This window comes from Ctenopharyngodon idella, chromosome 20 (genome assembly GCF_019924925.1).
Source record: "Ctenopharyngodon idella isolate HZGC_01 chromosome 20, HZGC01, whole genome shotgun sequence".
NCBI lineage: Eukaryota > Metazoa > Chordata > Actinopteri > Cypriniformes > Xenocyprididae > Ctenopharyngodon > Ctenopharyngodon idella.
The window spans coordinates 22,853,398-22,997,576 of NC_067239.1; the positions used below are offsets into that span (position 1 = coordinate 22,853,398).

At 37.1% G+C, this 144,179-nt stretch overlaps 9 protein-coding genes across 12 annotated transcripts in view; 6 read left to right on the plus strand and 3 right to left on the minus strand.

Annotated features, from left to right (window-relative positions):
* The first annotated feature begins 321 nt into the window (after window positions 1-321).
* On the plus strand, window positions 322-9,019 carry pnocb (prepronociceptin b). 2 transcript variants are annotated; one of them, XM_051875301.1, is made up of 3 exons: window positions 322-453; window positions 5,763-5,947; window positions 8,082-9,019. In XM_051875301.1, the coding sequence occupies exons 2-3, from the start codon at window positions 5,825-5,827 to the stop codon at window positions 8,688-8,690; spliced, it is 732 nt and encodes a 243-aa protein (XP_051731261.1). In that variant the 5' UTR covers window positions 322-453; window positions 5,763-5,824; the 3' UTR covers window positions 8,691-9,019. The 2 variants fall into 2 exon arrangements, with proteins under 2 accessions (XP_051731261.1, XP_051731260.1); XM_051875300.1 differs by having other exon boundaries at window positions 342-463.
* A 1,727-nt stretch (window positions 9,020-10,746) lies between these two features.
* Window positions 10,747-19,047, minus strand: znf395b (zinc finger protein 395b). Of its 2 annotated transcripts, none has more exons than XM_051875298.1 (10): window positions 18,908-19,047; window positions 17,483-17,593; window positions 17,242-17,387; window positions 16,947-17,053; window positions 14,596-14,795; window positions 14,381-14,481; window positions 12,831-13,071; window positions 12,595-12,684; window positions 12,381-12,499; window positions 10,747-12,098 (listed from the first exon to the last, which is right to left on the minus strand). In XM_051875298.1, exons 2-10 carry the CDS (start codon window positions 17,549-17,551, stop codon window positions 11,987-11,989), a joined length of 1,185 nt encoding a protein of 394 aa, XP_051731258.1. In that variant the 5' UTR covers window positions 17,552-17,593; window positions 18,908-19,047; the 3' UTR covers window positions 10,747-11,986. The 2 variants fall into 2 exon arrangements, with proteins under 2 accessions (XP_051731258.1, XP_051731257.1); XM_051875297.1 differs by lacking the exon at window positions 18,908-19,047 and adding an exon at window positions 17,868-18,029.
* A 581-nt stretch (window positions 19,048-19,628) lies between these two features.
* On the minus strand, window positions 19,629-31,586 carry paqr8 (progestin and adipoQ receptor family member VIII). The gene is made up of 5 exons (XM_051875299.1): window positions 29,166-31,586; window positions 24,358-28,356; window positions 23,736-23,883; window positions 23,240-23,315; window positions 19,629-20,747 (listed from the first exon to the last, which is right to left on the minus strand). The coding sequence occupies exon 2, from the start codon at window positions 28,323-28,325 to the stop codon at window positions 27,255-27,257; it is 1,071 nt and encodes a 356-aa protein (XP_051731259.1). The 5' UTR covers window positions 28,326-28,356; window positions 29,166-31,586; the 3' UTR covers window positions 19,629-20,747; window positions 23,240-23,315; window positions 23,736-23,883; window positions 24,358-27,254.
* Window positions 31,587-31,731: 145 nt separating this feature from the next.
* On the plus strand, window positions 31,732-41,934 carry mcm3 (minichromosome maintenance complex component 3). Its single transcript, XM_051875295.1, has 17 exons — window positions 31,732-31,910; window positions 32,095-32,207; window positions 32,421-32,629; window positions 32,723-32,853; window positions 33,279-33,517; window positions 33,615-33,723; window positions 34,657-34,810; window positions 36,270-36,401; window positions 36,517-36,725; window positions 38,047-38,221; window positions 38,472-38,598; window positions 39,251-39,401; window positions 39,523-39,663; window positions 39,903-40,015; window positions 40,402-40,487; window positions 40,811-40,895; window positions 41,066-41,934. The coding sequence occupies exons 1-17, from the start codon at window positions 31,836-31,838 to the stop codon at window positions 41,262-41,264; spliced, it is 2,448 nt and encodes an 815-aa protein (XP_051731255.1). The 5' UTR covers window positions 31,732-31,835; the 3' UTR covers window positions 41,265-41,934.
* Window positions 41,935-43,297: 1,363 nt separating this feature from the next.
* On the plus strand, window positions 43,298-45,789 carry il17a/f3 (interleukin 17a/f3). The gene is made up of 3 exons (XM_051876292.1): window positions 43,298-44,723; window positions 45,029-45,243; window positions 45,411-45,789. The coding sequence occupies exons 1-3, from the start codon at window positions 44,709-44,711 to the stop codon at window positions 45,652-45,654; spliced, it is 474 nt and encodes a 157-aa protein (XP_051732252.1). The 5' UTR covers window positions 43,298-44,708; the 3' UTR covers window positions 45,655-45,789.
* Window positions 45,790-45,884: 95 nt separating this feature from the next.
* On the minus strand, window positions 45,885-51,489 carry stmn4 (stathmin-like 4). The gene is made up of 6 exons (XM_051876291.1): window positions 51,328-51,489; window positions 49,998-50,051; window positions 48,888-48,983; window positions 48,542-48,747; window positions 48,274-48,465; window positions 45,885-47,094 (listed from the first exon to the last, which is right to left on the minus strand). The coding sequence occupies exons 2-6, from the start codon at window positions 50,008-50,010 to the stop codon at window positions 47,035-47,037; spliced, it is 567 nt and encodes a 188-aa protein (XP_051732251.1). The 5' UTR covers window positions 50,011-50,051; window positions 51,328-51,489; the 3' UTR covers window positions 45,885-47,034.
* A 30,490-nt stretch (window positions 51,490-81,979) lies between these two features.
* On the plus strand, window positions 81,980-95,436 carry emilin1a (elastin microfibril interfacer 1a). Its single transcript, XM_051875288.1, has 8 exons — window positions 81,980-82,538; window positions 87,917-88,036; window positions 89,537-89,688; window positions 89,868-91,922; window positions 92,918-93,034; window positions 93,150-93,167; window positions 93,286-93,420; window positions 93,503-95,436. The coding sequence occupies exons 1-8, from the start codon at window positions 82,378-82,380 to the stop codon at window positions 93,829-93,831; spliced, it is 3,087 nt and encodes a 1,028-aa protein (XP_051731248.1). The 5' UTR covers window positions 81,980-82,377; the 3' UTR covers window positions 93,832-95,436.
* A 1,402-nt stretch (window positions 95,437-96,838) lies between these two features.
* On the plus strand, window positions 96,839-116,865 carry ankef1a (ankyrin repeat and EF-hand domain containing 1a). Its single transcript, XM_051875290.1, has 11 exons — window positions 96,839-96,917; window positions 98,290-98,648; window positions 99,362-99,561; window positions 99,774-99,923; window positions 100,065-100,188; window positions 101,073-101,901; window positions 102,279-102,505; window positions 102,760-102,929; window positions 103,971-104,111; window positions 104,742-104,897; window positions 114,933-116,865. Exons 2-10 carry the CDS (start codon window positions 98,297-98,299, stop codon window positions 104,892-104,894), a joined length of 2,346 nt encoding a protein of 781 aa, XP_051731250.1. The 5' UTR covers window positions 96,839-96,917; window positions 98,290-98,296; the 3' UTR covers window positions 104,895-104,897; window positions 114,933-116,865.
* Window positions 116,866-121,590: 4,725 nt separating this feature from the next.
* Window positions 121,591-144,179, plus strand: part of snap25a (synaptosome associated protein 25a) — a 25,326-nt gene continuing 2,737 nt past the window's right edge. The window contains exons 1-7 of one of the 2 annotated variants that reach the window (XM_051875621.1): window positions 121,591-121,758; window positions 133,229-133,372; window positions 135,436-135,477; window positions 138,201-138,249; window positions 140,356-140,473; window positions 143,737-143,856; window positions 144,050-144,179. The exon at window positions 144,050-144,179 is cut by the window's right edge and continues 15 nt beyond it. In XM_051875621.1, coding sequence (XP_051731581.1) covers window positions 133,301-133,372; window positions 135,436-135,477; window positions 138,201-138,249; window positions 140,356-140,473; window positions 143,737-143,856; window positions 144,050-144,179 — 531 coding nt within the window. In that variant the 5' untranslated portion in view covers window positions 121,591-121,758; window positions 133,229-133,300. Of the gene's footprint in view, window positions 121,759-133,228; window positions 133,373-135,435; window positions 135,478-138,200; window positions 138,250-140,355; window positions 140,474-140,690; window positions 140,809-143,736; window positions 143,857-144,049 lie in introns of both variants that reach the window. The other variant, XM_051875619.1, reaches the window with a different exon arrangement.

The window sequence follows — 144,179 nt, forward strand, 5'->3', positions numbered from 1 at the left end:
CTTAGCTTGTTAAAGGCACGTTATCTAAGTTTCTTATCATCAGTTAATTGATGAGAACTATGTTTGGACACATACAGTCAATGGATAAAACCAATTAATATTTGGTCCATGACTAGGATAGATATACAATTTGAATGCTGAATATTTTTAGCCCAGGTCATATCTTCTGGGGTGGGGAAAGAGGTGACGTTGGTAATGCCTTGTACGTCAGCCTTGACTAAGGGTTGTATGGCTGTCCAGGTTGTGCGTAATACCCTGCCTTGGTGTAGCCCCATCCACTGACACTGGCGGGGGGCTGAACCAGTGGAAGGGGTGTGCCGTTATAAGAGGGGAGAGAAAGGGAGCAGGCAAGCAGTTGAACAAACCAAGAAGCTGAAGATTGGACATAACCGCCACACCTCAAGACTGAAAGTGAGAGAGAGACTGAGAACAAGCCCTTATCGCAGACGGCAGGTAAAACAAGGTATCATGTTGATACTTCTTTTGTATTTTTGTATTGATTCCAATTCCACAGTGAAAGAATGCAGATTATACCTGTTTTATTGGGTCATTTGGCTGTTTTTTTGCCTGATGTGACAAGTATTTTGTGATTACTCACTTTTTTTAGATTGCTAGTCTTTTAATATTAACATTTGTTGAAGCAATAATGACTGCATTTGCCATCACAGTCAATGTTTTTCTTATGGGGGTGCAAATGGGCTAATATTAATGTGTTCTGATCCCTGGGTGACGTTTTAATGATTAGTGCCGCTCTTTAAATAATCTTTTTTTCCATTACTCATTGCTTTTCCCCATTAATCATCTTCATGGTTACCAAATAACCGACATTAACCTATGTGGCAGAATTTTTTTTCTGTTGCTTGTAAACTTTTTAAGTTTTTCATTTGCAGACATCTGTCTTTCTTTTTATTTATTATTTAAATAATTTTTTGGTTAATAAGCAACTTTTCCAAAGGATGTATTTATTGTAAAAATAGAATAGAAAAATTCTGGATTATGTTTGTTCTGGTGTAGCATTAGGCTCTCTCACAAATTTTAAATCCACTTACGATTGATTGAAATTGCATATAACACTAGATAACAGTACTTAACAAATGAATTCCATTCAAAGCTATGATCACAGACACTTGAGTGTCTGCACTGGGTTTGCCAGTGAAGAGGAAAAAGCAGCAATTCTAATATATTTACTTACAATATTTTTTACAGCTGTAATTGAACTAAACTTAATACAACGTGCCCACTAAGACTCCCTTTAATCAACTAGTAGAGCATTTTGTGCTCATTTTTCATTCCAATTTTTAATGTAATTTCAGCCTGCGAGAATAGCAACAAGTGCGCTATTCATTTAATATTTTCTGCTTCTAGGACAACATTTAATCTATACTAGTAATTAACATGATCAATAACAAAAAAGACTGGATTTGTTAAATTGTTAAATGTAAAAATGTTTGCATGGGGTCATATATATATATATATATATATATAATGCAATCTGAATAAGTATTCTTTGTGATTATTTTTAATTATGTTTTTATATATTATGTGTTTTATAAACAATACATCACATGTAACAATACAAAAAGAATGATCATATTGAAATGATGTAAATTAAGAAAAGCTAGATACAGCTGAATTTCAGATAATTTTTTTAAATGTATTTGAAAAGTATAACAATATGTATTTATTATAATTATATATAAACATATATTTTAATTTAATTTTTTAAACTTTATACTTTATTATTATTATTATATTAATTATTTGCAAATTCTCTGTAAGAAGCACTTCATACTCTCTCTCTCTCTGTAGGAAGCAACCAAATGTCTCTTTTAAGGCCTGCAAAATATCTTCATACATTCATGAATGCCATGGAAATTTACACATATATTTTAATCCAATTTATGAAAAGTCTAAATAGGTCTTTTATATTGCTTGCATCTGTAGACTAAGGCAAATTCAATACATTCACCACATCTAAGTAAATCTTCCAAATTGCACAGATTATGCATCCCATAATAAATTCATGCAACAATCCTCTATGAATTGAAACATGAAAGCTGCTTGTCTAATTTCATGTAATTATTTTAAAACTTTGCACTGCACTTTCCTCAGATTAATTACCTGAACCATGTTAAATTGATTTATACCCTAAAATCCATTAGAGCAGAAGTGATGCATGCATAATTACGTACATCTATCAATTAGAGTTATACTCTCTTACACGGGAAAGAGTAAATCTATTAAATCAATTAATGCCCCCAATGGATTTCCAGAAGATGTCAACATTTAAGCTTGAGCAACATTAATTGCAATAAAAATTGTGAGCTGCACAGAATCGAGGGATCACTCAGATAGAACCAGTATAAGCTCGAAGCTGCCATATCTGATGTTCACTTTTCCTATCTTTTGTAATTATGCATTATTGATATTTTATCCCATTCTCAGCTGCTCCTGAACTTGGACTATATATATATATATATATACATATATACTTTCATTTACTTTTAAAGTCATTTACTTTCACCTTTGTTTTTGATTTAAAAGGCTGCGACAGTGGCATTTATTTCATTTTCTCTTCGCAATTGAAATATCATGCCAATAGTTCTTCAAAAATAAATAAAGAAAGAAACTTTTCACTCCCTCCCCCTTCTCTTTATGCTCATTGTCATGGCCACGGGGAGGATAATGCAATGATTGCTGCTGTTCTGCCAGTGAAGAGGCAGTGTGTGTGGAGGGGAACCATGATCATCTACAACGGGACTGCAGACTCCGAGCCCTCTGGCAATCGTTGTGCTCTCAATTAAAGTAACCATGCGAATCCCCCCATTCCTCAACGGAAATGGTAATGACAAAGAGAAGAGCCTAGATTATTTTGATACGATGCTATTGCGAAGGACAAAAAAATTGCTAGATGTAGCAAACAGGTGAGCTATCATTTACTGTGTATTCCGAGATGAAGTGCATTCAGCGGATGATATTAATGCAGATGAGAAAAAGGGTCATGTTCCTCCTTCCATCTGCTGTGGAACAAACAAACAAAAGTAATTGTTATTTGCCGATTCTTGATATGTCATGACACAGCTGACCGACAAAAATGGAAACGGGAAAAACAGAAGAAAAGCAGCAGACTTGAATCTAGTGGTGACTCAATTCAAGCATTTGTGTTTCAGCCAAGGCGCGGGGACAGAATGAGAATGGGTTTTGGTGTTTACCGTGGAGGTGATACGATCAGGTGGCTGTAGGAGAGAGCGAGCAGACTGGTCAAATCAGATTAGTCGCATTCCCTTAGATTAGTCAAAGACTGTAGACAGAGCATCTTGTCTATGAGGAAATGCAGCATTAGACCTAGTTCACCCCACAATGAAAATTCTGTCATTATTTACTCACCTTCATATCATTCCAAACCTTTTTTGTCAGTATAATGATAATCGGGGGGGTCCAAAACAACACTGGACCCCTCTAACATTCACTGTATGGACAAAAAACCTTATATTATCTTCTTTTGTGTTCCACAGAAGAAAGAAAGTCATACAGGTTTGGAACGACATAAATCTTTACTTTTCTATGAAACTGGGGTCAATAAGTACCTTAGGTCAAACAGGATTTCTATTTCTTAGCAAAATAATACAGGCACAGAATTAGCATTGCAGATGACACTTGCTAAGGTTGATGCTTTTGCACTTTCCCTCCAGCTGTTTTCATGATTCCATTATCTCTAACAAACACTTTTAATAAGAGATTATAGCAGGGGATGATCGTAAAAAAGTTCCATCAAATCACTCTCCAAATTGAACTGTATTAATGATGCAATGGATTTAATTGGTTGGAAAACTTTTGTGTGTAGTGTTTTTTGATAGTCCTTCCCTCGGAGTGCTTTGGATACCCATGTCCACATGAGGGGCTGTAATTATACATACTCTTTGCTCACTGAGCAGAGACATCTCAAGATGCTTTTATTGCCAACTTTTCATCACTGCTTCGCCGAAAGTTGGCTTTCATCAAAGAAAGCTTTTAGAGGTGCGCGCGCATGTGTGCGTTTCTCTCCTAATGCGGTCGTGACTAATGTGTTCTGGCGCAGTGCGTGAGTCAGAGTTTGATGGGAACTACATTCCCGCTCTTTCTCTCCCGCACTCATTTCCTTCTCATTATGCCACACATGCTAATTCAGACATTAATTAGGGCCTATGATGAGTTTCCTTAATGAACTTCAGTATGTGTGGGGAAAAAAACAGATGGTGGCTTGCAAATTTTGACATGTTTCATTGGTGACAGTAGTGGTAGTGATCCACCATTATGTTATACTTTCATGTGTGACTTTTGCAAATAGGTTTGATTCACTTTGAGACTTCGGGCTTCATTGTGATTGTCATGATTTGATCTTATCTCCAGATGGATATGTGTTTGGCTTTAGGGAAAACTGGACCCAGTTTATCTTTAAAGTGCCATATTATCAGTTCTAATATCTGGGATTAGCGGAATTCGTTTAGCTGATTGACAAGGGTGAAAAAAGTGTTTCCAGAGCTGATTAGCTACAGGTCAAATTGGCTTTGGATGTGCACATCCAAACATGTGAACGTCCTTGTCAAATGTACTAGACCTTTCAATCTTTACATACCCCAGAAACTAAAGTACAAAAAAAAATTATTGGTAGCCTAACACTTCATAATTGCGTTCATTAAGAATATTACCCCATTAAATCACAAATATTTTGCAAATGATCATTCATATAGTTAGAAAATTTGTGATAATGCAAGAAAGTTTAGGGTCATAAAAAAGAAAGAAGTATACTCTTATGCTCACCAAGGCTGCATTTATTTGATCAAAAATACAGTAAAACTGTAATATTAAGAAATATTCTAATTTTAAAAATGACTGTTTTCTATTTTAATATATTTTAAAATATAATAATAGATTAATAAGACCAAAGATGGGTAATCTTTGGTCTTATTAATCTATTATTATATTTTGGGTATACTGATATATCCAAAATTAATTATACCTCATGTTTAAACACTATCTACATAAGAGCCAGCGGCAAATTCCCAAAGGATTTGCCGAGATGAAGCTGTTCTCTGCGGGTACATGAGCGCTGAACGGCTGCTGATGGCCTGGAGCTCACATCTCCGAAAGCGTCTAAACAAATTTTCAAATAGGCACTATGTTTACATATAAATCGCATATCTGAGGTCTAAACAACTATATTCTCGCCTAAAAAACTCTTAAAACTACATTCTGTTACAAAATAACAGTAGTATCTATAAAAAACGGTGAAACGGTTCCCCTGGCGATAGTGGTAGAATATCGCATGGCTGGAAAGACCTCTTAGCCAATCAGATTCGAGAACCAGAAAGAACTGTTGTATATAAATGTTATAAAAAAACAACAATCATCTCCAAGGAGTCCCTGGAATATGTTCCACAGACCTCTGGTTTAAAAAAAACAAAAACTGGAAGAACTAGCACCATAAAATGAGTGTAAGAACTAAGCAAGATGAAGCCAAGGGGCAAATATGACTAAATTACAATCCCTGAGCCAAATTGCTTAGCATATTCCATTTTAAGAGTTTTTATGAATATATTTTGGAACCACTTCAAATTTTCTCAGTTACTTTATGAAACTACACTGTCTTAGTTTCACTATAAAGTGCTTAGAGTATCTGTAGAAGACTTTACAGCAAAAAGTTGTAAACTGCATCTGTTTTATTTAGAAAATGGTTACCAGTCAAACATCTTACCCTTCTGCTGTTCTCTTTTCTTTATTAGAGCTCCCAGTGTCTACGCTTACTCTAAGTTCCTGCTTCACTTGTGTGTTCTGTGAAGAAGTCATGAAGACCCCATTTTGGACCCTGCTGCTCTTATGCTTGTGCTCCTCGGGTCACAGCGACTGCCAAGGGGACTGTTTAACCTGTGGACTCATCCTACCTGAACATCAAGCTTTTAATACATTGGTAAGTGCCTCGTCTATTAATATAAAAGTACAAACTCCCAATTAATGTTCATGGTTTTGAAATGAAATGCTCAGCAAGCACATATGTGTGTGGCGTTTGTCATAAAACAACTAATAAATCAAATATGTTTATAAGTTATCTTAAAGCAGGAGTGGATGAGAAAACTGTAATACAAATCAACTTTGTTAAAAGTTGGTCGCTGTCACAATAGTGGCTGTAATGAAGTTTTTAATGACTACGCAGACCAAACAGCTGTGACTGGGGTGATTGGGGTAATGTCTGCCTGTAATTGGCTGCTGTGGTGCCGTCAGCTGCTGATGTTGTGGGTAGGAGTGATTGACACTTGGTGGGGGTGCTCTTGCTATGACCAGATGGGTCCCTTTGGGCATGGTTTTCCTCTGTGACACCACAATGGTGTCAGACTTTAACATTTCATCAACAGATAAAGACAGTTCATTCACACTCACATACAGTTAACATGCAAATCTGTTTTTTCTTAACTATCCCCATATATTGTCTACTATGTTCTATCTGTTTTTCAGATGCTTATGACATTTAATTCGCAATGGCCAATTACTTTCCACGCATGCAACTTCTAGTTTCACTCCACCGCTATAAGCCGCTACACCATTTATGATCTATTTTCCCCCTATAAATGGGAGATAATAAAAAACAGGCTCACCTGCTATATAATCGTCCTTATAGAGGGCATCACATGAACATTTTGCGGAAAGAACCTGCATTTGTCAAGAGCTGAGCACTGCTGATCACATACATTATAAAGATTTTTATCCCATTCTAGTCACTCAATTATCATATCATTTCTTGCACCAATGCCACATATCATTTCACATCTCATTGCACTGGTAAGACCGTTTGCATGCAGCATTGTGCCACTAGGAATGCTTTATACTTAGATTTTTTATTAGAAAGAGCAAATTCAAATAACATCATAAATCTCCAAAGGATAAAACATATTTCCATTTTCAATGGGAAATGTTTTCTTCTATCCAGATTTTTAATGAAAAAAAAAAAAAAAAAACATATACAAGAAAAAAACTAATAAAAATATAAATAAATCATACCAAACAGGAATAAGAAGATTTTATATAGGCCTAATGTTACAAATGATTTCTATTTCAAATAAATGCTTTGCTTTTGAACTTTATATTCATCAAAGAATCCTGAGAAAAATCATGTTTTTAATATTAAAGGTGCAATGTGTACATTTTAGGAGGATATAAATGCAATATTGACATAAATGCAATATTGACATAAATGCAATAAAATATACATAATATGTGGTGTATAAAGACCTTACATAATGAACCATTATGTTTTTATTACCTTAGAATGAGCCATTTCTATCTCCATACACCGCGGGTCTCCTTGCATGTTAAAGGGTTAGTTCACCCAAAAATGAAAATTCATTAATTACTCACCCTCATGCCGTTCCACACCCGTAAGTCCTTCATTCATCTTCGGAACACAAATTAAGATATTTTTGTTGAAATCCGATGGCTCAGTGAGGCCTGCATAGCCAGCAATGACATTTCCTCTCTCAAGATCCATTAATGTACTAAAAACATATTTAAATCAGTTCATGTGAGTACAGTGGTTCAATATTAATATTATAAAGCGACGAGAATATTTTTGGTGCGCCAAAAAAACAAAATAACGACTTAGTGATGGCCGATTTCAAAACACTGCTTCATGAAGCTTCGGAGCGTTATGAATCAGCATGTCGAATCATGATTCGGATCACGTGTCAAACCGGCAAACTGCTGAAAGTCACGTGACTTTGGCGCTGATTCATAATGCTCCGAAGCTTCATGAAGCAGTGTTTTGAAATCAGCCTATTAGAATGATTTCTGAAGGATCATGTGACACTGAAGACTGAAGTAATGATGCTAAGAATTCAGCTTTGCGTCACATGAATAAATTACATTTTAAAATATTTTCAAATACAGTTTAAATTGTAATATTATTTCACAATATTCCTGTTTTTATCATTTAAATCATTTCAACATTTAAATTAATAACATGTTCAGTCCACACTGATAAGTATTTGTCCATTTTATTGAGAAACAAAAATATTTTTCATGTAATGTCAATAATATCTGCTATTTTGTAGGTGTGTATCCTGGAGTGTGAGGCACAGGCATCTCCTGCATTGACCTGGGATTTGTGTTCCCAAGCAGCGGGTCTGAACCAGCTTCCACTACCGTTACAGGAGGAGGAAACTTCAAAGCGCTCTGATGATGAAGCGGAGCCTCTGGCCACAGTGAGCATAGAGAATGACAATGGTGTCGAGTACACTGAGGCTTTGGAGCGGTTTCGACATGCCGCGCAAGCACTCCGCAGCCAAAAGCCTTCAGAGGAGGAGGAGGAGAAACTCGGAATTTCATATGACCCGGACCTTGACCCGGGGACAGAGGAGGACCAGGATGGTGTAGGAAAAGAGAAGAGCGGTGAGGCAGCCGTGAGCGTTTCCAAGCGATTTGGAGGTTTTATGAAAGGTCGTCACGGTTTCCGGAAATTGGTGAGCTCCGGAAGGCCTTTGCAGAAACGCTACGGTGGCTTCATAGGGATAAGGAAATCTGCCCGCAAGTGGAACAACCAGAAGCGCGTGAGTCAGCTACTGAGGCAGTACCTGAGCTTGACGGGCCGCTCGGGGCGTTCAGGGCGTTCAGGTCACATCAGTAACCTCTCCGCCAGAATCCGAAGACAGAATGAAGTTTAGATGGCTTTAGCGCAGGCCCTGGTCTTTTCACTTACCTCAACTCAACTGCTCATCAGCCATCAGTAACTGTGAACATCTGTCATGCACCACAGCCCAGAACTAGATTAATCTGTGTTTAATCAAAGAAGAGGAATATTTTGTATAGCGTTGGTTTTTATCATTGACATTTCCATGGTGCCGTTCCCGACATCAGAAACATCTCAATCAAGTCGTTAGGACAAATGTTGCTGATGAGAACTGATTGTTTATTTGAGAATCAAAACTCCTAGAATTAACCTTGAAGCATTGTGGAAAAAAATAAAATAAAAGGCAAAGCAGTGAAACTTGAATTGAGCACGTGAATCAGTTACAAATGAGAGCAGTGGGTTGTAGTGGAGTATCGGGTTTTCTTGTTCTGTTCTGAGAGAAAAGCACTTTATATTTTTAACCTTGCACACTGTATTGTGCTAAGATTGGTTGTTTTGCACACATCCGTGTTGTATGGAACAATCTCAGAAGCAATTTGAAAAAGCAAAATTAGAAGCAATCTAGGAGCAATTAGACTGGTTTTCAAAATCTTAGTCAATGGGTGATTATTTTAGGCAATATAGCGATATTCTACAGGGACTGTTTGATGGTTTGTGAGCCAATGCTGCCCCCTAGAGCTTACACTCGAAATTATTGTCAGTATTTTGTGGAATACCACACATAAAAATCCTGACAGATATCACTGAAAATGGCTGCGTTCACGCCATGTCGTAATTAACGTAAATAAATCTCCGTATGGTTTCGAATCGCTATCGCGGTATAGTTTGATGTCATACACCGATCGGTCTGCGCAACGCTGCTTCAAGTCAAACCTGAACACACCTTAAAGGGTAAGTTCACCCAAAAATGAAAATTCTGTCACTAATTAGGCCTACTCACCCTTATGTCATGTCGTAAGTCATTCGTTCATCTTCGGAACTCAAATAAAGATCTTTTTAATTAAATAAAATCCCTCCATTGACAGCCTACGCAACTACCACTTTCAAGCCCCAGAAAGGTAGTAAAGACATAAAGTAATCCATGTGACTCTAGTGGTTTAACCTCAATTTTATGAAGCGATGCAAGTCATTTGTGCAAAATATGCATCAACGCAACATGCATGCGTCAACACAGCGTCGTGGTGCTCTAGTCAACGCGTTGGAGATTAATATTTTGTAAATATATCCCCGGTTTCACAGACGAGGCTTAAGCTAGTCCTAGACTAAAATGCATGTTTGAGCTGTTTTAACGGAAAGAAACTTGTACTGATATATCTTAAAATGTCACATTGTTTTGTCTCAAGATGTACACCAGTAATGTTGTTTCTAGTGTACATTTATAAAAGCTACTTAAATATCCTAATTGAACTAAGGCCTAATCCTGGTTTAGGCTAAGCCCTGTCTGTGAAACCGGGTCATAGTGGTAAATTATATTTTTTGCACAAACAAAGCACTCACGTTGCTTCATAAAATTGAGGTTAAACCACTGGAGTCACATGGATTACTATAATGATATCTGTACTAACTTTCTGGGGCTTGAAAGTGGTAGTTGCATAGGCTGTCAATGGAGAGACAGAAAGCTCACAGATTTCATTAAAAAGATCTTCATTTGTGTTCCAAAGATGACTGAAACATTTGGAATGACATGAGGGTGAGTAAATAATGACAGAAGTTTCATTTTTGGGTGAACTAACCCTTTAAATCTGCAGTGGTCAGGTGGTTCAGCGGCCATATGGTACTAGTCGTGGACCTCAGAAAATTATGAGTTTACACGTTGTATTTAAGTTCTACAAGCACGTGAAGGCTTTTTACAGTTCATAATCGTTACGGTAATTGCCACATGGCGTGAACGCACCTAATATGACAAAGTGGAATCTGATCGCCGCCCGTGCGCGTTAGCCAATCAGAAAACGCGGGGCGGCTCTCTTCTGTGTCTTTGGAAACTTGTTTGAAACAATTTATAGTCATTATTTGTGCAATTTGGTTTGGTTCCACAGAAATAGCACCTTTAATTGTTTGGTTCCTCCTGCTGAGAATGAATTTAGCATGTGTTCCAGCTTTCTGCATTTATTTGTGCATGAACATACAAATGAGATCATCTTAGTGCTTGACAGATTCACCCTCATCGGATGTCACGGAAAAGGTTTTGAAAACTGACACCCCCTACATGTAAAGAAAGAACTAGCAGATAGTCTTTCAGCATACTTTACAGTATTCTGTAAATAATGCTTTTGTCTGTGTAGACATTTTGGCTTTGTGAATAATTTTCATTTCAAACACATTCTGCAAGCATTTTTGGAAAGTAAGTTTTTTCTTTTAATCCTTTCCACTTGTACATGAAATGCACACAAAAGGCCAATAAAATAATTTTACAATTGTTCTTGTTATTTGTCATGCACAAATGACAAGCTTATGAAATTTGCATATTTTATCTTGTGTCTTTTTAATTACACATATCTTTTTTCAGTGTGATGTTATGCTTTCAAATCCTTTTAGATGTTCCCAAGGGGATGATCCAGTATTGTACAAGACCTTAACACATTTTGGAAGGATGTCAAAAAACTTACAAAAGGAAATGAGCCCGATCTATTGTCCAGGCAGTATTCAGTCAAGCTCCCTTTAACTCTTTGCAATAGCACTTTGGTATTCAATCGAAAGGTTATAGCTGCACTTTTATCTCCATCAGACAACATACTGTGACCACCAACGTGGCCAATATCATTTACATCTCCCACTCAACACCACTGTAGCTTTATATCTGGCAGTTTAGATTGATTAGGAAGCGCTATGGCAAACGATAGTCAAACCTTGCGAAACTCAAAAGTTGTGACTTAATTTCTGAGTAAATACGTAGAAAAAAAGACAATACGTGACATTACACTGTTACACCTTTCAGGCTAACAAAACGGCAATAGAAAAAACATCATGAAAATGCTCAAAGCAATACATTGTCCACAGTATACAAAAATCAACAATCACTTAAATATCTCGGGTATGGATTGAAGTGCAGGACTGGGGTAGAAAAACACCTTGTTCAGATACAGGGTTACACTTTAGTCTTGTGAGAGGGCAGAGTTGACCTTTAAGGGGTTGGGATCCTACTACTCCACAGTCTCGACAGCTAGTACCAGCGTTCACTTTGTGGGAAATCATAACAAAAACACTTTTAACTCTAATAGGAAAACAAAAAAAAGGTAGAAAAGTGAAAAGAGGGATCCTCTACAGTGCAGGAAATTGTTGGAGGAAAGAAAGAAAACGGAGATTCTTCCTTGTCTCCTAAAGTCTTTCGGTTTAGTCTGGGAACCGCTGACAGGCTTTCTTCCAGCGGCAGGCAGTGCACCATTGGTCCCTGCGCTCCACGCCGTACACTTTCCGGCACTTTTTGGCCTCGCCGCGGCCCTTCCTAAAGAAAAGATGAAAAAGTTAAAAAAAAATTATATTAAATATTTATTTCTGCTTGATTTAAATTTTAAATATGACTTTTGTTGTGTAATGTTAAATTAAATTATTATAAATTAAAACATGTATTTACATTTTTAAGTCATAAAACATTTTACAATACATCTGAAAGGAATATATATAAATATAACACTATATTAATATACTATTTATATGCTATTTGCACTAATAAGAGTTGAGACCTTTTTCTCAACTACAGAGGGCAGCATTTAACTAAGCCGTTCACCTGAATGAACAGTGCCCTCTGGAGGGAGATGCACTCATGGTCTGTGATCTGGTGGGGGTGCTGTTCCGCTGTAGCCACTGCTCTCCAACACTCACTGACCGGCTGCGAGATGTTGGAATCTACAGATCAACATAGTAATAAAAGGGCAGATGGCATAAAGTGTGTTAAAATGCATCACTTATGATGTTAAGTGCTTTTGGAGAGGCAGACCAACCTGAGGTTTCTGCTGGACATCACCGGGCGGGGTCCAGCTACAAAAGGTGGGAGAGCCTGGAGAAACTGTCACCTGAATGGGTGCGCAGGCCTGCAGTAAAACAACACAGTGACAAAAAAAACACACACACAATTAACTCACAAAAACACACTAACATCACAAAGATTTTTAGACAAGATTTCTATGCTTAATTTCTAAACAATCAGTTTCAGCCAGTTATCTCAGCTGATCTGTACCTGATAGAGATGTTCAGTGTGGATCTGCCACACGCTGCTTGGAGCTGATTGGCTGAGTGGGCTTGACTGGAATGGAACATCTTGGTTTCCTGGGGTGGATTGGCTTTGGGTGGAGCTGCAGGATGTCCAGGCCCCACTTGAGAAGGAAGGAGCAGGAGATGGAGGTGCAGTTTCCTCATCTTCAGAGGAGACCTCTGTGTAGTAGAAGTCTTCCTCCCTATGCGACTGCTCTGAACCCCCACTGTTTGAGAGAAAATAAAATAATGGAAGAATAAGAAACATTATTTGTCACTTATTTGCAGGCCTAGTAAATTATATAAACTTATATATTAGTTATACATGGTTTTTCAAACCAATAAAACATCTAATTCTCACTATTAACTATGACTTTTGCCTCAGTGAACTCCTAAATACTGCTTATTAAAAGATTAGTTCATTTTAAAATGAAAATTACCCAAAGCTTTACTCACCCTCAAGACATCCTAGGTGTATATGAATTTCTTCTTTCAGATGAACACAATCGGAGTTATATTAATAAATATCCTGACGCATCTATGCTTTATACTGGCAGTGAACAGGACTAATGAGTTCGAAGCTCAAGAAAGTACATCCATCAGCCATAAACGTACTCCACACGGCACCGGGGGGTTAATAAAGGCCTTCTGAAGCGAAGCAACGCGTTTGTGTAAGAAAAATATCCATATTTAACGAGTTATAAAGTAAAATATCTAGCTTCCGCCAGACCGCCTTCTGTATTCAACTTACGAAGAAAGCGTAACTGACGCTCTGTCAGCTTTTTTTCATAAGTTGAATACGGAAGGCATAGGACGTAGTGTAAGCATTTTGAACTGCGAGAGGCATTACACTTTCTTCGTAAGTTGAATACGGAAGGCGGCCTGGCGGAAACTAGATATTTTACTTGTTAAATATGGATATTTTACTTACACAAACACATCGCTTCGCTTCAGAAGGCCGTGTGGAGTACGTTTTTGGCTGATGGATGTACTTTCTTGAGCTTTATACTCGTTGGTTCCGTTTACTGCCATTATAAAGCTCGGATGCGTCAGGTCATTTATTAATATAACTTCGACTGTGTTCATCTGAAGAAGAGATTCATATACACCTAGGATGGCTTGAGGGTGAGTAAAGCTTGAGGTAATTTTCACTTTATAGTGAACTAATCCTTTAATAGTTAGTAAGGTAGTTGTTAAGTTTAGGTATTGATATAGGATTAAGGGATGTAGAATATGGTCATGCAGAATAAGACATTGATATGTGCTTTATAAGTACTAATAAACAGCCAATATCCTAGTAATATGCATGCTAATAAGCAACTAGTTAATAGTGAATTGGACCCTAAACTAAAGTGTTACTAAAAAATCTTTTTTTTAGACAAAAAGTTTGCATATGTTTTTTTGTTGAGTACCATATTTGATACACCAGATATCAAATATAATACAGTAGGCTTTGTAAGGCTAAAGATGCATCATAACGTTCCTGTGCCTCAATCTCAATTGTACCATGTTTTTGTTATGCGCGGACATACTCACCCCAGGTGAAGAATGCGAATGTGCCGTTTCATTCCAACCCGTGAAGTCAGCACTTTCCCGCAGCCAGGCCACAGACACCTGTATGCTCCCCTGCTCAAGCTCTGAGAGTGAGAAAGAAAAACAAAGAGTGACTCACATGTATTTTTAAAACATCAGCTTAAAATGCTGTCTATTCACCCTCAGGTTCAGCAATCTGACAGTCTTCTCTTTCTCACCTTGCACCTCCTGGCCTCCGGCTCCTCACATGCGGCTTGGTCCAGCTCCATGTGCAGTCCTTCATCTGTCAGTTGGCCTGAGCTCCTGTCCATCTCAGTGACCGATGGAGAAGGGGCTGGGCTTACACTGCCATGGTCCCAACTCCAGTAACCGCTGCTGCCACTGTCAGACAGCTCACCTCCGCAACACTCCATGTCAGCTATAGTCACAGACAAAAGAGAGAACAAGTGTAAATAACAAAGGCATAACTACAGAATTGCTAAATTCATTGTTGGGTTGTGTTATGCTGTACAATTTGTGTTGTCACGATACTGAAATTTCCAACTTCAATACGATACCTTGAAAAATATAGATATTCGATACCATTTTCGATAACGGGGAAAACTGACATACACTAGATTGCCAAAAGTATTGGGACACCCCTCCAAATCATTGAATTCAGGTGTTCCAATCACTTCCATGGCCACAGGTGTATAAATAAAATCAAGCACCTAGGCATGTAGACTGCTTCTACAAACATTTGTGAAAGAACGGGTTGCTCTCAGGATCTCAGTGAATTCAAGCGTGGTACCGTGATAGGTTACCACCTGTGCAATAAGTCCATTTGTGAAATTTCCTCACTACTAAATATTCCACGGTCAACTGTTAGTGGTATCATAAAGTGGAAGCAATTGGGAACAACAGCAACTCAGCCACAAAGTGGTAGGCCTCGTAAAATCACAGAGCGGGGTCAGCGCATGCTGAGGCGCACAGTGTGCAGAAGTCACCAACTTTCTGCAGAGTCAATAGCTACAGACCTCCAAACTTCATGTGGCCTTCAGATTAGCTCAAGAACAGTGTGTAGAGAGCTTCATGGAGTGGGTTTCCATGGCCGAGCAGCTGCATCCAAGCCTTACATCACCAAGTGCAATGCAAAGCGTCGGATGCAGTGGACTCTAGAGCAGTGGAGACGTGTTCTCTGGAGTGACGAATCACGCTTCTCTGTCTGGCAATCCGATGGACGAGACTTTTGGCGGTTGCCAGGAGAACGGTACTTGCCTGACTGCATTGTGCCAAGTGTAAAGTTTGGTGGAGGGGGGATTATGGTGTGGGGTTGTTTTTCAGGGGTTGGGCTTGGCCCCTTAGTTCCAGTGAAAGGAACTCTTAATGCTTCAGCATACCAAGACATTTTGGACAATTTCATGCTCCCAGTTTTGTGGGAACAGTTTGGGGATGGCCCCTTCCTGTTCCAACATGACTGCGCACCAGTGCACAAAGCAAGGTCCATAAAGACATGAATGAGAGAGTTTGGTGTGGAGGAACTTGACTGGCCTGCACAGAGTCCTGACCTCAACCCGATAGAACACCTTTGGGATGAATTACAGCGGAGACGGCGAGCCAGGCCTTCTCGCCAACATCACTGCCTGACCTCACAAATGCGCTTCTAGAAGAATGGTCAAAAATTCCCATAAACACACTCCTAAACCTTGTGGAAAGCCTTCCCAGAAGAGATGAAGCTGTTATAGCTGCAAAGGGTGGGCCAACTCCATATTAAACCCTACAGATTAAGAATGGGATGTCATTAAAGTTCATGTGGACGTAAAGGCAGGCGTCCCAAAACTTTTGTCAGTATAGTGTATATACCACCATACAGATAATTTGTTATTATCTCTTTTTTTTTTTTTGATAATTTGGGTAATTTTGTTGCAATAGCTTACACACAGCACAGGGAGGCTTTATTTGAATTGTTGACCTAAATTTACACACACAAAAAAAATAGACAAATAAACAGTCAGTAATAAAATAAGATAATATTGCAAACAATAGCACAAATAAATACAACAGAATAAAGAGACAAATGAAATAAACATGGCTTTAAGTTTTTCAGGTGGGTCTAACAGTAGTATTCAGGTAAGAAATACTACAGAAATTAAAGTAATCAAATGTAAAATAGCACTGGATAGTCTTCATTGTAAAAAAAAATTAAATAAAGATGAATGCTTGCAATTCAAATTTCAAAAGTTTTTCTGTCAAGAGCATCGAGTGAGAGAGAAGAGGCAGGTGTGTCAATTCACCGTCCGAAAGAAGAAAGCAAGAACTGGTATCGGTGTATCGATACTTTAGAAAAGGAATATTGTAACAGTTTCAGATATTTCAGTATCGATACATATCAAAATATCAATATTTTTGACAACACTGTGTACAATAACAATATGTATTTAAATAAGTGTATATTAAAAAGTGAAAACATTAAAAAAAAAATTCAAAGGGCGAAAATAAAAACAAAAAGTCTGCTAAATTCTAAAAAGACTACACTAACTTCTATCTAAAATCTGATGAGATTTTGTTTAAAATAAACTTAAAAGTTCACCTGGTAGGAGGTCCCTCTGCGGGGGGCTTTGGACCACTGGACTGCAGGACAGACTGGTGAGCACCATTGCAGCCATGATCTCATCCATCTCCACCGACTCAGGACTTCTGAATTATGGTAGAGAGTAATAAAACTGTTCACACCACATTACACTGCACTATAGATCTATGAAGTAAGAACATGATGTGCACAATAACATTACACCTTACACAGTATAGCTCTAAGAGAGTTAGGATTAGTCTAGAGTGATAATAAGACAACAAACTAGAGAGATGAAACGGATCTATAGGTTAACCTGTAAGGTAAGTCCACACCGGAAGACCGTGAGAATGACAGGTTTGTTTGCTGTGCGCTGACATTAGCAGACCACTCTATCCCAGGTCCTGCATTCAGCTTCTTCTGCACGCTCACCCCTTCCTGCCCACAACACTGCATGTAGCTCTGAAGGATTGGAAACAATCAATTATATACAGACTATCCACACTTTACTCCTATTTGTAAGTTACAGAGGCTATACCAGTTATTGTGATACATACCATTCCCTCCTGCCCTTCTGTGCTCATCTGTATTGTGTCCAGTCCTGCTCTGGATCTCACTGCTGCCATGCTCTCAGCCCAACAGTCGGCTTTGGCTCTCCGCACAAAAAGCTAAAAAGCAGGGAAAAGCATGTTATAACACCGTTCGTTTAATATCGCATGTTTTAATCTGAGCGCCAAGCAGGCTAATAATAACACCCAAGCTCTGCGACAACGCCACGAGGCCATGCAAACGTGCAAAAAATATTAAATAAATAAATAAATGTACAAATATCACTCTCTGTTAAAAACTAAATCACTTATACGCGACTTTCTTCGGAAACTTAAATAATCAGATATGGGATTTACATGAAAAATGCTAAATTGTAATAAAATACAAAAATACCTTTATGGAAGATTTTCGCATATAGACAAGCAACGCAGTAGGATATTGCTCGGTGCCTTTACTTTTTTTAGGGCAACACACCCCCTGACTGTGAGCCTCTCAGATACTGTAACTCCGGATTTAAGGAGTGAAATCATGGCGAGATGCAAATCCCGCAACGGAATTAGGATTCATCTCAGTGAATCGAATGTTTTGAATCCATTCGCTCAAAATATTCGTTCAGAGGTCCTTTCTGAAAGTTAAATTATTATGTCCATAGGTATCTATCTATCAACCAAGTCAACTGAACTATGATTTTTCATCTATTTTGTCAGCTTTTCTTTCTTGTATCTATTTGTATTGCGGTTGGTCTTTTAGCGTATTTACCAGTTCATATCCGCCTTTAGACTTATGTGTTGATTCTTGTTTCTATCACAGATGACAGAAAATAAGATGCTTGCTGACAGCGTTTCATTTACACAAAACCAAAGCCGACAACATAGCCTTGCCTAAAAATTTAACATTTCCTCCAGTAAATGCAGATTTAGTCTTAACATTTGAAACAGTTAAACTGTGCCATTTGTTTAATCCAGATCCACACTTTAGCTGGGACGCTCTTAATGGGCGTTTACATCCAGCAAAAAACAACCTTCCCACTGGGGGCGGAAGCTGTGCTCTGATTGGCTGACTCGGTTCCCCTGAAGGACACACCTTCACCCAACAACGTGTGCGTACACGAGTTTCTGCTCAACCCCCGTTAATATACACAACCTAATAGGCAAAACAACAGACAGTTGCAATACAATAAATCACATTTGTGCAAATTATTCTCAAAAATGCACACTTAAAATCATTTAAAACACATGCATTAAACAGCCACACCATTTTAAACACCGTATTCTCTCGAAACGACCACAGTAGGATTAAAAAAAATCAGAACAGTTCACATAAACACCGGCTACATGATTATAGCGGGAAAAGTCTGTAAACATGCAGTGACATAAAATATCCTCAATATTTCCCATACTGACAATGAAAAACCGGCGTGTTAATGATGTTACCTAGAATGTTTTCGTAGGGAGAGATGCCGCTGCCTGCTGCTCACCCGCGCTCCTCTGCCGTCAGTCAGTGAGGGGGGGCTGTACGTCGCGCTCGCGTAGGCTTACGTGCCCTCATATTGCTCAGCTATGCCGAATGACTGCAACATCTCACAACATGATTGTTTATATAGCTTAACACGGTGCTACACAAGGATAATTCGTGTTATTCTATATCACTATCCGTAGTAGGCTATTATTACACTATTTTTTAACTGTGCGAGGTTTATTTATTGTATTTTTAATAGTATATATTGAAGTGCTCAACACTATTAATTATTTTTTTTATTTATTTTATACATATGTAGACTGTGTCTGTGTGTGTTCTTGTATATATGGTTTATGAGGACACAAATGTGTATGACATGGGTATTAAAAAGCATACTAAACTGTTTATTAACATCCTAAAAATGCCACAAGTTTTCTGTGATAGGTAGTTTTAGGGGTAGGGTTAGTGTAAAGGGAAAGAATACACAGTTTGTACAGTATAAAAACCATTAAGTCTATGGAGAGTCCCCAGAAGGATAGTAAACCAGATGTGTATGTTTGTGTGTGGATAAAAATAAGCTATTTTGACTAAAACCTGCTCCTATAATATTGGTCTGTTCTATCATGTGTCTCTTAAACAAGTAGGAACATAAAACTTTCTGATTTTCTACTATCTTATAATAATCACTTTTAATAATCAGCTTTTATATAGCTTTTATTTTCAATTTACATGATAAAAGTACTCCATGCTATATATATATATATGCACTACACACACACAGTCCCATGAAAGTAATATATAACAAATATCAACATTTATCTTATGTCCATATTTAAAATAGGTAAAAATATATCCCCAGGATAAGTCATTTTAAGTTAAATGTTAGACAGCAGTTTCCAAAGCAGTCCCTTGATGTGCGTCACCTTTCACCTACATCATTCGGTCTATTTCCTAAATATTCAGCATTGTGTATTTGCAAACAGACATTTGGAAGAATACGTTCATCATGTAAATGATGTCTGGGGATTATAAGCTTTCTTCTGTCGGCGGCCGTGGCCGACGGACTTCATCCTCCAAAGGGGATTTTAGGTCTGGACAGCACAAGCATGTTGGGTTTCAGTCTCTGAATCCAGTCTGGGTATTGGCTCGAGGCATTGTATCATGTGACTCATGCTGACCTACAATAACCCAGACATGGTTGGCTTCCTTTAAACAGTTTTATGTGAAGTTGCAGTGATGTTAAAACAGACATTTTTTTTATTTATTAATCTAAATATTTTTGAAAAGCAATAAATAAAAATATATATATTTGTCGTGAACATTATTTTTGTATTGCAAGTTTGTTTTTAAGACTTGCAAAATGAGAATAAATACAAACATTGCCTTTTCATCATACTAGAAATGTTTGTCTGGAATGGGAGGGACATCAGGGATATTGAAATCAATATCACTGATTTCAACCACAGTATCTGTAGGATTTGTGTTCCTGTGACTTTTGTTTTTCCAGCACACTGCAGCATAAACAACTGTTTCGGTCAAATGTAGATCATTCTGGGTGTGAGGTGAAGTGAGAGGCTGTTTGTTTACTGGTTTGTTGAGGGCAGAGACAGAGTGAGTATCATCAGGCTTTGTCATTGCTGTGGAAGGGCTCTCATTCTCCCCTTCAGCTTTGTCAGATCGAGGTTGTAATGAAAGCTCACTAATGCACTCATAAGGATTTTCCTCATTCACTTCAGCCTCCAGGAGGGAGTATATATGATCAGATAGATCCTTGGCACCTGGCGTATATTCATCACTTTGGGACTCAGGTAGTTTCTGCAACAAGGACATGAGAGAATAATCATCTATTATTATTTACTTTTTTTACATTTCACGTCACATGCTATATTATGCCAGTCCTTTATGATTAAAAAAAGTTTTTTAATAATTCGTAGCTTTTTCCTATGTGCTCTCCATTACAGTGTCATTTCCTTTAGAAGATTAATCCAATAACTCTTTGAAATTACTTATCCTCTCTTGCCGATTCGCTGCAATTTACCACTTAATGATTTTAATTGACCATAATAGGATGGATATGGTTCAACAGTGTATTGCAATTGGTCTCAAAGCAGGAAAAAGTTTCTTCCTCTTAAAGCAAATTGTCAACAGTGGTCATGCACTACTCAACAAAAGCTTTTTGTATTGTACAGTATTTGCTAATAGTCATTTATAGTACACTGTGAAAGTAGATATGTGCATAAGGAATTATTTCAGTATGATCTAACTCTTACAATGATTTTTGTTGGTGTAAATTAAAGAAGTGAGGTTGATTTGGTCAAATTAAAAAATATTTTTACTTTAATAAAATCAGGTCATTTAGATATTGTCAAGTGAAGCATATTTTTAAAGAAAGCTGGCAAATCATTTTTACAGTTTACTTCAGGATCGAACAATATTCAATTTTAAACTCTAAAAAATGCAGGGTTGTTTCAACCCATGTTTGGGTCAAAAATGAACAAACCCAATCATTGGTAAAAATTTTCAATTAAATTTTAAACCCAACTGTTTGGGTTTGTCCATTTGACCCAAACACGCACTCAAAAAAATGATATGTTGGATTAACTTAACTTTTTTATTTCAACAGGTTCCACATAACTGTTGCATTTAATTAATATTATTTATTTCATTAAACTTAGGTTTATTTCATAAGGTTAATTCAATGCCATTTAGTTGAGTCAGGTTAACATTCTTAATTTTGTCCAAAACTATTAAGTTCAATTATCCTAAAAATAAAATCAGACAACATTTAAAACAAGTAATCCAGTTTAATTGATTAGTTTATTTAGTGAATGCATTCAAGAACAATTTTCACAAATCTTTACTCTGTAAATGCTCTTATTGTTAAGTGCTAACCTGCAGATGGTTTTGTTACATCCATGGATTGCCCACAATAGTTGTTGTTTTTTTTTATTATTAAAACAACTTTAATTGTTGTTAGCAGGTCCTCAACTCAAGCACTACGCTTCACTACAATGGTAACCGCCAAAAACACTAACATACTAGAAACTCTTTTAAATGTAAACATAAAAGAACATTAAGCATTAACAAGTCTCCCAATTTTATCATCTTGATAAAATAAAATAACATTTTATTTCAACATTTACTCTCCCTATCAAGCCCTGTGCAAAGCATGATGGGAAGGGGAAATCCTGTTCCTAGTTTTAGCATTTATGTAGTCTAAACTCAAATGGATTAAATAAAGTGGTTGAAAAGTCATTAATTACTCACCCTCATGTCGTTCCACACCTGTAAGACCTTCATTCACCTTTAGAACACAAATTAAGATATTTTTGATAAAATCCAATGATTAACACTTTCAGATGCCCAGAAAGCTACTAAAGACATATTTAAAACAGTTCATGTGACTACAGTGGTTCAACCTTAATGTTATGAAGTGATGAGAATATATTTTGTGTAGAAAAAAAAAAAAAAGAAGACTTTATTTAACAATATCTAGTGATGGGCGATTTCAAAACACTGCTTCACGAAGCTTTGAAGCTTTACTAATCTTTTGTTTCAAATCAGTGGTTTGGAGCGCGTATCAAGTCACGCCCCCAGTGGTGAACCATTGAAATTTCGAAACACTTATGAGGCGACAAAGCCTCGTTTACTGAAATCAAGTGACTTTGGCAGTTTGATACACACGCCAAACCACTTCGAAGCTTCATGAAGCAGTGTTTTGATATCGCCCATCACTAGATATTGTTGAATAAAATCGTTATTTTATTCTTTTGGCACATAAAAAGTATTCTCGTCGCTTCATAACATTAAGGTTGAACCACTGTAGTCACATGAACTGTTTTAAATATGTCTTTAGTAGCTTTCTGGGCCTTGAAAGTGTCTGTCAACGGAGGCCTCACTAAGCCATCGGATTTCATTTAAAATATCCTAATTTGTGTTCTGAAGATGAACGAAGGTCTTACGGGTGTGGAATGACATGAGGGTGAGTAATTAATGACAGAATTTTCATTTTTGGGTGAACTAACCCTTTAATTAAAACATGTTCTTTCAAAATGACAATATTGAGTTGAGCCAAAATGCAACTGTTTCAAGTCAATTTAACACAATGCAATTTTTTGTATGAGAAACCTAATACAATGGTGTTAAATGAAAATAATTTTTTTAAATAAACTGAACAGTACTGTAAAATCATTTTTTTGAGTGTGAGTTAAAACAACCCTGCATTTTTTAGAGTGTAGCAACAGCCAAGAGTAATACTAATTTATGGACTGTTTTCTGAGTATGAGTGGTGTCTGTCGGTCTCTTACGTTTTGTGGAGATGCCGATGGAATATTTGTTTTCCTTTGTCTGTGTAAATGGCTGGATGATACACTGTCAGACATACTGGAGACATAAAAAGAAAAGTCACTATTCCAAATGTTACAGATATAGCACACACCACAGTGCATCCTGTTTGTTTTCGTAATATTTTTTGCATGGTCTTTGCATGCAAACATGAAAGGCTATTATCAGTTGTCCATCTTCATGGTTTACATATGTGGTTGACAAACAGGTCTCTACTTTTCTTACAGTAACACAAACATTAACATTATTCACGCTGTGTGACTTGGGCACTTGGTGACTTGTGCGTCTGAACCTGTCATTGCACATTCCACTGAGATCACCCGTTTACTCACAGCATTCTGTTACAATCACTCCCTTCTCTTGGGTGTGTTTTGAATCAGCACAAGATGTGACAATGAATGAAAAATTCCTAAATATGCATTGAAATATACAGTGAAAGACAAAAAATATGAGACTTACCTGAAACAGCTTGTACAAAGGCTGTAAAGCGTGACATAAATGATGATGAAGAGGGCTGACACAATGCCAATCTGAAGAGAGGAAGAACAACCTGATATCCAGGTGATCAGACCCTCCTCAACAGGAGCCATCACTCTTCATTCAGTTTCTGTAATGACTGAAAGGTAAGAATCGAAGGAAACTAAAGTCAATAATCTGCCACAAAACAAGTTGATGGGCCAATGAGTAAAAGTAATGAAAGCGAATATAATGTAAGCTGTTATTGCTGTTCTCTCAAATATGATTACACACAGGTGAGTACATGTACAAGTCACACCTCTCTTTCATGTTAACACAAACAGACTGCAATTGTTACTGCAGTGTTTAGTGTATTATATTTAAAATGCAATGAAACACAGCGGTCGATAAAAAGTAATACCAAAAAGTGATACTAAAACAGTTTAAAATGTACATTAAAATACACATCTTTAAACTGAATGTTAATGAAAATTATTTTATTGCTTGGAGCCACCAGCACTGATATTGTACATCACCCGAGTGAGATTTTTTAGAAACTATCTATAAACAGCTTTCTTCTATCAGTCTGCCTAAAAGAATAATAATTAAAAAAAACTCACTTTACCTTTTTTCCTCAGTTACACGATCCTAGATCACCTGTCATCATCCCGTCTTTACTGGCAGCAACACACTGATCCCACAGGGATTTGACAGTCACGCTTCCTCATTCTGAATTCCAGCCACTCCAGTGCCTAAATCCATATCTCCCTATATCCCTCAAAAGAATTCACGTCACCTGCATTTTACTTGTTCATGTAATTAGCTTAGTTTGTTTAAGTACAAGCCATATCATTCTTTTTTTTTTTTTTTTTATAAGATATCATAGATATAGGGTTAGTTCTGTTTTGAATGACATTTAAATAATTAAAACATTTTTAACTTTTTTCAGTTTTTAAATGGAACACTGCTGCCTCCTAATGGACAAAGGAGGTATAATAAACTGTATTTTAATTACGTGTATTAAACTACTGTATTAAAACTACTGTTCTGATACACTAAAATAATTGCTAAATGAAATAGCATGGTTAAAATTTTAATTATAAATAAAAAGTCTCATTCAACTTCTTTACTAAAATCAAAACTCACCAAAGGTTTATTAGAATACTTGGATAAATGTAAACATTTATTATAATACAAAGCACAATCAAAAGTACAAAGCAGTATCTAAGGCACATTTTCGTTTAAACAACAGGGTTAAACTGAATTTCTGTCCCGCTGAGGTAGAAATGATTTGATATGCGAAAAATAAATACACATCATACATGACGAGGAAGAAAGTACAGTAAATACATACCAGAACTTTATTTGTGCGGTCTAAACAAAACGTTACTGATAATACTACAGAATATATAACATTACACCCTGATTTAAAGGGTTAGTTCACCCAAAAATGAAATTTCTGCCATTAATTATTCACCCTCATGTCGTTCGAAACCCGTAAAGACCTTCGTTCATCTTCGGAACACAGATTAAGATATTTTTGATGAAATCCGAAAACCACACATTGGCAGCAACATCATTGCACCTTTCAAGGCCCAGAAAGGTAGTTAAAGACATTGTTAAAATAGTCCATGTGACTACAATGGTTCAACCTTAATGTTATGAAGCAACAAGAATACTTTTTGGATTTCATCAAAAATATCTTAATTTGTGTTCCAAGATGAACTAAGGTCTTACAAGTTTGAAATGACATGAGGGTGAGTAATTAATGACAGAAATTTCATTTTTGGGTGAACTAACTCTTTAAGCAGGACATTTTTGTTTTGGCCTGTAGATGGCATTTCTATTATATTAAGAGAGTATGTATGTTCTGTATCAATGTACTTGTGAGCAAACAAGAGTTGATCCATTCCTCCACAACAACATTGCCTGACTATGCTGAGTGCAAAATAAAAGTAGCCTCTTTGTTCCCCTTATCCCCCACTCCCCTCCAACTCCAATTCTAATTTGGACCAAATCCAGCTTTACTCCTTAATTTGAATGTTTTTGCTTTCGAAAAACTCCTGTCCCAGACTCCAGTTTTAAAGTAAATAGGCCAGTTGTGTAAAAGCCATCCAGCACTGGATCTCAGAGGAATGCCGGCTAAGTGGTAGATTATCCTAAGCAGTGAATTAATTTGTGGGAAAAACCCTACTTAGTATTTATGTTTGATATGATTTGTAAAAGTATTTGATAGTTAAAAAGTAAAATGCCTCCCTGAGGCTGATATCTGCAATTTCAGATAAAACAAAAGCTGTCGCTGGAGCGGTACCCTTTAAAAAGTTACACCTCTGTACCTTATTTACCCCAAAAAGGGTGCATATGTACTTTAAAGGGATAGTTCACCCAAAAATGAAAATTATCCCATGATTTACTCACCCTTATGCCATCCTAGGTGTATATGACTATCTTCTTTCAGACAAACACAATCGGTGATATATTTAAAAATATCCTTATCCTCCAAGGTTTATAATGGTTGAGAATGGGGGGCAACGTTAAAAAAAAAAAAAAAAAAAATGCATCCATCCATAATCAAAGTAATCCATACGACTCAAGGCCTTTTGAAGCGAAGGGATGCGTTTGTGTAAGAAAAATATCCATATTTAAAACTTTATAAATTCAAATAACTAGCACACAGCGGACGACCGTACACATAATGCGCAAGTCGACTTGCGCCAAATGAGCAGCCCACTGATGCGATGTATGACGCAGGATGTAGGAGTAGCGTAACCTCTTGCTTTTTAAACAAATAGGGCTTGGACAACAAACTCAAGCTCCTGTTCTCTTATATCGAAATCCTCCGACATTTCTCTTTAAAATTTGTCATTTTAAACTTCTAATTTGTGACCGGACCGGTGTTTTGTTTTGCTCTCTTCTCTGCGCCTCCGCGTTCGTCATTGCGTTGGGTCAAAGGTTGCTCTTATAAACCTTGGAGGACTAAGGATATTTTTTAAATATATCTCCGATTGTGTTCATCTGAAAAAAAAAGAAAGACAAAAAAAAAGAAGACAGTCATATACACCTAGTATGGCTTAAGTACGGAGCCCTGGACATGACATGCAGGAAAAAAATAGTAGGTTAAATCATGCGCACGATTTAGTAAATTGAGGGAATGAATTAGTAAGTCGTGCGCACGATTTAATTTTTTTTCTTGCATGTCATGTGCGGGGCTCCATACTTAAGGGTGAGTAAATCATGGGATAATTTTCATTTTTCGGTGAACTATCCCTTTAAAGATACATATTTGTGCCTACAGTGTACAAACAGTGACAGCTTTCTTACCGTTTTTTTCTGAGATTGTGGGATTTCAATATGTGATTATGGGACTTTTGAAATAAAATAAAAAGAAAAAAAGAAAAGTGACATCCCATCACAATTCTCATAATAAATGCACTAAAATAAAATTAATTTCATTTTGACATTTATATTAATAATTACCTTGTGGTACTGTGTAACTAAGCAAATCTGTTTTGTAAAATCTTTTCAAATTTGTTTGCAGTCTTTCCTCTTTAGCTGTCTTTGCACCGCTTCTCTCATTAGAACTGCAGTCAGAACGCTGCACAACACCAATAAGAAGAACGATCCTCCAGCCAGTAGAATGAAGTGCTCTCCATGCACACCTACTACAGACTGCTGATGCACCAGATAGTCTCTAAACATTGCCTCCAGCTGGCACATAGTACACATGGCCAGGAAGATGTGGAAGATCTGATGTCCGTGACCCAAAATGTCACATCTCCCTGGAAAGAAGCGCTCAGGAACTGGGCAAGAGAAAAACAGAGCCGACAACACAAAAAACACCACCTGCAGGGCATGAAACACCAACACTGGCTCGTCCCAAGATCTGGTGACCAGGCGGTGCGCTACAGGGCTTATGTCGAGCAAGTACGCCAGGCTGGTGGGAATGATCTGGCAGATCTTGCGGCGGAGAGGGTATGGACGGCGGTAACGGAATTTGGCGTAGCAGCAACTGGCGCAGGACAACCAGGCTAGCACCGCGGCACCGGGTAGAAACACAGCACCCACTAGGCTTTGTCTCCATACTGGCTCAGAACAGTAAAAATAGTGGCCAAGTGCACAGCCATATTGGTAAACAGCTACGCCAACATAGTCTACGAAGAAGAGAGAGTAATGGGCCAGCTCAGACTTTGACTGCAGCAGGTGGGCGGCCACGCTGAAACTGAGGTAGGTAAGTGACGACAACACGTACAAAAACAGAGGCAAAGACGCCACATTGAGCGTCAGCCCCCATGTGACTGTGAATAAAGAAAAGTGGAGTAGAACAGCAGGGATCGCCAGCAGGTGTGTCCACACATTGAGCGACTCATTGTGACATTGAAAGAGACTACAGAAGTAGCTCAGCCATTCCTGATGGACCGGACGATAGCCCGACAAGATGTAGGGCTCACGAAACAGGCTCGGCACATCAGAGGCGAGTACGGTGGCTTTAGGCAAAGGTAGACGGGGCAACCAGTTCGACAAGTGTGGTAACTGACCCAGCTGCTGTATACTCAATGTCAGTGTACTAAGACGGCCCAAAACTCCGCTTGCCATGGTGAAACTCTGGATGAATGACAAAAATCAGCTGCAATGAGAAGCAGAAAACAGCACGAGGATAAATTATATTGACAAATCAGAATGCCATGATTCATACCTCTGCCAGACAAAGAGCCAGTTCTTGCTGAACTAAACCTCTTACACTTGATAAGTTAATATCTGGCCTGGTTGAATTGATCATTGTGTTTGCCAAGTACTCCCATTGTGCTCTGCCGTATATTGCTCCAAACCAACATTTGTCAATTTTGAAGCACTAGCTGTGTCTTGAAACCTAGTATGTTGCCTACCTAGAAAGCACTGTTGTGGGTTATAGATGATTTCTGTATAGATAGGTTGCAGATATGTATGATGCCTAAAAATGCTGTCTAGATAGGGAGTTTAATAGGTTTGGAGATTGTATACTTTAGTATACAATCTCCAATATATACTCCAATTGTATACTTCAGTATACTTTAGTTTTTACTACAGTAAACTGTAGTGTATATTGTAGTATAATATACCCATACAGTTGTAGAAAACTTAGTACAGTATTGGGTAAAGTAATTTGTTTATATTACTATAGCTGTTATGTTACAACAGCAACTATAGAATTACCACAACAAATTAATTCAAGTACTTTACTATAGTATGGTTCAAAAACACTATAGTATTTACTATAAATTACTATAAACGTGCTACTTTTAAATGTGCCTTATTAAGCTAAGAAAGAGTAAGAATATGCTATGCGACACTTTTATACAACCTTCTGCAAAAAAGCATGCTATCAAAACGCCAGAAACGTTCTTCTTTAAATAATAAAGAGTTTATATTATCGTTTATATATTAGTAGCTCCTCACCTTTGCGGCACTGGTTGAAAGTCGCTCTTCACTCTTCCCAGACTTCACCTCTCACTTTTTAGAAGATATATGGGGTTTCATATCAACCTAAAGATTAAATCCGGTCTTCAGACATTATAACCTTGGCAACTGCGCTCTCCCTGTCAACTCAACTGAGAGACCTGTTGGGTCGGCTCCTTGTGAATTTGGGCGGGGCTACAAATCACTCATGCTTGAAGGGACTCTGACTCAGTTCAGATTCAAAAGGATTCGGTTCACTGTTCGAAAAAGCAAACATGAAAAAAGAGATATAACTTCAAATCACGGTAAAAAAAAAAAAAAAAAAAAAAAACAGAAAAAACATGATTATAAAATTCACACACATTTTGATGGGCGAAGACTAATTTTCTGAAAATAAAATTAATTATAAACAAAAATCTGTCAACTCAGGTTCACGAGACTTCAGTATACAGTGAAAGTGAATGGTGACTGAAGCTGTGGTTCTGCATAACAAATTCTGTTTTGCTTATTATAGGCTTTGAAAGTAACTATTCATTATTATACTATTTATGACGGCAACTACAAGACATGAAGACCTATATTTAAAGTGTAAAATAGCCTAAACAGAACAATGGTGTAATATTATATACAGGTGCTGGTCATATAATTAGAATATCATCAAAAAGTTCATTTTTTTATTATAAATTATTTTTAAAAATGAAACTTTCATATATTCTAGATTCCCTACATGTAAAGTAAAACATTTCAAAAGTTTTTTTTTTTTAAATTTTGATGATTAGAGCGTACAGCTCATGAAAGTCCAAAATCCAGTATTTCAAAATATTAGAATATTTCCTAAAATCAATCAAAAAATGGATTTGCAAAACAGAAAAGTTAAAGTTCTTTAAAGTATGTTCTTTTGTGCACTCAATACTTGATCGGCAGGACATATTACAGCAAATGACTTGCTCCTAGCACAAATTACTGCATCAGTGAAGTGTGGCATGGAAGTGATCAGCCTGTGGCACTGCTGAGGCACTATTGAGCCTTCAGATCATCTGTATATTGTTGGATCAACTGTTTCTCATCTTTCTCTTGAAAATATCCCATAGATTCAGGTCAGGCATATTGGCTGGCCAATAAAGCACAGTAATATCATGGTCAGCAAACCACTTGGAAGTGGTTTTTGCACTGTGGGCAGGTGCTAAAGTCCTGCTGGAAAAGGAAATCAGCATCTCCATAAAGCTTGTCAGCAGATGGAAGCATAAAGTGCTTCAAAATCTCCTGGAAGATGGCTGCATTGACTTTGCACTTGATAAAACACAATGGACCAACACCAGCAGACGTCACGCCCCCCCCCCAAATCATTATTGACTTCAGAAACTTCACACTAGACTTCAAGCAGTTTGGATTCTGTGCCTCTCCAGTCTTCCTTCAGACTCTGGGACCATGATTTCAACATGAAATGCAAAATTTACATTTATCTGAAAAGAGGACTTTCGACCACTGATCACTGTCCAGTTCTTTTTCTCCTTAGCCCAGGTAAGATGCTTCTGACATTGTCTCTGGTTCAGAAGTGGCTTGGTAGTCCTTTTCCTGAAGATGTCTGAGTGTGGTGACTCTTGATGCGCTGACTCCGGCTTCATTCTACTCATTGTGAAGCTCTCCCAAGTGTTTGAATCGGCTTTACTTGACAGTATTGTCAAGCTTGCGGTCATCCCTGTTGCTTGTGCACCTTTGCCTACCCAATTTCTTCCTTCCAGTCAACTTTGCATTTAATATGCTTTGATATTTCACTCTGTAAACAGCCACCCCATTCAGTAATGACCTTCTGTGACTTACTCTCTTTGTGGAGGGTGTCAATGATTGTCTCCTGGACCATTGCCAAGTCAGCAGTCTTCCCCATTAGTGTGGTTTCAAAAAACAAAAGATACCCGGATTTTATACTGTAGGGATGGTCATTTAATGAAACTCAAATGTAAATGTTCTAATATTTTGAGATACTGGATTTTTCACGATATTCTAATTATATGACCAGCACCTGTACAGTCGGGCAAAAAAAAAAAAGATGCGTAAAAGACAACATGAGAATCTGATCAAGTATGGAAACCAATATTAAGAAAAGTGATGTTCATTTATAAAACGGATATGTATTTTACACTGTGTACTTTGTACTACTACAGTGTATAATTTATAATTTTGTGACTTTTCTTTTCATCACCTTTGTATATCATATCTGCATAGGGAAGTAAAATGCTTTCATATGACGTTGAATAAACATTACATTTGATTTACAGACTGTCTGAGTTGCAACAGTGACGTTAAATGTGCACAAGAGAAAGGAGCAAATAACATAGACTCGCGTTTGTTGTCTGCAACAACCATTATTTGCCAAAACATCTAGTCCGCATATGCTGCATCTGTAGTTTTGAGCGCATGCGCAGCACCGGTACTCTTTTCGCGCGAAACACTAAAGAGGGCCGGCCGAATCATCATTCTATGGATTTGATTGGACGCCGCAACCCAAGAGACAGAATATGGTAATGAGTCACTGGTGTGTTGGCCAATCAGCGGTCGGATTCCACAGCGGGAGAAGCCTGGTGGCGCGAAAAGACACACAACAGTCCTGCGATCGACACGAGGTGTTCTGCACTGAGTATTTCTTAAAACTTTTAGACGCTTTATACAAAAATGGCTGCTGAAGTTGTGGACGACCAGGAACTGAGGGAGGCGCAGAGGGATTACCTGGATTTTCTTGACGACGATGTAGGCATAACGCATTTATTATATACTTATTAACTGTTAAACTATTGACGTTAATGTGTCTTATTGGAACAAAGGCCCACTCTCATAAACCATAATGTAACTTACTTTAATCTTTTTTTCGTGGGTATTTTTGTTTACGTTTTGTTTGTTGACAACTTTTTATGGGGTTTTTACCTTTTTTCAGCAAGACCAGGGCATCTATCAGAGCAAAGTACGACAGATGATCAGCGAAAACAAATCCAGGCTCATTGTGAACCTCAACGACCTGCGCCGCCGCAACGAAAAGCGAGCTGCCAAGTATGTTCAACTTTTTTTTTTAAAAAAAACTTTTTTTTTCTACTTACACTTTACAGTATACACTTTAGGCCTACATTATAGCATATAAATGTATTTCCATGCATAGTGCTATTATAACTATATGTGTTTTATATCATATACTGAAAATACAGTTTAACATTATAATGTAAAGTGTGACTGTTTTAATTGAAATGAACAATCTCTGGTCTTCAGGTTGCTGAGTAATGCTTTTGAAGAGCTTGTTGCATTCCAGCGTGCCCTGAAAGATCTGGTGGCTTCAATAGATGCCACTTATGCCAAGCAGCACGAAGAGTTCTTCATTGGTCTGGAGGGCAGCTTCGGCAACAAACACGTCTCCCCTCGAACCTTGACCTCTCGTCTGCTGGGTAGCATGGTGTGTTTGGAGGGCATTGTCACAAAATGTAGGTCCAAGCATATTTATGTGCATTTGAAAGATTTGATATTTTGCATGTCATAGACAGTGAATTGATCAGGTTTTCTCTTTGTATTCACAGGCTCTTTGGTGCGTCCCAAAGTAGTACGCAGTGTGCACTACTGCCCAGCCACTAAGAAGACTATGGAGCGCAAATACACAGATCTGACCTCTCTGGAAGCCTTCCCTTCGAGTGCCATTTACCCCACCAAGGTACTATAATTTGTCCCACTTCACAACTTGGAATCGTGCAAAAATATTGTGGTCGGGGGTTCCAGGGGCTTTCAAACTCATTGATGTCCCAAAAATGATGATCACCTTGCGAAGGGACCCTCTTCATAAAATATATAGGCAGCTGTATATTACTATAAGACCCGTTAATACTCTGAGAGAAAAAGTATGATATTATAAAGGCAACAATGTCAAATTATTTAAGTAAAAATAATAATAATTATTGTTATTACTACATAATAATAGTAATAACTATAATAATTATTAATATTATTATTAATACTAAAATAATTTAAAATTGTTGTCTTTATAATACCACACATATTATGTATTTCATCATCAGATTATTTTAATAACAACAACAAAAATTATTATTAATCCTCTGTGTCTATATTTGATCCATTCAGGATGAGGAGAACAATCCACTGGAGACTGAGTTCGGTCTGTCCGTCTATAAGGACCATCAGACCATCACAGTGCAGGAGATGCCAGAGAAAGCCCCTGCCGGTCAGCTGCCCCGCTCTGTGGACATCATCCTGGACAACGACCTGGTGGACGCTATAAAACCAGGGGACCGTGCGCAGGTGATCGGCACCTACCGCTGCCTGCCTGGCAAAAAGGGCGGCTTCACCTCGGGCACCTTCAGGTAGAGCTGCACCAACTGCGGTTACATTTTTTGAAATATTATTATATTACTATTATTGTATAAATAATAATATTAATAATAATACACGTGTGTTTAGGACCATCATGATTGCCTGTCACGTCAAACAGATGAGCAAAGAAGTCGCTCACTACTTCTCTGCAGATGATGTAGCCAAGATCAAGAGCTTCTGCAGATCTCGCTCAAAGGTAAGAGAATGGAAATCGACATAATGAACTTTAAAGGGTTAGTTCACCCAAAAATGAAAATTATGTCATTTATTACTCACCTTCATGTCGTTCCACACCCGTAAGACCTTCTTTCATCTTCGGAACACAAATTAAGATATTTTTGATAAAATCCGATGGCTCAGTGAGGCCTGCATCGCCAGCAATAACTCTTCCTTTTTCAATGTCCGGAAAGCTAATAAAAACATATTTAAAACAGTTCATGTGACTACAGTGGTTCAACTTTAATGTTATAAAAATAACAAAATAGTGACTTTATTTCACAATATCTAGTGATGGGCGATTTCAGAACACTGCTTCATGAAGCTTCGAAGCTTACGAATCATTTGTTTCGAATCAGTGGTTCGGAGTGCCAAAATTGCATGATTTCAGTAAACGAGGCTTCGTTACGTCGTAAGTGTTTTGAAACTTCAATAGTTCACGTGACTTTGGCAGTTTGATACACGCTCCGAACCACCGATTCAAAACAAAAGATTTGTTAAGCTTCGAAGCTTCATGAAGCAGTGTTTTGAAATCGCACATAACTAGATATTGTGGAATAAAGTCGCTATTTTGTTATTTTTGGCACACAAAAAGTATTCTCGTTGCTTTATAATATTAAAGTTGAACCACTGTAGTCACATGAACTGTTTTAAATATGTTTTTAGTAGCTTTCTGGGCGTTGAAAAAGGGAGTGTTATTGCTGGCGATGCAGGCCTCACTGAGCCATCGGATTTTATCAAAAAAATCTTAATTTGTGTTCCGAAGATGAACGAAGGTCTTACAGGTGTGGAACGACATGAGGATGAGTAATTAATGACAGAATTTTCATTTTTGGGTAAACTAATCCTTTAGATTATTGTATGTCTATGTTCTCCTAATATGAATGCCTTATTTGTCTTTGTACTCCTTTAGAATTTGTTTGATCAGTTGGCTCGCTCACTGGCCCCCAGTATTCATGGTCATGAGTACATAAAGAAGGCCATCCTATGTATGCTTCTAGGAGGGGTGGAAAAGGTTTTGGAGAATGGCTCACGCATTAGAGGAGACATCAACGTACTTCTCATAGGTATTTGCCTGCTTAGATTTGCACAGATAATGAGCGACATTTAGGGTAAAATGAATGGTTCATATTTACAAATCACTCACTGTGCTGGACGTGAGATTGAGAACTCCACAATAACTTTTTGTAACTGAATCGTAAGTAGACACAGATGAAATCTGCTTTTTTTTGCCATTTTCTGTAGAGATCTGTCTAACTTTACAAGTAACATTACATATGATATGTAATAATTTTAAGTTGCAAACATATTGAGGATCTAGACCAGGGGTGGGCAGACTTGGTCCTGGAGGGCCACTGTCCTGCAGAGTTTAGCTCCAACCCTAATCAAACACATCTGAACAAGCTAATCAGTTCATTCAGGATTTCTAGAAGGCTAGAGATAGGTGAGTTCTATCAGGGTTGGAGCTAAACTCTGCAGGACAGTGGCCCTCCAGGACCGAGTTTGCCCACCCCTGATCTAGACCAAGCGTTTTCAAACTTTTTGATGCCCTAACCTTGTGAGTGCTCCCTTCCTAAAATATAAAGGCAGCTATATATTACTGTAAGACGTATTCATATTCTGAGAGAAATAGTAGGCATGATATAAGACAATGTCAAATGATTTGTTTAGTAATAATAATAATGTTTTTATAGAATTATAACAACATTTATTATATGTATGTGTGTACATATATGTACTGTATATATATGACATGTAATAGGTTCAGGTTACAAAGCAACTTTGCATAAATATAAAGGTTGATGTTAAATTAAAAGGTTTAGATTTATAAAACTGTATGAAGCCCACTAGTTCACTGAATAATCATATATTTTTAAAATGCCAGTAGAAATGCCTTGTTTTGACCCGTTTTCTGTTGTACATGCTGTACTTTAATGCTATTTTTGGGTGCTTTTCTTTACAGACCCACCAGATGCCGCCATTTATCAGTTTACTGGATATTAAAAAATGATAAATGATTAAAGGGATAGTTCACCTAAAAATGAAACTTGTCATCATTTACTCACCCTCAAGTTGTTCCAAACCTATATAATTATCTCGCCCCCCCATTGACTGCTATAGTATTTTTTCCCCTACTATGGTAGTCAATGGGGGGCGAGATCTGCTTGGTTACAAACATTCTTCCAAATATCTTCATTTGTGTACTGCAGAACAAGGACATTTTATAATATCAAGAGATATTTATATAGGTTTGGAACAGCTTGAGGGTGAGTAAATGATGACAAAATGTTCATTTTTGGGTGAACTATCCCTTGAAGTCAAGCAGAAAAAAATCTTCTTAATAATATCTGAACTGATTTTGAGGAAAAACCTGCAGAATGGATTTAAAAAAATGTATTAGCTGAAAAAAAATTATCGAGAGTATTATACTCTTATTGGTATCCTCAAACATAATCAATTTAGACAAAATGGTAAATAAATGCATAAGATGTGTTTCAATTCTGCGTAAATCTCTCTATTTCTTAGGTGACCCATCAGTGGCCAAGTCTCAGCTGCTCCGGTACGTTCTGCACACCGCACCTCGTGCCATTCCCACCACAGGCCGAGGTTCATCAGGTGTAGGTCTGACTGCAGCCGTCACCACTGACCAAGAGACAGGTACTGCGTTTCACACACGCCATCAAGCCAAGAAACCATAGGTTAATTTATAACAAGTCTGGCTATTTCAGAGTTTTGTTTGTTCTTTTAATATGAAGTTGTGTCTGTCTCTCAGGTGAGCGTCGTCTTGAGGCTGGTGCCATGGTTTTGGGGGATCGAGGGGTGGTCTGCATTGATGAGTTTGACAAAATGTCAGATATTGATCGCACTGCTATCCATGAGGTCATGGAACAGGGCCGCGTCACCATCGCCAAGGCCGGCATCCACGCTCGGCTCAATGCCCGCTGCAGCGTCCTGGCAGCTGCCAACCCCGTTTATGGCCGAGTAAGTGCTTCATTTGGTGTTCGTAAAACCTGAATCTGTGAGTAATCTGAATCTGTATCTGTGCATCATTAGGTTGGCTTGAGAAAGCTAATTTACGGATCTACTATTTAAGATTATCATTATTTTTTTGAGGCAAATTTTAAACAGTATCTCCTCTTAGAGCTTTTAAGCTACAAACAGTGTTGCCAAGTCCGTGGTTTTCCCACTAATCGGGCTGCTTTTACACTGTTCCCGTGGGTTGTTTTACATGTCAGTGGGTTGAAGCGACCCAAATAACATGATATTTACCCCCCGGGACATGAGTTTTACCGTGGGACCCCCCCTGAAACGCGATTGGGCTAGTTTTGGGCTAGTTTTGAGTAGCAATTGGGTGGGTTTTGTTGTGAAAACCTGGCAACCCTGGGGTCAGACCTTCAGACTGTTGTGACTCGGGTTGCTATATCTTTTCAAAGTGATCCAATTTAACGATTTTCGTTAAACGGACAATCAAAACTACAAAAGGTCCCATGCGCTTTCATGGTGGTCAAAACTTTTATACAATAACTAGCAAAGCCTAGCTACTAGCTTAGGATATGCTAGCAGCGTGCTAAATCATGCAAGTGACATGCTAATTTATGTTAGCAATATGCTAAAACATGTTAATAACATGCTGCAACATGCTAGCAGAATGCTAAAACATGTTAGCAACATACTTAGTCATGTTAGCCACATGGTAAATCATAACAGCAACATGCTAAATCATGCTAGCAGCATGTTAATTCATGCTAGCAATGTTTTAAAACATGCTAACAACATGCTAATTCAGGCTAACAAAACATGCTAATTTGTGCTAGCAACATGTTAAAAAATGCTAGCAACGTGTTAAAACATGCTAGCAACATGCTAATTCGTGCTAGAAACTTATTAAAAAATGTTAGAAGAATGCAAAATCATCTGTCTGTTTTTCGTGCTAGCAACGTATTAAAACATGCTAGCAACATACTAAATCATCTATCTGTTTTTTTGTTTTACGTGCTAGCAACATATTATAACATGCTAAATCAACTATTTATCTGTCTATTTTTCCGATAGACTTTATTGTCTTCAAAACATTCAAACTTTAAACTTCAAACTACTTCAAACGTAAAATCTTCAAACTTCAAGCTTTTAAAACCTTTTCAAACATTCTGGTCTGGCTTTCTCAAGCCAACTTCAAAATTTTTTATCAAACTTATCTAGTTTCATAATGTTACTCTTACGCTGGATAAATATCCAGTGTATTTCAAGAAATCAGACTTGAAAGAACAACAATGTTTATGAATTTGTCTCTCTTCGTCTGCAGTATAATCAGTATAAGACCCCCATGGAGAACATTGGCCTGCAGGACTCGCTGCTGTCTCGTTTTGATTTGCTCTTCATCATGCTGGATCAGATGGACCCAGAGCAGGACCGCGAGGTATCCGATCACGTCTTGCGCATTCACCGCTACAGGGATCCCCATGAGCAGGAAGGAGCAGGTACAAACTGATAGAGCATTTTATACTACATATTTTGTGTTAGGTGTGTCATTATTGTGCCGTTAGTGTCAGCAAAAAGAGTTACATAAAGATGGAATAGGAGAAAGTATTTTAACATCAAAAACTGCACACTTCAGATTTATGTCTGTGAAATAAATTGTGATATATTCTGTATTAAAAGGAATTTATCATCTTGCAAATATTGTGTGCTGTAGTGTTTATTGGACTCACATGCGTTTGTGTGTTTCAGCTCTATCTTTTGGTGGTGCAATCGATGCATTGGCCACTGAAGACCCTAATGTAATTCAAGAGGAAGAAGAGGAGCTACAAGTGTATGAGAAACACAATCCTCTTCTCCATGGCAGCAAAAAACTCAAGTATGGAGAAGTGCCCACTAGTTTTTTGTTACTTTCCCTTCTGTGCTTTCTTCTCTAATGCAAAACACAAAGGCTAATTCAGCACAGATTATGTCTGGTTTATGGTACTACCACGTGGCTTCATGAATGATTTGATATTTTAATAGGGTTGCCTTGTTTCACTTTTCTAAGATACTTTTTCAAGAAAATGCACTACTGTATAAAATTTTAGGGTCTGTAAGATTTTTTAAATGTTTTTGAAAGAAGTCTCTTATGCTCACCTAGGTGGCATTTATTTGATCATCAATACAGTAAATACAGTAATGTTGTGAAATATTATTACAATTTAAAATAATTGTTTTTTATTTAAATATATTATAAAATATAATTTCTTTCTGTGATGGCAAAGCTGAATTTTCAGCATCATTACTCCTGTCTACAGTGTCACATGATCCTGCAGAAATCATTCTAATATTCTGATTTGCTGTTAAAGAAAATTATTATTATCACTGTTGTGCTGCTTAATATTTTTGTGGAAACCGTGATACTTTTTTAAAAATACTTTTTGGATAAATAGAAAGTTCAAAAGAATCTTTTCTTACACATTCTTAGCTGTCAAATATAAACACCCCATTATTATACAGCTAAATTATTTTTGTGTATGTTTTTTTAGGGACAGAGTAGTGAGTAAAGCGTTCATGAGGAAGTACATCCACGTTGCCAAGGCTCTTTCTCCTGTTCTGACTCAAGAAGCAGCCAATCACATTGCAGAGGAGTACTCAAGACTGCGCAGTCAGGAGCAGCTCGGCTCTGACATTGCACGGGTAAATACAGACACATTTACAAACTACTCTGAGTTGCTTTGCTGGTCAGGTATTAGCAAATAAATTTCTTATGCTGTCAGATAACTAATATGAAGAATCTGTGCTGTGTTTTGTCCTTCAGACGTCACCGGTCACTGCTAGAACCCTGGAGACTTTGATCCGTCTTTCTACGGCCCACGCCAAAGCTCGCATGAGCAAAGCTGTGGAACTGTTGGACACAGAAGTTGCTGTGGAGCTTGTGCAGTTTGCCTATTTCAAGAAGGTTTGTTTGTTTATATAGCTAATAGCTCATTAGTCACAAATGTTTACTCTACAATGGATGGATTTTAATTCCCTAATATCTGATTGCATTTAGGCTTTGCATTGGTGTTTTAAGATACGAGTTTTAAGATACAAGCTTTTACTTTTTAATACAGTACTTCTGTTAGTGGCTGATTTAAATCCACAAAAATTTCGCATGAATTAAATGAATATCTTTTACCTTCATTTCCTATTCCTCAGGTTTTGGAGAAGGAACGTAAACGCTCTAGAAATGGGGGGCAGGACACGGCCTCAGAGGATGAGGAGGAGGAGGAAGATGAAGCACAAGAAACACCTCGACCACAGAGAAAAAGGTCTAGTGTTATTCCACAATAGCATGACAAAGTCAATGTTTATGAATTTTCCAAGCTATAAAGAATTTGGGGTTGTTAAGATTTTTTTTACATTTTACATTATTTTTTAATGTTACATTAATGTCTTTATTGTCACTTTATTCCTTTTAAAGAAATTGTACTGAACAGTGGTGAATTTATTGGTGTATTCATTATTAAAATCATCAGGTGTGATGATTTCTTTATAGAATTGTTAGTTTACAGTGTTTTATAACAATTTTAATGTGTTTAAGTAATGATTATGATACTTAACTGTGGTACATAGTAATTTATGAGCGCTCAATGTCCCCTGGTGGTCACCTGAGTGAACAGAGCTGACCAATGAAAGTATTTTCTCTGTCCTGTAGGAGGCGCCAATCTGAGCGCAGACCATCTCAGGGCAGTGAGTCATATGACCCCTATGACTTTGATACTGAGACTGACATACCACAAAGTAAGAAAAACCAACAATAGACATTTTATATATTTTATATTAAATATAACTTTTTTTTAAATAAATATATTTGAAATATTTTCAAAAAAAAAAATGTATTAAAATAGAAGTTAAATTAATTCTGAATCATTTTTAAAAAATATACCATTTCATTTTTTCTTTAAAATATAAACAAGCTTTATATTTTTAAGTTAAATGTAAAAAAAATATTTAAATAATAAAATATTTTAATCATAATTAAAAGATCACTTTTTTATCATAATGCATATAATTATGAATACACAAATTAATGCACAAATTATTAATATTTTATTTCTTCTCAGTTCAGTCCCCAGCTCCTGCAAGGCAGGGTGAGGAGCCAGTGGACACACCTGATCAGAATGGTCACACGGAGTTGTCTGATGACAGGTAGGCGTTCAGGATTTGTCTGCTGAGATTTCCTGTATCACACTCGGTGTTCCACATTCTTTTGAAGTATTGTTTCTGATTAAGTTCTAAACAGAAACCGCATCGCTGGCAGGTCCGCTGATAGTTTCGGATGCTGAATGTCTGATGCACAATGTGTGTTTTTGCTGTAGGTTGAAGGAGTTCAAAACCGCACTGCTGGAGGTCTTCCGCTCTGCTCATGCTCAGTCAGTGGGTATGATCGCTCTAATGGAGAGCATCAACAAGAGCTGCCCGTCACCGTTTAACGAAACTGAGGTCCGTGCCGCTCTCGCCCGCATGCAGGACGACAACCAGGTTATGGTGGCTGATGACATCATCTTCCTTATATAAAGGTGTTTTCTGGAGAATAACAGAAATTGTAAAGTTCAAGTGTGGATCTGTTTCAGAAGATTTGCAATGTGTGTGCAATGTTCATTGTCATATTCTTGTATATGCACACATGCATACATTTGATTCATTTGAACACATTGTCAGTAGGTTTTTCGTAATGCACATTTTTCTCATTCTCGTACATATGCATTTAAAAAAAATAACCAAATTTTATACTTGCAGACATTTATATTCTTTTTAACATGCATTTGTTTTATGTTTATCACCGTTCTTAGACTTGGTTAACGTTCTACAGAAATTAGTTTTCTCTGTTGGTTTTAATTTTTTCTTGAGAATAGCTTGGACCAGTTTTTTTTCTATGACAACTTGTAAATAATGATTTATTGTAAAAAAAAAAGAAAAAAAAAAAAAGTTTGACACCACTGAAAATGTAAAAACAAACAAACAAAAAAAAAGGTGTCAGAATAAGGACAAATGCAAAAGCAGGAGATTTCAATCCAATCTGTGCCATATCTCAAACCCTTTTCCCCTTCCCCATCCCAGTATTTTTGTCTCCCATCTATTGCCTCCGTCAATAAAGAGCAAAACCAAAAAAGAATATCTCACTTTTTTCTCATTGACTGTATTTTTCTACAATATACTTAATGTACAAATAAACTAATGATCCATATCTACCATTTTATGAATCTCTGCTCTTTTGCGTAACACCAGAAAGCCACATAACCTCAAACAATTCATGCTTCAGACACTCTAAGTCATAATAGCTACTGTTTGCCCACATTGCCCTTTCAGTGTCTGTCTGTCCCATTATGACTGTGTTGTCACACAGATATAGAACAAATGATGATTTAAATGCAAAGTGCAGCTCCTCATTCTACTTGAGCAGGCAGATGCTTCGAGATGCATCTTATTGCTGTCCAGCTTCCCGGTTCTTCATAACTGGTGATCGTAACCCTTGTTTGCGTGGGAGCTGGAGAAACCCTAGCAATGGTTGCAATAAGATACGTAATGTTCATTCTCATTACGGTATTTCAGGAAATCATAATTCTCAGTATACAATGTAAAGGCATAGACCACTCAAAAATGACAATTCAGTCATCATTTACTCTCCCTCATGTTGTTTCAAACCTGTTTGACTTCTCCTTTGGAACGCAAATAAAATATTTTGAAGAACATTGGAAACCAAACAAAATTGGACCCCATTGACTTCCATTATATGGACAAAAAGATGACATGAATGTTTGAAATGACATGATGGTAAGTAAATGACAGAATTTATTTTTGGGTGAATTATCCCTTTATGCAGTTCTTGATCTCATCTGCTTGTGATGTCAGTTCTTAGAATGACTCAGGAGATGTTATCATATGCTTGTGGTCGGGCTAATGTTGGCTGCTGGAATGTACTGTTTCAAGAACTAAGTCAGCACTTCCGTGACCTAAATTGAAATTAGTTGTAGAGTGCAAAAGCATTGAGTGCAAAAGCATTGACAGTTTTTACTACAGTAAAAACAGTATTATTGTGAAATATTGTTAGAAATTAAAATAACTATTTTAATGTATTTTAAAATGTAATTTACTCCTGTGATGGCAAAGCTGTATCAGCATCATTACTCCAGTCACAGTGTCACATGATCCTTCAGAAATCATTCTAATATTCTGAATTGGAGCTCAAAAAACATTTCTTATTATCAATTTTGAAAACAGTTGTGCGGCTTAATATTTTTGTGGAAACTGACATTTTTTCGGGATTATTTGATGAACAGAAAGTTAAAAAACAGCATTTATTTAAAATCAATTTTTTTTTTGTCACTTTTGATCAATTTAATGTGGCCTTGCTGAATAAAAGTATTCATTTCTTTAAAAAAAATAGTTTCAAACCTGTATGAATTTCTTTCTTCTGCTGAAAAGAAAGATATACGGAAGAATAGTGGTAACGAAACAGTTGATGGACCCCATTGACTTCCATAGTATTGAAGAAAAAAAATACTACTCAAGTCAATGGGGTCCATCAGCTGTTTTTAGATACTGACATTCTTCAAAATATCTTCTTTTGTGTTCAGCAGAAGAAAGAAACTCATACAGGTTTAGAACAACTTGAGGGTGAGTAAATGATGACAGTTTTAATTTTTAGGTGAACTATCCCTTTAACAAATTGAACATTATTCTAAGGCATTAATGTATTAAGTTGAATTTGTTACTGCTCTAAAACTCGGTCAATGTGATTTTGCCAAGTAAGACATGTTCCTGGATCAACATTCCTGTCTGAAAATTTAGTCCTAACCCTATCCTATCTCTATCCCAAAACCTAACCCTACCCATAACTAATTCCTAAAACCACAGGGAAATGATAAGTGAATAACACAGATGTAGAAGCACCTAACCCTTGTAAGCCTAAACTTTACAAACTGTAAACTTGACCCTCAAATCTGATTGGTAGATTGGAATGATGTTCCAGGATCAACAAAGATGTCGATCCAGGAACATGTCGTACTTGGTGAAATCAGGTTCACCCTAAAACACAGTAAAGTTCTTGTCAGGTTTTATATGAAAGAGGTTATGTTGTGCAGCAAAATACAAGACTAATTTCATTTGATTCAGATGATAATTTTTTTTTGTGTTGGGAAGTTATCGCTACATTGTTCAGAAATGCTAACAGTTCAAGGCAAATATTGAAGGCAACAAAACAAAGATCTCAATAGGCAGCTATGCACTTTGCATAGACTTAGCTTGGGTTTTGCTATAGTTTTTTTTTATGTGCATGGCCACAATCAACATGCATTTGCAGTGCATTAGTTCACATGTATATGGGTCACTTTGTCTCACATATTATCAAAAAACAGTCTTTCAGAACATAATCAACATATCCTGTCAAAGCTGTTGACCCATATAAAGTGCATCTTACTGCTGGTGTACAAATTTGTCAGTGAGAAGTCTGCTGATGTGTATGTGGGTGAGACATGAGAACGTGGGAGAGCTCAGAGAGCTGTGTCCGTGTTAAACATACAGTGAAACAAGAATAGCCAGTGCCGGGCAGATTACTTGCAAATTGTATTCTGTTACTGATTACAAATTACATGAAAAATTTTAGTTAGTAACGTAATCTAGATTACTAATTTTTCGTAATGTATTCTGACTACTTTTAGATTACTTTTGATCTAACTCGTTTATCACTCAGATTCTTCTAGCCCACCTTTGAGTTTACATGTGCAAAAAACAAAAACAAATGACATGCATTGCAGGTTGTCGGGGAGTTCAGTGGTCTGAAGATGACTGTCTACTTCACATCTGTCTCTTTATCTACGTCAAGATCAGGAAGTTCTCATTTTCAGATTTTCTCACTAGCCTATATAAACAGAAGCAGATTAGATGTAGGGCTCAAACACTTGCTGTCCTGTGTGGACCAGTCTGAAGAGCCATCAAGGAACTTGCATTTTTATTCTGAAGATGCAGCTCTCATTGGTGAGATTAATTAATTTAACTCTAATTATGCTTTCTTTCTTTCTTTTTTATTTAGACATGACAAGATCAATTTAAGGTTATTTTTCATTTTGGATGAGTATAATTTACTTGATATTGTACTTGAAATTTGATCTGCAGGACATTTTGTTGGGAGAAAAATTACTTAGATTCTTTTTTTGAGTTCTTAGGATTTGCACCACTTCATTAATGTAAATAGAGATGCTTAACTGATATTCAAAATGAACAATATTAAAATGGAAAGTTCAAGAAACACGCTGCAGTACTGTTTGTCTCTATCTCCTCAGGTTTTCAGAGCTGTGCTACTGCTTTTTCTGCTTGCCCTTATATTAGGTGTAGAATGTAATTCCTCTCAGAAAAAGTCTAAAAGAAAAGGAAAATCAAAACGTTTAGGTATTAGAGGTAAAAAGGACAAGCCGTGGTTCATCATGGACTCAACTCTGAACATCTCAATGACTGCCTCCCCATCTCCAAGCAGATCTTTGTCACCATGGACAATTGAGTGAGTCGTTGATCTGATAAAACATTACTGTTGTTTATTTTATTCTCAATTATGTGTATCGTACCAATGATTTGGAGTAGTTCTGGGTAATTTCACTTAAAGGTAGATTGTGATTCACTGATTACAAAAGGCTGTTCTGTAAATTTTTGTTTCTTCTTTTAATTCAGAACTTCCTTTGACAATTCACGAATCCCAGTGCAAATCTCTGAGGCAAAATGTGAAAAAAGAAGGTGTATAACTAAAGATGGTAAGGAAGACTGGGGACTGGAGTCTAAACCCATCTACTACGAGATCAATGTTCTGAGGAGAGTGATGGGCAAAAACGCGACACAATACGCCCTTAAACTGGAGACTAAAATAGTTAGTCTAGGCTGTACATGTGTTTTACCCATTGTTGTGCCTCAGAATTAGGTCTATACTGTACTTCTAATTGTGTACTGCTATATTTTTGTATTAATCTGCCTATAGGTACAGAAAACTTCTGTTGCAATCTTTTCATCAGCTTTGTATTTATTGTAATCTCGATTAATAAAATATTCTAACATTTACTGATTTTCTTGATAGTTTCATTTTGTAATAGTTTGTTTCAGTGCAATAACTGTATGAATCAGACATGTTAAAATGCATAAAACAAACCTTCGTTTTAGTTAAGAGAAGCATTTATTTGACTTTGTTAAGAGAATTTAGTCATCTGGAAATTACAAACACAGGGAACATTTACGACGCTCCATTTTCTCACAAAATCAGGTCGATTTACATCACTTCTCATCATTGCACATACACGGCTCTTTATTGACGCTGCACACCAACATCAAACTCCTTTGTCTTTGTAAAGAACGAGTAAAATGAACAGACTACAGTAAAGCTCAGTGACATGCCAAAGCAAAGTGCACCATTCACCTGAAACTTTCAAACTATTTCCCAAATCCAAACAGGATCTTTTTCTCACACCTGAGTGCTTTCATTCTTCATTTTCTGAGATGCCACTATGTGTTTTCCTACCGATAAGCGTCAAAATACAAATATAATGAATGAAAAAGCTAAATGTGCTTCTGAGTTGTGCTTAAAGTGTCATTGTGCTCCACAATATGAGCTTTCAGATTTATAGGCATCAAGAATGTTCTAATCTAATATTACTTTGATCATATTTTCAGTATCAACACAGCAGGAAATGTGATAGATATTGTACCTCTAGCCATCTGATCGCTGATGCTTAATAATACATATTGTATAAGCATGCCTGAGGTTCTATGATGAAACCCTATTGATTATTAAATATCAATATTGAACGATAATTAAAAAAGAGCCAAAGCCTCAGTAGATGGCACATGTTTTGAAAAAAGATGCTTTTGTGACTGTAAAGAGATATTTCCATTAGTGAAGGATGACTTTAGGATGTAGTTTATGTTAACACATTCATCTGTACTGGCTATGGAGGTTATAAAAAGCATCTCTTCATTGATTTCACTTCCTGTCCTTCTCTCCAAGTAATTTCAGTTATATTCATTCTTCTGCTCTGAAGCAACCTCCTGTCCTCCACCAAGCAACATACCCTTAGTGCACCTTGCATTGCCATCTAGACAATATTTTTTCTGTTTTTAATAATATTAAGTAGCTGTGATGTTGTTAATCCCCACAAAAGCTTGGTGTTTTGCAAATTGTCATTATCGATGTCCAATATGTCCCCTTTTTGAGATGTATTGGCTACCATTTGTTTTATTTTCTCTTCACCAGTTTCATCTCTGTTTCCCTTGACTATAGCCACAGCAGTCCTGCGCAGCAGGCGCTCCTCTACCGGCAGGCCTCCTCTTTCAGTTCTTTGTTCTTCCTCACCTCCTCTGCGTGTTTGTCCTAAATAGACACACACAAAAAAAAAACTTACTCAATCTGTGTTCATGCATGTATTAGTGTGCCTGAGTGAAGCTAAATACAGCGACATAAACAAAGTGGGGAAACTTTCCACCCCATCCTAATGCAATATTCATACGGATTCTATAGTTAGACTGGGAAGGGACTCGGATGCACAAAGGCTAGGAACACACTGTAATCATCCAAAAAATAAAAAAATAAATAAAATAAATAAATTAAATTAAATTAATCAAACATACTTTCATACTTTCTATTCATCAAAGTATCCTGAAAAAAAAATGTATCATGGTTTCCACAAAAATATAAAGGAACTGAACTGTTTTTAATATTGATAATAATAAGAAATGTTTCTTAAGGACAGAATCAGCATATTAGAATGATTTCTGAAGGATCATGTGACACTGAAGACTGAAGTAATGATGTTTATATTCAGGAATAAATTACATTTTAAAATATATTAAAATAGAAAACAACAGAAAATAATATTTCAAAAATATATATATTTTTTATTATTATTATTTTTTTAATCAAATAAATGCAGCCTTGGTGAGAATAAGATACTTTAAACATAAAAAAAAAATCTTATCAACCCCAAACTTTTAAACGGGATTGTTAAGTTAAAGCTGCAGTTTTGGCGCTCTGGCGGTTAATAAACAGAATTGCATGCGTCTTGCGGAGGAACATTGTAGCCGGAGCTACTTCTATCAGTTTTTGTCTATGACGAGTCACGCAGGTACTGTGCTACTCCGCAGCGGTGCCGACCAGACCGGAATATAAACACTTATTATAAGTGTACCATAATGATTCAGGATAAGACAAAAACACGGTTTGAAAAATGGATTCATGTTGTACATTCTCATTATATAATTTTTGTAAATTTTGAACACACAAAAAAGTTATGGATATGATGGTAAAACAATGAAGTTTTTTATAAGTAAAAAAAAGTTCTTAGTTTTAGCTTTTTAGCTACAGTGTAATGAAATAAATGTTCGAACATCAGAACAAATCTTTAAAGTCACGCCATAAAGTCTGGTTGAATATCCTGTTTCACTATGAAATATGTCTCATTATGAAAGTAAAATGGGTTGTAAACAGCAATTCACATATAGTGAAGTGCTTTAATGAAGTACTCAAGTACTTTACATCCTTGTCAGTTTGTACCTTTTCCTGTAGTCTCTCCAGCATGGCGGCAAGCAAAGCCTCACGGTTCTCTTTGATGGCTTCCATCTTCTGCTCCAGCTTTTCTTTAGCATTCTTAATAAAATTGTTATTCTCCTCAAAGGCCTTCTGGATGACCTCTCTCTCATGCTCCCTCTTCTCAGCAAGATGCTTTAACATCTCGGCCTCCTGAAACTGGAGAGAATACAGTTTCAGTATCAAAATCAGATGAAGAGATTGATGGTTTGGGTATGTGAGTGTAAATTCCAACCTTCCGCCTCTCCTCAGCTGCTTCCAGTTTCTTCTGGATCTCCTCCAGTGAGGGGTCCTTACGCTGGGGCATGGATGTGTTAAGCTCAGGCACACCGTCAAAAGAGGGGGGTTTCAGGATCACCTCAAATGCCTGGCCCGAGGCCCGCTTGTTCAGCTCAATGACCTCCATATCTTTAATCACACACCAGTTGAGATCCACTGCATCTTTAAGAATGATCACACATAGAGTACTTACTGTGAGCATAGTGTATCAAGTCTTTATTATATTCATGCTTATTGCATTTTAGTGGTAGAGATGTGTCTAATATGTCATAAATACTGTTGAGTAATGTTTTGTTGTTTACCCTCAGCCTTGTATGTGGGATTTTCTGCAGGGTTTGAGTTGATGCAGGAGCACAGAAGTGACACTAGAGGGAGCTCCTTCACCTTGTCTCGATATGCTGTGTGGAGAAACGTCAGGTAAATATAAAATTCCTCGCAAATATGAACAAAAGTCTGCATTCTCTTAAATATCTTGACTGGTGAAGAAAAGTACACATTTCAAAACAAAATAAACTCATTAAAAATGTCTAAAATGTCTAGGCTACCTGAGAGTTTTTGCATGAACTGCTAAAATGTATATTCAATGTACCGTAAGTCGCTTTGGATAAAAGCGTCTGTGAAATGCATAAGTTTAAATATGAACACAACAATAAAATCTCGTTTCTATCGGCTTTTTCAAACATCCGCGCGGTGGAAAATCTGAAGGCGGGTCTTTGATAAACCCAACCAATGGCGTGATTTTGGGGCGGGAACTAGGTGTTTGTCTCGACCAATGAGAGTCTGGGGGAGTGTTCGGGGAAAACCTGTTTGGAGACAGGTTTATTTCAAATAAATTATGCTTATTTTAAATATATCATTTAACATTTTTACATAATTTAGAAATAATATAGAATATGAATTTCAACAAATAAAATTCTAAAACTGATACAAATATGTTAAAACAAAAAATTAAACTTTACCCACTGAGCTCTCGGTTTTTTGCAGTGTACAACTTTTGCAAACTAAATTTACATTTTAATGATTAACAAATCTAAAATATTTCTATTGGCAATTTAAAAAAAAACTGATACTCTGATTAAGTAAATAATGATATAATTGTAATGTAGTACAATAAGTTTCTCCGAGATTCTCCATAGTTTCTAAAAAAGATTGAAACCAAGCGCCTGTGTTAACATCAGCTCAAGTACAAGAATAGAAATCATAGCCTGTAGAATGTACAGTATGTACAGTATAAAAACCATTACGTCTATGGAATGTCCTCACTTTGATAGCAAAACAAACCTGTGTGTGTGTGTGTGTGTGTGTGTGTTTGTGTGTGTGTATGTGTGTGAATTGTCAAATTCAGTTCAAACATTTATTTTGACAATGGGGGCTTTTGAGTTTGAGAATCAGGGCTGACTATTGTAGCTTACCTGCCAAGGTCATGTTTATGCAGTATTGTGTTGCTTACAACCCTTCGCTCTGTCCTGTTTAGAGAGAGAGAGAGAGAGAGAGAGAGAGAGAGAGAATTAGGAAAGAGTGTGTGTTTTTAGTTTACTGGCCACAAGGACAGATCACTCTGGCCTTAAGTAAATGTTCTGAAAAATCAGAATTATTAACAAATCATACAAATAAATCCCTTTTAAATTGATCCACTAATGTCTCGTATACTTTCAGAAAGAATATGAGAAATGCAGATCCATTGTGTTTGAGATGTGTCTAAAAGGCGCTTGTTGTGTTGTGATGTGGCGGGACACTTGGTGAGAGAGGAGCATGAATTCAGATGAGGGGCAGCAGGGAGTGTCACGCACAATCTCTGTATTGTTACTCCGCCTGAAAGCTGCCACTTCTCAGTATACAAGACAATTTTAGAAAGCATTACAAACATTAAACATTACATAAATCCTAAAACTAAAATACCAGATATGATCTTAAATGCCCAAACTGATGCCAGCCCAGATGACATTTCATAGCAGGTATAAGAGGAAGGACACAGTGATGCTTTGTTCAAGTTGGGGAGCACTAAAACCTAAAGAGGTGGTGGTGTATGCCTGTCTCAATCTATAATCATGATCAAAACTGATATGGACCCCTATGGAGAGATACCACTGAGAAAGAAGCATTGCCCTGCCCAGTTCATACAACTACATTTGTCTATACAAACACTCATTAGCATTTGGATTAATAGCCCCTTACTGCATGTATAGTTGTTTATTTACAGCTTGTTAGTTGTTACAGAAGCAGATACCTGTTAATACTTTCAATATTATTCTCACAACACTGTAACAAAACAAATTTACATGACTCCTTTACATAATTGTTATCTGTTGCCCCAAATGGCATATATGCATAATGTCGGGCTAAACATTTCACAAATGACTATATTAATACAAAACACAATAATAAGTAACAAAATGAACCCTAAATGCTGCAGTCAGTGTGTATGTGTGTGAAAGGTTGTTTACTGACTCTTGCCTTTGAATGACATAATCTAGTGCATTCTTGAACTATGTCTTATCTTTAACACATTGGTGCATATCTATACACACAGATACAGATACATTCATTTTCATGCATATAAAAGTTGCTTGGCATACATTATTGATGGCATGTTGTAAGAACACCGAGTTCCCACTAGGCGTCTGATGCGGCACATTTAATTTCTGAATCAAAGATAACCTTTTTCTTTTTAGTAATCAATGTTCAAATCACAAAAACATCAGAGCACAGTCTTTGTTTGATTTTGTGCATGCACACCCTTACCTTTTCTCCTTGATGAGGTGTTGTCCTTATCTCCCCCCTCTCTCTCTCTTTCTGTCTCTTTCCCTGGTATCCTCTTGCTCACCTCCCTCTCTTTTGCTCTGTGCCTGCTGCTCCTCGGATACAAGAGCTCAGCAGCATCAGCAGCAGCACCCCTCCTATCGCATGACATCATCTTCCAGTGCTGCTATTGGTCGAGGTGAGTGGCAGAGGCACAGTGGGCCAGCATTTCTCCATCACAGAGAAGGACGGGCGGTGTTAACTCTTTGTGCCTTACTGCAGGTGTCCATGCAAAATAGAAGATGAGTGTTTTCTAACATGTACTGTAGATGACAAGAGACAGAAGACAAAGATTAGAGTTTACAGTATTACTTTGATATAAAAAAAAATGATTGTACATTAACATTTAGAACTATTATTATTAATAATACAACCAAAGCAATAACAAGATAAATGTTTTATTTTTCACCGAATTATATTATATTAAATTGTATTATATTATAATATTATACTATATTATATTGTTATATTATATATTGTTATATTATATTATATTATATATTGTTATATTATATTATATTATATTAGGCTATATTATTATTATAAGTATAAAAATATAATAACATATTTTACATATATAATAAAATATTTTGAAATTTATTTAGATCAGATGCTCTATTGTACTATTTTCTTAATGCATAAACTGCATCAAATTTGTGAACCACCACCCAGGGTTGCCAGGTCTGCATAACAAAACTCGCCCAATGATCAATCAAAAATATCCCCAAACTAGCCCAATTGCACTATAATTAATATAAAACCTAAAAATCTACCACTCCCATACCTAAAATACATATTTTACAGTCACTGTTTTGCGTTATACACAATTTCAACTTGAAAATCACTATATAGTACACAGTCTGTTTTCATAAAGGAGCTCAAAGTGCCCTCCTTCTCAAAACCTATTATAATTTTTCATTGGTAGAATGTAAAATGGATAAAATATTTCAATGCAACCATTTCAGTCAAACACAATTTATGCAATATGTCAAACCTTTAACCCACGGTAAAATAAAAGTACCCAATTCTGCGGGAAAATCACAGACTTGGCAACCCTTCCACTGCCCCTTCTTCTGTTGCTACAGAACTCCATCACCTCCAATGATGTCACCCAGATGTCAGTCCTTAAGGGATGCACGAGCACAACAAGAGAAGAAGACAGAAAGAAATGATAGGGAGTGTCTCTGTACTGTACTGCAACAAAATCGACACTGAATTTTGATAACAAGATGATGACTGAACACTGTCATCATCATAAACACTGTCTAGTCCAGTCATAAACACTGACTGGAAAGAAAGAGAGACACAGCATCACAATAAAAGATGCGATGATATAATTTAGGCTTTATAACTGCTTTTACAGTCTATCCGGGATGTGTACCATGCCTCAAGTTTTTCGGTATGGTCCAAAAGTATTAGGCTGATTATTTGTAATGAATTTTATGAAAATAGAAGCACTTTCACTAGTGGTCTCAAACTTGTTGACCCCACTGAATATCTTCTCAACAAGCCAAGCCACTTAGATAGGCCCCAGAGACGCATCGTAATCACCACATGTGATTCTGCAGCCGTCCCCCAGGTGCTGTCTGTGTATTGATCTTAGGGGAAGGGAATAGAGGAAGCATAATGATTAAGAACCCTTATTAAATTCCACTGAGGTGTGACAGAAATTAGACAGTTGCTGGAACCACAGTCTCGCTCTATCAGCACCGCACACATTGTAATTTGTTTGGGATGAAAAACACCTCCTCTTTTTTTATTTAAATCACCTGCATGCTTTTGCCTGTACATTTCTTATTACTCTTACGGTTTACTCCAGCCCAAAGCATGACTCATTAAGGTAGAGCTTTGAATTTGTCTGACATCATCCTGTTTATTGTTCTGACATCCTGACATCCTTGTTATGACTTCACCCACAAAGATATTGATTCCACTTGACCGATAAAATGGCATCTTTAAATCCAATCGCAGTGCCTTTCAGTAAATAATTACATTGTTTTATTGTTGGCAATTTTCATATCAAGCAGACCACATTTCTCTGACCCACTTAAAATCTTTTGTTAGTTCTTTGTCAGCCTGGTTACTTCTTCTGGTTTTTCAACATTTCTTTTTCTCTTCAGAGTTTAGGTTGAGATCATTAATCAGAGAAATGACACCAGTTTTGTAATGGGACTGGACAGCAGTGGACATTGAGAGAGAGAGAGAGAGAGATAAAGGGAGGGAGAAAGACTGATAGAAGATTAAAGGGCAGGAAATGGATTTGTATTTCCATGGAGATTTGTAATTAAAACGGGTGATCTTAGTGCATACTAAATGCGGCTTTTCTTTTGTTCTTTACTCAGGAGTATATGTAAAACAGAGACTATAAAAGGGAATTAAAAATATCAAATACTCAAACTAGTATATTCTGGGACTCTAAATAATGTTTGCACTACTTGCTATCAACCATCCCCTCCATACCCCCCTTTTTTTTCCCACTCGGACCTGTTGACATGCCAGATGCTCTCCTCTCAGGCTTGTTGCCATGGAGACAGTCCATCTACAACTGTCTGGAAATTATTGGCAGCTTTGGTACAGAGTTTTAAATGTCTGAAATCGTGAAACCGAACGGAAATTTTCTAAGGTAATTTTAGGCCCAACACAAACATCAGGCTATTTGTTTCAGTTGCGGTAAAACCCAATGCTATAATGAAGAGAAAAAAAAAAATCTGATTGTAAAGGTTGCATATAGGTCTGGACTTTATTAAATCTGATTCATTTACTTTATGAGTGGTTAACCTCAGAGAAAATGAAATTCTTTCAAATATGAAGCATCTCCTCTGGTTCCTCTGACTACACAGTCTAAATGTCAGCTTTTGAGACATTTTAGATTTGTTTTTCAGACATAAAAAGGAATGAAGTGCCTCGTGTAAGAACTGATCAGATAGTGAAGTCATCTTCATTTATATAGCACTTTTCAAAATACAGATTGTTTCAAAGCAGCTTCACAGTGATAATAGGAAAATTAATGGACAGAGATTGTTTTGGCTTTACAGCAGCTCTAAGAAAAAGTTATTATCGAGCTAAAGTAGGTTTTTGATTGAATCACTTCCGTTGTAAGAATTGTTAATTATTAATAGGGGCCGCTTAAATGACACCTTTTTAACTGAAAACAGAAGACTTTTAATGCATTCTTACCGTTCATTTACGTGTTTAGTCTATAGGTTTGTGCGTTTGAATGTGTATGTGTGCAGACGCTTAGTCTTTTTTACAAAGTGATATTGCCAAATTACTTGTCTGGCCCGCATAATACAGAACAATTTTTTGTGTCTGCGGATCTATGCGAACTGGAATCATTTTGATACACTGTAAACCCGAATAAGTTGGGCTAACTCAAAAAATTTGAGGTAATCAGTTACATAAAATTTTTTGAGTTATGATGTTACCAATTTTAAGTAAGCAGAACTATCAAGTTTTGAGTTTTTAGTACTCATGCATGATAATTGCTCCTAACTTGAAGTACTGAGTTAGCTAACTCATACACTTTAATAGCAATTAACAAAATATTTAGTTAATTCACTTTTTTATTTTGAGGTCTTCCAAATCAAATGAGTTATTTACTTCATTGTAAACCCTAATAAGACAATTCAGAAAATGCCAACTTGCTAATTTGCTAACATGTTAACAATAGCATGGTATTTACTGAATGAGTGCAGCAACTTAAAACATGTAACTTACCTGCTCTCAAACCACACCGCATGCGCTACTTGTCACCATGATGGTAACTCTCCAAAAACCCACATTAACAGAAACTCTTCTAAAAACATTAATCACTACTAAATCTCCCTTATCCATCATTTTGCACAAAAAACATTGCATAACACTTCATTTTAGCATTAACTCTCCCTTTTGAGTGCCATGGGCAAAGCATGCTGGGAAATAGAAATCCCAGCCCAGTTTCAGTTACACGTAAGTTCGTCTAAATTAAAAGAAATGAGTTCATACAACTCAAAACAATAAAACAGTTCAGTTTACTTAAAATATGTCAGTGTTGTGAACTCAAAAGAAAAAGAAATTTCTAAATACTCATAGCAGTTAATTTAACTGATCTAATTTGTTAAATTTAAGTTTGTCCTACTCAAAAGAATTAAGTATTTTGAGCATTAGGGTTTACAGTGTCATGTTTTATCTATACATAGGGAAAGGAAAGGGAGTTTCCCTATAGTCACACAACACTTTTTCCAGATGTTCATGATGACTTCCTCCTGTTAGTGACCTTAGCAGGTAAAAACACAGAAGGTGGTCGGGAAATGCACCACTGCTCACATAAAATGGATACAGGGGAATTAAGTTATTATGGGTCACTGCCTGGGGTCATAGTTTATGGGTGAATTAAACTGCATTCAAGAATGAAGTGTTTATGGACAGGATCTCCTCAAGTTCCTTTGGATCTCTCTTGATCTTTTGATTTTGAGCAGCAATGGCCTGATACCTAAATCAAATTTCACACTTCAAATTCTTTAGTGTTCAAAGGCTTCTTTTGTTTAGTATGCAAATAACTGAAAAAAATTTGCTAGAATGGGGGCGGTAGAGGATGATGGGCAATTCAACAGCTTGTGTTTCATGTCTCCATCATGTCAGATACCAGACAGGCAGGAGATTTGCAGATTGCAGGCATCATCACGTTCAGTACATGCATTAATGTTGCCACTCTGCCAGCTTGGATCACAGCACTCCCTTCTCCCCCCTCTATCACACACTGTGGACTTGAGAAGTCTGGACAAAACATGTATGCACTTATTGCACATTATCATATCATACTGTTTTATATCACAAAAGACACAAACTTAAATATGTACACTACCGTTCTAAAGTTTTAGGTCAGTAATTATAAGAAATTAATAATTTTATTCTGCAAGAATGCATTCAATTGTTTAAAAATGACCAGTGGGGGTAATGGATTACAAGTAATGCAAGTTATGTAATCAGATTACTTTTTTCAAGTAACTAATAAAGTATTGCATTACTTTTAGATTTACAACAAAATATGTGAGTTACTATTTTAAATAGTAAGTAATGCATTACTTTGTTTTTCCATTTATTGACTGACAGCTCTCCTGTCCCCATGTTGAGAGAAATGAGGAGTAAGTGCAGATGTGTTGTGTGCGCTGTGTGAACATGATATTGTAGTTCTAGACTAAATGCGAGTATTTACTCATCTCATTTGCACAAAAAGAGATTCAGTTCTCCTCAAAATGAATAAAAACAGTGAAATGCAAACAAAATATTATGCAAACCTGCAATAATTAAATGTTAAATAGTACAAATATACTTTTTAGTATTTAATCTCACTTTATTAAACAATGTCTTTGCTGCTGACCTTTGATGATCCAATTCAAACATACCAATAAGCAAAAATGGCTTTAGATAAACATCACATTTTGTTTCAATTTTTTTAATTGCTGAAGAAAGAGTGTTGAACTTTCTTCTCCTGAATTCTATTCTTCTGCAATCCAGAATGGAGGCACAGCTGAAAGATTTGTTTGAGCTGCGCACTCTCCAGGCTTGAATTTGCTTTTCTTTCAGCTTGAGGCTTATTCATTTCATTTTTGGTGTAAAAGTGCCTGTATATTTGCCAAAAATAGAACTTTTTTATTTTATTTTATTATCTAAAAAACAAACAAACAAGCAAGAGCTCCTGCATAGAGCTTCAGTCATGCTTCTAAAAATCTGTCTCCCCCTAGTGGAGACAATGAATGTTACGTCTTTGACTACTAACCAAGAGCTTTGGTAGGTTGAGACTGAGAGTAACAAATTTATTAAATACCCCTTCCAGGTCACCATTCAGTGATTTGATTTTTTCCCCCTTTTTGATCCTCTTTTATTTGCAATCAGCTTTTCAATGCAGAACAAAAGTAAAGCATTCTAGCAAAGAACAATGGGGTTCCAGAGAAAGGGGAAGCGGTGACGTATACAACCCAAGTGACTCTACCCGCAGACTTCCATAGAGTCTGAGCTGAAAAGATGTAGGGGCCACCGCAGTGGGTGACTGTGGACAATGTACCACCCTGTGACACACTGCCCTCTCTGCGTCTCTGACTGCAGGTTGTCAAGAGAATCAAATCAGCAGGGTTGCAGATCTTGGTCTTGCCAATCTTACTGCATCACAACAACACAATATAGACTGCAGCGCCTATCCTTCTGTCCTTCCCCTATTTTGTATAAATAAAGCATAGTCCTCAATGTCATATATACAGACAATAATATTTGATCCTATTATTTGATGAAACACTGATTTAGAAGCTGATTAGAAATGCTTCTTATCAAGGCTACATTTATTTGATCAGAACATACAGTACTGTGAAAAAATAGAGTATTGGGAAATATTATTACAATTTAATATACAACCCGAATTCCGGAAAAGTTGGGACGTTTTTTAAATTTGAATAAAATGAAAACTAAAAGACTTTTAAATCACATGAGCCAAAATTTTATTCACAATAGAACATAGATAACATAACAAATGTTTAAACTTAGAAATTTTACAATTTTATGCACAAAATGAGCTCATTTCAAATTTGATGCCTGCTACAGGTCTCAAAATAGTTGGCACGGGGGCAACAAATGGCTGAAAAAGCAAGAAATTTTTGAAAAGATTTAGCTGGGAGAACATCTAGCAACTAATTAAGTTATTTGATATCAGGTCTGTAACATTATTAGCTATAAAAGGGATGTCTTAGAGAGGCAGAGTCTCTCAGAAGTAAAGATGGGCAGAGGCTCTCCAATCTGTGAAAGAGTGCGTAAAAAGATTGTGGAATACTTTAAAAACAATGTTCCTCAAAATCAAATTGCAAAGGCTTTGTAAATCTCATCATCTACATCTACATCATAAAAAGATTTAGAGAAACTGGAGAAATCTTTGTACTTAAGGGACAAGGCCGAAGACCTTTATTGGGCCCTCAGACGACACTGCATCACTCATCGGCATGATTGTGTCAATGACAATGAGCCCAGGAATACTTCCAGAAACCACTGTCGGTAAACACAATCCGCCGTGCCATCTGCAGATGCCAACTAAAGCTCTATAATGCAAAAAGGAAGCCATATGTGAACATGGTCCAGAAGCGCTGTTGTGTTCTGTGGGCCAAGGCTCATTTAAAATGGACTGTTTCAAAGTGGAAAAGTGTTCTATGGTCAGACGACTCCAAATTTGACATTCTTGTTGGAAATCACGGACGCTGTGTCCTCCGGGCTGAAGAGGAGGGAGACCTTTCAGCGTGTTATCAGCGTTCAGTTCAAAAGCCAGCATCTCTGATGGTATGGGGGTGCATAAGTGCATATGGTATGGGCAGCTTGCATGTTTTGGAGGGCACTATGAATGCTGAAAGGTATATAAAGGTTTTAGAGCAACATTAAACGAAAAATACGTCAAAGACGACCATGAATTCTTCAGCAGCTAGAAACCTATATCAGGCAAGAATGGGACCAAATTTCAACACAAAGCTCCAGAAATTCACTGTTTTGAAAAGAAGAGGAGATGCTACACCATGGTAAACATGCCCCCGTCCCAACTATTTTGAGACCTGTAGCAGGCATCAACTTTGAAATGAGCTCATTTTGTGCATAAAATTGTAAAATTTCTCAGTTTAAACATTTGTTATGTTATCTATGTTCTATTGTGAAAAAAATATTGGCTCATGTGATTTGAAAGTCTTTTAGTTTTCATTTTATTCAAATTTAAAAAACGTCCCAAATTTTCCGGAATTTGGGTTGTAACTGTTTTTAATTTTAATATATGTTAACATGTAGTTTATTCCTGTGATGGCAATTTTCAGCAGCCATATATGTGTGATTATTTAATATATTGAAAGTTCAAAAGAACAGCATTTATTTGAAACATTTATTACTGTCACTTTTTGTCAATTTAACGCATGCTTGCTGAATAAAAATGTTAATTTCTGTGTGTATATCTATATATATATATATATATATATATATATATATATATACACACACACATACAAACGCTTTTCACCATAAGTTTAGTTGACACAATGGATCTTTTTTGGGGTTCAGGTAGCTCAGTTCACCCTCAACCCTGCCCTCTTGATCAGGGTTAATAGAAACCAGGTCTTAGGCTTCATTCCAAGACCTCTGTGTGGAATCCGATCATTTCAGCCTGAGGTCCAAAGTGTGTGCGTGTGTGTTTTTTGTGTAACGAGACTCCCATGCACTAAATCAAATAAGATGTAACCCTCTTCCATTGTTCAGGTTGCGGCCCAGTGATGACAGGAATGAACAGGAAGGGAAAACCAAAGACACCAGAAGAAGAGTTGAAAAAACAAACTCTCTGTCTTTTCTGTCCAAAAAGGCATTTCTTTAACTGTTTGCGTAAACCGGTCATCCTCACTTAAAAAAATCTGTAAAAGGTGGTTGCTAAAAAGTGGCTAAACAAGAACAGTAAATGTCATCAGCCGAACAGGTAAACTCATCTACTCACTAGTCCGCTTTCACAGCTTCGTTGTGTTTATAATCATGCTCTTGCAAACTATTGTAACTTGAATTTCAGAGAAAATGTTTTTAAACAAAGACTAAAAGAGATATTTGAAGCTTAGTCATGGTGATGTTGAAGTCATGCGACCAATTCGTTTATAGCAGGGGTGCCTAATCTTGTTCCAGGAGATCTAACTTTCTGCAAAGTTGAGGAACAGGATTGGGCACCCCTGCTGTATGTTTGGCTTTTGACTTCTGACTTCTGAATTTACGCTTCAAAATTCATAAAAGTTGTGTTCATTTGTGAAGATTATAACGATGAACAAAATGTGTACGAATCATGAGCTTATGTTAGTCACAGACCTTATTTTTTGCAATAATCCAAAAGCCAATGGAAAAATCCTTTTGGGTTTTTGTCTATGGAACCATAGTGATTTCTGGGTTGGCCTACAAAAATTTAATCCCTGCACCACTCTATTGTATATGCACATTATACAGATTTTTCATTAACTAATCACATCATAACTTTACAATTATACAGTCTAGGTGTTGCGAAAGTAACATTAGCCTTTTTGTGTACTTCTAGTTTAATTGTATCTGATTTGTGTTATAAAATTAACTGACATATGGGTAATGGCTGCTAAAGGCCCGTTCACACCAAGAACGATAACTAGAACAATAACTATATTTGTGACCACACCAAAAAATGATAACGGTTGTTACGGTTGTAAGCTCACACGCTGCAGTTGCAACGTGTGTACAACATGTCTTTGCTGTTTTTGATGCATTTACACAGCTTTTACCAGATGTCCTCAGCATGCTATGTTTCGAGTGAATAATCGATCTTTATCTAACAGTGAATTTAGCTGACGAAGTCAATATAGTGGAATAAAAACAACGCCTAGTCTTTTTACTGCAACTTCAAAGGAAGCTAGACAATGTTGTCGAAACTAGCGCTGGATACCTGAGGTAATTTTATTTTACACTGTTTGCTAGCCTGGCATATCGTTAATACTCATATATCCATTTTCTTTAAAGTATCTTTGAAAAGGGGGTTTGACTTGTCAAACAGTGTTAGCTTTTTCTGGACCTCGGCGAATAACTTCTCCGCAATGTCGTCCGCCATTTTAAATGCGCGAGCCTTTAAATTAGAATGGATTCTGATTGGCTGTCAGTGTTTTATCGTTCAACTGCTGGAAAAAAATCGTTCTGAAAGTGATCCCAACGATATAGTTTCTCTATATCGTTATATCTGTGGTGTGGACACTGCTACTCTTGTATATTTATAACGATTTTTAGAACTATATCTTTATCGTTATCTTATCATTCTTGGTGTGAAGGGGTCTTAATATTGTAGGCTATGTCTGGAATGTAATTGGAATAAATAAGCAAAATGCTAAAAGCGTAACAATTATTCCTTCTCTCTCCTACTTGCATCCTCAAACAGCAGCAAGAATTCTTCTACTTGCTTTGATAATTGAAGCAATGTATGAATAATAGATTAAGCAAGGCAACTGCTGAGTTCACTGTAAACTAGGCTACATAAAAATGCTGACTTCACTGTAAACTAAGAAGAGTGGCAGGCTGCCTTATCTCAAACAGCCTCATAGCAGCAGACATATCCTGCTATAATTTAGTCAGATGAATATCATTTTGCCTGCAGGCCTACTATACAAACTCATTTTGGCTGAATGTGGCAGTTCAATCTATGTGCTCTCCCTGTGCTCTCACTGTTGTCTTCAGGGAAAAGAAATCCCTCCATTTTCATATCTACACCAGTGTTATACTGGATTTTAGAGGGGAGATAAGACAGGAACTCCCTAATTGAGATGAAGCAAATTGGTCAACTCATTATGACATCTGTATTCTGTGCAGGCTGTTGGGGAAAGTTCTCAATGATGAGATCCGAGAGCAAACCAAGCTGTTTAGACAGATTATAGGGAGGGACAGGAAACTCGTGGAGTACAGGAACTATGCAGCCAGTATCTCTATAACAATTTGACCTATCTATGACATACAGATGTTGCATGCAATAGTTTGCCAACACTTCTAAATGGATAAACCACAGTATATGATGAATTTGAAAACATTCCAGTTTATACCTGCATGACAGCCCTGACCATTTTATTTAAATAATATATAAACCAGGTTTCCTCAAATGTGGTACTGAAGGAACCCACTGCCCTGCAGAGTTTAGTTCCAACCCTAATCAAACACACCTGAACAAGCTAGTCAAGTTCTTCAGAGTTAATAGAAAATTGCAGGTAAGTGACTTTGATCATGGTTTAAGCTACACTCTGGGCTGGATTTGAGGAACCCTGATATAAGCTATGAAGATTGAAACAGTGAATTTACTTGATCACCAAATGAGCATTTTAACAATGATTTCTGAAGGATCATGTGACACTGGAGTAATGATGCTGAAAATTCAGCTTTGCCATCACAGGAATAAATTACATTTCAAAATGCATTACAATAGACAACAGTTATTTTAAATTGTAATAATTTTTCACAATATTACTGTTTTTACTGTATTTTTGATCAAATAAATGAATAAGAGGCTTGAACATTTTATGGGTCCAATAAAACCTTAGTGGACCATTTGGATTGGATTGGGAAGTGTATTATTTTTATTAAACACATTGCACATTCCTAATGCACATTCTCAGAAAGGGTTAAAAAATGTGAGCACAACTGTAACCGCCACACATGTGAAAGAAAATAAATTTATAGGTTTTATATTTCCTATCCTCTTTGCTCATCCTGGGAATCTGCAGCTACTGAAAACAATATGGATCATAACTCATGAGACTATAGCTTCATGAAAGTTTTAAACAGACCGATGTGCCTGTATGGAATGTATAGTGCAGGATTAAGGGGAACCTGAAAGGGAAAGACAGATGGAAGGAGACAGGGAGAGACAGAAGATGATGGGTGACGGAGGGAAAAACGCTGATCGGGGTCTTTAGTGTCATACAGGAAAAGAATGTACAGGGCATCATAACATTGAACAAAGACTCTACTGTTCTGCAGCCTTTCATCATTTCTGTCTTTCCAGACTCCCACAAATGCATTCAAAACCAAACTCATTAATTACAGATTGCCTGCAAACCAAGAAAACAGAATTGAATAATAATATGGTTTGACTGTACATGGCATCATTATCACAGCACAGATCCAGACAAAACTACTGGAGAACCATTGGCTTCTAAAATGAAACATTTATTAACCAAATAGTTTTTCTAGTAGACAAATTACAGAATCAAAAATGGTTGTTCAAGAGCACTTCAGTTCATTGAGTGCATTACTATTTTTGCTTTTAACAACAGTAGGCCGTGTGCTTTGATGATGGCACATTTTTGCATTTTGACTATAGCGATTTAATTTATATTAACTGGGATGTTTTTGTATAAATTTGTTTTAAATTCGATGCTGTCACTAGTGATCCTGGTTGTATTTTTGTCCCATATTACTCTGAATGTCTTGAATGTTTTGTTAGAATACCATTATTCATTTATACAGAAAAACTAATTCATTTTCTAATTAACTATTAATTTTCAAATAGAAAAAAAATATAATCGCATTTCAGTGAGTCAGTTGTGAACTCAGTAATGGCTCTGGACAATTCACCGACTCATTTAGTGTAATTCAAACCGCTGCCTCACAAATTTGAGGCTGTGTCATGAATCTTTTGACTGTCTTTTTAAAGAGAACCAGTTCATAAGAGTAATTTTTTTATGAATCAGACTCGTTGTTAAGTGTAAAGCTAACACTGGCGTGTGCGCTAACCAAATGATAGCTACTATATTTGAGTTCGATAATGTTTTTATTGAATATTTTGTATTTTTAGGGGATTTTATAGTACTAAATTGCAGTAGTTATAATCCACCTGTTAATACTACCTGTTAACTCGGTCCCTGCCATTGACGGAATTTTCCACCATTTATGTGACAGCGCTTTCCGTGTTTTCACTATTAAACGGTAGGGGCGCTATTAGCTATTATCTTCCGAAAGAGTAGAGAATCTCCGGATCAAAACACAAGCGAAAAGGAGCAGAAACAAGCAATAAAAGCATTGCTTGCACATTGTCTTTGAGGGGAAAAAAAAACAAAACGTGATTTTCTCAGCTTTTTGTTCAAAATGTTGCTTTTTTATGAAACACCCATATTCAAGTGCTGATTAAAAAAAAAAAAACGAATGCATACATCATGCATGACCTTTCCAACGTGATTGCATAATGTGTGGTGCATCGCAGAGCAGTGCAAGATGAGCATTTGTGGTTAAAAGTATACACATTTTTTTTTTTTTTTTCCAGAAAATTACCGATTCTTTCGCTAGACAAGACCCTTATTCCTCGACTGGCATCGTGTAGAGCCCTTTGAAGCTGCACTGAAACTGCAATTTGGACCTTCAACCCATTGTACCCCAGTGAAGTCCACTATATGGAATACTAAAATACTATTTTCAATTTTTATATATTTTCCAAAGCATGTTTTACTCTAAAACGGCGAGAAAATCAAACTTAAATTCAAATAGCCAATAGAAAAAGCTAATTACATTTTTTATTAATTACATTTTTTTTATTCCCCCCGTTTTCACAGAATGGTCTGACATATCTTAAAATATGTTAGTGCCATTGTTTTGTCTCAAGAAGCACACCAGTAATGTTTTTTTTCCTAAGGCACATTTATAAAAGCTACTTAAATGTCCTAATTGAACTAAGGCCTAATCTTGGCTTAATCTAAAACCTGTCTGTGAAACCAGGACATTTATTTTATTAATTTTTTTTTTTTTTTTCTGAGTTTTATATTTCATGTCACTTTGTACTTCAGCTATTGGAGGATTTAAAAATGCCCTACAGTGAACTAGTGTCTTCACTGGCTAAGCTCCAGAGATTTGGATCTCAAAGTTAAACTGCTTATATCAGCCTCTGCCTAAATACCGTTACATGAGCCCGGTTTTAAAGGAATGCTGGATTAAGCATGCGCTTTGCCGGGTTTAGAAAAGAGCCCACAAAGAGAGCTCTTTATTTGAAAGACTCTCAGCGCTTGACGCACAGCTTCACCCAAGAAAATCATTTCTTTCCATTTAGACATTCTCCTCTTTAGCTACCAGGCAGTTTATGGCGTGTAAGTAATGTTCCTGGGCGCTGGCATAGATGCCGTGGTAGAAAGTTTATGTTTCCTACCCTTTCCGCTTCCAAATGAGTGTGAATGGGGATTTCAACCACACTTTGGAAAGGATCAGTGTCTAACACACAATCAGCTATAGTGAATGAAACCCTACAGATAAAAGAGATGTAAGGACCTGGGATCGGCTCCAACCTAGTGCCCACTTACTGGGAATCATAAAGAGAATGATTGTTAAAAGTCTTTTCCTTTCACAGTGACTGTAAATTTGTGGTTGTAACAGTGGTCAGTGGTTACATCAGAATCAGTATCCGCAGTAAAATTATTTCGCCCTTTCAGAGCCGACTGCTTGCTCATGTACAGCTACATAGTGCTGTATAATTAACAGCTCAAATTGAGAGAGTTTGACAGGAGTAGGCCTGGTCTCTGTCAATGTGAGGCATTCAAAGCTTTCTTTAACAAGGCAGCATCGCTGCACCGACTGCAGCTGATAAACATGTCCTCGTAAAGGATAACATTAAGAGGACAAGCAACGTATATCTAAATCTGAGTGGCAGTTCATTATTCCAGTATTCAGACATTGCCTTAAAAGTACAGCACTGCAGCATTGACTTTATTGGCTAGGGAGAAAGGGAATCCATTGTTCTCTGTAACTTTTCCGGACACAAAATACAGTACAATGAATAGGAACTTTGCGAGGGAAATAGATCTATGCCTAACAAACCATAAAGCTCTCGAATACACTAAAGTTCCTACTGTCACGTTTTTAAAGTGCATGTTCAGTGTTCTCCTGGATTGACCTATAGGAGCGGCATTTTTCTGACTTCCACATGCGTTCACAGGTTAAGACTCTGAATAACCAACCCATCAGTATGATTTAAAGCAGTATGAAGGTTTAAACTGACGAAAGATGATCTCATTTTTGGGTGTTTCTTCAACTATATGGGTACTTCTGGCCTGGTGGACTTTATCTAAATTATTTTATCTAAATTGGACTTTATGTAAACTCTTTTAATAAAACATACTTTTCATACTGTGACTAGTTTATTTAATTTGTCCAGTAATTTAACATGTCCGACAGTGTATATACTAAGTGTGCTGCACTTAGTATATACAGTATATATACAGTCCTAAAAAGTGAAGCCAAAATGTGTTGATCGCCCCCAGGTGGCTTGATGCAGTATAGCTCATAAACCCCGCCCTTTTCATGTAATCGAATGGGACGTGAGACAAACTAAAAAGTAGTTTTTATCACGCTGATGTAAATTAAAGTGTTTGTTTTTTAAAATAAGTTTGGGGTTAGTTATTTGATGCTTTAAAAATGGAGTTTTGACATTTATGATTGACAGCTGAGATTGACTGCTTCCCTGAGCGAAGTTGTCACTGAGCTTCAACCATAATCTCTACATTTCTACAACTGTTTATTTCACACCGACATAATCAGTTGTTCTGCAGTAAACTGTACTGATTCTGCGGGAGTGTGAGCGGGGCCTTGATATCGCGGCTCCACTTCATACTCACTACTGCGCAAACTCGGGCTTCAAGATGTCATCGCCATATTTGGACATTGGCGGCTTCACTTGTTAAAATGACATATTAAAACACTTTGATACAAAATTGTTTGGTGGTGGAATTGAAATAGAACAATAAATGCTGAAATCATTTATGATAAATTCCATTATTTGTTTAGATTATGAGCTTCAAATGTAATAATTTATAATTTTATGATTCATTTTCATAACTTAAGATTGAAAGTCTGTGCCTGGAACAAGGGACGATAAAATCTATACATAAAAATCATCTGAAAAGAGCAAAATGATGAAAGAATAGAAAAGCATTTCAAAATCAGTTTGAATGTGATCTTCATATAACAAAATAAAAATAAATAAATAAAATAAACCCCAGGGATATCCCGCTGATTGGGATATGACATTTTATGCTTCTGTTGTGAATTCTTTGATTGCATCTGTCTTTTCTCACAAAAACTGTGTTCACCAGCTCCCCCAAGTTTAAACCTCTGAGATAGAACAAAAATAATGGAGCTGTGAGAATGTCCATCTGTCTGTGCTGTCCATTGGCAAACAGAGAGCATTTAATATAGTGAAGGTCTTGCCCTGTAAAGTAATTGGTTATTTAGTCACAATGAATTATAAGCATCTCTGTTTTCCAAAGAATGTCTGTTATCTTATGTTGTTGAGGGATGAACCAACAGATTTCTGAGAAACAGGGATGCATGTTCTCTCTAATTTTGAGGGGATTTTGATATTACAGAATATAGGCATATTCTGTAAACGCTTTTCATTGACCAGAATGGATGGTGTATTAATGCAGTTTGTGATGAAAAGTTCATTATGATGTTGCATACTGCTAACAGACTCATTAGAGGTATAGGGCCAGATTTCCCAGCGGGCACCTTGATATCACTTGATATCAATTTGACATCAAATGTTAGTCAAGACTTGATCAAGATGCTGTATAACATCATTTTAAGGTCAGTTTGGATGGCAATTTCTTCCAGTGGTAATTGGGTGAAGAGAGGAAGTTAATACCCACACTGAAATTGGTTTATTGTATATGCAGGCCAATATGTTTGACCATCAGTTTCCATCAAATCAATGACATGGTTTAGACATCAAATTAACAGCAATGATTTGTATGTTTGATATTTATTGCATAATAAGAATTCTTTGTAAAACTGATTGTTTAAGTAGCATTTTTACTTAACTGGGGCCTCGAACAGCATCCATTTGCCACATCTTGTTTTGAAATGTGTCCCAGTGGGCAATTGATGTTCAAAAGATGTGAAATTGATATCAGACATTGACATCAAAAAACAGATAAGTTATCCAGATCAAACTGACGTCAGAAACTTGACGTCCATTTGATATCCACACGTTGATCCCCTTTTGACCACTAACCCAGTAGGAACTTTGAGAAGACATCAAACTGACATTAAACACTGATGTCAAAAACAGGTCAAATATCCAAATCAAACTGATGTCAAAAACCTGACGTGCTATGGTAGTAGTGATGGGAGAGCCTCTGCTTCAGAAGCATTGAAAATCCTAAAACAAACTGTGACAAACAACATGACTTTCAAGTATTTATTAAGTAAACAGCAAAGGAATAATTGGTAAAGTTAGCGGCCGTTAGAAGCTCTGGTTCCTATAGAAACAGTCAGACGCACGCTTCCTATAGAGATGTGCACTTAGGACCGCACATTCACATTAGCTTGATCCAGCCTGAAAAATAAAATTTTTGTCATGATTCGAACATTTAGAAACAAAATTTATGAGACAGTTGTCAGATCTAATTGGTGATTTCAAAAATGAAATTTAATCAAAAGCTTGGCAAACAGCTTTGGAGAATTTGATGTTTCCCCATTCAAAGAGATAGGATTTGTATTATTGTTTTCAAATTTGCTGAATAAAACTTCTTTCATTGCAAGATGTCAATTTGATGTTTTTTTTTTTAAACATCAATTGGACATCAATGTGTGGATGTCAAATGGACATCAAGTTTTTGACGTCAGTTTGATTTGCATTTTTGACCTGTTTTTGACGTCAATTTGATGTTTTTTTTTTAAACATCAATTGGACATCAATGTGTGGATGTCAAATGAACATCAAGTTTTTGACGTCAGTTTGATTTGCATTTTTGACCTTTTTTTGACATCAATGTTTGATGTCAGTTTGAAGTCTTTTCAACATCTAGGTGCCTGCTGTGTTACTAAACAAGGCAAATTAGCGTGAAAGCGCAATTCCGAAAAAGCACCGATGGGAGTGGAAAGTTCTGCGCGTGATCTACTGATGACGGGCAAATTAATGAACTCAGATGCAGCCGGATCATTTCCATAATGACCAACGCAATCTACCAAAAGGAGCACAAATTAGCGTCTGGTTTAAGACATGCTTTTTGGAGCGTTAAATAATACCTCAAATACCAGTAAATTGACTAGCGTAAACCTTAGTAAATCACCTTGCATGATTCATTTAAATACTCTCCACCCATAAATTTTGCGTCTGAAAGGAAAACTCCTACAAATGCATATGCAATAAGGTCAGCCGCAAAAATAACTGAGTCCATGCCTTTTCAGTGCTAATTTTTCACTGCATGTCTTTGGTAAATACTGACAGTAGTTTTAATGCCAAAAGAGCAAGCTCTTAGTAAATCTGGCCCTTAGTTTTGTAAACTGGACAAAAACTGGCTCCAGTGTACCAACATCACACAGTCATGAATTCAATCCTGGACAATGTGGGAGTGCAAAAAAAAAAGAGGTAACACATGTTTCCTGTCGTGCTTCTTTATAAATTGTGGCAAGTGGAAGTGGGAAGGTCAAGGGCTATATTCCCATTTCATGAGGGAGCAACAAAGAGATTAAAGCTTAGAAACTTAAAGCAGGAACTCTAGGTCACATGCTGACTTAACAGACTGAACAAAAGGAATCACGTTTAAAAATACACATAATATAAAAATTGCTAAAACATGTTTTTTTTTTTTGCCTTTTTTGATGATGACAGGAAATGATGTGGAGAAAGGGGAAATGTGATTGAGAAATGTTGCAGAGCAGATTTAAATTCACATCACCCACATTAGCATCCCATTGCTTGTTATGTACTGGAGAATGTGTTAACCAGTGGGCCACAGCTCAGACACTTTTGCTATCAAAATGATGTGTGTCATTTAACACAGTTGTTGGTATACAGTACCATTCAAAAGTTTGGATTCAGTAAGATTTTAAATGTTTTCAAGAGAAGTCTTATTTATGTGATCAAAAATACAGTAAAATGTATATATTGTGAAATATTATTACAGTTTGTTTTCTATTAGAAAACATTACAACTATTTTAATGCATTTTATTCCTGTGATAGTAAAGCTGAATTTTCAGCATCATTACTCCAGTCTTCAGTGTCACATGATCCTTCAGAAATCATTCTAATACGCTGATTTGGTGCTCAAGAAACATTTTTTTTATAATCAAATGTCAAAAACTGTTGTACTGTTTAATTTTTTTCTAGAAAAAGTGACACTTTTCTTTCAAGATTTTTTTATGAATAGAAAGTTCAAAAGAACAGCATTTTATGTATCATTTTTTGTATCAATGTAAAAGTCTTTACTGTCACTTTAGATCAATTTAGGCATCCTGCAGTTAAAAAAATATATTTTGTGTGAAAATCTTACTGGCAGGAGATAATGTTTTTATACTGGTCAAACATACTGTATGTCTGAATACTTGGATCTGTATGACATATATTTAAATATAATATCTTAAATATTTATCAACCAAGTCACCAGCATGTAAAAGTTTGCAGTTTTGTTGGACATAAGAATCAAACAAACATTCAATCTTGTAAAAACAGACAGAAGGACATTCTTTATTTAATTTGTGGGAGAAACTTAGTACCTTTAAAACTCTTTTCCAACAATAATATTTTCCTCCATATAAAGTCTGTGCTTCTTTACATTATTAATGTAGGGTGTCTGACCGCAAAGTTGTTTGTGCAGATTTAGAAAAAAATTGCAGAGCTGTTAGACAGAAGTAATTGGTCTTTAATCAGCAATAAAATACACAGAGCTTATAAGCAAAACATATGCATACTGCCAAGATCGTCCATCAAGAAACAAGAAATGTTTACATGGAGCGAAGGAATAGCTTGACAGGACATTACAGAGAACATGGCACGAGACTCTGATAATATTTTAACCTCTGTCCTCCACTCGCCCCCATATTGTGCAATAAAAAAGGCAGATGGTAACAAGGTAAACTGATTATAGTCAATTAGTTCTGGTCATTCATAACAATGAGGCCTAACTCCTAAGAATATTGATTCAGTCTCTGACTTCTGTGCCAGATTTGACCACCCCAACTTCCATAAAACAACCCTGGCCAAGATGATGTCTTTGATCTTTTCCCTTTATGATAAATTGCAGCTAATTCATCACCCAGTAATGTTTTAAGCCTAGTTTAGCTCCGTTTTATGATAAAAGTAGAGGAAGGACAGCCAGTGGTTCACTAAAACATTCCATGCACAAGTCATCAATTTAAATCAGCCAACAGGGACTTACAAGAGGTGCAGAGAACCTATAAACCATCTGAAGCGTGACACTGGCAGAAGATTGGGGAAATGCAGTTTACCTCTATAGTAGTGAGCCTCCAAAGGGAAAGTCATGAGGTTTGGGGGAGAACAATGAATTTAGAAGCGTGCCTTATAGAATTAACCCCACTACCCAAAGGGACACATGTCAGGGTGATCTAATGGGGTTAACCCTAACTACAAAAGCAGCCAGAGTACGCTTGCTTGAAAAAGTATCAGAAGATGAGAGGCACTCACTTGACAGACATTTTAAAAGCTTCTCAGTTAGCTACTTCCACTGCTCAAGATTTGAAAGCAAACAAAACAGAGAGTGGGTGCTCTCAAACAGAAGCCAAAGCAATAAGACCGTAAGCACCCAGCAAGTGCCAAAACCAACAAAGGTGAGCAGCCTGGCTTAAAATGCACAGTGGAATTAAATCTTCTGGTTCTTCAAACTGAGTGGGAGGAAAAGGTGCTTCTAAATGAATTTTAAACCAAGTTTGTTGCACATATTTTATAAACATTTGCATTAAAAAACTGCTGTAACAGACAATAAAGTTAAAAGCATAACACAGTATATGGAAACCAGTATTGTGGAATAACCACCAGCATCTTAGCGGTTTGTTTTACAACCAAGAAATTTATAACCCAAATCTATCATTTTTGCAGTCATATTAAACATACTGTGGTTTGAAATGTTCCAAACCTAACCCCTGCCAGCCGAAAATCCAGATTTATTTGGTTTGCTGAGCACCATTTGTGCATCAAATGCTGTAAGATGGTGGATGTTATATGATTGTGTCTTTTGTTCTTAATCTGACATTCGTCACAGTGATTTGTGTGATGGGAGTGAGAACATATGCGTCACTCACTAAATGAGAAAGGGAACAACAGATTAATTTTTTTCTGGAGTGCAGCAAAGTATTTGTCTATCTTGAGAAATCGGGCACTTGAGACCATTTGAGATGATCTGAGGCCAACTTCTATTATTTCTTTTTCAAATAACATTTTTTTGGCATTGCTCTGAGGCCCCTGGAATAGGAAAGACAAGTGAAATCAGTCACCAGTCATAATTGTCTCTGTGTGTGTACAGTCTCGGATTTGATGTCTCTGTGTGTGATTATCTGTGCACTTAAAGACTTAGCACAACTGTTGACTTCAATTTCATATTACGTGATGTATTATGACCGTAGCAAAAGTTACAGATAAAACAGTAAACAGTTAACAGATTGACAGTGTTAATTATATCTGTGTCAGAAAAAACAAAATCTCAAATTGAAGTATTTAAAGATGAGTTCATTGTTAAAAACTCTTTCCTATTCCAAACTTTTTATCCAGAGGCAACTACACTCTAAAAAATGCTGGGGTGTTTCAAACCCAATTTGGGTCAAATATGGACAAACCCAACCGTTGGGTTAAAAATGTAATTAAAAAATTTAACCCAGCGGTTGGCTTTGTCCATTTTTGGCCCAAATTTGGGTTGAAACAACCCAGCATTTTTAGTGTGTATACACCCTAAAAAATGCTGGGTTAAAAACAACCCAAGTTGGGTTGAAAATGGACAAACCCAGCAATTTTTTAACCCAGCAGTTGGGATATATGTTTGCCCAACCTGCTGGGTAGTTTTAATTAACTCAACTATTGTTTAAAAATTACTGTATTACTTGCTTAAAATGAACTCAAAGTATGTTAGAAATTAACATTTATTAATATGTTTAATAAGTTAACATTTATTAACAAGTTTTATGAATAATAATTAAACAATAAACATTTATTAATTTGCTTATTAATAAATGTTTACCTTTTGATTATTATTGTTGCCTCTAGTAATTATGTATCTAATTTTTAATTTCCAACCTATTTTTTAATTTTGGGTTCATTTTAAGCCAGCCATATAGTAATTTTTAGACAATCGTTGGGTTAAATAAAATTGCCCAGCACATTAGGCAAACATTTAACCCAATCGCTGGGTTGTTTTTAAAGGGTTAGTTCACCCAAAAATGAAAATAATGTCATTTATTACTCACCCTCATGCCGTTCCACACCCATAAGACCTTCGTTAAACTTCGGAACAAAAATTAAGATATTTTTGTTGAAATCCGATGGCTCAGTGAGGCCTGCATTGCCTGCAATGACATTTCCTCCCTCGAGATCCATTAATGTAATAAATACATATTGTGTGGTTCAATATTCATCATGAATCAGCGTGTCGAATCAACGGTTCGGAGAGCCAAAGTCACGTGATTTCAGCAGTTTGGCGGTTTGACACGCAATCCGAATCATGATACGACACGCTGATTCATAACGCTACAAAGCTTCATGAAGCAGTGTTTTGAAATCGGCCATCACTATACAAGTTGTTATTTTGTTTTTTTGGCAGACCAAAAATATTCTCGGCGCTTTATAATATTAATATTGAACCACTGTACTCACATGAACTGATTTAAATGGATCTTGAGAGAGGAAATGTCATTGCTGGCTATGCAGGCCTCACTGAGCCATCAGATTTTAACAAAAATATCTTAATTTGTGTTCTGAAGATGAACGAAGGTCTTACGGGTGTGGAATGGCATGAGGGTGAGTAATAAATGACATTATTTTCATTTTTGGGTGAACTAACCCTTTAACCCAGCATTTTTTAGAGTGTAGGCAAGTAATTTCTAAAATTAAAAACCGTGTACAAACACTACTTCATTTTCATGTTTTGTGTCGCACAAGCCTTTCAATGGTCTGTGAAAATGGAAGCGTTTGGTCACTTCCCGAGAGGTACTCAACCAATGCTGTGTGTATTGGTCTGTTTCATCGACCAATGGCAAACAAGGGGGAGTGTTCAGAAAACCTGTTTGAATAAGTAATTATTTTTCAATAAAACCAATAAAGTTAGGCTAATGGCTATTCTGTGGCTTATTTAATGAATAAGATGTATTTAAACCACCAACACTGTAGTATAATCTGCACTTTATGTCTATGTTTGGAAGTTCATTTTGTCAATCAAAGCAGCTCTCTGCGCGCTTCGAGTATCTCCACGTTCACAATTCCCTGAGCACCTGTGCTCAAGCTACTATACTCATGTGATTGCAAAAGGCATTTAGAATATATAGATATATATATAGTTTAAGTTTTTTTTTTTTTTTTGAAGCAACAAATTAAACCAATACATTATTTGACAATGGAATTCATTATTAATGAAACAACTGTGTTACAAACACTTATCTGGCAAAATGCACAGAACCTCAGGTTAAATATGGGGGGAAAAGATGCCTTTGCTTTAAAAGCTTTCAGCTTACTTAAGGAAAGGCCAGCTGTAAATATAGCGCTCAGACAGATCATGCAGGGCTCTGGTTTGGATATCTGCTGATAAGCAGAAATACTCAAGGCTGCTGGTCCACATTCTGACCTGTTTTCACTGTCACTGCTCTCTAGAAAGATCCTCACCCTGACTTTGACATATAACATGACAAGCCCTGTGACCTGCTGTAAACTATTTGTTTGGTCACTTGAGCTATTACGAAAAGGAAACATAGCCTGCTTTGAAACAAGCAATTCCAAAAATATAAGTAAGTAAATAATGACCTTATTGTATAATGTTTATAATGTTAAATGTAGTGGAATTTTGAAATAATGTGCAATTAAGTTGAACTTTGATATCTGCGTTCAAGTTTGCTACAAGGCCAAGCTGGTAGCTTCAGCGATTTTAGCCACATTGTCTTTCTACAGCCGTTTTATTGATTCGTTGCTGGAATGCTGTCAGGAACATATCAAAAATGAAGGTGCACAACTCCTCCAGTTTGCAAGGCTGGATGTTTCGTTCCTTGCCAGAATGCCCAATTAGGCTGATAAGACCAGATATATCCAGGCTAGAAAGCTACACACTCCTCTCCCTTTGGGAATGTTAATAAATATTTGGGAAAGACACTACTAGTGCACTACTGGTTTACATTTTGTATGAAACTCTTGGGTATAAATATCCTAAACAAGTACTGTAAAAATCACAAAAAGTGTATAATATTTAAATCACAAATTATTTATAATTATAGATCCATGAAATATAAAGGAATATTTTAACTAAAAAAATGAATTATTTACTCATCCTCATGTCATTCACCTTTCTTTCTTAATATGAAGAGATATTGGCACATGGCATGCAGGTTTGAGGAGGGGGTAAGTAAAAGATTAGTTGTTTTTTTTTCTCAAAATGAAACACAACGGCTACAGTTACTTGTAATAAAATGGGGACCACTTTTCACTTTCACACCCAGTATTATGTATTTTTGTCAGGATGTTGACACTCCTTGACAGTCTGTGTGTGTGTGAGCTTATGAATGCTGGCCTTCATACAGCCATGCAGTGGAGTACAGCCAACTCCCACCTTTTAATTTAAGGTGGAGGAAAAAAGAAAACAAAGTATCACATGGTCTTTGTGACGGCAGTGTCCTGTTGCAGATGAAGGCTGTTGAAGTCTTTCTTTCTTATAGCTCTTTGTTATGGGTCCCTCAAAAAAAAAATACTGTTATGCATGTGCTATAATACATTTTTATGTACTTCATGTTACTCCTGAATTTGACTGGTGTGATTTTACTCAAAACATCTTAAGGGACTCATTTCACTTTTACATTCGCATTTGAGATTTGGTTGCAAGTTTTACTCATCAGTTATTTTCTTTTTTTTTGTAATGTATTGCTTCCTTTAATCTATGACTTTAAATTTAACCCAGAAAGGTAGCATGTTTGGCTTTTGAAGGGTTTCAGTGCTCGTTTCTCCATTGATCTTGTGTTTGGTTACGGAAGTCCAAAACGATAGTAAAGCAAAAGCTAGTGTTGGGGCGGGGGTGGAAGTAGAAGGTTGTGGATGGTCTCTCCCCTCATCCACTTGCACAAAGGAGGGCTTTCTTTCCTCATCCCTTTGCTTTCTTAACTCTTACCGCCATTAAACCCCCAGCCCTCCACGGTTCATTGAGAACACAGTGGCTACCCAGTGGAGCACCGCTGCCCTGGTTGGTTTAAAGACACAGCAGGAGCACACCAAACCCCTTCCCAGGCCTTGATCCCTCTGGGCAGGGTAACCAGAGTGTTTCACCTCTGTGCCATGTCAAAGAAAAAGGGTCTGAATCATTCTGGCATTTACATTTAATTATAATGTTTATTTAATTAACCACCATGTTCTATCAAACCCCATGATTCTTTTAATGTGCTCCTCTGACCTAATGAAAACCTAGTATTCAGATATTACTGTAACATTATCCTTATATTTTATGATCTTGTCAAAAATGTGACACTCTAGTAATGTTGTTTCTGTTTAGAGTGAATCTGACCCTGGTAAAAAGCATTGTGGAAAAATACAACGAAAGACCGCAAACAGAACATGAAAGTTAATCAGCTATTAAGATCTTCACTAGAGACTACTTAAGCTGGTGCTTTTCATTTTTATTTCTTTCCTGAATCAACATTGTTGTAATGTGTTTTATTCTCTCAGGATCATTAGAAGATCATAAGCGTAAGCCACAAAATATTGTGAAAATGTTTCGCTTTGCATTTCCAAAATTAACAGAAAAGCGTATGCTTGTTTGAAAGCAAAAACATAGTCAAGGTTTGCTTTTCCCACATGAGAACAATGCCAACAACCAACATTGGTGACCACTAACTGCGTGACTGCTCCTGCATGCAGATGGTAAACATTAAAAGCAATACAGTGTTCTCATAAATGAAAAGAGTTGTTTTTCTCACAGCGGTTTTCTATTAAGTCTTCAGATGTAAACCATGCAGTGTATGTAATTGGCAATTAAACAGAGGTTAAAGGGATTCATGGTGCATGTGTGTGGCTGGATACAGAACGCATATGTTACAGCTGGCTGTTCTTTTGTTTCTTTTGTTTTAGTATTGCTAAATACTAAATTATCCTGCATATTAAATGGCTAGTCATGTAATATTGATTTAATTTGAAGTTATTTTATAATTTTACCATTACATAGCTTCCACTTAGAAAAATTCAACATTATAGTCCACCAAGTCCAAAACAATCAGCCTATAGCAATAAAGAACATCATGAGTGTCTATGGTTTTAGCTGGTCTCAGGTCAGTTTTATAATCTAGGTTTATTTTTAATTAGTTTAATGAATTTAACCACTAGTGTGAGTGTAATAGGCATAGGCTAGTGAGAGCTGTCCATGTCAACCTAGCGACTGACATTAGAGATGGCAGTCTTTAGCCCCCTTGTTAGAGTGCCCAACTCCCATGCCAGCAGACCCGGGTTCAAGTACCGCTTAGAGCGGGCAGTTCGAACAAGAGGGGTTAAACAAGCATAATGCAAAACGGAGAATTGTGTTTAATTGCTTCTAATTGACCTAGATTTCCTGTCTGATAACACACAAAACACAAGTGATTCACTCGGTCCGGATCATTGAATCCGTTACTCGCTGCTACAGTCGGACAAGTTGAATTCACAAATCATGCAATGCGAAACATGAAATGGTTCGATGGGTTCATTAAAATAACAGGCTCAAAAAATTATTATTGAGTTCCGGAGCAGGTCTTGATTTCTTCACTTTAATGTCAGCATGAAACAGAAGTTGCGATAGGCTTTTCTTCCCTATTGTGATGTATATCCAAGTGGAAAAAATGTAGGGTGTGCATGACTTGATTTCTTTTTTCCATTTGGAATTGATTGGATCACTGTGGTTTGCTATTGCTGTTATGTTGTGTGATTGACAAGATTGACAAGTCCCACCCTCACACCAGTAAAGAAGAGATGTTGTTGCAAGTGGGAGAAGAAGTTTTGATTAAAGATTATGAGGGCACATACATTTTTAAATAATAATGACGTGCATGGATATATAATTCATAATAAATGCTGCAATATTCTATAAAGAAAAGAATTGTCCATTTTGATTTCATAGCGACTTCAATGGAAGAATTGAAAGTCTGATATTAAAGACATTTTTGATATTGACTGAAAACTGAATATGTTTCCTTTATTTAAAAAACACTTAAGGCCACTTAAATCATGAGTTGAGGATTATCCCATGTCTGAGGAGGCAAGCAGCAATGTCATGAGACAGTGAAAATAATCCTTTCTAGTTAAAGACAGACATGATGACTGTGCTAACCTTAGAAGCAACAAGTCAAATCCCAGAGATTGGTTTTACGGGATTGTGTTGCGGGGAGTGCAGCTGTCATTGAGGTTGATTGAATGTATTTATATTAACTTTAGGAATGTGTGCAGGGACTCTAACAGCATGCTGGAGGCAAAGCATAGGGCAGTGCGCTGGGGTTTAACGGTTCTTGATGACTCCTATTAAACTCAACAGCCATGAATTCAAGTTGTATTTGTTTGTTTTTTTAAACATAGTCCAACTCCTGCAATCTTGTAAAATATATATTGGTGGTGGGTGGCAATCACTGGCATTCTTTGGGTGTTTCTAAGTGTAAAATAACAGCAAACACAGAACACACACAACTAAACCAAACAAAATGTCATTACCCACTGGTGTTAGGATGGCAGGTCAAGACAGAAAGAATGTAAACACACTTGAACTTCAGAAAAAAAACAGATTCAGGGAAAGAAGGCTGCTTTGTAGAATTTGCACCCTTTTGATTAATAAGGGTCTGTAAAAGAATATTTGAAGGGATATTTCAGCCAAAAATTAAATTATTTACCATCATATTGTTCCATGAGATAGCAAATCTTTTGAATTGATCAACTGAACCGGTTCACAAAAGCGATTTGAATAATTTGTTCATGAATCGGGCTGATGGGAGTTCACTTTACTTTCTCAATCACAATCTCTGGTTCATAGCTCACAGGAATAAAAAAATCAGTTTTGTCAGATAAAACTATCATATGGCTACCAGAAGACTTGGAATATAGTGCACAAGATGTATGGATGACTACTTTGGTTCTTGAGGTTTGTCATTGTGATGGCATTGGAAAGCTTTGGGTGAGTAAATGATGACAGATTATTAATTTTTGGTTAAACTTATTCCTTTAAGACTTCTTTGAATAGAAGAACTCAGATGTTGTCAGAGCAAAAGCCTGTGCTTCAGGTGACCCGAGTTCAAGTTCCGACTCAAGGTCCTTTGCCTGTGCTGTTCCCCTCTCTTTCCTTCCCATTGCTTCCTGTCTCATCTACACGCTATCTAATAAAAGGCTAAAAATATAACTTAAAAAACTCTGATTTTAAAAGGATGGGGTAAAGACATAACCCATGTCTTCATCATTTCTCAGAAATCTCTGTGAATCCCTGAGAAGAGTGTGACTACCACAACACCCCCCAGTTTGTTACATGTTATGTACCACAGCTTTTGTTCACTGACTGCAAATAAACTGTCCCTCAGGAATTTTAATCTGTTGTGCAAAGTCCAGAGACTTAACAGTGCTTTCAGTTTCAAAATGAAAGTCAGGAAGATCCAGTGTTGGCTACAGCCAAGTTTGAAGGAAAATCTAAGCATATAATTCAGACTACACTCAAATAGAAACTGGAAAATGCTGTCTTGTGGTTGAATGACATTAAAATGCAATAACATTATTAATATTAACATTATTCATCAAAAGTGTCTCTAGCTTTCTGTGGTAGACAGACATGGATTAAGAGAGATTTGAATCTGTCTAATGCAAACAGTTTGTTAAAAAAAAAAAATATATATATATATATATATACATATTACTAATAAGCTGTGTGCTTTTGAAGGGAGTTCAAAACACACCACACATGCATTCACACACTTTTTCCTCACGTCTGGCCAAGAAGAAAGACCTCACTCAAACTAACCTTGAATGTTTCAACTGCTGTCTGCCTGCATGGGTTCGTACATTACCACTGTCATAACTGAGACACCTACAAGTTGTCATAGTCCTCAATAGAGTACCTCAGAGATGACGTGTTTTTGTAGGCCAACCTGGAAGTTAGCGGCGCACGGGTTCCCTCGATCGAATGGATTTGTCCCATAGACTTTTGGAAAATTGCAAAAAATAAACTCTGTGTTTAACAAAGGGTTATGACACACATTTTGTCTATCAAGATAATCTTTACAAGTTAACACAACATTTATACATTCTGAAGCCTAAATAAAGTTGTCAGATATAAAAAGCTAACAGTAGGCTATAAACGGACTACAGCACACCATGGTCGCGGATCAACGTCACCACCACCAAGCTTCCTCACACTTTATTTAAAAAACAACTTTATTTAAAAACATGCTCGCTGATTATGATCTGCGCTGTGTATGAATACTTATCCACTTTTTTATGAGAAATGCTGTCCAAATGTCCTGTTTGTCATGATGACGTCTAAAATCCCCGCCAAAGGAAGTAGTCCCTTTTAGCAACTTGTTAGCAACCGCCATTTTAGGTACTCTATGCTGATGTCTAGTCGCACTCTCCAGACAAAACTTGACTTAGACTAGTGATGCTAGAGATGAAAATTTGCTGAGGCTGTTATTCTGGTCCAGTAGACCGAAACAGTCTTTGATGGGTAAGGTAGGGTTAGGTCATGTCTCTTAGCAGCCTGGATCCTCCCATCGGCATTGCTTTGAGATAACAGCAATTATATGTGATGCTATCTCAGCAACCTTGAGATCAGAGGAAACTGTCCAGTGAAGTCCAGGCATAACTGGGACAGCTTGGGTGTCCTCTTTCCATTTTGTGCATTTCAGGGGTTTTAAAACGGCTGTCAGAAAATTTGAGAGAAAAGAAACATTTTTTTAGTTTTAATTTTTTAATTTTAGAGCTGTCATGTTATGACTTTAAAGGTGCTGTATGTAATTTTTTGACTGTACTAAAGCACAAAAATACCATAATGTGTTTGTAGAGATTTAGGAAACAAGCTAAGATTACATACTTGTTTCTCTGACAAAACAATGCTACAGCCAATTATTATACTTTGAAATGTGCGTTCCGTGTCGGAATGTCTGTTTTTGTTTTGGTCTGTGCAATCCCGCCCGCTGCCATTTTACCCAATAGTATTTCGACACCCCGGGTTGCCAGTTGGCGGAAAACACAGCATATTGCAGCCATGGAGGCCAGCAAACAAACTAGGTCAGAGATCTGAGATTCTACCCGACCTCGGCATCCATCTAAAAAGCTCTATGTCCAGAGGCATATTAAAACGAGAATAAATCAACTCATAAACTTACAGTGTAAGGCTCGTCGCTGTCAAATCAACTGCGCTCGTTCCTGTTGCGCGTCCTCAATTTGGCCACCTGCGTGAGCGTTGCGTCTGAGGAGGATGCGGCAGGAGAAACAACCCTCTCCAATATTTTGAATTTGGACTGCAGTACCAATTTCAACCACTAGCTGTCAATATTACATACGGCATAATAAATAATTAGCCTATAAAATATTTTTAGCACAGTATTATCTAACACAGGGCTTTACAAAAAAAAAAAAAAAAATCTGAATTTCATTGAAAATGTTTATCTTCAGGTTTATACGTCTAACATTAGTAGGTTAAAAAAGACGCAATGTCAACTATATACAAAGTAAACATTTTACAGCATCAATACCGTGACAATATAAAAAGTCAATGAAGCCACACACATTATATATATAGCTACCTTTATAATTTAGGAAGGTCTTTTGTAGCCTAAGGGAATGATCATATATTTGGATATATTATCCACCAAAAACTATGAAAACGCATAGTAAATATTAGGAATTGACAAACAAAGGTAAACAGTCATAAATGATATTTTCAAAAATGGGTCAAATTCCAATGCTTTAAAGACCACAGAACAGTGAACTAAAAACAGTGTACTATTTAAGCAGCCTATATTCTTTACTGAAAAGACGATGGGTTAAATAGTTATTTGTCAGTTATAATTGTTTATACTTAGGCTACAGTTGAAAAGAAATCCAGGAGGGACCCAAAATTGAAAGCGTGGTTCCTTCCTGAGAGAGAGTAAGAGAGAGAGAGAGTAAGAGAGAGAGGGAGAGAAAGAGAGAGAGAGGAAGAGAGGGGAATGGTAATTTTAGATCTGCATATGTTTAGGGCAGTTTTCACATTATGACTGCGCAGACGATAAAGAAAAAAACCGGACACTTATCATTAGTGTTTGACTGCGCACCATGTGTCCTGGGAAAACTGACGGGAGCATCTTTTTGCGATTAATGGACACTGCGCGAAATGATGACAACGGTGCATAAACTGAGACAAGACTTACACAGAACTTTATGAAACATATTAGTGCTGAATATCGCTTCATGGAGAGTTAGTGGGGCTGTTGGACTGCGTTTGGGGTGTACAAGTCGGATTTTCTACGTTGAAGTTGTTGGATGTACTTTTTTTAACGCTAGCGTTTTTAAAATCTGTTTTTGCTTCTAAGCCATGGCACAATATTTCTTTTACTTATTCGCTCTGTTGGTTCTGATTTTGCCTGGAGATATTTGGGGAGCGGGAACTTACGCGTCAAGATACACTCAAAATGTGGATGAGAGTCAGTCTGTATCTGCTGCACAGAGTGGATCTAAGGTGACCAGTAGACATAGGTAAGATACAAACGTGTTTTCATTTTTAGCAACAGGTCTGAGTTCATAATTTAATAATTTAATCATATTAATACTCATATCAGCAATAAAATTATACACTGAAAAAAATGTTTTGTCATGTAAACTAAAATGTCCTTCATGTGGTAACATCGAAATGAACTGATTTTAGAGATATATGTTCAATTACACCACACACACACACACACACACACATATATATATATATAGAAGGAAATATATATATATATATATATATATATATATGCTATAGGATATCACTCCCTGTTCATCACAACTGGTCAACTGTCAAGCACTTCATGTGCCACTTTTCTTAAAACATTCAGAATGAAACATTTTCAAGATCACGTGGTGTGTGTCAAACTTGTCTTACACTGACCTGATATGCTAATATTGCAAATATAAGGTCATACTGTAATGAGTTTACAAGTTTCTAGTCACTAAGACCAGTATGAAATCACAGACTCTTGCCCTGCGTGCGTGAGCTACTGTTGAACAGGTCTTCCCTTTTTTGGCCTTACTAAGCAGACGTAAATGCATGTGCAATGGGACGGAGGCCAAATGGTGAAGACCTTAAGTGCACTTATACTGGCATTAGCACAACCCAGTGGAGTACAGAGGTTCTGCACAGCACTGTTTGGGAAAGAATGTGTTGGCACTTGGCACCACCTTTTAAGACTGTCTGTTTGAACTCTGTTTTGTTTTAACAGATGTGTGAAATATTACACAACTTGTGGTAGCTGAAATCCTCCTTCACAATGTTTCCTGTCTGTCCAATATCTTGGATGATATCAGCTGCCCTTCCACTTTTGATTGAGTTGTACTGTGACTTTCAGTCCACATTATGCCTCATAGACAGCTGGTATGCACAGATGTTTTCAATCCAACGGAACAAAAATGTGTCAGTTGCAAGTGAAATGAATCTTTTTTGCTGACAAATATGTTGTCATGCTATTTCTGAGAGACATTAGTATGTTGTTTCATCTTTTAAAGCAACATATATATATTGATAATTTTGGATCTGCATATGTTCAGGGCAGTTTTCACATTATGACTGCGCAGACGGATAAAGAAAAAAAAACGGACACTTCTCATTAGTGTTTGACTGCGCACCATGTGTCCTGGGAAAACTGACGGGAGCATCTTTTTGCGATTAATGGACACTGCGCGAAATGATGACAACGGTGCATAAACTGAGACAAGACTTATACATGCCTATATTGCCAAAAGTTTTGGGACGCCTGCCTTTACGTGCACAACTTTAATGACATCCCATTCTTAATCCGTAGGGTTTAATATGGAGTTGGCCCACCCTTTGCAGCTATAACAGCTTTAACTCTTCTGGGAAGGCTTTCCTCAATGTTTGTGAGTGTGTTTATGGGAATTTTTGACCATTCTTCTAGAAGCGCATTTGTGAGGTCAGGCAGTGATGTTGGCGAGAAGGCCTGCTTCACAGTCTCCGCTCTAATTCATCCCAAAGTTGTTCTATTGGGTTGAGGTCAGGACTCTGTGCAGGCCAGTCAAGTTCCTCCACACCAAACTCGCTCATCCATGTCTTTATGGACCTTGCTTTGTGCACTGGTGCGCAGTCATGTTGGAACAGGAAGAGGCCATCCCCAAACTGTTCCCACAAAGTTGGAAGCATGAAATTGTCCAAAATATCTTGGTATGCTGAAGCATTAAGAGTTCCTTTCACTGGAACTAAGGGGCCAAGCCCAACCCCTGAAACAACCCCACACCATAATCCCCCCCCTCCACCAAACTTTACACTTGGCACAATGCAGTCAGGCAAGTACCGTTCTCCTGGTAACCTCCAAACCCAGACTCGTCCATTGGATTGCCAGACAGAGAAGCGTGATTCATCACTCCAGAGAACACGTCTCCACTGCTCTAGAGTCCAGTGGAGTCCAGTCTACATGCCTAGGTGCTTGATTTTATACACCTGTGGCCATGGAAGTGATTGGAACACCTGAATTCAGTGATTTGGAGGGGTGTCCCAATACTTTTAACAATATAGTGTATGTATGTGTGTTTGTGTGTGTATACTGTAAATGAAATATTACAGGAGGCTTTACCTTTTAACATATTTGTTTTGTCAAATGCTTATCTCTCACTGTGATGCATTGCCCGGAAACATAAACAAGTAGTTCCTGCTATGACAAAACATATCACTTTGCAGAAACTTTGTTAGTTTCATCTTTGATATAAAGTGTATACATATATGTAAGTGGCCTAAGCAAATGTGTGCACAGTGTTTGCTTGTTGGGAGTTTGTGTAAGCATCTCACATAACAGTTTGTTGAGCTCAGCTTTATGTAAATCATTTACATTTCAAATGAGAAATACACACTTTCTTACATCTAAACCATAATTGTAAACGTTTGTGAAATTGGATATAACAAGTAAATATGATATGGGAGCAATGTAGGGACACTGACCAAGCCAATGCTAATCTTTGTACATTTTGGACAACGTAAAAAGGTATTTGGGTTTTAATATGAATTTTTTTTTTATATATTTGGTTTTGATATGAATTTCTGTGGTTCTGCACATAAATGATGTGCCAATATCATTCAATGTGATTAAGTCTGAAAGTAGTCTAGTGGGAGAACACTGTGAAAGCAGATTTTCAATAGGTGGCCTTTAGATTGCATACATTCCCTCCATTGGCTTAAAACCAAAAGAAAAACGTCTACTAATCTGCCTTTAGACAGCTTGCTTAAATATATTTGAGCTTTGTTTTTATGGATAACTCAATTACCCTGCAGGCCTACCCACGGTTTCTCTTTTGAGCATAGAAATACATTGCCCTAATGTTGCTGTATACTCTCGCTATTATTTCTGTCCAAGTTCTGTTTCTGCTTGAGATGTTGAAGTGGTACTTCATTCCTTGCCAAATTGGGTCCTGTGGATTTTTTTCCCGTTGAGGCAAAGTGTTTATATTCAGCCGCCTTAAGCTGGATGTTCTTGAGTCTGAGTGGCACAGGCCTGACACTTATGTCTGGGTCTTCTTGTTTATATGACTAAGCAGTGAATTTTATTCTTGTATAAAATGATATGCTGGCAGGTGCAGTGTGTAAAAAAATAATTAGATGACTGGAAGTGTTTACAGACAGAGTTCTTTCCAACAACAAAAAAAAAAATCTAATCTTGAACAACCATTGTGTGATAAATAATCTGGGAGCAAGAATGCTGAACATTCAACTATTCTTAAGACTGATCTTGAACAAAATCAAAATGGATTTGTGTACATATATGAGACAAAGAAGCCATTGTGACTCCAAAGTTTTTGTTTACTTTTCCTCTCTCAAATTTGATAAAGCTGAGAACCACCATTTCCTTTTTTCTCATTGGTATACATGGACCCAGGCCTTTGTCCTTCTTTTTTTTTAACCACCCCCACAGAATACAACTGAAACAATGGTTCAGTGTTCTACTGCCATCACTCTTTAGTTGTATACCCCAAATACCACAATTTATATGTGTGTCCTATTTAATGCATGGACACACATCCATGAATCCGTCCAGAAATTTGCACTATTAATGTTGGTTTATCTTTCATTAAACCCCAATCCAAACTCACATACACAGTAGGATATGCATATCATAAATATTTCACACTATTTTCACAAACCAACACAAAATTTTGTATTTATAATGCATGATGAAAAAGACTTTATTCAATATTTAGGTCCAAAACACAAAAAGATGCACCTTGCCTAATCTGAAAAGAATTTGAAAAGCATGGTTGTCTATGGTAGAGATGTCCGTGTTGAACTTGTGTACTCTGAGTGTCTGGGCCCCATTTATTTGTATGTGTAAGAGTAGAGCGCTTGCAGTTGATGCATCCAGACATTCCTGTCTCAGCACTGCACATGATAACGAATGACTAACCAGGCTCAATGAGTTATTGTGATGAACCAGTAACATTGGATTCCAGCCTGGTTTCGATCCCATCTAAACAAGCTCCCTGAGAAAACAGCCTCATTTATCACTTTAATCAGAAAATGAGTTTTTAAATCATACAGCACTCCAAGGTGTTGGGGAAACTACATTCTCTAATCTCATATCTCATCTAGAAGTTTCCAATTGTGATTCCTCTTAACGATTTCAGTGCCTCATCGGTTCCATTTTTTTAGTTCTTTTAAGGAATAAATATTTGTAAAAAAAAAAAAAAAAAAAAAAAAAAAAGAGATGCAAATGACAAATGATGAGAATCATTTCAATAATAAATAAATGTAAAAAAAAAAATCCTTGCAAAAGGTGTGTTTACAGAGACGTTTTAAATATTTTTATTTATTTATTTTTTTACAATTTTTTTTAGAGGTGACATATTATCAGACTAAAGACACATAATCAGACTAAAGACAAAAAAAGAAGGAAAACCTGTTTTTTCCCTATTACTATTGTTACTCAAAATATTTTATTTTACTGTAATTTAAATTATTTAAAAATTAATTAAAGAAATGTATTACTGTAAGAAATGAGTATTTAATAATAATAATCTTGTTTTACACAACAAGATTAACTAATTACAATATTTGTTGCTGCCTTAATATCTTTCCATTCAAATTAAAAAATTAAACCTTTTATTTTGGTGGAAAAACGCAGGAAGTCCTTAAAGCTCTTTTTTGACCAAATTATAAACGATTCTTATTACAAATTTGGGAAGATGGCTGTCTTAATAAGTGACCCAACAGCCATTGCAGAGATGTATTTCAGCATTTACTGCAAACCAAGCTGCTCCAAGACACTGAAAACACTGAATCATGAAACATGTTGCACGTCAGACTATTAATATAATTACAAAGCTTCCTTTGAGTTTAGATAATTGCACTAAGCCATAGTTTGATTCATCATTAGAGTCACTCGTTTGGGAATTGGACTACACTGGTCACCCGTGCTTTTTAGTCAGTCAACAACATACAGTATGTTGTTGACTGACTAAAAAGAACGGGTTCACTAGAGTCATGTCTCACTAAAAGTCATTTGTTCGTGAATCAGCCACACTTGTCTGTTTCACCCAGTAGTGGTGTTGTTCAGAAGTGCTGGGAATTTTGCCAGATTATTTTAGTTGGCTATTTTCACATCAGTGGAACATTGCACATGCTCTTAATTAAACAGAACATCAGCTTTTGTTGCCAACCCTAACGCTGACATAACCTTGCTACCTGGTTGCACTTATCTGATGCTCTGTGGGTGTCATTAGAGGAAGGTTTTGGTTTTGAAGGGCAAATATTTGTACTTTAATTACAGGGTAACTTTTTAATTTAGTTCTGTCTACAATGAAGATGGCAGTCCTCAACCATTTGAATTGAAGCCTTAATAAGTATAATTTGCTCATGTTTTGTACACAAACAGAAACTGGTGTGCCTACGTAGTGACACGAACTGTAAGCTGTGTAATGGAAGATGGAGTGGAGACCTATGTGAAACCTGAATACCAGCGCTGTGCTTGGGGCCAATGTTCCCATGCGGTTTTGTAAGTATTCATGAGCAAAAACACTGCCAAATTGCATTTCATGTAATCTTGGTTACCACTCGCTATTATGACAGTGTCAAACTGGAAAGGTTTGGCCCATGTCCCTCTCTCAAATGGATGCATGTCCACCAGAACTATGTGTGGAATGAGGTGGAAGAGAAGTTGAGACAGAAATCTGTCTCTGATGAAACTGCTAATGTTTTAGAAAATTACTTGTAATGTTGTTATTTTTCTCATTTTTAGAGAACAAATTTCAGTCATAAGTTGACCTTTTTCTTAGGTCTCAGTAAACTTCAGTTCTATCCAAGATGTTCAAAGAAAGCTATAATACTAGTCCCCTATACAGAAGCCACATCACAAGTATGAATGAAGTATAAACAATGTTCTAATAATAGCAACAACTGCACTTGAAAGTTAAGTAAGACACACAAGAGGCTTGCCAGAGCAAAGCAAACACTTTCAAAGATTTTAATGATGTACTGAAAGCTTTGAATGAATAAAATAACAAAAACATGCCCAGAAACAACAGCTCTAAGAAAATGAAGAACAGGCCTTTATTGTACTGTTGCCTTGGAGAGTTGTGGCCTTTTGAAAAGTGATACATAGCCAAGGATATGAACGGAACAGAAATATTTTCTATCTGCCTACTTGAGCAGTGCCATTAGAGACGCTCCGGTTAAAGTCGTAAAAGATGAATAAATTAAACTTGACAGCTTTAAGTGTCAATTTTCATAAATGTCAGAAAAGTACACACATTAAATTGTTAGTTCATCCAAAAATGAAATTTCTGTCATTTATTACTCACCCTCATGTCGTTCTACACCCGTAAGGTTTATGATACACCCGATATTTTTGATGAAATCTGAGAGGCTTCTGAACCACCCATAAGCAGCAACATCATTGCAACTTTCAAGGTCCAGAAAGGTATTAAAGACATTGTTAAAATAGTCCATGTGACTACAGTGGTTTAACCTTAATGTTATGAAGCGACAAAAATATTTTAAGTGCGCAGAACCTGGAAGCACTGCACTGTGTTTAAATGTGAACAGCGTAAGAGAATAACAGGGAAGAGAAGAAATTGTTGAATTTAGTTGTTTTTTTTTTTTTTTTTTTTTTTTGCGCACAAAAAGTATTCTCGGCACTTCATAACATTAAGGTTGAACCACTGTAGTCACATGGACTATTTTAACGATGTCTTTACTACATTTCTGGGCCTTGAAAGTTGCAATGATGTTGCTGCCTATGTGTGGTTCAAAAACCACTCAGATTTTTATCAAAAATGTCTCAATTTGTGTTCCTAAGATGAACGAAATATCTTACGAGTTTGGAACGACATGAGGGTGAGTAATTAATGACAGAAATTAAATTTTTGGATGAACTAACCCATTAAAGCTTAAATTTTACAACAAAAAAGTCAAGTTGGAGCAGTATACATATATTCAGTTCTAACAAGAGCTGAAACTATGAATATGAACTATGAGAAAATATCTCACACCACAGGTATCGGACTTATAGAAGACCACGGTACAAGGTTGCCTATAAAATGGTCACAGAGATGGAATGGAAGTGTTGTCACGGTTACTCAGGTGACGACTGTAGTGAAGGCTCCTCTGCCACACAGGACAGCAGTGGCAGACAGACTGGTGAAGAAGGTATGGCGTCAAATTGATCTGATATGGTGTGATTTTGAGAATATTTTAATTGCTTTATAAAAAAAGATTGATATAATGGGTCATGCATTCTAGGGTTAAAACAGGAAGATAAACAAACAATACGCTTACTGAATTAGTAAATGTTAAATAACTTCACTGTTAATTAATGTCATTCGTAGGAAGAACTGACAACAAGATTAGAAAACTTGAGGAACAAATTCAAAGCTTGAATAAAGACCTTCACAACCTCCAGTCAACCTTACACAACATGAATAAGAAAATACACGAAGAATCTCGAAGGGAAGGCATCAGTGGCGGCAACAATCTGGCTGACGCTGCCCAGCCAGGGATGAAGGAGACCATTCACAGCATCCAGACCAAACTAGACATGCTGGACAACATGACACAGGTCCATGACAAGACCCTCACCACAATCAACAACCACCTTGTGGGCGGCAATGGAATTGGAAACGAGTTGGACAGTCGGTATGGCACATTTAAAGAGGAGATTCTCAGGGAGCTGGAACGGCGTGTGACACTGTCTTGCTCGTCTTGCCAAACTGGAGTGGAGAGCATTCAAAGGCAACAGCAGGAAGACCGAGAGAGGATCCGAGCGCTGGAGAAGCACATCAGTGTGATGGAGCAGCACCACCGTCAAAGTGTAGAGATGCTTGAGAGGGAGCTATCACGCTCTCAGAGTTGCTGTGATTCCCTGAGCGATCTTGACAGGAGGCTTGGTGCCATTGAGAGGAAGGTCAGTTCGACTGCAGAGACATACGATATCCTTAGAGGACGTCTTGAGAAAGAGTTGAGGGGATCAGGCAATGGAAATGGTGGCCGGGGAAAAGCGCTTGATGAAAAACTGAACAGTCGTCTTAGAGACCTGGAGAGAAGACTGAATGGGACTGTGAGAAAAACCGAGCAAAAATGCTCCCATACTGAAACAAGTATGAAGGAGTTTGTCCAGAGAGAGATCAGCCAGATAAAGAACTCTGTCCTCAATCGAAATGATGATCATGGTTATAGAATATCTACCATGGAAATAGACGTCCAAGACTTGAAACGTTTCCTTAATGATCACAAAAATAACCTGGAACGGTTAGGGAACAAAACAAACGATCTCGACAGCGGGCTTAAATCAGCGATTCATTTGTGCACAGAGACGTGCGGTCCAAAAGGGAGTGAGACAGCAGATACTGTGAAAAGCCTGGAATGGAAGGTTATTGCCAATGAGGAGGACATTAAGAAGTTTGACACCAAGCTAAAGGATTTAAGTGTGTCTGGTGACTCCTTATTTGACCGTATTGAAGATCTAACCAATGACGTCCAAAAAATTATAGATCTGACAGGACACAATGGAGAACATTTTAACCAAATCGTCACCGATGTGGAGAATATGGGACGTGATTGCGACGTATGTACTTCAATAGATAACGAGCTCAAAAAATTAAGAAACATAACCAGCTATTCTTTTAACACATTCCAAGGAGAACTTACAGATTTACGCAGAAAGGTAGATTCAGATGAGAATGCTTGCTCGCAGGTATGCTCAAACCTCCAGGAGGAAGTGGGCAAATTGAAAGAAGAGGTAGAGAAATGCACAGGCCAATGCATGAACCGCATGACTGACCATCAAAGGAACATAGATAATCAAAACACCGTAACTCGCAAGCTTGGCAAAGACCTTAATTCCATTCAGGGTGAGCTCACAGGAGTAATCCAAACGTTCAGCTCCATCAATGACACTCTGAAAGGCCTCAGAAACACCATACAGAGGCATGGCAACTCTATTTCTGATCTGGACACATTGAAGGACAAAATTTACACCAAGTTAGATCAGATTCAGGATGATTTTAACAAGCACAAAGAAGACAGTAAAGGACGTTTTGATGGCATCAGTAGCTTTAACAGCAATTTGATGATCGAAATGGGAGAATGCAAACTTTCTCGAGAAGGGCTGGATAAGAGGCTCTCGAAGTTAGAGGGTGTCTGCAATAGACTGGATTTATTGTCAGAGAACCTTCAGACTATCAAAGATGGCCTGAGCAAACATGTCTCTGGGCTTTGGACATGTGTTAACGACCTAAACTCCACAGTTATCTCTCATGGTGAGGCCATCCATAGCATTCATGATGTTCACTTAGGGAACATTCATGGCAGGATGAACAACCTCAACTCTTCCATACTGCATGTTCTCAAGGAGTTCCAGATCTTCACTGAACAGGACTTTACTGGTATGTTTTTATCTATTTATCTTGTCTAGTTTGGAATTAAGATTTTTTTAATATTTTTGAAAGAAGTCTCTTATGTTCAACAAGGCTGCATTTATTTGATCAATACAGTAAAAATTTAATATTATGAAATATTATTACAATTTAACAGTTTTCTATTTGAAAGTATTTTAAAATGAAATTTATTCCTGTGATGGTAAAAATTCAGCATCATTACTTCAGTGTCACATGATCCTTCAGAAATCATTTTAATATGCTGATTTTCTGCTCAAGAAACATTTCATATTATTATCAATGCGAAAACAGTTGTGCTGCTTATATTTGTGGAAACCATGATACACTACCACTCAGGTAAGTACGATTTTTAAAAAATAAATTAATACTTTTATTCAGCAAGGGCACATTAAACTGATCAAAAGTGACAGTTTTTATAGTGTTACAAAAGGTTTCTATTTCAAATAAATGCTGTTCTTTTGAACTTTCTATTCATCAAAGAATCCTGAAAGAAATGTATTATAGCCTCCACAAAAAAATATTAAGCAGCACAGCTATTTTTAACATTGATAATGTTTATTAAATTCTTTTAAATTGTAATAATATTCACAATATTACTGGTTTTACTGTATTTTTGGTCAAATAAATGCAGCCTTGGTGAGCATAAGAGACTTTTTTTAAAAAAAAAACATTATTTCAAACTGTTGACAGGTAGTGTATATGAAGACAAAAACAAATAATATATTTTGTCATAACCATATCTAAATCACAAGAAAATTTTTGCTTGTGAAAAAGAAAAGATACTGTGGATAAAATAAGGTGTTATTTGAGTCATGTGAAATATTAAGTTGATGACAATAATGACAAGTCTATCATTTTGGGAGGAAAAGTATATTTAGTTAAAATGTCTTGTTGTGTGACATGGTGTGACATGCTATACTCCATCTAAAATATTAGCCAGCACATTTTTTTTATCATTACAATGTCTTTGGGCTAATCCTCAGGACCTCCTGGACTACCAGGTCCTCAAGGTGAGAAAGGATCCAAAGGACCACCTGGGCCACGAGGACCTCCAGGCAGAGAAGGACCACAAGGGAAAGTGGGGCCAGTAGGACCCCCAGGTAAATGAATGAATAAATTAATCAATCAATTAATTTTTTTTCTTCACAATTTTAACTGAATAATATACGAATAATATTTTCCTGTACAATTATTTCTTATTTGTCTCCTATTTAGGCCTTAGAGGTGAACAAGGTCAGTGTTCTTACTATTAGTACTGCCAGGACTTGTGCTTCTACTAATAAAATGATTTTTCTAAATATGAATAAACATAATAAATAAGGTTTTTCTCTGTTCTTCTCCTTCTTACCAGGACCTCCCGGAGAGGATGCCAACGTTCCAAGACTGTCATTCTCAGCAGCACTCACAAAACCACAAGACAATGCAGGCACTATTGTCTTCAACATGGTCTTTGTCAATGAAAGAAAGGCCTACAATCCAAAGACAGGTTTGTATGTTAAAGACAAACATATTGTATGAATTAAGAACTGTCATAATCATAAATTCTCCTACCAAATGTGTTTTGACAGGTATATTCACTGCTCCTGTGAACGGGCGATACTTCTTCAGCGCAGTCCTGACAGGTCACAAGAATGTCAAGATTGAGGCAGTTTTGTCCAGATCTAATCAAGGTATTGCCCGCGGAGATTCAGCAGGATATCAGCCTGAGGGTCTTGAGAAACCCATGGCCGAGGCACGGCACACTCCTGGCTCCCTGGTCATCTTCAACATCATACTTCCTCTGCAGGAGGGAGAGACTGTCTACATTGACCTGGTCACAGGTAAACTTGCCGGCTCAGTGGAGCCCCTGACGATCTTCAGTGGGATGTTGCTCTACGAGGAAACAGAGAACAGATAAGACCCATCTGAGACTCAGTGAGGACAATGTCAGATGTAAAAATTTGTATCTGGACAAATGGTGAACACTTTTACATATTCAATGTTGAATAAGGTTTATGATACAAAATTTATGCAGGTTTCATTTATAACAGGCCAGGACACACAAGATGGAAATATTTATCTATTATCAGAACAATGAACTGAAATTTGTATACGGTTATGTTTTTTATATTTTATTCTTGAATGGCAAATCATATATGTTCATATACTAAATGTGAGTGGCAATGATTACTTATATTGAAATGCAGCTGGAAGCAGCAAAGATCTTTCTAAAAATCTAGCCCATCCACGTCACTTGCTGCCCCGGAAGATATGAGAATGAGTGACTGTCAAACTGGGATAGGACTCAAGTGGAATATCTTACATAATTATACAATAACCTAATGCAATCTTTATTTGAAGGGTCAAAATACTCTCAAATTACTGATTTACATCTGAACTATAAACTTCCATCCTAGTACTTATTTGAAGGTGATTTGAATGTTTGTTACATGCAAATAAAGATAATTTGTGGTTGTCAGCAGGGGTGTTGCTAGACCCTTAAAATATCTCGTTCTGCAGTAAAATTTTGTTGTTTTGTACGTTTGAAAAGGTTTTGTCAGCTGAGAACTTCAAGATCTTCAGTAAAAACATAATCTGTACGTGGATGCTGTGATGTTCAATCTGTCAGCAACTGAGAAAAGACTGAGAGAAATCCAATCCAAGCCAAAGTCCCTTTAAAACAAGTCATTTCACTCGGCGGCCATCTTTGAAACGCCTCTCGGGCATTCAAGTGCAGCTCCTATCACTTTAAATGTGGAAACATCAAATTCTCCAAAGTTGTTAGCCAAGCTTGATTAAATTTAATATTTGAAATCACCAATGAAATCTGACATAATAAATCTCATAAATCTTTTTTCCAAACGCTCGAATCATGACAAAAAACGGTATTTTTCAGGCTGGATCAAGCTAATGCGCATGCGCAGTCCTAAATGCGCGTCTCTTGCGCCTCATTTCGGAGGCGCGCGTCTGACTGTTTCTATAGGAACCGGAGCTTCCTACGGCCGCTGCAGTGACGCGATGACTTTACCAATAGGCGATTGGCTCTTATTTAGAAGGCGGGACTTATTCCGCCATATTGCGCGTTGCACTTTCTCCCATTCAAAACAATACGAGTGACGCGTCTAGTGTTATTATATAGTCTTTGTCCAAGCCGAGAAAGATAGCCTGCATATGTTCTTTTTTTTAAAAGCTTGTTGTGTAAATGTAGTTAAATACATGCTAAAGTTAGTATCAGTCCTTTTTGTCCACTTACAGTATTTTTCATTAGAAATGCTGTGATCATGCCCTCAGAACGCTAACACAAAAACCAATGCATGTGAAAAGCACAAATGCAATTTATTTTTTAAACATTAATTCTTTGACATTTACCAGCCAACCATTGTAGCTTCACTAAAATACACCTCAAGAAGACTGTGAGCAAATATGGATCTTTGTGTAACATTGTTGTGGTTTCATTGTAGAATGAAGAAAGATTTTTTCTTAAGATGGATGCAATAAACATTACACATGATATTTTCTATTATTTCCCATTTCCTCGCTGTGTTATTCTTTAATATTTGCAGCACATTTTTTCACTTAATCTCCAAATTTGGAAAAGTAACTATAAAAGGATGAATTCAAATAAAGCAGGCTGTGCAGAGAGGGACATTTTTAGACATGCCAGAGGCTATAGATCAAGAAACTTCTCTAACCCATTCTCTGGTAACACTTCCAAAGAAAACTATCAAAGTTGTTTATCCTAGATGCAGAAAAGATTTCATCCCAGCTATCTTTTTGTCAATGGATTTTTATTTAGTCTCTTTGGACTGCAGATGTTCTCTAAATAGACTAAATCTAACAGCTTAGAATCTGTATCTTTGCCAGACATGTATTTGTGTGACCTTAGCTGTCTTGGTGGTCTATGCCTAATATTTTCTTTAATACAAAGGGATTTAAACCAACTTTGCACTGAGTCTAGTACTGTGAGATCAAACCTTGACCATTCAGTCCATGTTAACCTTCAGAAGAGAGGAATTCCTTAAAAGGCCTTGATAAATGTTACTTTAAAATGCTTCATTTTGCAGTAAGTGCTGATTTGCTTAATTTGCAATTGGGACATTGTTATATCAGCTGTCCAGGCGTAGCCTGAGCCACATGTTCATACCTGACAGTTTCACCTTACTTCTCACTACAGGCATTACATAGCAGTATTATAATTCAGCAAATAAAGTGTATCTGACTGTTGTGCAATCCAAATAGTCCTCACATTATTTTCTTCTTCCAAACTGAATGTTGAGTATTGGATATACACTATATTTGCAATGCTGGTTTTTAATAAAAAATAATTTTTCATAAATTTCTTTTTGTGTAATGAAGTTATTTTCCAAAAAGCCTAGATTTAGATTTCTTAAGAAAATTACTATGCATTTGTTAGTGTTCTGACTCTGTTCTGGTTTCCAAAAGTCTCATTGGCTAAAAAAGCGCGGGCCACTCTACTACTTTATATAAACTTAGCGTCCTCTAGTGGACCATCTTAAATCTTCCACAAGTTTTCTTGTTGAACCCTACCCTCTTCCTAAGAAGTATTGAGTGCTAGCTGAAGTGATAACAGATTAAATTATGCATGACTTCGACTTCATGGTGAGAGAACCACATCCAATATGAGCATGGCGCGAGGAAGCATCTCTTTGTGATAGATGTCACTTACTGTCAGTCATACAAAAAGTTACTCACATGCTTGAAGAATTTGCCATGAAATCTGATACGCCGTTCCTCGTTAAGCTACTCAAACCCGGTCAAGTGATCACGTAAAAGTGCGGTAATTCTACCTGAGGCTGCTTCTAAATAAAAAGAGGCGGGGACAGTGAGGCGGAATTTACTTCTTGAAGAAGCTTTTTAAGTGTTCACGGGCCACGGCGTGCTGTTGCTATAGAGACACATAGAGCGCGCAGAGAGACGCGCTTGGTAACAATGTTGAATGTAACATTTACTTAACATACTGTTGATTTTAAACATCGACTACAGGTAAGAGAATCTGACTGTTGTTTGACATTGAATGTAGTCTTATAAAACTTGTGGATCCGACATACAGACTATATTGTTTCTAACCTAAAAAATCTTTAATTAAAACTAATGTGCAACGTGGGGGGAAACCCCTTGGTCCTAAAATATAAGATGGAAAAGTGTAAAAAATTACATTAGTTTTTACTGAATATCCATGGTGTAACATGAGTTGTGTACAATAGAAATGTGTATGTTATTTACAAAATCATGTAAATATTAAGACAACTAAAGCACTTGGGGTTGCATTTGTGGGGTTTTAGTCTGTGATATGGCAATATGAAAATTTGAGTTTTTGTCATCATTTTTGGCATTCATAACGTCTTGATAGTGTGTACCCTTAGAAAAAACAAGTATACTTCAAGTTCATTTTATTAAGTAAAGTTCAAGTATATTTTAAGTATACTTCATGTAGTAAGTATACTAATATCAATGCACTATCAATGTAAGTGTACTATTTCATACTACTTGGGACTAAATTGGCACATTTTTTAGTGTGTGAAAGTATATTTTTAAGTATACTTTAAGTGTAACACTAGCACACTGAGTACACAACTAGTTGACGACTACGTTTTTCGTTTGTACTGCAACTATACTACAAGTAAATAGTGACTAAATGCTTCTAGCACAATTTTTAGTTTATTAAAAGTATACTCAAAGTAAACTAGTTTAGTAGTTTTATACTGCAAGTATACTTATAAGTTATCTTTAGGTGAATCATAGTTATGGATTACTATTTATATATTACTTTTTGCACTTTAAGTATACTACTATGTTCCTATTTAGGTAATTTTATACCTGAAATATACCTTTAACTGTACTTAAAGTAGATCTGAAGTAAATTCCTATGTACACTACCAGTGGACTATACAGCAATTTACATATTCAGAATTAGGAACATATCTGTTTTCTTTATAAATCAATTTGTTCAAAGTATTTAATAGGCTACTCAATCAAAAGAGTAAACACAACTACAAGCCAAGTATAGGGCTACTTAGAATACTTTTAAGTATATCTATAAGTATATTTCTGAAAAGTACATTAAGTATATTTCTACATAAGTACATTAAGTATATTTCTACAGTATATTTTCTATAAGTATATTTCTGAAAAGCACAAGTATATTTCTACATAAAAAGTAGACTGAAAGTCTTATTTTTAGTTTGAAAAGAAGTATACTGATAGCACACTTAAAAGAAACTTTCTTTTTTGTAAGAATATTGCACTTTGATAAAAAATTATGTATTCAATTATGTTAAGAATTCAAATAGATCAAAACACAAAGAAAATAGAAAAAAAATATGCAAATGCTACCATACATTTTTAATATTCTCAGGTTCATAATGTCATGCACCCTGGCCAAGGGAAGGCTTGAAGTTTTGCAGATCTACCGGCTGCTTCAGTGCGTCCAGGACGGAGATAAGCCTTACATAGAGAAATTAATCAGCATGGGTGTTGATGACCTCATCAATCTCACCGAGCCACGCGAGGGGAATGGTGTCCTGCACCTGGCGTCGGTGGCCAACAATCCTGACATGCTGGAGTTCCTCGTAGCTCAGGGTGCTCGTCCAGACGTGCAGGACAGCAGGGGGCGGACACCGCTGATGCTGGCCGCAGAGCTCGGATATGACGGTATCGTGTCTCTACTGGCCAAGAAGAACGCAGACATGAAACTTGTAGACAAAGAAGGGAAAGGTAATTTTTTATTTTATAATATATTTATATAATAACTGCTACTTTTTATCCATTACAAAAAATATGCATGCAACTGTTTAGGGCAAGCTTAGGTCAATGGCAGGGTAAATAATGGGCGAACATAAATGCACTGTATAAACTTTATCTGTGAATACGCAAACATTTTTATTTATCAATATACAATATCTCACTTTCTTTCAAGGGTTAGATATTAACGAGGCTTCCCGTATTTGACACCTCACAAGAAATTATTCTTTAATAAGACAATTTGACGGGAGCCACATAATGTGAAGTGATGTGTAGCTAAGTATGGTGTCCAATACTCCGAATTTGTGCTCTGCATTTCACCCATCCAAGTGCACACACACAGCAGGCAGCCATTTTTCATTTTCATCCGGGGAGCAATTGGGGGTTAGTTGCCTTGCTCAAGGGCACCTCAGTTGTGGGTATTGAGAATGGAAGATAGTGCTGTTCATTCACTCCCCCCACCTACATTTCCTGCCAGTACTGAGACTCAAATCCACAACCTTCAGGTTACAAGTCCAACTCTCTAACCATTAGGCCACAACTACCCCGACAGAGATCATCAATGGCTGGCAGCATCCTGCCATTTTGGAGATTTACTGTATGCAGTCTATCTAATTACAGATCAGGGCACGACAAGTTAGTGTGTAAACCGATCTGAGTAATCCGTACTCTGACTTCTCTCCCAGGCTTGCTCTTCTACTGCATCCACCCGACCAAAAGGCACATGCGCTGCCTCCAGGTGGCCCTTACAGGCAATGCAGATGTCAACAATGTTTCAGAAACTGGGATGCCGGTGTTCCTGCTGGCCTGCGAGCAAGCTCAGGACTGTGAGGGAATGTGTCTCAGTATCCTAGAGAGAGGAGCAGACCCCAATGCTACAAATCAAGTATGCAAATGTTGTGTAATTGATAATGGTATATTTGAAATCAATCCTCTTTCCCTGAGCTGGATTCAAACAAACGGACCTTCTGAAATCTTGAGCATGTAATTCAAACACCAAACCACTTGTTCATAAGAAAGGGTATTACACCGAATAACATGTACTAGCTCTGTTAGTGGGTGCTGGTAGATTAAATTTGTGTGTGTATAATATCCCAGGAAACAGGTCGGACAGCTCTGATGGAGGCCACCAGAGCGGGAGCAATAGATCTTGTGAGAGCCATCCTCAGGAAAGGAGGAAACGTCAATGCTCTGGATAAGAAGCGATTCCACTCAGCTCACTTTGCGGCTGAACGAGGCTTCTTTGAAGTGAGTGTCACTTCTATTGTTGTTTCACAATTATATAAAAAGTGGTCAAATGTGCTGCTCTTGAATAAAACTGATATAAGCCTATGTATTTCTCCCAGTGATTATGATCATTGCTTTTAACTTCAGTAATGCTATTTCCAGATCATTAAGGTGCTGTCTGCATATGCAGCAGATTTTGGAGTAGTAACAACAAAGGGGGATACACCGCTGCACTTTGCTGCCTCTGGTGGCTACACAGATTGCTGCAGGTTTCTAGCTCAAAGAGGTAAATCAATTCATTCTAAGTCATACAAAATCATTAAACCATGGGAGAAGGCTGTTTGTTACTCATTTTTTTAAGCAGATCTGTGTAAATTTTCAAATGACTAAATAATATGAATCAATAGCAAAACAACTATAGCTAAAAACTATAAAATAGCTTATAATTAATTGCATTTTGTGATTATTTTCCATATTTTCTTAATAACAAAAGTTTATTTTCCTTCCCTTTAACATTCTTGTTCAAGATGGAATTTGATTGGACAGAAATCTGTGTATTGCAGGATGAGTCATCAATATTTTTTCTCTGTTTTCCTGATAGATAAAGACGGGATTTTTTTTTTTAACTATACGGCCATACAATCGCAATATAGCTTAAAGATTTAAAGTAATAATTATATGTGAAGCGCAGCACTGTGTGATTTTGTGCACGAGCAGCTCATGATCCGGTGTTTTTTAGTGTCTCAGACTGGCACAGTTCGCAATAAATGTTGCTCTGTTTTCTTCCAAATTAAAAGCTTGATGGTTTAATGTTTGAAAATGAAGAAATTAAGATAAGCCACAAATATTAGTACTGTAATTTTACAGTTGTACTAAAATACATTTTATTATTATTGTTATTATATATTATTTTTCCTAAATACTTGATTTTTTTTACAGTGAAAATTTACTATAGTACAATAGTATTACAATAGCAATATTTCTTAAGGTTTCATATTTTTATTTAGTAATAATAATAATAAATTGTGCAGCTCTACCAAAAAAAATATATATCACACATTTTTTCCCCTAATCATGCAGCACTACCATAAAAGCAATCATGCTTCTTGATGTGGAACATGCTGAACTTTATTATATGATATTTCACGCCGACTCATATTCCTACTTCAGGATGCAATCCCAAATTGAAGAACCAAGAAGGTCTGCTTCCTCGTCAGATTGCAAAGGACTGTGGCCACAAAGCCACTGTAAAAGAGCTTAAGAAGGCTGAACGACTACATGGAAAGTTCTCAAAAGGGATGGGTGGCACAAATGAACCATGGGCTCTGACACTTCACGACTGGTCTCATGAAAACGAAAATGCGCTAAGAAGTGCTTTCGAGTCTGCATCAGATGGCATCATGGGAATAGAGGTGGTGTCCAGGGTGACATTTGTGTCTGTTCTTCAGGAACTTCACGTTCCTCTAGATGATGACCAAATTCACACTCTTCTGCTTGCTCTGGATAAGAGAAGAGAGGGCTTTATAAATATAAATGACTTTCTAAGAGGTCTAAAATATCTTCCAAAGATATATGTTATGGCATCTTATGGGCCTAAGAAGAAGAAGGCGACCAAGGCAGGAAAGACCAAAAAGACTAAGTTCAATCCACCCATGCCCATCTGCACTGTCCCGCCTGATCTCATTCATCGGCGTGATGATGGTGGGCCACCGCATTTTATGATTGAAAGCTACCAGCATGCTACAGATACTCACAGATATGACCGGGACCATCGACCAGGACATCCTATCGAGGATGATACATCGTGGTACATCGAAGAGCCCGAAAAGATATACATAAACATGAACTACTGTGCTAAAACAGGAGATATTGAGTCTCTTAGGTTAGCACTCAGCCAAAAGGTTCCAGTAGATGTGAAGGATCGCTTCTACAAGACACCACTTATGGCTGCATGTGCAAGTGGCAACTATGAAGTGGTAAAGTTCCTCCTTGATAATGGGTAAGGCTTATGAACTTCTAAGTGTTGACTTAAAAGGATAGGACCCTCATGTCATTCCAAATCTGTTTGCATTTCTTTTTCAGCAGAACATAGAAAAGATACTTTGAAGAATGTTGGTAACCAAACAGTTTTGTTTCTCATTCGTTTTCCATTGTATGGACAAAAATACAATGGGAAGTCAATGGGAACTGAAACTGTTTGGTTACCAACATTCTTCAAAATATCTTCTTTCATATTCAACAGAAGAAAGAAAGTCATACAGGTTTGGAATGACATGTGGGTGAGTAAATAATAGACTATAAGGAATAAATTAAAGTATATTTACATTGGCATATATATTATATATAAATGATACCCAAATGATAATCTCATCACAGGGCTGATGTGAACGCATGCGATCAGTTCAGCTGGACTCCTCTGCACCATGCCTGTCATGCAGGACAGCTGGACATCATACAGTTGCTGGTGGAGGCAGGAGCTTCTGTGGACCCACCCACCCTCAATGGAGCCACTCCTCTAATGAGAGCCATTGAGAGCTGTAGGCCATCCTGTGTGGAGTACCTCATCAAAGCTGGGGCAAAGATCAATGCAGTAAATAAGACAGGTACAGTCCACTTTCTAGCAAAGAACAGTTATAATACAACTTCAACATCTGATAGAAGATAAATCTACTGAAGCAAATTCATAACCATTTCGCAACCAGTGCAGACTGTTTCTACATCATTTCCACAATGCCACCTCATCTTTGCTGGAGCGCTCTTATGAACACCCTGATTTACATTGCATTAAATCTCTGAGATTGATCAACTTTGGCTCTGCTGTCATTTGAGTCAGGAACTTTCAATCTTTTAATTGCAGAGCAAAATTGCTTGGACGTTGCCCATGCTTATGCAGACTTCAGAGTGGTGGATTTGATCCAGGCTAAGATTAATACACTACCCAGACCTAAGGACAACAAGAAGCCACAGCCTGTCAAAGTCCACCGCAAACCTACGCCAGCCTCTACCCCTGGCTCTACAAAAGAAAAGGTAGAGCAAGCGTACTGTATGTGATTCGACATATTTACTGTACACGCCTACCTTCATTTAAAGTCTCCATGAAATGAAAATAGACAATTCTTATTCTTATTCAAGCATATGCTATGAGACCAGGAATAAATAGTTTTTCTGCAATTTTAGTTATTTTTTGTTTGTTTCTACAATGGTTCTGGACTTTATACTGACACCAATAATATTAAATATTATTACACTTAATATTCAACAATATTATTGATTTGACTGCACTGACAATATTGGATGATAACTGAACTGAGTTGGACAATGCAGCAACTGTTTTATAGATGAAATGAACTAATTTAATAATTGATGATCTTTACAATGAAACTGAATCAACACTGAACTGACTTCAGCTAAACAATGACACTATTTTCTTTTAGAGCTGCTGTACAGCAGAAATAAATTATGTTTGCATCATTAAATCATTTTTCTGTTATCACTGTAAAGCTGCTTTGAAACAATCTGCATTGTATAAAGCACTATATAAATAAAGGTGACTTGATGTAGCATGATAAAGTAGCATGATAAAGGTGGCGCTGATGTAGCATCACACAATAGCAAATGCTTTCGGATGCACAATTCACATTTTTTTAATCCATGACAAATTTATTCTGCAACCAGAAGTGTCCCATAATAGGGGTTATAGACTGCAATATCAGTATACTACAACATCAGTATTTATCCTTATGTAGAAATAAAGATTTTTTCACCACAAATTTGTCAAAAGTAGCTACTATTTACAACAATTTAAGGTGTCATTTCAAATCTAAGATTGAAACAGTGTAAGAGCTGTGATCAAAACCATCTAGCCATAAAAATGAGATGACACCACAAAAGAGTAAGTAAATGAGTCCAGACGTGTCACATTACCCCCAACAAAGCACTGGCGGCTTTGTGACTCTGTTAGTGTGCTTAGGGAAACCCCGCTGAACCTTTGTTGAAAGTCACACCATTGTCAATGTGTCATCATGTCCACTGTGTCTTGATTACGGTGTTGGTGATTTATCTTCTCAGCAGGGCACCGTTCCCACTCCCACAGCCTCCTCAAACTCAGCAGTCAAGAAGGCAATGAAGAAAGACAGTGTTATCGTGCACAGCACTCAGATCACCAGCGGCAAGCTCAACAAATTGGACATCAGTTTTGTGCCAAGAACGGTAAGCTGGATACCACTCGCAGGGATGTGAGCTAGGCCTGTTTAAGCACAGTGGGCCTCATGTACTAATAATAACAAGTGTTTTCATGCGAAAACAGGTGTGTGTGCACATAAATTTGTTCTTACTCATTCTACCGTTCATTAATCTGGATTATTCTACATAGATACAGTATGTCTCCATATAACAACTGTACGCACAGTAAGGATACATTCTTCTTTGCAAATGTATCCTCGCGCTCACGTTTTGAAAGCACCTGCAGCAAGATCTTAAAGTAAAGCCATGCTCTTAACAGCCTTAACATCATACACTGAACACTTTTTATATAGGCCAAAAATACACATTTTCAGATGCATTTTATGCAGAACCTATTTTTGTTACTCTGAAATATAAGACTTTGTTAATTAATTATTAAAGTGCACAATTATTTAAATCATTATTCAAAACATATGCTGTAAAAAAAAAATGTATACATGAAAAAATAAAAAAAATAATACATAAAAAAATATATAAATATATATGTTTTACACACAAATATGTGCGTACAAACTTCTAGTAAAAGATGTGGCCAAAAGATTAGCACATTTATTTTCAGTGGATTATGATATTTGTTTTTCCTGCTATTTGTTGTAGACATGGCAAAATCAGCTGACCACCAGCGAGCTGATTGAGAAAAAGGCAAGGAGGAGGCAGCGTTTCAGTTTTGAGGTGGACTTTGATGACTTCAAGATGCCATTCAATAAAAACATTCAGAAGAAGACCGTGGAGTTTGAACTTACAGACTGAAAGGTGAAAACCTGTCTAAGATCAAAACAACACTGATGCACAAATATTGCTTGCTGATGCTAAGGCAAACACTATTATTAGTGCTCATTTTTGGGTTAGGGATTTGCACAGACTCCACAGAACAGAAGTAATAATAATCTTTGGCATGTCCTCTTAATTTTTATTAAGTGAGCAGACAAACAGTTTCTACCTAGCAGACAATAAAATGGACAAAACAATCATATATAGATCGTAGATAAACCATAAACTGTAGATAATCCCAGGGGCTGGATTCATGACAGTCTTCTTAAGAAGAATTCAAAGAAATGAAAAAGTCACTTCACGCATAATAATATGTGTCACTTCAGAGTACTCATGCACATCCCTAGTAATAGTAATATTTATTACAAGTAGCTAGTGTTATGTTGTAATGCTCAATAATTTAAACAAGCCAATCAATTAATTAAACATCTCACCTTTGGGGATTTAAATCAAGTTGTTATCTTAACTTATCCTAAGAACATTCTTTTCAGGAATTCAAATTCTTCTCAAGTTTTGTCTTTAGAACAATCTTAAAGGGGACCTATAATGCTTCTTTTACAGGATGTAATGTAAGTCTCTGGTGTCCCCAGAATGTGTCTGAAGTTTCAGCTCAAAACACCCCACAGATCATTTATTATAGCTTGTCAAATTTGCCCCTATTTGGGTGTTAGCAAGAACAAGCCATTTTTGTGTGGGTCCCTTTAAATGCAAATGAGCTGCTGCTCCCGGCCCGCTTTCCAGAAGAGGGCGGAGCTTTAACAGCTCGTGCTTCGGTTGCTCAACAACAACAAAGCTGGAGAATCTCACACAGCCAAAAATGCTGATTGTCAGTAACGGTGTTCAAACCGGACACTGATGGAGAGACTCAGGAAGAAGTTACAACTTTTAGAATGCAAATGGACGTTTCTGAATGGTTAGTGGATAAATTTATGTAGTTGCTGTGGAGTTGATTCAACTCATCGACTAGCATGTGCAGTCACATAACCCTTGTTTGTGAAGCAGTCCAGCATAAAATCGACATCGTAACAACACTCTACTACAAAAACTCTTCCTCTTCTCTAAAGCAGCCCAACATGGCCTTGCCCCCTTTGTTGCGTGTTCTTGGGGGCAGGGTTTATGTAAATTTTAGGGTTAGTGATGTCACTAACCTGGGAAGAAGCTCGTTGTAGTCCCTACCAGCCGTTTGTTGTAGACCTTAAACAGCAAATTCTTTAAAAGAAAATATCTCAATTTGCATTGAACTTTGAGCGTTGTAACTTTGCAGATGTTGTTTATGCTCTAACAGCAACCTTAAATACTAACTAAAGTTAAAATGTGAAATCATAATCAACCACCCCTTTAGGTAAAAAATATAAGAACATTCTTAATAACTGTATTATTTAGTTTAAAAATGAGAAGAAAAAAGCAGTTACGAATAATATTATTCTTAAGAATGTTTTCTGAGTCTGGCCCCAGAATATCAGCTATCAACATCTTAGCAACCTGATAGCAATGTCCTGACAACCTTCCAAAATGCCTTAGCATCATGGCATCAAACTTCGCATGAGCATCAGCACTCTAGTTTTGGTACCATTCTAACATACAGTGTGTTTTATGCTGTAGTTACTTAGGGATTAATACTGCATGTCTCACGGCTGTTTCTTTGTCATCTCAGAGAGGGAGGTACGTTAAGTAAGATTGATTATGTGTTTAAGGGAGGCAGGAGATGAGAGCTGCTGCCTACGTGCTGGCATGCAGTTTGTCTCCTCCACGTCTCAGCGTCTGTCGGGCGTGCTGAGTGCAGGCCTTTCACCACAGGCAGCGCTGCGCAAAACCCCTCATGTTGTTTATCTCAGAAAACCAAGCTATTTTATCCACATGCTTTAACATGAATACATTAACTGCTGATTAACCATGTCTGATGTAGTCATAGTGGAAATGTGTGATTGAAACTGTGACTAGTAGAAAGAGCTGTTCTTTTTTTGTGTACTTTACAGATGGCCACCAGTTACTGAGACAGCAGTGGTTTCAGAGTAGATTCTAGATTCTAGATTCTTTCTGCATGAAAATGCGCCACTCGGCTGTCCTTTTTTTTTTTTTTTTTGCACGGTTCCTCCGTTTGGCCAACAGATGGCGCAATAGTGTTTACATACGAACAGTGTCTGATTTGGATGGTTGTTGTGAGACCCTCAGGGACTTGTGTTACAGCTCAGCACTGCAAAATGACAGCCAAAACTATTGTGATTGTTTAGAGTCCTAATTTGATCTTAATTAAAGGGTCATTTAAAATTTGCAGGTATAGATTGCATGTATTATGTATCATAGCTGCCATTTTAAGTCTCTTTCATTAAACAGTCTCTCTGATTTAGTCCCTGATGTATTCTGTTAGTTTATAAACCAATAGAAATGTACCACTAATGAGTGAAAAGGATTCTTACAGCATTAAAGAAATAAATAACCACATCAAATCAACACAACAATGTTTTACTGTAACTGCAGAGAAAGAGTAATCTCTGTTTAAAATGTCAATAGTGGCGCCTGAAAAACAAAGATAAGGTGTTTTGTATTTGTACGACATGGATCTGATTAAATGCGCCCATGTCTGCTGATACCAGCGTTTACCACCGAATTAGATCATTAGGATTGCTATGCCTTCAAGGTCTGTTGGGCATGGTTACATAACAAAATAAATGGTCAAAACCAACAGCTATAAATCAAGGCTACTGAAACTATGAGGTTTACACATCTCCATTTGGTATCCAATCAGATTATGGAGAATTTATGTCAATTATCAGATACTGTAACTAGCATTGGAGAGATATATATATATATATATATGGATTTTTGTGTGTGCATGCATGTCTAAATTGAATTTGTTTTACTATGTTTGTTCCAGAAGCTGAGAAAGAGATGATAGACAACAAAAGAGCAAACATGAGAGTGGCAGAGAGAGATGGGGGGCGGTTTAGAGAGTTAGTGCATCAGAGAGAGAGAAGGACAGGGCGAATGAAAGCGATAGTGTGAGTGTGAACCTGTCGGTGACATTCATCCCTGTAGATGTGGGTAACAAAACAGGGCCATGTGGGGGGTGAGTCAGGGATGGAAATAGAGGAGTGAATTTTTAATAAAATCAATGCTCTTGGCTTCAGTGTAAACAAGATCTTTCAAGAGTAATAAGCACGCACATGCAAATTGTGTTTTTGCGTATATGTCGAGTAATCTCACTTGACATTTTTTAGCTTAATATTCATGTACATTGTTGTATTTAATAGGATTTGTCATGACTGCTATTAATACACACTGCTGAAACTTTTTTATATTTTTTAATATTTTTGAAAGAAGACTCTTATGCTGACCATTCATTTGATCAAAAATACAGAAATGGTAATATTGTGAAATATTATTACAATTTAAAAGAACTGTTTTCTATTTGAATATATTTAAAATGCAAGTTATTTCTGTACTAAAGCTGAATTTTCAGCATCATTACTCCAGTCTTCAGTGTCACATGATCCTTCAGAAATCATTCTGATATGCGGATTTGGTGCTCAAGAAATATTTCTTATTATAATCAACGTTGAACAGTTGTGTGATGAGTAACAGTCAAGTAACAATATAGACATTTATAATGCTACAAATGATTTCTATTTCAAATAAATGCTGTTGAATTTTCTATTCATCAAAGAATCCTGAAAAAAAAAAAAAGTATTTCAGTTTCCACAAAAATATTAAGTGACAAAAACTGTTTGTGGCATTGATGATAATAATAAGAACACTTATTAATAATTGAGCACCAATGATAATTTATAATAATTGAGCAGCAAATCAGCATATTAAAATGATTTTTGAAGGATCACGTGACACTGTAACTGCTGCTGCTGAAACTCACGCTTTGCCATCACAGGAATAAATCATATTTTTAAATATAATCAAATAGAAAACTGAAAATTCTTTTGAAATGTAATAATATTTCACAATATTTACTGCATTTTTTTATCAAATAAATGCAGCCTTGGTGAGCATAAGAGAAAATCTTAATAATTCCAGGCTTTTCACTGGTAATCTATCTGGTCATGTAGTGCTGTGCTAAGACTTTGTTTTGCTCCATCTGAAATGATATACCTGCCGCGTCCACCTTGTTTTCTGGGTTGAAAGTCTTTCCTTGCAGCACTGCAGTGTTTCTACTCATACACACCCCCACACGGACCTTACTCAGCATTATTGTTCCTCCTGGGACTAAAGGGAGACAGAGTGCTCTGCTGGCCAGGCTTGGCCTGAGCTATGTTTGTGTTTTATTCAGTGCCTGTCACAGCTCTGCCCCACTGCCAGGGTCCGCTGATCTGAGCACAGACCCAACATTCTCAGTTCAGAGACTGGGCATCTGCATACACTTAAGTAGACACAGAATAGGCATATAAACATAGGTATTAGTGTTGTACAATATCATAGGACCTGTGAATCAAGGTTTTATGAGGTCTGCCGAATACGATGTGACTGTTTTATCATAAGTCCACGGATGCCCTTATACAGCAACTTTCTTACACATACTGGTGAAGGGTACAGTCTGTCAGTTCCAATAAAACAGGTCATTACTGGTTTATTAGGGTAATTCTTGTAAGGTGGAGAAATGTGCAGATGTTTACAACCTCCTATGTGAAGCACTTAAAATAGTGCTAATATGGACAGGAGACCAAAATGGACACAGAAAATCCATATCATTGCCAAGTAGTGAAAAAAAATTGTGCTGCTTAAAGGGTTAGTTCACCCAAAAATGAAAATTCTGTCATTAATTACTCACCCTCGTGTCGTTCCATACCTGTAAGACCTTCGTTCATCTTCAGAACACAAATTAAGATTTTTTGATAAAATCCAATGGCTCAGTGAGGCCTCCATTGCCAGCAAGATAATTAACACTTCCAGACGCCCAGAAAGCTACTAAAGACATATTTAAAACAGTTCATGTGACTACAGTGGTTCAACCTTAATGTCATGAAGCGACGAGAATACTTTTTGTGTGCCAAAAAAAAACAAAATAACAACTTTATTCAACAACATCTAGTGATGGGTGATTTCAAAACACTGCTTCATGAAGCTTCGAAGCGTTACAAAACTTTTGTTTCGAATCAGTGGTTCGGAGCGCATATCAAACTGCCAAAGTCACATGATTTCAGCAAATGAGGCTTCGTTACGTCATAAGTGTTTCGAAATTTCAATAGTTTACCACTGGGAGGCGTGACTTTGGCAGTTTAAAACACGCTCTGAACCACTGATTCGAAACAAAAGTTTCGTAAAGCTTCGAAGCTTCATGAAGCAGTGTTTTTCGCCCATCACTAGATATTGTTGAATAAAGTCATTATTATTATTTTTTTTTTTTTTTTTGTCACACAAAACATATTCTCATCAAAAATTATCTTGCTGGCAATAGAGGCCTCACTGAGTCATTGGATTTTATCAAAAATCTTTTAATTTGTGCTCTGAAGATGAACGAAGGTCTTAAAGGTGTGGAACGACATGAGGGTGAGTAATTAATGACAGAATTTTCATTTTTGGGTGAACTAACCCTTTAATATTTTTTTTTGTAAATCATGATACAATTTTTCAGGATTCTCTGATGAATAGAAAGTTCAAAAGAACAATGAAATAGAAATCTTTTGTAACAACATAAATGTCTTTACTATCATTTTTGATGAATTTAATCCACCTATGCTGAATAAAAGACGTTATAATCTTAATAAAACTTATAAGTTTAATAATCTTACTGACCCCAAACGATGTTGCATATATATCCCTCAACCCAGATCAAATGTTAGGCACAGCAGTATCTAAAAAAAGAGATATTTCTTTTTATATATATTTTTTTCTTTCTCTGATGTGCAGTGAGATTTTTATACCAGCAGCCTTGAGTACAGTTGCTGTTGTTGTAGAGTGAGGGATTGTTTTGGAGTCCCTCACTCAAGTTCTTTTCTCAAGGAGTTGGTGTACAATTTCAGTCGATAGAAGCTGATGGCAGAAGTTCAAGTACCTTGCTGTTGAGCATTTTTCTGCAATTACCATTTGCATTTGGCATCCATTCTTTGTAGCATCACCTTTTGCCTTCCCAGCGATCTTTCACTTGCTGTCCTTAGTTTATTTTGGTACCCACCCAGGGGAACTTGACAACAACAATACAGATGCAATCACAAAAAATTCTCAGCCAGGTTATTTTCCTTGGTTTTAAAATTCACAAGAAACAGTCTTGAAACCAATGCCAGTGAAGACCTAGTAATACGGTGAGTAATATAATCACCGCAGTGGTCATTTAGCATTTGAATCAGGCTTTAATCTTTAATCTCACTACCAGATGCTGAGAGAAAAGAAATTATATTGTCTTGTTGCCATTCCAGCAGTCTGAAAAAGCAATTTTTATGAACCCTCCAGTGATAATATCACTAATGTATGATTGTGTTGTAGTCAGGTCTAACGCACTGGGGTTGAGCGCCATGCAGTGTTGGAGTGAGTGGCCATATATCAGTGACAGGGTTCAGAGGATGAGAGCGTGAGGCTGAGCACTGCGGAGCCAGCAGGGTGAAGCTGGCAGAGATCTGCTCTGCACTCCATCGATCCGCTCTATCTGGAGTGGGTCATGGTTTCAGCGCTGGGCAGCTTCATTTTCACTGCAGTGGAGGCGTCTGCTGTTCCACCTCTGGGCACAAACAAAGCCACATAAAACCACACGCACAATCTTGCATAGCTGGAAGCTGCGGTTCATTAAGCAGCAGAAGGCACTGAGGTACTAGTCTCCCTCTGAGCAGCCCTTAAGGGTAAGATCTGCCAGTAACACCCTGGCAAAAAATGCTGCATCAGGTCTGCAAGAGACACTTGTATGTGTTGCAGGCGCCAGACATGACAGTCTGGGTCCAGGGGCCAGATTCACGAAACATTCTGAAGAATAAAATTCTTCTTAACTGCCAATTTCTCCTTATTTTCTAACTAAAGAAGAAAAAATTATAAGAATATGTTGGATTCCCAAAAACTTTTCTTAAGAATGTTCTTATCTTTTTTTCTTAAGATTGTTCTTAAGAAGTATTCATATTCTCGAAAAGAATATTCTTAAAAATCATTGTAAATATGTTTAATGAATTGACCATTCGCAAAACCCCGCCTCCTTTAGTTACTGTTGCTATGTCCGACAAGCCATGGCACTCTCACGCCACACATCATGTTCTCACAATGAAAAATACATCGCGGAGCAAAGAGGACACTGACAACGTATCAACAGACAAGACAGAGCAGGTTACTTTTGATATCAAACAAAGTCTCAAATTTCAAATTTTGTAATTTTTAAAGAAATTTAAACAATAAATAGTGTTTTGTGGCTCTTTAATGTGTCATGACAAATCGCTGTAGCGCCTCAGCTCAAGTGGCTCATGAACAGATCATCTCTTCTTACTAGTTAATTTATATCATCAAATAAACATGAATGAACCACAGAAAGACGTCAGTACACATAATTTTTCAAGTTCAAGTCCACCAACGTTAATCTAGCCTACTAACTCCCCTGACTGCTTTGTCAGACAAAATGGCGGATTCAGCGTTATGATTGGTTAGATCGCCTGTCAATCAAACTCCCGGCGAAGGGTCAATTTATTGGGTTGTTTCAAATATTAAGCACTGCAACATAACACTAGCTAGCTAAATATAATACATATTACTACTAGTAACATATGTGGACGGGGACTCTGAGGTGACACTGATCGATCATTTGCAAGTATACATCGCTCAAGAACCAGCAAAGCAGCACAAAGATACAGGACGCATTCACTCTAGAGAGAGCGCAAGAAAGACAGCGCAAATGAATGGGAATAACCGCTACATCTTCTTGAGACAGGCTCTTTTAAAATAATGATTTTAACTTGACACGACGGATTAAAAACACAACGCTGAGCGATTAAGTCCCATCAAGCCAGCCGTATGAATATGGTCTGTGCGCTTATATCTACGGTAATCTACAGGCAGTGCAAAAGACAGGCTTTGAGGTGTTTTTCATTCAGTGAGTCTTCAGCAATACCCGCCTTTCAATCAAATAACACCAAGCCTTTCATTTTCTACTTAATTTAAGTTCTATCTAAACTTCTTTCTTAAGAAGATTTTCATGAATCCGGCCCCAGGTCTGTACCTCACTCTTACACCGTGTTTAAACCGCACGTGAATGACACAATGCGACAAAAGACAATAGAACCCATTATAATCAGTGATGCTGTCTACACTGGATGCGACACAACATGACAAATCCCCGACAGCAAACTGATTCTGGAGTAAAAAGTGAAAAGGTGAAAAGGTTCTTTAGATCTTTACGCTAAGAAAAATATTCTTTTAAGCACTGTTCACTGAAAGGTTCTTTGGGAACCAAAAATGGTTCTTCGCAGTGGTTCCCAAACTGGGGTACGCGTACCACTGGGGGTACGTGAGGTGACAGAAGGGGGTACGCAAACAAAATGCTGAGTAGTTCATTTAATTCTACCCTACCTTAAAATAATATTAAAACCGAGCATGTATTTCTAACTGGCAAAATGCGTAAATCCATGACATCCAATCAAATTACCTCATCTTTTGCGGTCAAAACTGACTGCATCCACATGTATATGATAGGTTGAGTGCAAAGTCTGCTGCCTTTGCAAATCGCACTAAGTTACTGCCGTTCTTGACAATGCACATTTGTAAAAGTGGGGATTTAGCACTTGCTCACATGAAGAACAAATATAGACACAGACAGTGGATTGATATCGATTTAAGACTCAACTTTCTTCGATACAAAAACATACCTTGTGTGAGTTCTTGTGGATATTTGGGAACAATTGCATTCTTGCTCGTTATCAACATTAAATACATGACTGCAAATTATTATATTTGATTATTATACAACAGGTCAAAAATCAAAACGTACAATTTAAACAGAGTACTGTCAGTATTTACTCTATTTTGCAATTAAATAATAGTTCCAGCGAAAGCCACAGCAGAACTACAACACACGTCGGTGATTCATGAACAATTCTGCAGCTTTAAACGAATCATGACTCAATGATTCATAAATACAGCCACTTGCTTCGTTACTGAATGAATGACTCGATGACTCACTCATAAAAACAGTGACTTGCCGCCACTTACTGGCGGTTTTAGTTCACTTCATTTTACCATCTTTGCAAATTCTCTATTGAACATTTTTTACTTAAAACATTATTTATTTTATATAGTTATTCATAAAGGTAATATATGCATTTATTGCATTATGCATTTATATCATTTATTTTTAAGAGTGTAGAGCAGTGTTTTTTTTTTGTCTTAGTTAACCCCACAGTTCCATCAATAATGCTCAAGTACACAAATACAAACAAATACTCAAAAACAAACATTTGCATCAATAAATGAACATTTTAGGTGCTATTGACTCATTGTCGCATGATATGCAGTCACAAAATGCAGTGTGTTGAGTGTTGTTCAATGAACAGTGCAATCCATGATGTCTGTTTCACAATCAAATTAATCTTATGAAGTGGTTCTTTTTGGAATCATATTTACAATTCAATCTTGTATCCACTCGTGAGTTAGCAGTTCGATTCAGATTCACTCAGTTTATTATATTTAGAATTGTTACTCTGAACTGACTCTCAGAGTGAACTCATGCTGAATTCAGAACCGCATACTAACATACTACTCTTACTATTTTCCCCATATCTTTCTATGGCAAAAATAGTTAGAGTAGTATGCTAGTATGCAGTTCTGAATTCAGCATTAGAGTTCACAGCTGACTCCCTCACTGAAACCATGATTCACTTTACAGTTATGTAAGATTTGAAATAAACTGGAAACCTTTTACTGTGATGCACTCTCTAGGAACCTTAAGTAAAACTGTAAAGTGGGTTCATGTTCTGTATGAGCCATTATATTAGCTCATAATGTATTTCTTAAAATAATTGATGTGTTAAGGCATTCACTACAAAAATAATAATGAAATTATTTTCTCTGAATTATTTTAACATTTTTTATCTTTCTATTTTACAGGTTTTACAAAGCAACGTAACGAAGCAGGAAGGGAATGAGTAAATTGAAGTATCATTCATCAAATTCGTACACATTATGACACAACATGGCTTGAGGACATCCGCTTTCACCTCTTCACAGGCTTTCTACACGAACGTGAGCATCTCTGCGAGAAAAAAAAAACGCAGCTGCAGGTGACGCATGGGGAGAGAACCCCCATGTTTCCATGGCAACATGCAGGTGAAGGCATCAAGGACTAATCTGGTGTTCGATCTATGAAGCTTAAGTGTTGTTACACTAGTCTTCGCTTAAATCCATCACACACACTCATTCACCGTTACCTGTGTTCTACTGATGTCTCCAACTAAGCCTGAAATGATAATGATCACAAACAGGCAGGTTTGCCTCACCAACCAGAACGCTGCACTACTCATAGCGGAGGGGGAGAAAAAGAGAATGAGCGAAAGACGGAGCAGTTATTGCACCATGTGTACGAGCCCTGAAAGACTGATAGCTTTAGCGAAACTCTGCAATCTTCCCCACTTCCAGTCTATTTTCCAAACAATAACACACAGACGCTAAAAAGAAAGTGCAATCAACTGAAAACTTTCATGCTGTAGCAAGATGCAAGTCTGCATGGTCTAAAACTGTTTATGTCCTGATGTCCTTATTTTAAAAGTGCGGTCATTACGTTTGCTCACTGGACACATCAGATGTAGTCATGCAGTAAGAGCAACTCAGCTGTTCCACAGTTTTTCCCATGATGCAAATGAGCAAGTGCATCACTGCAAAAAATCATTGTTTTAATTAGTATTTTTGTCTTGTTTTCCAGTAAAAATCTAAACATCCTTTGAAAAAGTTTGTATTGAGAATGTCTTTAAAATCCCAACTCAGTTCCTGAATTTGAATTGAGGTAGCAAACAGAAGGCTGAATTGCAATTGAATATATAAGCATATATACACAGATGAGCCAAAACATTATGACCACCTGCCTAACATGCTGTTGGTCCTCCATCGCCAAAACATTGCCGACCCGCCAAAGCATGGACTCCACTAGACCCCTAAAGGTGTCCTGTGGTATCTGGCACTAAGATGTTAGCAGCAGATCCTTCAAGTCCTGTAGGTTGCAAGGGGGAGCCACCATGGATTGAACTTGTTGGTCCAGCACATCCCAGAGATGCTCAATTGGATTGAGATCTGGGGACTTTGGAGGCCAGGGCAACACCTTCACCTCTTCATCATGTTCCTCAAACCATTCCTGAACAATGTTTTGCAGTTTGGCAGGGTGCATTATCCTGCTGAAAGAGGACCCTTCCACCAGGGAACACCATTGTCATGAAGGGGTATACCTGGTCTGCAGCAATGTTTAGGTAGATGGCACGTCAAATTTACGTCCACATGAATGGCGGACAAAGGATTTCCCAGCAGAACATTGCACAGAGCATCACACTCCCTCTGCCGCCTTGTCATCGTACCACAGTACATCATGATGTAAAAGAAAACAGGACTCATCGGACCAGGCGACCTTCTTCTGCTGTTCCAAGGTCCAGTTCTGATGCTCACATGCCCATTGTAGGCGCTTTCCATGGTGGACAAAACAATCATTTAAATGCATCAATGAGCCTTGGGCGCCCAACACCCTGTCGCCGGTTTATGGTTTGTCCCTCCTCGGACTCACTGTTGGTAAATTCTCACCATTGCTGACTAGGAGCAACCCACAATCCTTTCCATTTCAGAGATACTTTGACCCAGTCGCCTTTCCGTAACAATCTGGCCCTTGTCAAAGTGGCTCAGATCTTTATTCCTGCTCATATTATAGATTAACTTTTGTGAACCAGGGTGGAAGAACATTTCATTTCCCATAGATTCTTCTTCCTGTCATTTGAATTTAAATTCAAACTTCCTGTGTCTTGCTCAAATAAAATTCCAAATGAATTGAAGGGGAGCCAATTTATTAAGAGTATTTCATTACGATAGCCAATTTAAAAATAATAATAAAACAGTAAAGTTAAGATAAATTTCTCATTTTAAAGTCCCCCTGTGGTGAAAATCAAGTTTTTAATGTTGTTGTATGTCTATGTGGTGTTTTTAATATGCTTTAAGACAAACCATGTGCAAATTTATGTCAACACCATTGCTGAGTAATTTCTCCTTAAAACTGCAGTGAAAAAAAGACCCGCAGTTTGAAATCGCTGGTGTCTGTGACGTCACAAACTACCTTGTAACCAATCACGTCAACGTGCCGGCGGGTTTTAGCATATCATTAACAGCGAACAGGTTATCCTGGTATATTTTTCTGTTGATATGAAAAATCACATAGAATTAGCAATATGGCGGGTGTATGATGTTTATTACGATGTTATGATGAACTATATGCCTTTCTCCACTGACGTTGTTCAAAGCGTTTGTAAGGATACTGATCGTTAAAAGGCAGCTGTCCGACTCTGAGATGTCCAACGGGAACATGGTTTGTGTAACATTAGCAACACATTTTCAGCTGTTTGATAATGTAGTCAAACAAAAGGCTAATCATTTTAATTACCGTTATGTGTCCAACGTTGTAAAAAATGATACCATTGTGCAGCGTTTACCTCAGTAAGTTGAGCTCGTGCGAGTGAGTGGGGGCGGGGCTAATTAGCATATTCATAGAACTCTGTATACTAAATGAAGCAAGGGTGTAGAGTTACATTCAAGCTATTTTAAGGCATCAAGAATTTTTTTTTCACAGGAAAAATTTTTAAATATGTCATTTTGGTGATCAAATATGAGTTTTAAGGGATAAAATTATTGACTACAGGGGGACTTTAATGATTTATTTATTTTTTACTGGAAAACCAGACAAAAATACTGATTAAGAAAATCATTATTTACTGTGCACACAAGCATAGATTACACAGCCAATAAGTGAGCAAATAGACATCACCACTTTACATAGACATGCATGTGGAGAGGAACTGCACACATTCAATTGGAAAAAAGTATAAGACGTCCTGTTAATTGGATAGAAGGGATATCACATTTCAGCCTAATGCACACAGGCGTGTTCAAAACTATTCTCTACACTATCACCCCGACAAGAATGAAACATTTGTTCTGGGTCTACTTAAGACTCCACTGTGGATACAGTCTTATACATAAATACATATTGATGTTACATGACTTCGGATCAAATCAATTTAGGTGGTAATTAACCTTTGACCTCAGTGCTACAGCATGCTGCCTCAGTGCCCAAGGGATCAATGTAACCCTTTCCTGCCCCCATAACAATCAGAAAGAGAATGACAGCTGGCATAAATTTAGGTGCTTTGATACTGGTCTTATGCATTTTGGTGATTATCCAAACATATTAATACATATTTTTGATAACAATATCATATTTTTTTAATGTTTATTTTAATTACCCATTCTTATTTGGATTGAATGAAAGGGAAAAATGAAACTACAGTCCCTTATAAAAGCTCAGATCTATACGGATCAATATTTCTTCTGATATATATCTGCACCAGGGCATTTGAGACCCTTAGTCACACACTTATCAACATTGCCACCCGTCTCAAATCCATCCGCTCATCAATTATCAGACTGAATATCACTTTCCTGAATTATCAAGCTTGCAGGGTGGCATTTTCACTCTACAGGGCTCTGTGGAGCAACCGGAGAGAAATCTGAATGAACCTCTGTGGAAAATAGGTCATGCACGTCTAGGGTGAAGGAGACGGGATGTAATGAGCAGCTAGAACAATATTGTCTGCCGGAGTGACAAGCCAGCCAAAGCAAACTTTTGCATAAATGCTAAATAAAATGTGTCACTAGAATAGGAAATAAATCACAAACAAAAGAAGGGATAAACTCTAAGCAAACCCAGGTATAAAAAGCCATATTTTCTTCAGTAGCAATTGACAATAAGAACTCTATCAACATTAACTAATACCACATTAGCCTATATAATGCTTAAAGAATCATTAGTTAGAAATTACGTAATAGTTGAGATGAGACTTTGAGATAAAAATGCAAGGCAATATAAAACCGATATGGTAAACAAACATGCTACTATATCATTGATTTTTGCAGGGATAGAATGCTGTATTGACAGATCAGAAGCCAGGACTGGAACAATCCATTTTACTAATACACGGCTCTCTAGAATACTTGATTCTGATTGGTCAATTGCAGCATTCTGCAGTCCAATATTTTTTGTATAATGACTACTAAAACTAATATCACATATATTTCCAAAATAGATGTGCTTGATTCACTTCTCTCGGATCACTTTGCAGTTTCTATCCTTCTCAGTTAATTAAAAAAAAAAAAAAAAAATTCAGGAAGTGGCTGTGATCAGCACTGACCCGTAATAAAATTAAATTCCCTCTAAGACAATGACTTGCTCATATTGCCTTAGTATAATTGTTTAATCGTGAATTTATTTTTATCAAGCGTCAGTGGCACTATTTTAAGACAAAGCTGACTGACCAAACACCACTTGCAAATAAGAGATTTTTTAAAAACACTATAGTCAGATCATCAAGTCACATAACTGCAGTTGTTGTGTCGATGCTGAGATTTTCACATTCCTCTGAGTCATATTTTAAAGGATTCCTTTGTAGCAGCAGAGAATAAACATGTTTTTAAGAGAGTGCTGAGTCACTGGTCGAATCCATCGCAGAAGCGTGCTCCCCCTCCCTTCAACAGCTCTTCACCTCATTCTCTCACTTTCTTCCTCTCTCTGGTCTGTTCTCTCCCTCCATCCCCCTCTCGCATTCTGATCTACACTCACCCACTCCCGCCCCAACTTTTTCTGTCTCTTTATCTCTGTCAGCACCCCCTTGCCCAGCTTCCTCTGTGCTCTCTCTCACTCTCACTCTCCTCTCTCTGGTTTAATTAAGGGGGGAATGAGTCTGTGAGTGACGTGTAAGAGAGCAAGGTCTAGTCACAAAGAGAGTTGATAATGCAACTACTAATTCTTTCTTAGTGCCTCTGTTCCAAAGGTGAAAAAACAGCAGCAGCAAAGTCAAACGCTACAGATGAAAACTGCAAAACTTCAAAGGCTTCAAAGATTCAGGGAGACTTTTTTAAAGGCTCGCTTTAATCTTAACATTACAAAAAAGTGCCAAGTGATGGGGGGGAAATCAGCAAGATCTGCTTTATTTCAAGTTAGATTATATTTCATGACAAGCAACTGACTTTAAACTGTCTTTGATGTTCAAATCTTAAGAGAAAGTAACTTGAGATTTGTGCATTTAGTTATTTACAGTATTACTTTGGTTGACAATCACATATTTGATCAATTTATGAATATTATTATTATTAATTTTATTCAAATTTACCATTAAATCTTCACAAAACATTTATTGTACTAATATTTTCTCACTCCATCACTAAGTAATAGCATACTGAGATGACGAGAAAACTAAGACTATTAAAGGGATAGTTCACCCAAAAATGTAAATTTTGTCATTACTTACTCACCCTCAAGTTGTTCCGAACCTGTATGATTTTCTTTTTTTTTCTGTTGATCACAAAAGAAGATATTTTAAAGAATGTTGGTAACCAGGCAGTTGATGGACCCCATTGACTTCCATAATAAGAAAAAAATACTATGGAAGTCAATGGGGTCCATCAACTGTTTGGACATTCTTCAAAATATCTTCTTTTGTGTTCAACAGAAGAAAGAAACTTGTACAGGTTTGGAACAACATGAGGGTGAATAAATGATGACAAATATTTTATTTTTGGGTGAACTGTCCCTTTAAGGGGGTACATATCACATAAAACTTTTATATAGTTGAGTTTAAACTGTGTATTAAAAATACATAAAATCTCTTGAATTCTTGTGGCCTCTTGGAACCCTCAGGAAATATACATCGTGGCATAAACTAACATCAAAATTAATGAATTATGAACACTAAAAATATGCAATCTGACTAACTTATTTCAAGGCCACCTATACTTCAGCTTTTGCAAGTCATTCTTCCAGTAGGTGTTTTTGCTTTAACAGTTTGTCCTGCTGGTTTTGCAATGTTCTCCAGAGGGGTTTCCCTGAGCATGATTAGGTGTTGTCACATGACTTCCTGACATCAGTCAGTAACAGCGTATTCAAGAAAGTAAGTAAAATATTTTTTACCTCATTGCGTGTTACTCTCTGAGCGGAGCAAAATAAGCATACGTGTGAAAATTCCTTTCCTGATTGGCTTTCAAGATCTGCTATTTGACCAATGGCTGAGAGTATCCTCTGTCTCCCGTGCTTGCGGTGGTCACATGCAGTCAAATGTGCAAAATTGTAACATATTTGGGCATTTTAAATTGTTAATTGATTGACTAAATAAACGTAAAATAAACTATGCTAAATTCAACAACAATAAAAAAAAATATAAAAAAAAAAACGCTGTGAGAGAAAATCCCACACATTCACAATATTCCCACTGTCTAATCTCAAACATCCTAATTTAAAAACAACTGTGACATTATCATGTTTTCGCTTTCCTCAATAGACAAAAAAAAAAAAAAAAAAAAAAAAAAAGTTCTGTCATACTGAGACCAAATTAGATTGGACGAGTTTTGTTGTTCTTGTCAACTCAACATTCACATGCTGCTGCCAAACAATGTTTCACGGCAGGTGATAAATTTTATTTGGGCCTCTCCTCCCCGGCAGATTTCTATTAAACGTCGGTGACGTCAAAGCGGACGCCATCTTTGTCGAGGGCAGAGTTGCTATCCATTGAAGAAGAACACACACGCATTGCCGTTGCAGCAGCTCTTCCCTACAGAAGGTGGTTTGATGGTGGTTCGCTGTTGAAATTCGCAGACAGACACTTCATTACTGACGGTCGACCAACGACTACGGGATCAGGTAAGCTTTATTTAAAGAAGGATATGATAAAAAGGATTTGATTCGCTTCTTTCTTTCTTCTTTCTTTCAATTTTGTTTGGCCAAACAGTGGTTGACTTTTAGTCGCAGCGCAGTCAAGAGCAACAGTGGATGTCTTTTGTCAAAATGCAGTGTGAAAACTGATGGCTAATTAAAAGAAATCCGTAACCTTTCATTTTCGTATCCGTTTAACTGATTGAATGTAAGCTTGATGCACTGTTTGGAGGATGTTATATTTTAGGGATGATCATGTGTGTTTAATACGCATTTGAATCGTGTGTTGGATGCGGCACGATGTGGGCGGTTTCTGCGTTTCAGCACCCTGGACAGCGACTGCTCCACTGCGTGTCTGTCCTGAATTCACATCCAGCCTCTGCAGCTAAATTACCATTATATGTCTGGCAAAGTTTTGCGCATAGGCGCCATCTAAGTAATGATTTTACCAGATGTCTAGCCGTTTTAAAAAGGGCTCTGTTGATGTTACAGCATCAGGCCATTAATCACTGAAATGACAGTAAAAACTAACGCCTAGATGTTTTATTTTGCAGCATAATTTTATGACGAGGTCGGCTCATTGCTTTCCTTGCCCGATTCATTTTTATCTTAGAATACGGTTTGATAGCATCGGGTGAAGATGTATCGAAAGTGATCAGCGATTGATAGTGGGGGAGGTCAATATGGCAAACTGCGACAAAGTGGTCGAGAATTAATGTGCATGTTGCAGAGAAAGCAGTGTGGGGAAAGTCAGATGGGATGATGCAGTGATCACACTTATTGAATGGAACCGACATATTCATTGTCTGCAGATTATTTGAACCAAATAATCTCAACCTTGCCGTATGTATGTATGTGATGAGGCATCGGTAATTATCAGTGCGTGTCTTCCTGGTGTTAGACGATGGGCGGGGGCTTGAGCAAAGACGAGCGGGGGCGGATGCTGGAGATACCCTCACTGACAATGATTCTTTGGGCTCACGTATGATTAGGGGTGGCAGTCTTAAAGAATTTCGTGATTCCCTTATCGTTGCTTTTAGTAGCTACTTTTGAGGAAGACATTTGGGGAAAAAGAACTCTGTTGCCAAAATGATGAGATAATTTTTAGATTTCGTTACTTTCACATACTTTAAGAGGCGGTATAAATGCAATAGGCTATAATAATTGGTCTTAATTATGTTAATTAAGAATATTAAACCGAATAAAATATGGTAACATATTTCATTCATTCATTTATTCATGTATTTATTTATTATTATAAAACTAAACTACAACTAAACTCATAATGTGAAGCTACACGTTGTCGTATGAACAACCAGTCAGTATGTGCGTTCACGCCAGGTCGTATTTACCGTAACTATTCTGACTTGTAAAAAGCACTCACGTGATCGTAAAACTCGTAATTACAACTTTAGACTCGTTATTTTCTAAGAGCTACGACTTGTACCACGTGACCGCTGTACTACGCGACCAATGTAGGAGCTAACAGTGCAAGAGAAACGTCTAGGAACAGCTCCAAGTACAACGTCACGTGTTGTCATCTCTTATTACGGTAATTACGACATGGCGTGAACGCAGCACCTACACTGATTTTTAAACTCTCACAAGACTTGACAACAAAACACAGTACAGTTTGATTATTTTCCAGTCATAAATGAGGAAAGTAACGATTTCTTGTCATAAACAGCTCCGACTGATTCGTAAGTGTGTTTGCTTCACTACAACTGACTCATAAAAGTGAGGCTGGTCGTGCGGTGTATTGTTGATTCACTAAAAATAACCGACTCACATGAATCATTCGCGTGAATCAATCGATCTATAGTGGTCGCGCTGTATGTTGATTCACCAAAAATAACCGACTCATACAGCGTCAAAAGACGCATTCTGGTTGAGTACCATCTGTATTTAAGAATCTTTCTTTCAAGGAACCAATCTACACAGGTCGCGTTGTAAGTTGTTGATTCACTAAAAAGATTCGACTCATAGGAATCATTCTTTCGGCTACTGATCAAGTCTTGACTCCCTAATCATTCAGTAGCAGCGTCGAACAGCACTGTCAGAGCATTTTAGTGTTCGAACCACATCGCGGAATAAAAACCCAATGGTTCTCCAAACCCTTTGTATGAAGCAGATTGAATAATGCTCCAAAACCCAGAGCCATCTTCGCCACATTGACTACACATCCTCACGTGTTAAACACATTCTGGCACACAGAATGTACTGATTACACAATAGTATTATCGCGAGCGTAAAATCCCTACATTAACCGGATGTCTAACAACCCGAAATATCATCTAATCATCCAGTCAAAATGCCGTGTGACTTGGGCATGTCAGGATACTGCAGACGAGCTATTTTTTCTATCACGTGCCTTCATCTTGCACCTGCAAATGCTCTAAAGCCACGGTATTGTTTAACATCACTCTGTTTTTGGCCATCCTTCTGTTGTTTTAAGGTTAGTAAATGCGCATACTGTTACTGACGCATAGCCTATATGAGCAACAGCAAACGATACTTTACTACAGTGAGTAGAGCATTCAGTTTCGCTGGTTCCGGTCTGGATTTGTCTTGCGGCGGTTGTGAGAGACAGGTTGGCACGCTTCTGTTGTTGAATCTGATGGTTTAATGCGGCTTATTATGGCTTGACTGCAGAGCGCTGGGCGGCGGGGATGTTCCCCGAGTAAATGGTGACTCACGCGATACCAGACCACGATTCACCTTGATTTATCGATGCTCATTGCTACTTAACATATAAAGGTACCACCTAATATTAATACATTCAATATAATATAGCATGTAATATTAATACAATTTGAATTGCAGTCCACATATTCGAGATAAACAAAAAAGATACAGTGATTTATCCATATAGGCTATGTCACATGGGTTATTTATGCTAACTGGTGAATTAGGATAAACAGTTGTAAGCAAACTTTATTAGATATATTTTTGAACAGCACATGTTCACAGATTCCAGTTTTAATATGGCTAAATCTAGTCAGGAGTGATTCACTTACAACTCCTACAAACCAATTAATATGTCATTTGGAAATTGTTTCATCAAATCTTGACACTGAGACAGCGAAGTGCTTTGTTGCTTCGATGTCTTGATTAATCACATACACCATCATTGTATCAATGAAATGTTGTGATAGATACAATGAAAAAAGAAAATCAAAAGCTTTACCAGTAGCCTATTACTGAAAATTATAAGTTACTGTCAGTTACATGTATAACTATCATCCTAAAGTCCTTGATTTAATATTCCTAATTACATATCGCCTTTTAACACAAAATTGTTTTAGATTAGAGCACCAGCTGGGTAAAAAATTAAAACTGATTTGCAAATCCCCAAATTAAAAAGAGCAGCTAGTCTTGGGGCACACTAAACATCTAGCAAATAATAACACGGGGCCCAAGTACAAAATGGCTACTGCGACAGTCCTGCACAAGTGCACTTGGTTGAACACTCACAGATTGAAAATATGGACAAATGCGTCACAACAAGAGCATAAAAGACTGAAGACAGCTTTGGATGAAAAGATGAGCAATACGAAAAGGGGGGATACTGTTGGTAGAGAAGAAAAATGCTAGATAAGGGACGTCAGAGGAGGGCGGCTGAGGATGAAAGGAGAAAAGACAAGATACCCCGAAGAATTAGCTTGTATGATGCATAATGACTGCAGAAAGAAGCCCCCTCATGGCAAACATCTCAGCCTGTAAGCTCTGCCCACACAGGTGGGTTTCCCCTACACCATCTATGAATATCAATAGTGCTGGAGGTTTCTGAGGGTGGAAAGAGAAGCATCATAAATTAGCATAAGGACTGACGCTGTCCTCTCTATGCGAACGCAATTTTAGACAGGTCACAGTGGTTAATAAGTGCAGTGTTAAACTTACTGAATTAAAGTGAGATTAAGCAAAGGATTAAGAGCTATCTGTAACATACTGTAGTTTGTACCTGCCACATAATACTGAAAGAATGTATTTTGTACTGAATTTGACATCTAGTTTTTGAAAATGCTCATCTTAAGTCCTAAGAATGAGAATGCCTTCATGTTTAAAGTACATCTGGATTAAAATACTAATGCGTTCTGCATGATTAATATGACTTTTCTTACCTGTGTCATTTGTCTTTCACAGGCATCTTAATGCTTGAGCCTATCAGATGGACTTGCGCAATTTAATTTTATGAATTTGGCTACATTTGCAAGCTGTTATTGTGAGCAATTTGGACAAATGTTACGGCATCTGTTCATTTGCTCATAGCTGCAGTCTGAAGCCATTTTAGAATTGTAGCTCTTTCGGAATAATGAGAGTTCATGAAGTCATGAAGTTTTCTACAGCGTAGTGCATATATAAGAGACACAGTATATAAATGCCAGATAGATGAGCTCATGCAGATAATTCATTCTTTCTCAGTTTACACGATTAGACAGTCCGATTCCATTAAAGTGGAATCGTATTTCAGGATTTAGCAGCATGCTATAGTAAATGCTACTCAGAAATTCAATATTAGCCTTTGCTTCATGTTTGCATATTTCTTTTGAGGATTATTTGACTGTTGACCTATGTTTGAGATGCCAAACAGTCATTTGAGAATAATACACACTGGCTCATTTAAACAATTCAATAGAATGGAGAAAGACAAATTTGCTGTAGTTGAAGTATTAGTATTTTCACTCTTTGCTTGTCAATCACTGATGTTTCTCATTCAGAAAAAAAACTTTGTATTGTCTCTGCATGTGTGTGTCCTCTATATATGCATGTTGAAGAAATTTAGATTTTGTGGCATTCACTATTTTTGATTATACATATTCCAAAAATTAACATTTAGATGGTCCTGCAGTGAATATCCATATCATTATATATCATTATGAATAACATAATTGTAGCACTTTTCACTATGCTTATTGTTCCAAAATAGATTTAAAATGAACAGTGCCCTGAAAGGTAGGCTATTTTTGTTTTTGCATTAAAATATTTTAAACCATGATACATTTACTTGAGATGCAAAACTGCATGAGATATTAAGACTAAAAATAATTTGCTAATGTGGAAAGAAAAATATAAAGATAATTCAAGATATATTCTCTGAACCAAAATCTTAATATCTTTTTTATATCTTAAAATATCTTAATAAAATAAATAGATTATTAACTGGTGCTTTCAAAAAGAAATGTGAAAATACATAATTTAATTGAAGTGTTTATTTAAAAGAGTTTAACTTCCTTTAGCTAAATGTACCACTAGTAAATGGAGTGGTGCAGGGATGATGTCAAAAACCAGAAGACTAATTGGCCAGCGGTTCCCTTGAGATTTTCCTATGGTTTTTTATAATGGGTTTTTTCAATTTCTAAGTAAAATAAGGTTTGTAGTAAACATAAGTTAACGATACTGGGGCACTTTGTTTTACAACGTAAATTACACACACTCGTATCGAAAACGTGAATTTTGAAGTCATGTTCTTTTTTTTAAAAAGTATGTTTCTATCAAGTAACCACATTTGGGGTGTGCAATTTACACTGTAGAACAAAATGTCCAATTATCATCAACTTATGTTTACCACAGACCTCATTTTACTTATTTTTAAATTGAAAAACCTCATTATAAAAACTCATAGGAAAATCTCGAGGGAACCAGTGGCGAATTAGTCTTCCGGATTTTGACGTCATCCCTGCACCACTCTGTAAGTAAATAAATCTGTTAATCATGTGTTTCTGTTGAGCAAAGGCTTTTGGCTGCTTTCTGGATCCTGGGCTTCTTAATTGTTTTTTAATGTCTGTTGTTTATGACTCCTCAAATATTTAACACCTGCTGATGCTATCATTCAGGTGTCATTTTTTTCTGTGCTTTCTTCCTCCTGTCTGATCAACAAAACAAATGCCACAACCACATGATGCCATCGGTGCAGTTTATGAGATTTTCATATAAATTACCTTTGATGGCATCCAATTCGCCTTTGATACAATTTGACTTTGCTGCAGCATCTGTTGTTGAAGAGGCGTATTATGTAAATGAAATAACAGTATGTTAGGACGCCAATCAAAAATAAGACTGGCAAAGAAATGATATTCTAGTGAAATGGCAATGGCAGTTGAAAACCGATCTTCTGCAGGTTTGAGGACGTCTGAATGTTGTTGTTTTGAGTGGATCTGTTTCTATATATAGGGTGAATTCAGGGTGATCGGGACACTTTTTGCCATTGAGATTACTTAGAAAAAGTGTCCCAATCAACCTGAATTACCCCTATATATATATATATATATATATAAAAAGATGGCTGCACCCACATTCGCAGCACTTTCATTTCTCTGCCGCTTTCTGATCATCATTTCTATGAAGCTGCAATAAAAATGTGAAGGTCACACTCAAAACAGACTGCATAACCCTCCAATCCTTGCGCTGTCAAACTCATCACTTCATCACTCGTCATATCGCCAAGAACCTTGGAGCCAGATGGGGAGGCGAAGGAATCAGGGTGTCGGGTGTGGAACACAATGTCTGCTTTAATGGCGCTGTTGTTAATAAATCCATCCCGGGGCTTCCCCATGAGTGGGAGTTTACAGGCGATGAGAAGGGAGGGCTCTCTGCAGAGGACCTAATGCTGTTGCTGCAGAGCTGAACACAAATGGGCTTGTGAAATGGACTCTGTCAAATCAATTGCTTTGGTCGTTGGATTCTTGCTAAATCACAAGACCCTTCAACCCAATGTGAAAGGGGATTCTAAGGCTGCTGCAGTCATTTATGGTGCAGCAACATGAGTGCGTAGTGCAGATTCTGCTATGAAGAATACTCAGTATGCCGCCACATGCACTCTGGAATGTATAATTTAGATCAGTACTAATGACCGCCACAGATCACAAGCCTAATGATTTTCTGGTGGAGAGTTCATGGTCTGTTCTTGTGGGATTTGTGGATTTTCTGTTTTTCTTAATGCATGTTAAAGAAATGATTTTGTGGCATTCACTTTTTTTGATTATAAATATTCCAAAATTGGACCTTTAAATGTTCCTGCAGTAAATATCCATTTTATTTTATTTCAGGTTCATTTGTTTACTACTTTTTACTGTGCTTATTGTTCCAAAGCAGATTTAAAATGAACAAAGCCCGAGTATTGTTTTGTTTTCGCATTAGAAAATATTAAAAAAATTTTAAACCATGATACATTTACTTGAGATGCAAAATTGCTTGAGATAGTAATTGTTTTCAGACAGTTCATCTCAGTTCATTTTTCATACCCTGATTGGAATTCATACCCTGATTGTTTCTAAATGCTCGAATCATGACAAAAAAAAAAAAAAAGTATTTTTCAGGCTGAATCAAGCTAATGCGCATGCGCAGTCCCAAATGTGCGTCTCTTGTGCCTCATTTCGGAGGCGCGCGTCTGACTGTTTATATAGAAAATGGAGCTTCTAACGGCCACTGCAGTGATGCGATGACTTTACCAATCGCGATTGGCTCTTATTAAGGTGGCAGGACTTATTCCGCCATATTGAGCGTTGCACTTTCTCCCATTCAAAACAATACGAGTGACGCGTCTTGTGTTATTCTATAGCAGTGGTTCCCAACCACGTTCCTGGAGGCCCCGCAATACTGCATATTTTGTCTCTCTCCTTTGTCTGACACACTCATTTCAGGTCTTGGAGTCTCTACTAATGAGCTGATCTGAATGAGTGTTTGATTAAGGAGACATGGAAAACATGCAATGTTGGGGGGCCTCCAGGAATGTGGTTGGGAACCCCTGTTCTATAGTCTTTAATATAACACAATTTAGTAAAATATGCTTTAACAAGAAAATAATTAGCTAATGAGGTAAGAAAAATGAAGATAATTTGAACTTAAAATCTTAATTTTATGTTCAAGGATGTGTAGATATTTTTACTAGAACTTTTGACAAAATAATGATAATTGCAAAGTAGATGAGAAGGAAACCTTGGGAGGAACTCAGCTGGGGAAGCCCACCTCAGGCTGGTGGTGGAGTTTTCCTAATTCACGGCTGTATAATCAAATTTGAACTAGATTGTGTTGCAGCAGAGATCTTTTCATCTTAAAATGCATTTTCCACATGGTTTCCATGATTATACTTGTATTTCTATTTCTATATATTATATAAATGATTTGTATAAGGAGTGTGAACAGTAAGAGGTTTACGGGACGTGTTAATAGAGCTCTGGAATCACTCCACGCAATCCTCCACTCAGGAGGAAGGGAACTGGTGTTATTAATCACTGCTCATGAGAGAAGGGGGCGGCATCGCTCAGGCCTGTCCTCATCTGGTTGCAGTGCCTTCTGAATAATAAGCTATTGCTATAGTTTACAGGTGGCCGGCTCTATCCATTACTCCATGGCATTCAATCAAGGACACGGCATGGCTGGAGACAAATGAAAGCATTAATGAACTCAGGGACCTCCCTAAATAATGCATCACTGTGCTTTTCTGTAGCTATGCAACTTTCTGGTGCATTCAGTATGTTATTTTATGACATTTAACTAGGCTGTCAATTTACTGTGGAATTTGATTTGATGGCCGTATCAGATGTCTATCAATTTGCCAAGCATAAAAGGTAGCAAAACGAGTAACAAATGACATATGGTTTGAGTTTCTGTCCTTGTGAATAAGGATTCTCTTAGAGATTTTAAAACATGTCAAGCTCGATAACTCGCTCTACGAGAGTCAATCTGTTGCAACATACATAACACTGTAGAGGGGAAATACCATAACCCGATTTCAAAGGTAATCTCGTAAAACACGTCTGTTTCGCCTGACACAGGGATTTAGAGGTCAGGCATGATAAGTTCATTCCGTTTGAGGGGATATAAGGTTAAGTTAGCATTTAGCGAAGCATGTGAGGGAAAAAAGAGAGTGCAACAAGCTTTAAGTTTTGGAGGAGGACAGTTTTTGTGTGGTAACTGAAGTGCTGCAGTGAAGGGAGAGGCTGCATGTTTGAGGAGAGAAAACAAAATGGCAGCCAGAGATGGAGGATGAGCGAGCACACACACACAGCTATTCTAAAAGAGCATGTTTGAACCATAGAGTTTCTCATTGTCTCGGTAAACAAACATAGAGCTACAAACAATTTTCAGTAGCCAAACCAGTAAATATTGCTCAGTAGCCTAGTTCAATAAGAATCAACTCTCATTATGTTTATTGCTTTTAAAGGCATCACTGTAAAACTTTTATTTCAGAGGTCCAAACGTGGGTCCTATCTCAAATTATTATTATTATTTTTTTTTTTTCATTTTTCAAAGCAACAATTCTGCTAAATGTTTCATTGTCCCTCCCACTTTAAAATGTATTAAGTAACATTTAAATGTGATGCCCAAGTTTGTAATTCTATACATCAGTAATGTTTATTTTAATGGCTAGACATCATAAAGTATATAAATACATTAATATGGTAGTCTGCGCACATAATTATAGGCCAGTCTTGTCAGGTTGAAGACCCCTGCTTTATTTGCATTTTTTTCTATTCATTCCTTGTAATCTTTGTCCATTCTTTGTTTGAATATACTCATTTTCATAGTAATGTTCTGAAGAGATGCATACAGGTCTCAGTATACGCACATTCGACTGCCTCAGAATTAGCATGGTTTGTCTGCCATCAGTCAACAAGCATAAAATAATGACAGTAATCAATTAAGCAGAAATGAAAGCATGTACATATCTGGATTGTTTTCGTTCTATATTTAATGACTGGTAGTGCAATGGAAAAAAAAAAATGATAGAAATGGTTACCACTACCTAATGCATTATTAATAAACCTGGAATATAGGCAACAACTGCAATTATTTAAACCTGAAAGGAGAAGTGAATTCTGAAAATTAAAAAACTACAAAAAAAGAATAAAACCCTAATCTTTTGACTTTCCTTTGAGAGCACCTGCTAACAAGTTAATAATTGAGGGTCCATCTGCTCAGTTCTTTACGTTGTTCAGGTTTAGCTAGCCTACAATCCAAAGGACTGCTAATGGTGTCATTCATATTCATTATATACGGCAAATAACATTATGTACGCTCAGTTAAAAATGAGAAGAAGAAAGATGTGGAGGGAGAAGCAAACTAAAAGATTGTTTTCAGCAGTAAGGAACACGTGGAAGTAACGCAAAACATGAGTCTCGAGGTTTCACTGGCCTAGTTAAGACAATTTTCCAACATTGTTTTGCTTTTCCACATGAAAAAAAGAGACAGCAAGGCACCTCTTTGTTTTGGCCAATCATTTTCCCTCTGGTCTGGTCTCTCAAATTGTCCTCAACTTTTAGGTTATTTCAAGAATACTGCCACAAAGAATTCTCGATGACATTCACTGACCTGACATTTTTATGCACTCATCAGAATCTAAATGAGTTCATTCATCAGAGGTTAAGCGAGGACCTGTGAGAGACATTTCTGTATTAGTGTGTTTCACTGGCACCAGCTAGGGCACCATGACATATGGTACCATACTGCAAATTCATCACAAACATGTTTCTACTACCCTGAGAGGTCTTGCATCAGATTCAGTACACAGCCTGGGTGATGGGTCAATCAATTTTAGATTGGTGCTCCCTGATCTTTAACCAAAGCAGAAGATGACATTCACTGGTGGAGATGAGAGCGTAATATTGCATCCTTTAGAGTCTGGAGTATTTCACTGTAAAAGGTCAGACAGGCGTGTTAAATTTAATCACTTGAGTACAATTATGCAATTAATGGAAGCAGTATCACTCTTTAATACCTGCTTGGAATTCATTGGATTTTTCACTGATAATATTGTGGATGGAGATATTTGCTAAAAATATCTGTAAAATATCTATTTATATAGATTTTTCTTAAACAGAATTTAGTGATGTTTCTGCTTAAAACATTTAAAAAACAAATGTCCGGTCTCACATGCAGGATGGTTTTGCAAAAGCATGTTTTACTTTTGGCTTTGAATAAGGATGGCATCATTAAAGCTCACATGCTTGTGCAGTTTAACTCGCGCACACAATTATTCAGTAAGCTGTTCTTATTAGACCTCTTGGGATATCTTGCTAGCTGTCAAGCCAGTCTTTTCAGGAATATATCTGTCAAGCTCACAGTTTCCATGACAGAGGAGGGAATCATTTCTCCTGGTACACCCAGAACCTCAGGGAAGAATTTAATCAGCTAAACACAGCAGCCACCACCTCGGTGCTATTCGAAAGAGTGTACGAGAGGAGGCGATGGGCTCTTTAAGAGCAGACAATGTCCTACTGTCCATTTCATGACATTTAATTAGCCTGTGTAAATGAAATGGCTTTATTAGCTGTAGAACTCTAACTGCCCTATGAATTTAACATCCAAGGCTGTTTTTCTGTTGCTTAAGGGTCTGAGAAAGAGAGAGTTTATATTTAGGATGAGTATGTTGTCTTTGTTAATTCTTAAATCTGTATGACACACTTCATTATTCAAGTGAGCTCCACTGATTAATGTTTTTTCTGTCCAATTCTTTCAGCTTCCCCTAGACTTCCAGTAAGACCCACTCTTCCCAGTTGGAGATCAGCTCCACCCAACACACCCAACAGCCATGGCAGATGATTCGGATATGCGCAATGAGCTCTCTGACATGCAGCAACGTGCAGACCAGCTGGCCGATGAGGTGAGGAAATTCACTTTCTGCCTTTATGCTACACTCACATGAACAACAACCTTCGAACATCAACTGACTGCAACCAAAAGACTCATAACAAATGTAGTGCCAACTAAGAAATCAAAATGGAGCTTTGTGCAACATTGACGTGTTTTCTGATAATGATGAATATATACGAGTATACTACAATAAATTAATGTAAACTCTCTTTTGTTTAAAAATGCATTCAGCAATAAAGAAAAATAGTATTTTTGAAAAAAAAAAAAAAAAAATCATGTACAATCAAAATAGAGCTTTGTACAGCATTGATGTGTTTTTGACTACCAAGCCAAGTCGTACTGAAATGAATAGCAATTTTGAGAAAAAAAAAAAAAAATCCTGTACACTCACATGACATGAAGTCTCCAGTTACATTAGTAGCACAATAAAAGCCGATTTATTCCACATGGAGCAGGTCTCCTCATGGAGGTGGCCATGTTGACCAACTGATTGCTACTTGCTAAGTGATGCCGCATCAGTGCCACTAGTCAACGACTAAAAAAAAAAAAAAGTAATCTGTTTAGTTGAAGCAGACATTAGGTGTGTCCAACTTCATGCAGCACTGTGTAGACCGATCGGCGACTGACTTGAAGCAGGACACAATACTTTGACGTATGTGATCAAAGAACCGTGAGAGCAGAGTTTCATGTTTATTTTGACACCTTTAGTTCTGCTAATGCTCACAAATCCATGTTCTTATAACAGTAAAAACTCTTTTTATGCAACCATACTGCTATATTGTGTCATGTTTATCAAAATAACACAGATAAAATTATATAGACCCACTTTTTCAGTATTTAAATAGTATAGGCTTTATTCTTGTACAGATGGCGCTGTAGTAAGCAGTACATTTCTGTTGCTTCATGAAAACGTCTGAAACTGTGTATTTGACAAATATTGCATCTAATCCACTTCGTCTGTGATAAAACACTGTGCGAGCATCACTACGGGAAGCAGAAAGCGTCTGACTTGACGGCTACGTTTTCAATTTCGCCCCCCACTGCAAGCGGCAACTCTCGCCGATCGGTCTGCAAACACACCTATTAAATTTGTTTTGCTCTTATTCAAGTCACTGACACAAGTTAATTATTTCATATCTTCATGCTCTGTTGATTGAGGCTTGGATAAATTGCTGTAATTTATGCTACAGATTTATTTATTTGTACACAGCTTGTTCTGTGGGCCGTGACTGTGAGATGTCAGAGTCCATATGTGAATGTGTGTGTGTCATGTGGAGGGAGGTTCACCTGCACTCTGCCTTATATAACGCTGCAGCATTTGCTGTGTGTGTATGAGAGCTGGGGGTGGCGCCTGTGTGTTTGCAGCCTGATGGAGCTCCTCTCTGCCACCCCACGCTATGATTCTCACAGCTGAGCAGAATATTAAAACACAAACAGCACACCACACTGCAAAAATTTCCTCCGGCCTTCTGATCCACAGAGATATGAATTCATAATATCCAGACACACCGTGCATGATATTTGTGTGAAAAATGCTGTAGAGTTACTTATATAAATTGCATGTTTTAAAATACATTTGTAATGTTTAGTTGGAAGAGAGAGAGAAAAAAAAAAGGGGGAAACTGTTCAGCTCCAATGTTTTTGAAGCGCATTTATTTTGGCGTTTCACGTCAGTGGGACACAGACAGATAAGGTTGTCATAATGGTGGATGGCCTAAGGATGTAGAGTTTGAAAGGAGAGATGAATAATGTTCTGACTTGGTGCCTCAGAGCACAGATTAGTGAGAGATTATTTCATACAGATTGTTTATTATGCATTTAAACAATAAAACAAAAAATAAGTTTGAATACTGTGCAATAAAAAGTTCAGTCATTAAGCACTGCAAATTTTTTGCATATTTTTTAAATGTTAAATGTTTTGGTACGTTAGTGCTGTAAAGAACATCCATTGATTGTTTATTGATTATAGTGTGTGTTAAAAATCGTCCCACACACTACAGCTTGTGGAGGTTTTTATCGCTGTCAGTTCCTAATGAATTCTGGTTTTAACATCTTTTTTCCTCCCCCCTACAGTCACTGGAGAGCACCCGCCGTATGCTGCAGCTCGTGGAAGAGGTAAGAGAAAGATGTGTTGTTATATTTATATAATATAGTTATTCCTAATTATTGTATTTATTATATCTGATCACAAATGTTTAATATATGATCTGGCATAATCTCTATATATACACACATTAAAAGAAAGATATTAATACGTTTATTCAACGAGGATGCATTCAATTGATCAAAAGTGACAGTAAAGACTTTAACATTGTTACAATAGGTTTCTATTTCAAATTAATTGCTGTTCTTTTGAACTTTCTATTCAACAACAACAACAAAAAAAGTCACAGTTTCCATAAATATGTAAAACAGCACAACTGTTTGTTTTCAGAATTAATAAGAAATTTTTCTTGAGCATCAAATCAGCATATTAGAATGATTTCTCAAGGATCATGTAAGACTGGAGTAATGATGCTGAAAATTCAGCTTTGCCATCTCAGAAATAAGTTACATTTTAAAATGTTTTCAAATAGAAAACAGTTATTTTAAATTGTAATAATATTTAACAATTGTACTGTTTTTACTGTATTTTTTAATCAAATAAATGCAGCCTTTGTGAGCATAAGAGACTTTTGAATAAGAGCATAAGAGAAATTTTTAAAATTAGCCTACATTTACATTTATTCATTTAGCATTTAGAATTACATTATTATGAAAAGCGACTTAGCGTACTACGTTAACATGTTAAAATGACAGCCCTAGAAACTGAACATAATTCTATGGTCAAACTAGGAACAAAAAAATAGAAGAAACAGATCAGTATGAGGATGACAAGGATCCTAAGATCTAATTTTATAATTTTTGTTCTATCATGAGAGCTTTAGTCTTTATACAGAGCTGAGCACAGGCTGGGCTTGACTATTCTAGGCTAGATGGCTTGAGGGTGTTAGTTAGAGAAAGAGTAGAGAGGCATGTATATCTGAGGGGAAGAACTGTGATGAAGTCTCCACAGCATATCTCAAGGTCATATTGATAATCACAGCCCATATCTCTGCAAAGAGCACCTCGCCATGTCCATTACTGACAGATCAGGGAAGCGATAAGTCGCCTCTGAGTTGATAAATAGACATGTCGCCTGAAGACTCTGAGGCTGACAGACTGATAGACAGAAGAAAACATGGAGAGGGAGGGTGCACACAGATCAGGAATGTGTCTCGGTCGGCCTAAGAAACTAATTATGCCAGCCTATACCAGCCTTTTCATGTTCTAGTTAGACTAATCAAATGTTCTCGGCACTTATAGACGATCAGCAGTATTCCTGCGTTAGGCCAAAATGGAGGTAAATCACATTCATTATTTACACTAGTAGAAGCATTGAGTTTGTTCCAGGCTTTTACTGCTGTGTGGAAATTCAGCGGTTTATGGCACAAACAAATTAATCCCCAAGGATCCATTTAGGGCACATTGTGATCCCATCCGGAAGGAGGGGGGTGCTGCTTCACGTCGTGCTGATTTATGCACCACTGAGCCTTACGATTATCCCAAATATCGATATCCCGTTCCCCTCAAAGCGCTGAAGCTGCACTTCCTGAAATATGTCACAGCTGCCTGTTATTTTCCAAACACCAGGAAAAAACGGCACAGTAAATTTACCTCGCTGATCATTAGGTTCACGGAAAAGTCGTATTTTGTAAGTGTTGGATGAGATCTGGGATGCCAGGGACCAAATAGTTATGGACATGGGTTGCTCAAAGACGTTTCTCATTGAAGACCAGCACAGTGGGAGCTGATTTATAACACAGACCTTTGCAGGGCACTGTTAAAGGACAAGATATAAATTGGAAATTCTGAGAACATCTGTATTGGCCTTTACGCTGATAATTTTTACTGGGGTTTGGGAGGAGTAGGTGTCCTCTGTATGAGTGTAACTCACTTTATAAGCTTTAATGAAGTGCCAGATGATTTGTTGTCGTATTAATGGGCACACCAAATAGTATGTGCTAAATCTGCCCTCAATAAGAGGAATGAAAAGGCCTCACTCGTTTTGTATAACACCTTCAATGAGACCACACTGTATTTGTTGCATTGCCTAAATGTTTGACTGTACTCCAACACTCATTTATTCTCTTAAACAAACAAGTGGATTCATTTTTGGCTCAATCCACTCATGTTTCAGCAGAATATTTAATTGATCGTACTGTTTACCATTTAAAGGTGCAGTAAGCAATTTCTGAGAAACGCTGTGATATTTGAAATCACCAAAGCAAACACAACCCTACATCAAAGGATCACACCCCTATCTTGATAGCTCCACCCACAAATTCACAAACATGCTATGCAACACAGGCACCTCCCCCCTCATGAGTGGATACACCCCTTACTGCTGATTGGCTGAAGTGTGTTTTGGTGCTCAGTCTGACCCACTTTCAACAGCGTTTCTTAGAAATCACTTACTGCACCTTTAAGGGTGTATTAGAATTGCCTCAAGCTACAAAAGCTCAGAAACAATTCTAAATAGATTCTGTCTCACATTAGTGCAGAGAGTGCATTTACAAACTATATTGATCAGGGCTGTATGCTCCACAGTAATTAGCGTCTGCTTATTTAGTCTAAGAAAAAGGAGAAGAACATTAAGCAATTTAAATTGTCACCAGGTATGGTCTAAAAAGATGTCTCTCTGTAAATGAGCCTTGTGTTTCGTGTGCTCAATCTCACCTCTTTTTCTTTGTATTTTATTCTCCACATGTATTTCACCCTCTTTTCCACCCTTTTTCACCATGGCTCTTGATGCATAGAGTAAAGATGCTGGTATCAGGACTTTGGTTATGCTGGATGAGCAGGGAGGTAAGTGTGGATGAGCTTTAGATGATGACAAAACAATTTTCTTCCATTCTTGGCACATAAATATTTGAATAAAAATTGTATATGTCTGTAAGCTTTACATTTTTACAATTTGTACAAAATTAAAATGTGCCAATTTGCCATTATAATATGCAACTACAGTATGTATTATAAATTGATTTTAGCTTTATCTCTTTAGCAATTGCAGTCATTTCTGTGCAATGTAATTTTGATTTCCTCTGCTTTTTCTGAAGTAACTCCAAATCTTTCACCCTTTTGCTAACACATTTTCCTCTTTAATTTAATATTCTTTCAATATACTCTTTTACCAAATAAACAGGACTGGCCACTGCAACTATCCATTTAATGTTTGCATTTAAAATATATTTACAGTTGAGTTTAAAAAGTAGTTGCCATCACATTATTTTTTAGGCCAGCTTGAAACAATACAAGTTCAAGAAAACAAATAAAGCAACGATCGATTTAGCTGGTAATGACAAATGACACTCTTTCCCATAAACTGCACTAATACTCATTTGTATAATCCCTGGCATAATGCTAATATTACAGAAACCAGATATTAAATACTGTGACAGTGTCATTTCAATCATTAAAACGTCAAAGTGGGTCATCAAATATATGAATCGCAAGGCTGTAACCAGCTTTCTCCCATGTTGAAAGCACATGGTTAGCTTGTTTGGCTTAGTGTGGTTTTAAAAACGACATAATTGGCCTTGCTTTAAGTATTAGCTTCTTAGAAGCCCTCTGATTGGCTCCTGTGTGTGAGGGCCCCCTGTCTGCAGCCAGTAATTAGTCTTTTCATAAGGGGAATGAGATCTCACTCCTTCATCCCCTCAAACTGCAGCCTAAAGCCTATTTAAATGAAACTCTCAGCCCAGAGGTGACACTAAGCTCTAGCTTTATCAAGGAATGAGGTATGTCAAAAGTTCATTTTCTTGTTTTAAATGAGAATCTATAGAATTTTGACACAAGGAAATTAATCATATTTAGGTTAATTTGCTTTGCCTAAATGAAAGTGTCTTTGAATGCCAGGGATTAAACAAACGTAACTTATGTGGTAGGCTTGTTTCCCTCTTGAACCATTCCCAGTTTGCCTCACTCTTGCCTGTGACTGATACCTTCACTAAACCTCTTAACAATATCGAACACACCCTGTCTGCACGACAAACACGCCAGACTGCATCACCACGGGTCGCCCAGCACCTCAGCCATATCATCCCCTAACCACACAGAGACAAACTAACCATAAGCTACACCCTCTTCCATTGTACCGAGGAGAAAAAGAGGCTGTCCGCTTCCAGCAAGAGTCAGCAAACTACAGCCACTAAGCCTTGAGAAAGATCAGGGCAGTGATTTATTCTGCCCCAAGGTCTAATTAAAGAGACACTGTCGCCCTCCTCCAGTGGCCCTTGTGGGAGACTCTGTCTGCTATTGGCCGCTGGGATCAAATTCAAGCTAGAACTGCCTGTGTCCTCTGTGATTTCATCCACTAGATGAAGTTTTCCCAAGTGTTAAATTTGAAAATCAACATGAACTGCCATTCGCAACCCATTTTACTTCTGTAATGTGACATATTTTGAGTGATAAGTCTGGTAATGAGAAAAAATGTTCAATAGGGCTTGACGTTATTTACTGGGAATTGGTGAAAAATGGACGTTACATACCAGAATTGAGTCTATGTGAATTTGAGTTTGCAAAAAAACTTAAATTTAAAAATAGCTATTTGACTACTGGCTAACATCGGTGATGTCAGCAGAAATTTTTTGAATAGGGATTAAAAAGACACTTTTTAATCTCTTTACATTCCAGATAAATCCAGGAATGCATGCATTACGAAAGTAAATAGGGTCCGTTTTGATTTCATGTTGACTTTGATGCATATTTCGATAAATAAAGGATGAAGTCTTGCTATTTTAACTCTTTCCTAACTCTTTTTTGCATATGTAGGTTCACTCTAATGCATGCGTCCCCTCTAGATGCATTGAACAATTTCGCATCCAGTTCAGCAGTGCTCATTTCTCATATATTCTTGTAAAACAAGAGCCAGTAAAATTCATTCCACTGCTGTCATCCCTTTGTCCTGACCAGAACAACTCGATCGTGTTGAAGATGGCATGAACCATATCAACCAAGACATGAAGGAGGCCGAGAAAAATTTAAAAGATTTAGGGAAATGCTGTGGCCTTTTCATATGTCCATGTAACAAGTAGGTACTGACCTATGTGGCAGAAGGATCTTACGTATGTGGTGGCGTCCGTTTTTTTTACCCCCCCTTTTTTTTTGAGTTTCCTTTTGTCACAGTGACTGTCTGAAGTTTTGTCTTCTCTTCTTTGTCCTCTCTTTCCTCTTTCTTTCCTCCCTCCTTTATTTTCCTGACACCTGCTCTCGTTCTGTGGGGGATAAATTACTTGTTGTTTAATCAGAGCAACTGGAACGCATCGAGGAGGGAATGGACCAAATCAATAAGGACATGAAGGATGCAGAAAAGAATTTGAACGATCTAGGAAAATTCTGTGGTCTTTGTTCCTGTCCATGTAACAAGTAGGTGCTGCTTGCCTGCCTGCCTGCCTAAAATAAATCTTATTGAGAGGCCTGTAGCCCTAGTCAGGCGTGCCCAGGGTGGCTCGCCAAGTTCACTACCCATGATCCTAAGCACAGACAGTGAGCATGAGGCATGGTCACACATGCTCAGCAGCCCTATAGCATTTGCTCTGGGTCCTTTGATAGACAGTTTATCAATGAAATGTATGAATATAAGGCATGCTTTACAACCCAAGGCCAAGTCAACATATTAATGAACGCTAGGCCTATATCAAACCACTAAAACTGCATGGATGTGCCAAAGTTGAGCTATAAGTCACTAAACGTAGTCTCAATACAAATGAATAGAAAATACTAAACGAAAAGTCAATTTTACTCTTTTATCAACTTAAGTATTATATCTTCCAATAAATGATTATTCCCTTCCAGTCCATCAAGATTAGTTAACATAACGCAAACGTGACGCACTCATCATTTTGAGTCGTTTGAGGAGAAACACGATTATAAGCAAACACATTGAATGTTTTGTGCTTTAAGTTAGTTTTAATTAATCAAATTCTTCAAAGTATTCAAATTTTACAACGAATGAAAATAATAATTGGCGTTTTGGCGCTCAGTAATGTGGTGTTACATATCACTGTAACCGTCAGCGCGAGCGGAACAATTGCGTCAGCGTCTATAAGCACGAAAAACATGAATGAACATCAGAGGACACGTTGAAAGATACAGTAAGTACAACTTACCCGAAATTGATCATCTGTCTTGTCATCAGCGTTTTATCCGCGGAAAGACGTCAATAAAACAGCGCGTGAACATGTCACGTGATGTTCCATTTACCTCAGGAAACGTCCATACAGTTAAAAAAAAAAAATAACGAGAGGATTATATCGCTAAAATTGTAAATAGATTGTTTAATATATACACTATATTATAAATGCATTATATTTTATCTGAACTGTTAGTTATGTCTTATTTAATGTAGGCCTATGTTTGAATGAATTCTGTCAAAAAATGGTTTGGCAGTTTTGACAGCTACTATTTAAATTATTCTAGACAACAGTTTGTAGCAGAAACATCATAATTATATCATTAGAAAGCACTTTGCTGTTTCATTCAAAGCATGCAATTCAAAAATATGTTTCTTGTTCAAAATGGCTCAAAATGATAGAGCAACTCACATATATAGGCCTATATTAAAAGAAAAAGATCTGCTTGAAAATGTATAAGCATACACTAGCTTTTTTACAACTTTGAAAGCACATCCATCAATGCTACCTGTATGACTTTAATAGCATGTCCCTGAATGCCAAATGCATGCTCATGCACCTCTTGCTAATGATACTGCTATTTGTTAAAAAAACATTACTGCATAGTAACAATGCTGATGACCAACTCCTAATGAAAGTCATTCAGATGATCTAACATTTTCAAGCCTGTCTCGTTTATGTTGGCAGGGATAGTTCGGCAAAGAACAGGACACACAGTCCAGTCTATAGCCGCAATACAGTGGAGAAAGCCAGTGCTTTTGCTGGTTCCCCAAGGGGAGCAGACGAGATCTAGGTCAGACAGAGAAAAAGATACAGTGCAGATATTCAGGGGTTTTTTTTTTATGTGACACGCTGTCATAAAGTCCCGGACTGATGCAGAGGCGAAGATGAACCCCTGCGCTCAGGGAGGTTGAATTTTGGGTCAAATTGTGTGGTTCACATTGAACTCAGTTCATAGTTTTATCAAAATTACAGTTAATTTTTAAATAAAATATAATTCTTTTTAAATAAAATATGATGAAAAATGATTATTTTTAAAATCAAATTCAATTTTCAGTAGTAGATTCTTTCATAGTTGGACAGCAAAAGGTATATTTTTGCTCTGACATAATATGTAAGGAACAATAAGATATTCAAGGTTCTAATATATTTTTTATAGGCATTGTTTGCCAGTTTGAGTATTAACTGCTCCTTCACATTAGATAAAGCTCAACATGCTGTTGAGAGAGAGAGAACGGAGGGAAGGCAGCCGGGGGAATTGTAGCTTTAGTCCATCTCTATAAATAATACTGCAGTGGGAGGCTTGGCCATCTCTCTTTAGATAAATCAAGAAGTATTAGAACTAAAATCCATATCAACAAGTCACAGCAAGAACAACAGATGAATAAAACTGCCTTGTTTATGCAAAAGATGCAATCTTAGATTCATGTTTAGAATTCATAAACTAAGTTTTTGATTTTTTTTTACTTCTCAGAAGATCCCAGTGGCATGTCTACAATAAATAATAATAATCATAATAGGTTGTTGTCATATTTAAAAAGATTTCTTTGGATAATTGGCATGTAAAAGAGGCTATAATTAGCAATAATTGATTAATTTGTGGCTCTGGGCTATAATGTCATAATAATATTGACCTGTCATTGCTTTTCTTTCATTATAACATTCATTTTAACACATTTAAGAGTCAGAAACACTGAGCTGAGAGGTGGCCAATGATAGGATGTGCTTCTCTTCCTCCAGTTTCTTTTCTGTTGAAGTTATTTACACTTGTCTCCACTGATGTGGCAGTCCCGTTACTCTGTGTTGTCTGTCGCCAAGGCCTGTGCTCTTTGTTATTTGTCATAATTTGAGGGGGACAGCTCATGTGCCATGGGGCGGGCAGAAGTGACCTCCGAGTCCCATTTCTGTTTGTTTATAAATGGCTATCCACCTCTATTTACGTCCCCCATTTTCAGAAAGGTATGTGTCTCAGCATCAAGTACGTGTATGTTATATGTCCGCAGGATATAGCATTACAAATTACAAAGCCCCTAGGAGAATGAGCCCATCCCTGTTATGCTTGCCTGGTAATCCATGTTTGTTGTTGATCTGTGGACACACTGCTGCTGATATGGAAGTGTCCAGTTACCCTAGTGCTCACGCTTCCCCCGACTCTGTGCAGAATGAAGAGCGGAGCCAGCAAGGCCTGGGGAAACAACCAGGATGGAGTGGTGGCGAGCCAGCCCGCCCGCGTGGTGGATGAGCGCGAACAGATGGCCATCAGCGGAGGCTTCATCCGCAGGTGAGACGCCCAGGATTTTAGGACACTCAGTCGAGAGGGTTAGCTGGATAAGAGAGAGGTTTGATTGTGTAGCCAAATGCTCATAAAGAAGGCTTAAGAGGTCAAATGTATAGATAGCCCGCCTGTGTATGTGTTCTGCTTTGAGAAATTATTGGTGATTTAAAGTGACATTCTACCATGTTTGTGGGTACAGGGTAACAGAGGACGCCAGGGAAAATGAGATGGATGAGAACTTAGAGCAGGTGGGAGGCATCATTGGTAACCTGCGCCACATGGCCCTTGATATGGGCAATGAGATAGACACCCAGAACCGCCAGATCGAC

What these genes read in the sequence shown, in the direction of transcription:
- pnocb (XM_051875301.1), top strand. Translation starts at nt 5,825, where the DNA reads ATGAAGACCCCATTTTGGACCCTGCTGCTCTTATGCTTGTGCTCCTCG. An exon ending in ATCAAGCTTTTAATACATTG is followed by an intron (nt 5,948 to 8,081) that starts GTAAGTGCCTCG and finishes GCTATTTTGTAG; the next exon opens with GTGTGTATCCTGGAGTGTGA.
- znf395b (XM_051875297.1), bottom strand. Translation starts at nt 17,888, where the DNA reads ATGCGAAAATCTTCCATAAAG. An exon ending in CAGAAGGGCAGGAGGGAATG is followed by an intron (nt 17,388 to 17,482) that starts GTATGTATCACA and finishes CCAATCCTTCAG; the next exon opens with AGCTACATGCAGTGTTGTGG. An exon ending in GCAGAGGGACCTCCTACCAG is followed by an intron (nt 14,796 to 16,946) that starts GTGAACTTTTAA and finishes CTGTGACTATAG; the next exon opens with CTGACATGGAGTGTTGCGGA.
- paqr8 (XM_051875299.1), bottom strand. Translation starts at nt 28,325, where the DNA reads ATGGCAAGCGGAGTTTTGGGCCGTCTTAGTACACTGACATTGAGTATA.
- mcm3 (XM_051875295.1), top strand. Translation starts at nt 31,836, where the DNA reads ATGGCTGCTGAAGTTGTGGACGACCAGGAACTGAGGGAGGCGCAGAGG. An exon ending in TTCACCTCGGGCACCTTCAG is followed by an intron (nt 33,518 to 33,614) that starts GTAGAGCTGCAC and finishes ACGTGTGTTTAG; the next exon opens with GACCATCATGATTGCCTGTC. An exon ending in TCGGCTCTGACATTGCACGG is followed by an intron (nt 39,402 to 39,522) that starts GTAAATACAGAC and finishes TTTGTCCTTCAG; the next exon opens with ACGTCACCGGTCACTGCTAG.
- il17a/f3 (XM_051876292.1), top strand. An exon ending in TTGTCACCATGGACAATTGA is followed by an intron (nt 45,244 to 45,410) that starts GTGAGTCGTTGA and finishes CTTTTAATTCAG; the next exon opens with AACTTCCTTTGACAATTCAC.
- stmn4 (XM_051876291.1), bottom strand. An exon ending in TCCCACATACAAGGCTGAGG is followed by an intron (nt 48,748 to 48,887) that starts GTAAACAACAAA and finishes TCATTCTTAAAG; the next exon opens with ATGCAGTGGATCTCAACTGG. An exon ending in TGGAGAGACTACAGGAAAAG is followed by an intron (nt 47,095 to 48,273) that starts GTACAAACTGAC and finishes GTGTCTATTTAG; the next exon opens with GACAAACACGCAGAGGAGGT.
- emilin1a (XM_051875288.1), top strand. Translation starts at nt 82,378, where the DNA reads ATGGCACAATATTTCTTTTACTTATTCGCTCTGTTGGTTCTGATTTTG. An exon ending in AAGGTGACCAGTAGACATAG is followed by an intron (nt 82,539 to 87,916) that starts GTAAGATACAAA and finishes GTACACAAACAG; the next exon opens with AAACTGGTGTGCCTACGTAG. An exon ending in GGCCTACAATCCAAAGACAG is followed by an intron (nt 93,421 to 93,502) that starts GTTTGTATGTTA and finishes GTGTTTTGACAG; the next exon opens with GTATATTCACTGCTCCTGTG.
- ankef1a (XM_051875290.1), top strand. Translation starts at nt 98,297, where the DNA reads ATGTCATGCACCCTGGCCAAGGGAAGGCTTGAAGTTTTGCAGATCTAC. An exon ending in CTGGCTCTACAAAAGAAAAG is followed by an intron (nt 102,930 to 103,970) that starts GTAGAGCAAGCG and finishes TTATCTTCTCAG; the next exon opens with CAGGGCACCGTTCCCACTCC. An exon ending in TCAGTTTTGTGCCAAGAACG is followed by an intron (nt 104,112 to 104,741) that starts GTAAGCTGGATA and finishes TATTTGTTGTAG; the next exon opens with ACATGGCAAAATCAGCTGAC.